The sequence below is a fragment of the Podarcis filfolensis genome (genome assembly GCF_964270895.1).
Source record: "Podarcis filfolensis genome assembly, chromosome: 11".
Taxonomy (NCBI): domain Eukaryota; kingdom Metazoa; phylum Chordata; class Lepidosauria; order Squamata; family Lacertidae; genus Podarcis; species Podarcis filfolensis.
Window position 1 is genome coordinate 19,734,636 of NC_139613.1, and position 144,179 is coordinate 19,878,814.

Sequence of the window (144,179 nt, forward strand, 5' to 3'; positions counted from 1 at the left end):
ATTATTAATTTTTTTTTAGTGTAATGGAGTCAGTCAAGGTGACTGTTCCCACCTGTATTAAATGAGGATTTTTTAAAAAAATTTTCCCCTTACCCAGTGTTTGTATGGAGGCTCTCAAACCCCACCCTCCATTGCACAATGCCCCTTTCTTCCTTTGCATTTATCGGTTACAGTTCATGTTGTTTCAAAGCAGTAAAACAAAAACACACACATACAAAAACATTCTCTATTCCCAGAATTTTATTATTTTTTATTATTTAAATATACTATACATGTTCAATCTTTTTTTTAATAAAAAAACACCATACAATAACCTTCTTTTTATCTTGTCTCATATTTATGACGGAGACAGAAAAATACTTAGGGCACGTCTACCTGGGAACTTTCCTGGCACAAGCCTCTTTGCAATGAATGAGAATCCTACTGATTAATTTCAATTAGATTTGTGCACAAGAAGTTCCTTGTGGATCATGCCGGTGTTCTGGTGGAACGGTATTACTCTGGGAAACCCAACTGCAGCACAGTCCTGCAACAGAGGGCACCAAAGCACGTCAGCTGAACAAAGGCTTTTGGCAGCTTTGGGGGCGGGAAGAGAAAAAAAAGATCCCCAGGAACCAGCAAAGTGGTTAAAAGCTTCCACTTAAAGAGGTATTCCCAACATTTTGCTTAAAGCAAAATGCGAAGTGGATTCGGTCGTTCTTCCTCAAGTGAAACGCTACCTGGAGGATTTCAAAGTAAACCCCAGAGGAATTTCAATAAGAATAGCAGAATTTATCAGGGAGTGAGTTTTACTTTCAGCACACCCCAGGATTGTCTCCCGAGTTCACTGAAAGCAAACTAAAAATCAAATATGGATGTTTGCTCCTCAGGTGAAACATCAGCGGGATTTTGAGGTGGGAGGGGTAGAACAAACAAATTTCTATAAGGCTATAAAAGAAAAATTCAGCTACTCCCACCCCAAAGAAAACACATATCCATACTCTTGTCTTTCTGCATGATGGGATGGGGACTATTGCTTCCAAGCTTCTGCAAGCAACAGTATATCTTTTTTTCTTTTTGCAAGAAGCTTTTTTTTTTTTTTAAGATTCCGAAATGCTATAATTATGAATGTTTACACACACCCCTCCCCCCCCAGACCCCAAAGCAACGTTAATGGTTCTGTGACATGAGAACCTTGTTTGTACCCTAGATGCTGTTCAGAAGAGTGGTCATTCAATCCTTTATTTGCCAAACAAACATTTAATTTTTGTTGTGGGTGGTCCACGGTGCCTTGTCAGATGCAATTATCACTTTGAAAACAAAACAAAAGCAAATGTAATGCAAGGGAAGTGCTCTCCTGATATGACAACGGGCATTTCGTTATTCAGTCTGAGGTTACCAGATTTACCTCCAGCATCTCAAAACACCCACTGCCTGTAGCTTTACATATTTTTTTTACTTTCCATCCACAAACGAAATTAAGAGTATGCATTAGCCCCCGGGTAGTCAGTGTGGTGCCCTCTATAAGTTGATGGATCTCAGCTTCCATCTGCAAGGCCCAGTGGTGATGTGAGCAGTAGTCCAGCAAGATATGGAGCACACCATGTTAGCCACACATCCTAAGTCTGCCTCGTCGGCTCAGGCCACATCAGACTGGGATTGCGATGCTGCCATGTGTTTCACTGGAGGGGGGGGCGCCTTGTGTAGAAGAACTTCCTAGTGTATCCCATGTATAAGGGAAGCACTTTTTTAAAGGGGGACTTCAGGAAATACAGCTTGAACATTTCATACTTTGAGGAGAAAGCTGTAGGCACATTCCATTCTAGCACACATCTACGGTCCAAATAGGAAAGAACTGGCTTTGGGCTCAATTGAATGTTCTGGCCCTTTTGGCCAAATGACTCACAACCAGGTGCGAGGGAAAGCCGGATGAGGATAGTTTGATGCACTCTCCTTCCATGGCCCATATCACATGGCTCAGGTGTCGCATTGCACATCTGCCAAAAATGGGGCGAACAGCAGCCAGGCTGTGTTTCCCCTATACCAATCCCTTCCACACTATAATGGATTGTGCATATAGATTTTCCCCTCATGCTGGTTTAACAGGGACTCGGGTAAGTAGCTAATAGATAATAACAGATTGCAAAATCATCAGCCTTTGTAGAGGTTATACATTAGTTTGTTTTTTAAAAAGGGACACAATTAACAAATCTCTGTATCAAAATTCTATTTCCAAACAAAATGAGAAACCAAACTGACTTCTTTCATGACGAGAAATATCAAAGTCACAGCATCGACATAGTCCCTTAAAGTATTTTGAACAAAATCAAAGTATTAACAAAACTACTTCTGTTTCCCGCTACAGACACTGCAAAGAAGACATACGCATTTATTCATTTATTTAGTGGAATACAATGTGAAGAGAGTGGTACATGTTGGCTTGATGTACAGTATTCTACTTAACTTGCTCTAACAAAATGAATCTCTTTATGGTTATATTGATGAACTATCCACAGCTTTCTAACGTTAAAGGAAAAAAAAAGTAAAACAAAAAAATCATATAGGTGTTTTTTTTTCAGATTGAACGAAGTTGATAATTATGTTTAACTGAAGATCGCATTTACTCAGTGTAAGCTGTGAAAATAGGAGCACTTCATTTTAAAAATGTGCCCAATATTGCATTTCAGAGCCATTGTATATATTGCGATAAATGAAGAACATTTAAGATGTTGCTTTTAGACTGGCTCTCAGAAGTTATATACACATATGAATAATAGTGGCTGCAATCCTCAAGTCACTTACTTCAGAGTAGATCTGTTCACTTTAGTGTGGTTATTCTAGTTAGTGTTAAAGTGGGCAAGAATGGCAGTATCCACCTTGCCAGTGAGGGGTTATGAATCGTCTACCGTAAGAGGGCAAACAGCTTTATTAAGAATCATAGAGTTGGAAGGGAACTTGTAGGCCACACAGCCCATTCCCTGCTAAATGCAGGAAATCCTGGGCTCTAGGAGTTAGAATCATAGAGTTGGAGGGGACCTTGTACGCCATATTGCCCAATCCAGAGCTAAAGCATCCCCAACAGCTTGAAGACCTCCAGTCTCACGTCTAGTCTACACAAACAGCAGATCATATGGTCAAACTGTTTCCAGGCTCAGACCACTCTTTGAATATTCTCCCATGGAAAAGTCCCTACACATTTAAACAAAAAACAATATACCACCAGGAAGAATGCTCGAAAGGAATCTGCTATCTCCCTGGTACCTTCATTTCTCTACACTGAGTATATACAGTATATGTTGATGCCCTCCCTAACGGACTGAAATGGCAAAGTCCAGGAATAGTTTTATCACATGGTCTGCTCTTTGTATAAGCTATCAGTGATTCAGAGGCACTTCGCAGGGAGGGGGTTCCAGATATCCCTATTTGTCCGAGTTGGTTTGAGAAAGGACTATGCAGTTCTTCCATGTTAGGTCCCAGTCAGACAGAGACACAAGGGCCTGTCACCGGCTCTCGACACATTGCCATGTGCATGGTGAGCAAAGCAAAGCTGGCTTGAGGTGCCTTATATGTCATTGGTTCTTTTCAGTGAAACAAAGAAAGGGATAAAATTAAAATGGCATAAAGCTGAAAGAATGCTCTCGCCCGCTCCTATCTCAGAGGTACAGCTAAATCTCCAAACTATCACAGTGTTGACATGAGAGAGGCACGAGACAACTGCTCGGTCCTGCTGATCACTCCCAGGTGTTTCTAGGGCTCCCTGCTGCCCGTTTTGCACAAAAAGTTGACCACCCCACTTACATGTTCCGCCATTTTGCACTCAGCCATTGTTCCTCAGGTTTTCAAAAGCAAGGGAATGAGAACACAAGAGTTGATGCACAATGCTCTCATCAGATAGCAAATGAACATCCAACCCAACCCCATATCTTCAGTTAAGGACATATTCCCTGTTGTTTCCAAATGATTGTAATAGGGGCTACCACTAACTTTTGCTATTTCACACCAGTGGTATGTATGTTGTATCCAAAGCCAGTATGATGATGAAGAGCTGTAGGCCAGCTTCCAAATGTTACATAGGAGCAGCATGGGCCCACTCCTTGTTGGAATGTTAGTATCTTTCCCACAGATAGATATATGAAGCACCTGCATCTCTCCAGAGGACCACAGCCATTCACTCCTACATCTTCTCCCTCAGGTCCTATGTAACATCTGAAGCTACCCTATATTAAAAAGGGAAGATTATTCAGATTGAGGCTGCAATTTTTCAACACCACATGCATCCCGGCTCTTCTGAAATTGTTTGACTGCAGTCAAAAGATTTGTCTCTTTTCTGTCTTACTTTTTTTCAGGGGGAGAATGAGAAGGCAAATTTCTTCTGTCAGATGTTAGCAACTCCATAGACTTAATTCAGCTTTAGTCTGAAAACATATAATCCCACCAATATAAGATGCAGTTGGATGCATTTACGGTCTGTTCCACAAAACCTGCTGAAGAGCTCTGATTAAATTTCAGCATCTTTGGGACCAGGCATTTAACTGAAATAAGTTGGAGAGAAATGTACATCTGGGTACCAGTTCAACTCAGCCCATTTCAAAACAGCAGCAAGACTCTTCAGATGATGCAGGATGAGAACTTTTGTTCCTGTGGCAGGGAAAGACTATCAGTGATGCTGACAAAAACCACACACACACACACACACACACACACACACACAAACCAACAAACACACAGGTCATGTTGCAGTTCCCATGCATATCTGATCCTATTGATTTTAAGTGCAAAATTAAAAAAAGAAAAAAAGAAACCCAGTTTCAAGAGGAAAAACAAACAAACAAACAAACAAGATCAAACGAAAACCACAGCCCTAGCCTTATCTATTCTCTGCTCTTGGACACTTGTGTGAGCTTTTTGACATCTGACTTGGTCAATCTTGTATGAAACACAGAGAAGGAAAAAGAACAACAACGCAACAGGAAGCAACTGAGAAAATCCTTCAAACGAACAAACAAAAAAGAGAGAAGAAAGATATTTAACATCCTATTAAATAAATAACTTAGGGAGAAGTACAAAAGCATGGCATAAGCATACAAGGCGGGGGAACCATACTATTTATTTTGTTAGAACAGTTTTACTCTAATGTGCTTATATTTCTTAATCCTATTCATTTCTTTCACAAGACCATTCCAGAATCTTCTTTATCGCTGCATATGAGGATCCATGAATTTCCAGTAAATGCTTGCGTGCCTAACTGTTCATGGGATCATTAGGCTTGAATGAGCAATGAAGGTCTTTGATATGAGTTAGTATTCCATAAATAACTTTCCCCCAACATCATTCCATACATTGTCTCATGTCCTTTAAGTTCTATCGCGGAGATAAAAAATAATATTAATAATAATAATAATTTTGTTCACACTGGAAAGAGCTCCCATCCCATTTGATTCAGCTTGTGTCTTGATTATAAGATATGACACAGAACTAATTAGCAGTACTTCACGTGCCAGCAGAGAGCACAAAACCTTCAAAGGCTTCCCCCCTCTTTTCAATCAAGCAGACGTCTGCACTGTTTCTGCCTTTCCTCTTCAAGAGGATTACCAAGTATTCCTGACAAATGATCTTTGGTTCAACTGCTATCAATAGAACAGGCCCTTCATCTGTTGCTCGACGACCATGGGGAGAAAATGAGCGGTTGTGTTTTTCCTCCTGGTTCTCTGTCCTTTCCTCGTGGCTCCCTTTCCATTCAAGGCCACAAACATTTGCCTCCCGTTGTTTCTCCAAAACAGCGACGCGTACGTATTGTATCCGTTTTCTTCTATTCTCTCCTTTAGTTTGCAGTCATTGTTAAACTCCCTCTGTTTCACATAAAAAAAGAAACACATGCACAGAGTGAAGGTTAGAATGCAAAGTGATGCAAGAAAGAAAGAACTGGTAAACTTTGGGCACATCTGCACTGTACATTCAAAGCCCTATTATACCACTTTAACAGTCATAGAGAAACTTGTAAACTGTAGATTGTGTAGGGCAGGCTTCCTCAACCTCGGCCCTCCATTTGTTTTTGGCCTACAACTCCCATGATCCCTAGCTAGTGGTCAGGGATGATGGGAATTGTAGTCTCAAAACATCTGGAGGGCCGAGGTTGAGGAAGCCTAGTGTAGGGTGAGGACGTCAAAGAGCTGCAGTTCCCAGCACTCTTGACAAACTGCAATTCCCAGGATTCTCCATAACTGTTAATGTCAGATAACAGTGCTTTAAATGCATGATTTCCAGCTGCACTGGCTCCCGGTGGAGTACAGGGTCAGATTTAAGGTGCTGGTTTTGACCTATAAAGCCCTTCACGGCCTAGGAATCTCGTACCTACGGGACTGCCTCTCCCGGTATGCCCCATGGAGAACCTCAGGGTCCATAAATAGCAACACCCTAGTGGTCCCGGGCCCTAAGGAAGTTAGATTAGCCTCAACCAGAGCCAGGGCTTTCTCAACACTGGCTCCAGCCTGGTGGAACGCTCTGTCTCATGAGACCAGGGCCCTGCAGGATCTGATTTCTTTCTGCAGGGCCTGTAAGACAGAGTTGTTCCGCCTGGCCTTTGGCTTGGAGCCAATTTGATTCCCTCCCCCTCTTTCTTTTTCCTCCTGTGACGAGGCTGCTTTTTAATATTTTAATGTTTCAATATTTTAATGTTGTATTTTAATCTTGTTTTTAAGTTGTATTCATTCATCTTGTTTTTATTATTGCTTGTTAGCTGCCCTGAGCTTGGCCTTGGCTGGGGAGGGCGGGGTATAAATAAAAATTATTATTATTATTATTATTATTATTATTATTATTAGGATATGAACTTGCATGTACTTTTTGGGGGGGCTGATTTTTGCACGACTTATTTCACAGGGTTGTGCCCCACACTGCAGCATTCATGCCTAGAAGGGAAAAACTGCAGCTTGGCTCATGTGGCAAGCAACTGCACAATTCACCCAGCCACCTAACCAGTTGATTTCCCCCCATGTCAAATATTAGAGGAGTGTGGCATGGGATCTGATCACGCTGAAGCAGTATCCACCCATCAAAGACAGCGCGATGAGCATAAACTCAGGCTAGTAGAGAATATTCAGGCCACGTCTGCGTTGGGCACATTCTGGCATCTATCAGTACAGCCAACTTGCACAAGCCACACCACACTTGGTGTCTAGCTTGTCTCACACATTCTCAGCTGCACTGCTGTTCTTAAAGGAGAGGGGCTGTAGCTCTGGGGTGTAGCACTGGCTCAGCTTGCAGGTCCCAGGTCCAATCCCCAGCATTACCAGGTAGGGCTGAGGGAGCCTCCTCTCTGTAATCCTTGAAAGCCACTGTCAATCACAGCAGACAATACCGAGCAAATGATCTGAATACGGACCAATGATCTGACTCCGTATAAGGCAGTCAGTATGAGGTAGTTTCCTGTGTGGTGGGTTTTTCTTTCTTCTTTTTTTAAAAAGAAAGAAGCATAGGAAAGTAAATTTAATCTAATTCATTTAAAATGCCTTCCTCCCGCTTTCCAAGGAAGCTAATATAATAATAATAATAATAATAATAATAATAATAATAATAATAATATACCCCGCCCATCTGGCTGGGTTTCCCCAGCCACTCTGGGTGGCTTCCAACAAAATATTAAAATACAGTAGTCCTTCAGATATTAAAAGCTTCCCTAAACAGGGCTGCCTTCAGATGTCTCCTAAAAGTCTGGTAGTTGTTTATGGGAGGGTGTTCCACAGGGTGGGCACCACTACTGAGAAGGCCGTCTGCCTGATTCCCTGTAACTTTGCTTCTCACAGTGAGGGAACTGCCAGAAGGGCCTCAGCACTGGACCTCAGTTTCTGGGCTGAACAATGGGGGTGGAGACGCTCCTTCAGGTATACTGGACCAAGGCCGTTTAGGGCTTTTAGGGCCTAAACAGTGGTACATACAATGGTACCTTGATTTACGAACTTAATCCGTTCCTGAAGTCCGTTCTTTAACCAAATCTGTTCTTAAACTGAGGTGTGCTTTCCCTCCCACTGCCGGTGCCCTTCCACCATTCGGATTCTGTTCGTAGACCGAGGTAAAGTTTGCAAACTGGAACACTACTTCCAGTTTTGCAGAGTTTGTAAACCGAACAGTTCGTAAACAGGACTGTTCGTAAACCAAGGTACCACTGTATGCGACTCAAACAAGAGGATAGGGATTGGCAAATTAGAGAATTTTGGTTTCTCTTTGTTTTTCATTTCCCCCACTCTTAATTTCTTCACATTTCCACATCAGTTTGTGATTTTTTTAAAAAAAAGTTATCGTACCAGTTTATCAGTGTTATAGTGTGAATTTCTCCTGATATGCACACATTTGTTTGCATTGTTTTGCCTAATACACATTTTTGAAAATTATTTTCTATAAAAATAATTATTTTTATAGAATGCATTTTTGCATGCTATTTGCACTAATATGTGCACTTTTATGCAAGCTTTACCCTAGTGAGTATATATTTTCATAGACACTACTTGCCAAGAGAACTGCATTGCAAAATTCAGAGCAGTGCAAATTTCAAAGTATGGCTGTATATGTGTGAAGTGAATAGTCTCTCTCCCTCCATGGAGGTTCTGTTGAGCATCAAGTCTATGAACTGATTTTGCCTTTGCTCTACACATGTTCTGCATATGCCTCATATCTTATTGAAAAAACTAGGCTGGAAATCTTTGAGAGCTTTCCTTAGGAAAAATTTATTGAGGCTATTTTTCATATCCATCTGCTTATAAAAGCCAAACTTCTATGCCAGTCTGAATCCAGGCATAGGAGGTCTTGTTGGGAATAAAGGTTCTAACTAGAACATTCTGGAAAGGTTATAAAATAACCTGTTAATCATGGGTTTGGTGCTAAGGTACAAAACGTTCTGCATATCAGAGCCAATAGGGAACTTTCACTCTCGACCCTCTGGTATTTTGATCTCAATTCCAGACAGCCAAATCTGGATCATAAGCATGTGGGTTCCATTGTTCTGACTATACGACGGCCTCTGGAAAAATATGCAATTTTTAAATACCTATTTTGCAGGCAGGCATTCCTTCTTTGACTTATGGGAGGAGGAAAGATCAATGTTTAATTAATTTTTTAAAAATTAACATTAAATATTTTGTGAATTTTAGATGTTTGGAGTCGAGACTGCAATCCTAATCACATTTACCTGGGAGTAAGCCTCCATGAACTGAGTAAGATTTACTTCTGAGGAGACATTGTCAGGATTGCGCTGTGACATAGGAGGTCAACAGGTGGGCATAAGTATGTTATGGATCAATGTCTAGCTTGGAGAACTGCAGCTTGATTAAATCAATCAATTAAATCATTTTTAAGAAGCCAAAAAGGCACGCCTGATTTGTTGGGCAACAATATAAATTATTTTTAAAATAGAAGTATTTTTAGAAATTGCAAGCGGCCGGCATTGTCCCCTTTTTTTGCAAACGGGATGGGCTGATTTCAAATCCCACTTCTCAAATCCCACTGCTGCAGTCCTGCTTTCACATTACGTGATGTTACAACACAGTTGTGAGAGATATATCACGACAAGTTTGTTTGGCAAAAATGGTGAAAAGAAAACTGAACACACACCTGAGAATTACTTAAAAGCTTTTGATTATTATTTTTTTAAAATTAATGCAGCTGGGCTTCAGCTTTATTTGAGATTTCATAACATGGCTTTCAAATGGTGTAGCTACTGAATGGCAGATGTTTATTTTCATAGGCAGCAATGAAGTTTAAATAGCATGATATTTCAGGGGCTATTTAATCCAGGAAGCAAATATAAGCATTTCTTGAAATAATTAACACCCAGCTTCTTAGGCGAAACGAGCTGATGAGAGAATTCTCTAGCTGCTTGCTTGAGTCATGAGTGGATCATTGCCCACTCAAGAGTGAAGAGGTATTTTTACCTTGAAAGGACGGACAATAGCTCAGTAGTAGAACAAATGATTGGCAGGCAGAAGTTTCCAGGTTCTATCCCTAGCATCACCAGTTAAAGGGATCAAATAATAATAATAATAATAATAATAATAATAATAATAATAATAAATCATTTGTACCCCACTCATACAGCTGGGTTGCCCCAGCCACCACGGGCAGCTTCCGACATGCATAAAAACATAATAAAACTTCCTGATACAGGGCTGCCTTCAGATGTCTTCTAAAAGCTATATTTATCTCCTTGACATCTGATGGGGGGCGGCATTCCACAGGGAGGGTGCCACTGCAGAGAAGGAAAATAGTTTGACCTGGTAGGAGGTGGCTTCATAGTTAGGGAAAGAGCCATAGCTCAGTGGAAGGGCCTATGTTTTGGATGCCAAAGGGCCCTGTTCCAATCCCTGCCATCAACAAAGACTTCTGTAGTTTCAAGAGTTCCCTGGATTGACGTTTAAGCCACTCTCAGAATCGTAGCTCTGGGAGGGGAGCAAGATTCTCCTAACAACTCCCAGCACCCTAAACAAACTACAGCTTCCAGAAGTCTTTTGGGTAAGCCACGATGGTTTAAAGCGGTTTCAAAGAGCTTTAGAATGTATGGTGTGAAGTGATAAAGCAAGCTTCCTATAGTTCAGGAATCAGGCAGAGTGAATATGGAACATTAGAAGCTGCCTTAAGCCATTGGTCCATCTGGCAGTGGCTCTCTAGGGTGTCAGGCAGGGGGAATCTCCTGGTCTTCCATTGAGATTGAATCTGGGATCTTCTTCATGCAAAGCAGTTGGCTCTACTACTGAGCTACGGTCCTGTATCATTTAGCATCTGGTACAACCTAGCAATGTTCGTTACATTAAAGAGGCAATATGGTTAAAACAGTTGGGCATGAGAGAAATGGAAGAAACCAGCTGGGGATTCAAGTTTCGGGGCTTGGCCAGACAGCCACAAATATCTATTTATGACATCTTCTTGGGCTGAGTTGTAGATCATCAGAAATTGATAGATCTAATGAGTCTAGAAAGGGGGAGGAACTCTCAAAGCACTATGTTTGAAACTATTTTAATGGTGGCTGAAAACAGAGTAAAAGGGTTGCTTTCTGAACTATACAGAGCATTAATAGACTGGGGGAATTTAATAGGGCTGCAAAAGGTTTGGGAAGAAGATTGAGGTGAGATGATAAGAGGATCAAGATTGGATATTTATATATTTTTTTAAACCAATATTCTTCAAACCTTGGGTCCCCAGATGTTTTGGGACTACAACTCCCAACTTCCCTGGCCATTGGTACATTGGCTTAGGATGATGGGAGTTGTAGTCCAACAATATCTGGAGACCAAAGGTTGAAGAAGAGTGGTCTAAAACTTCAGTAAACATGGCCTCAAATCAAATGCCATAATTTATGCCAAAACTTGTTCAGAGATTATATATTACTCTGGTATATATATATATATATATATATATATATATATATATATATGCAAAAAACCAACTGCTTCTGAAAACAAGTTAGCAGACTCTCTTTCAGCCCAATTCCAAAAACAATCCTACTCAGTACAATAGGACCAGCGTAGGAACAGTATACAACAGATTAAATAAATAAAGGCAGAAAAACATACTTACCGAGCCATAGACTTTTCCATTCTTGTTCATGGCTAGATAATAGTTGCTGCTAATGGATTTAACTGCTACAACTCCAATTTCCACTGATGTTATCTCCAATATGCCTACAATCCAAGGAGAAAAGGAAAAGGAAAATGAGAATGGTTCAGGTCTAAGATTTGGAATCTCATCATTAAAGCAGGGGGAGAGAGTGCGGGGGGGGGGGGCGGGGAAGGGCGGATGTTATGGATAACTATGATAAAGAGCTAGAATTAAAATGGATCTTTTCAAACCTCACTCAAATCCTGTTAATATCCAGAGCGACTGACAAACCCGCTTCAGAAACTTTCACGGCAAGAATATACACAAATGTTGTTTCAATTACCGTGTTTCCTTTCCTATTCCTCTATTTGAAACTCCATAAATATTGAAATAGCTCAACCCTTCTTAGCGTAGATTTTCACCGAAATTTATCAAAAGAGACATAGGAACCACAGCATTAAATTAAATCTATAGCATATGACAATAGAGCGGCGGAGTCATCCCAAAACACAGAAACAGTGGTAAGCACTTTATTCCTTTTAGGACATTAAGATAAAACTAAATCTCCCAGCCATATAAAGCTGATACATCCACTCTTGGCAAGCGTGTTTGACATTCTGGAGTATAGTTAGGCTAACTCTGATGCCACACATTGTCTCGCTCAGTCAGAAAAACCACTCCAGTCTGTTCATAATAAAATATGTTTAGCTTCTCTCACCCGCCCCAAACAACTATGGGCAGCGTTTCACAGGGATGGGCTGTGCGTACATGTCCAGCACTTCCAAATACACACTTAAAAAAGCAGATTAGCTTTATTGGCCATATATGCACAAACACAAAATATATCAACACTAATCTACATACCTCTTTGGTCTTAGTAGCTGTCTGAAAACTTGCGTATTCATTTATTTATAAAATGTTTATACTACTTGATATAATCAAAATCTCTAAATGCTGGTAACATTTTCTAAAAGAGGTGCATGGGTACAAATTTCAAGAGACCTTTGTGGTGTCCTAGACACTGTGTGTGAATTAGGACAAGTACAGTGGCATGTCATATACGAGACCCTTCCTAAATCAGATTGTGCCCTTGCATCAATTTCAAAGCCAACTTTCCTATATAGTCAAGTCTTTTGTTAAGGGTGGAGGAAGGGCGGAGTGTGAATGTGAGAATGAAAATAAATACGACCAGTGCTGACTTCCCCAGTTAGAATCAAATGGAACTCAATCTTCAGAAAGGACTGGCTCCAAAAATGGACTCCAGAGCCACTGTTTGTTGGAAACGCTAGAGTTATGTGGTTCAATGGTCATGGGGTGTGGAGCCCATCACATGTCAAACGCCATACAGACAGACTGGTGCCGTCTGGTATCTGACTCACAGATGGCATGGCAGTCTCAAAAAGAAAGGGGCAAAAAAATTCTGTCCATTTTAATCTAGTTTTGTTAAATAGGAAGGAGAAAACGGTCAGGCTGATTATGTGCACTCTGCTGCAATCCACTGTTGGCAAATGGTAGGGCCGGCCTAGTTGTTTCCCACTGTCGCTTTAGCTGGCATCTTTTCCCTGTCGTGATTGATATGCTTTTGGTCCTTCACTTGTTAGACAGAAATGGGGAAGAACACAAGCTATTATTTCATAAGGACATGTTTGTTTGTTGTGGCTTCTGTTGCAATGCCAGGTTGGATTAATTCCTCACAGCATTAGCATTTTCAAGGAATTTTATTAGTTTATGCTCAAACGGTTTCAAAATTGAATTATATATTTTTATCATATTATAGTTGTAAGGATTGCAACACATTAAAACAAACTGCAGTTGGATCGACTAATAAAGTATCATTTTTCAAATGTTTGTGAAACTTCTGGGTGCCGTAGAGTGGGAAAGCAGATTGTTTAAATCTGAAACTGGCGAGTGTTGAGGACTGGAATGATCCAGCCATGTATTTTGCTTTGATACAGCCGCTTGGCTTGTGCAGTGCATTTTAATACAATATATCATAATGCAACACTTTTCTAGAAACACTTGGTCACATCCTCACATTTATCCTTTATAGCCTTATAGTTTTAGGTAACCTAGAAGAAGCTCATCAGAAGTGAAGTTATCACATTTACACTGTATGCCACAGGAATGAAATGTGAATGTGTTCCACTATGCTTGTTTAAATCAAACCAGATATGATGCTGTCACAGTCTAGCTGCATCAGCAACACTGCAAACCCTTTATGGACTGGGTTCACAATTCCCCAGAGTAAACAAAAGGCAGAGTTTTAATGAACTATGAAAACAAATCCGCAGTAAACTGAAATCTGGGGTGGATGCAATCAGGACCAGCAATCTACCAAACCAGGAATGGAGAACCTGAAGGCCAGCGGATGTTGTTGGACTACAACTCCCAATCATCCCAAATCATTGACCAAGTTGACTGGGGCTAATGGGAGCTGAAATCCTACAACATCCAGAGGACCACAAGTTTCCCATCCCATTCCTGCTCTAAACCCATCTGCACCTGGCTAGTCCCCTGTACATGCCCCTGTCTTCCTTTTCCAACTGTCCATTGACAAAATCCCTCCACACTCCCTTCAACTCTCCCCTCCTGCTTACCTTAACACTCCAAGTTATCTCCACCCTGTTCTACTCCAAACACAAGCCCTGACCTTGGGGTTTCATTGCATCAGCTGTGTTGGTTTGTGGTCTAGACCTGCAAGGTGCACACTATGTACTGTTAGGCTACACTGCATTTGTAGCTTAATTGGCAAAAAGTGAGATGGATCAGGATTGTGGGCATTGTGGCTTCTGAGGCCAACTCTCAAAGAGTGGTAAAATTCAAAGGTTAGGTATCAGCATGGGAGAGCTGGACTCAGATCCCTCCCTATAACCCCGTAGGTTGCATTAGCTCGGTCAAAATTCTTGGGGGTAACAGGAAAAGGGTGTTGTGAAGGTGGTGGAGATAAAAGTAGAGTGAACAAAAGTGTGGTTCCATTGCTCCGACCATAACGCTGTAAGGATGGAGATGAAGCAAATATCAACTGGCTCCTTCAGATGGAGGATGAATGACACCTTATTTGGAGATGAAGAAGTGTATAAAAAGGCCCAAAAAACTTTGAGAGACTATTTTGAAATAAATATGAACACTAATGTAGAAAAAAGAGTAATCTGGGACGCAAGTAAAGCTGTTATGAGAGGGTTTTTGATACAACAGAATGCAATAAAGAAGAGAAGTCAAAATGAGAAGAAAGATAAAATTTTGGAGAAAATAAAAGAAAGTGAGAAGAAATTGAGGGCAAAACCAAAGTCACAGGAGATCTTGAGAGAAATAAAACTATATCAAGTACAATATATGGAAACGATGAATCAGGAAATAGAATGGAAAATTAAACAAATGAGACAAAAAACATTTGAATCAGCTAATAAATGTGGGAAAATTGTTGGCTTGACAAATGAAAAAAAGACAAAAATTAAATACTATTACAAATTTAGAAGTGGAAGGAAAGAACATACATAATCCAAATGAAATTAGAAATTGTTTCCAGAGGTACTTTAAACAATTATACTCACAAGGGCCACAGAAAGAAATGGACATAGACTGATTTTTGAAGACAAATGGATTACAAAAAATCTCTCAAGAAAGTAAATTAATGCTGAACTATAAAATATCTAAACAGGAAGTAGAAGGTGCCATTCAAAATATGCAATTGGGCAAATCTCCAGGACCGGATGGGCTGACTTCTAGATATTATAGATCTTTGAGAGAGTGGTTAGTACAACCTTTGAAGGAAGTCTGCAATGAAATTCTGGAAGGGAAGAGGGCACCAGAGTCGTGGAAAGAGGCGTATATTACAAAAGTGTGGTTCCATTTCCCCTATGTAATGTCAGACCTTTAACCAACAGGCATAACAAACGCTTACAGAAAGTGGCAAACACTTTCTAACTGAGGAGTCATGCTTCAAAACACTTAACTTACTCTCCTGAAGAGTGTTCACTTACAGTCTTCACTGGTTCTTAGAACCTTGATGAGAATTTCTGGGCTTACATGAATGACATCTATATGGCTCAACCTGACAATCGTTGATATTTTCTGTTCAGTTTCACAATACCACAACATACATGAAACCCTAAAGCCTCTAGAATCTGCAGCAGTTTGTCAAATCACTCAAGAACTCTTCCCGGAGAATTTGTAATTCTTCACTAAGGCAGACCATACCTTAAACAGAACATCAGTATTCTTTCAAGAGATTATAAAACTTAGGATGCCGGACTAGTTGGATCCGCAAAGGAATCATCAGTCCATCTAGCATAATGCAGATACGACTCAAGAAAGAAAGAAAGATTCCAAGCAACAGTTGCCCTGGGACTGCAAAACCAAAGAAAGGAAAGCTGTATTCATCAGCCAGAGATGTAAGGGCTGCTGCCCTGTGTATGTATGTGCAAATCTTGGCTGTTGTTCTTTGTACTATTGTAGCTTGTTGCAAGCCACCGTAAAAAGGCATTAGAATGAAAGACAGGATATAAATCATGAAAAGCAGCAAACAACTACATGCCTGACATGTCTGAGTGTTTGAGCCATTTGCCTGCATGTTAAAGGAAAGTCAGGATTTGGGCCTTATCTTGTCAGTTTCCAAGCCTGGAGGACTGGGATTGAAGAAGCATGTCTAAAAAAGTACAAACTATAACAGAAAGCATGTGAGGACACTATTCTGTAAAAATGGAACATAAAAACACATCATTAGACTGCAGCAATGTTGTATAAGCTATGGGTTTGGAAGACAGATCTTAAATAGTTTCACAATTTCCCACAAAGTTCCTTATTGATTTTTTTTAAGTTGTCAGTTTACTATTTCTCTAATAGGGCTGGAGATATTGATGCCTGAAGTAACGATATCCACTTAAAACTTTATTTCTCTTAGTAATAATGCTGCAGAGCAGGTGTGGGGAACTCCAGGGCTTCCAGATGATGTTGAAGTACAACCTCCATCAGCCTCAGCAATCACAGCCAATGGGTAGGGATGATGGGAGTTGTAGTTCGGCAACATCTGGAGGGTCAAGAGTTTTCCCAAACCCACAATAAAAGCTCCAAAGTCCAAACTACAGATGACATTTGTCCTTCAGTTTTTCTTTCACAAATTGGCAGGGTGGGGATGACCCAATCCAGATCAGAACCCTGATGTGGGTGATAGCGGGCATTAACCCTTTGCCTCCCCTGTAGCCTCAAAACCTTTGGCTCCCCCCTGACCCTCCAATGCAAATAGCAGATGCAGGGGTGAACTTACCTCCTAAGTCATGGCCCGGATCCAGATTGCCATTTTATGAAAGAAAAAGCTTGCACTCAAGAGAAAACCACGCAATTAATGTCACATATAGTTTGGTCCCAAATAGCTCTCTGAAAATAGTACAAAATATCAGATGTACAAGGCATTTCTCCTTCTTGCCTCTCGGGCAAGATCCAGACCTCAGCTGTTCTACATATTATGCAGAATAAAGTACTTGCCAGAGGTGATGAAATTCTGGGATCTACCGTTTCAGGTTGCATGTGTGTCTGTCTGTCTTATTTTTTCATGTTTTCCTACATAAAAACACACTTCCTGCACACAATAAACTAGCAGATTGGGCAGAGCGCTATGCTAAACCTGTCAGTCTGGTTTGTTAGCTGGCTACATATGGATAATTTTGTTGTTGAAGAAGAAGAATTAGGGACATAATTGAAAAGTGTGTGATGTAGTGGTATACCAAACCTTCTCCTACCATAGGATCTCCCATCTCATTCTGTGTAATTTATAAGCTAGCTCTGAATGGGAATAATAGGACCCAATGTAAAATATTAAAAATACTGGCTGGAATTCAATGCAGCACAAAGTGCGGTATGCGCACAGGGGACAAGGTTTCAGTGTGCAACAAGACTGCCTCCTTGCATGCACCCTGTGGACCCCCTAAACCTGTTCAGTTCTGCCTTTCAGGGAGTGGGAAGTGCCGTTGTGTGAATGGACCTCGTTTTGCTCATGCAGCAACTGAGTTGAATCCCATGCATAGATGTTCAAAACAACACTGTGCTTGCTTAACCCAACCAACAAAATATTTGAAAAGTTTCACTTCTGGAAAATATTCAAGCCAAGCGAAAGTAACAGTGCAGAGTACAAATCCAGGGGCACTTGGGTTCAAACCCCCTTTCAGCCATGAATCTTAGTCACTAGATCTCTGTCCAGAATTCTTGCTTGCAGGGAGGTTTCTTAGAGCATTCCATTGGACTTGCCTTTTAAAAAAACCCAACACCTTTGTGAAAGGACTTTTCTGCACTTATCATTTATAGTGGTATAGCTGCTGGGCTTTAAAAAAGATTCTCAAGATTTTCTGGCATGCTGCTGCACGACGTCACCATTATTCAGCTAATATTCAGGAATGACATACTACCCCCACCTCCACTTTTTCTTTTTCTGTAAAAAAATATACAGCTTTTGTGAAAGATCTGTAAGGTCTGCTTAATATTTTAATTCACGTGGCATGTGTGCAAGCATCATCCCAGCTTCTGAGTGAAGGGGCTGGTGGGCGTATCATGGAAGACACCGCTTCCCTCTGACCGGTGCAAGCTGTGAGCTCAGTTCAGAGGAGAGATTTGGTAGATAAGAGACAGTAAGTCGAAGTGCTTCCCCATGACATCAGTCATTAGCTGCAGACAAAATGTCATTACAATAAGCTAGTTCACCATAGCTGAGGTGTACGCAGAGTTTCCCTTCTAATCTACAAGATTAGAATTTGAGAATGCTAGGCATCATTCATACACACACACACACACACACACACACACACCAACCACAAATGCCCTCTTGCACGTTCTCATTCTCTGACATTTGCTGGCTGGAGGAATACGAGAGTAAATAAGGGGTGCAACTACAGCCTATTCACTTTTCTCAGTTTAGGAACAACTCGCATCTCGTATGGAAATGAAAGCCATTTACTCACTCTGTAATAACAGTGACATGTGACCAAAGGAACAGACCATCAGCTACAAATTCATTCTTAAAAACTCTGGGTTCAACAGCAACTGTATATGGTAAGTGCAGAAAGGTCCCTAGTTGTGTGAAGATCTGATAAACAACCCACCGCCAGACTGGGACCTTGTATGCGTACCCCTGCCCTGAATTTAACCTTTGAACTCTCACCTTAACATATTATCATCATTATTATCATTATTTATTGGGGTGTTAGGGGTGTTAGAGGAGGAGCAGTAGCTCTGGTAGGGGACACGTCATACTCCTTCTGAGGTAGTTTGCCCACTTTTGGTCCTACCCTGCACTCAGTTCTCACCTGTGGCTCCTAGAAACTGCCAGCATGCAACAGTGGCCACATCCCGGGAAATGGCTTTGACTGGCTGGCTAAACGAGGCAAGAGTAGTCAATTGTTCTCAGATCCTCAGTGACTTAGCAACTTCCCCTGCAGGCTCTGGTGGATGGAGCAGATGAGGCTAATAGTTGATCCAATGGTCAAGAAGGCAGTTTCTGCATGTGCTATAGAAAGTGAGAGGCAGGTAGGGCTCATCAACCTAGGGAGGTAGCCCATCTAGGAGAAGGAAAACTCTGGTCCTAAATGCTCTGCTGCCTTGCGGGATATCTTAAGAAGAAGAAAAGGCTAAGGGGTAAACCATACACAAATCTAGAGTGGAATCTCTAAGAAGGTTGGATGTTGCCTTGTAGGCCTCCTTTCAGCCACTCCTGCAGCCAAGCTGGTGCCAAACATATTACTCTGTTTTCCTTTGGACCACATCAGTGAGGCTGAGAAAGGCGGGAGGGTGTCGTGTCATCTGGGCAGCCCAGGACATCCATGCACACTACCCAGGCTTGCACCCCAGGGAGAGCACTTCAGTGCTGCTAACTCTACCCACAGAGGCACACTCCATTGTTTCTTGAGATATCTGGATGCCAACAATTTATTTACAGTACATCCCACCTTTTCTCCCCAGTCTGGGACTCAAGGGGGCTTGAGTCACCACAGGTATATTTATTATTTATACTCCACCTTTCCTCCAAAGAGCTCAAGGTGCTGTACATTGTGCCCTTCCTCCCTATTTTGTCTCCACAGCAACCCTGTGAGGCAAATTTGGCTGACAGACTGGCTCAAGATCACCTAGTAAACTTCATGGTTGAGTAGGGATATGAACCCTGATCTGCCATACCCTTGGCCAACACTCTACCTGCTACTCCACAGTGGCTCTCATGGTAGTTGTATGCATACAACGGGCTTATTCCTGTTGAATGTCCTAAGCTCCTTGGATGAAAGCTGAGATACAAATGTGGTAAATGAATACAGTGGTACCTTGGGTTACAGACTCTTCAGGTTACAGACGCTTCAGGTTACAGACTCCGCTAACCCAGAAATAGTACCTTGGGTTAAGAACTTTGCTTTAGGATGAGAACAGAAATCGTGCTCCGGCGGCGCGGCTCATTAGCTAAAGTGGTACCTCAGGTTAAGAACAGTTTCAGGTTAAGAACGGACCTCCAGAACGAATTAAGTTCTTAACCCAAGGTACCACTGTAAATGATTCCAATGAACCTCCAATGCAAGGAAGTCTTATAACCACAAAGGTTACAGACTAGCATAGGTACAAAACAGGATTTATTTAAAAAAAGAAAAGAAAAGAAAAGGGAATCCCAAAATGCTTTGTGCACATCAGAGGGAAATTCTACTCCCGATCATCACTGATTCTGTTCTTTTGGATCCCTGCTAACTGGGTGCTCCACCTTCTTAGTTTTTCTACATCTGTGAAGCTGCAACCAAGGAAGAAGGAGGGGGGATGGACACATCTACTCAGGCTCTTGCCATTTGACCTGTGCAAGTGTGGTTGCATTAAGCTGGTGTTTCTGATTGATTTTAGTGATTGTGAAGGCTCACAGTCTCTAAGGCTCTGAGGTCCCCAGGAAGGTTCAGATAATAAAAGCTGGAAACAGCGGTTTTAATGATAAAAAGCATTTACCTCTGCTAGATGTGTAAAACAGAAGGCGACATCGACAACAAGCAAAAAAGCAATAAAACAATGTTACCGATTCTCGTCAGTAGTTGCTCAATTCATGTTTGCTCCCTGTGGAATTTTGGGAACACACACTTGTGGTCTCTATAATTGTTTTAAGACAGATAGCACACTGAGGGTTTTCTTTTGCAGTCGGAACTCTGTAAACTGCAACAATTATGGTAAATCCCACTTGACCACTTCCACTGTAAAAGCATGGTTCTCAGTGCCCGAATCATTCCCAACTCATTATAATTAGAAACATTCCAAATATCAACATGAGATATGCCCTGTGGACATTACATGTGCTCGCTTTATAGGTCCCTGAAGTCTGAAGCATGTTCCCCAGAGGAGCCAAATATACTTACCTTAAAATCAACTGCCCTTTTATAGTTAAAGCAAGTACTCATTACACAAAATGACAAGGGAGAGAAAGAATGGCTGGTCATCTTGCCCCACAAAGGGGAATCATTAGCAAGAGCCCTGTGTGGTTGTGCGCATTGTTTCCTAACTTCTTTGCGCTCACATTTTTTCAAAAAATATTGACAAGCAAACTGAATGCATTCGGAGAAAATTGCAGGCAACTGTGGAAAGAGTCAAAGGTTGGTGATGAAACAGCAATTTGCTAAAACAGCAAATTACTACATAGGCTAGTACTACTGGTCTATCGACTGAATTTTCAGGAAATCTACATATTATAGCATTCAAGGAAGATCAGTTCCCAGATCCAGGAACAATTTGTTCATGGGTGGCACCAGGACTCTGGGAGTCCTTTGGCAAGAGCCCCTCAACTAGGAGTGGGGGATTCCAAGAGCTTTGCAGGTCCATGGTAGGTCCACCCCCCTGGTCCACCTAGGTCCTTTCTCCTAGTACATCCTATTCTTAGTGGCATTCAAAAAGAACCACAGTTCCAGGACCTCTCCAGTCCTGATTAGCATCCAGCTTCTTAACCAAAGACTGAATATGTGATTGGCCGTGCTGGCTGGGGCTTCAACTTCTGGAAAGTACCACATTGATAAATCCTGATCTCTATAAAACAAAGTGTCACACTGCATTTTAATAATTTTGTCTGACAGGCAGGAGTAATTAAAATACATTTGCTATTTTTCTCCTTACTTATAGGACAGGATGCCCTTCCAAAATCATGAGTGCTTGGAGGATGCTATTCAGCAGATCCTACATTTATACATGACAAGAAAGGGAACCAAGTTCACATAAATAAATCCAGTTTTGTGTGGTGTCATTCCCCCCCCCCCTGATAAAAAGAAAGAAAACCAACTGTGGGTAGAATAAATGTTCTCTTGGAATATTTCTGAAAGCATGAACCATTTCTCAACTTTTCAGTAGATGCAACTCACATTATTAACAGTTCGTTTTCATAGGTGATCCCACTTCCTCATTTAAACCAATATTTGAAAATGTTACAGAGCCCACAGGAAAATGGTTATGCATTCATAATTCAAATACTTGCAAATAACTGGTTTGATTTTTAGTTCAGTTCCCATTTCAGATATTTGCAAAATTGGGAGTGCTTTAGATATTATGGAACAGGCTTTCTGTTTTGCAGCATCAATTGAATATCATCAAGTTATGAAATGAGCTTGGAAACTTGTCCTAAAATGAACCAAGAATTGTCCTTTGTGCCCCAGGGAGGTCACTTTGGCACTGCTAACGCAGCAGTTCGACTTCACCCCTGAAAGAACACTCCATTGTCTCTTGAGACAGATGGATGCCAACAACTTCATTAAAGGAAGTTTAGAACTTACCCACAGAAGGGAGGATGATTGATCAGAGTGCCTGTTTAGTTTAATATTGGAAAGAAAACACAGTGTTTGTCTGGCATGTAGCAAAAGATACACTTGTTTCCACCAGGGTCATCCAGTAGTTATGGCAATAAGTGACTTTTGACTTCTAAAGAGTCAGAGTTACGCCCACCAGTTTGCCCAGTGAGGATTGCAAGAGTGTGGAGAAATTTATTCACAGCTATCCTTAATGCTGTGCTACATCAGGGATAGCAGCCCTCCAGATGTTGTTAGACTCCAAATCCCATCAGCCATAGCCAGTGAAGCCAATGGTCAGGGATGATGGGAGCTGCAGTCTAGGAACATCTGGAGGACTAGAGGTTAGAGGCCACCCGCGCTAGAGACCAAAGTTTGCATGTGAGGATATTCTGAAAGCACTGTGTTCTTCTGTTTGTTGGCTTTTGGTAGCTGAGGTTAAGCTAGTATTCAATATATGTGTTAAGTATTACTCTCTCCCTTGCAAGTGGCTTGCTTTGTAGTTTTTAAATGCATCGTTAGCTTTTGGGTATGAAACAAGAAGGAGCTTCAAAAGCAAATAAGAAACAGAACCAAAGATACTTGTCGGATATATTTGTTTTGTTCGCCTTCACAGCGGGAAAGTAGCAAGAGCGTATTCTGGGCCCAAAATTAGATGCACCCTTTTCTCAACAGTGTTGCCGCGTACTCTTCGCAGTCACTCTCATGGGTGGGCTCATTTGAGTAAGCAAGTGAATATTTCTTAAGTGACTCGGTCCAGTAGCGTTAGTCATTCCATGCTGGAATGACTGTCAGATGAAGAAGAATGAGCACTGCTTCCAGCTGAAACAAATCGACAAATCTGCCTTGGTTTACTTTTCAACTAATTCTCCATGCCATGTTTGGTACTTATTGTTTGCTTTCTTCAGCAGTAAGTACTGAGAGCTGCCACTGCATTAGGGCAAGTAAGATCAGACCATGTTAAATTAGGCAGCCAGTAGCTTTGCCACCTCATGAATTCATGGGTCATGAGTAACACAAGGGCACATCTGCACTACAACTGGTATATATTGTCATAGCCTCCCCACAGTGCAATAAGCCTAGGAATTATAGTCTGGTGAGGATGCTGAGAATTCTCTCTTGAGGGTCCCCAACTCCTTCACAGAACTACTTTCCTTGGTTTAGCAGTAGCCAGCCCTTTTTGGGTGTATGCTGGGAGGTGTCCCATTAAGTTTAGTCAAAAGCACAAGAATGTACCATCTAGTCTGACCTGCTGGGAGATTGAGGGCCCCGTTCCTGCCTCTCTCCACCTGGCCCAGGGCGGGGCCTGACAGGCTTCATAAGAACTGCTGCTTCTGCTGCTGCCACCCAGCAAGGACTGGGGTATTTGGAGGGAAGTTTTGCTGGGAGTTTTTGCTGTTATTGAAATTAATTTTTCATATCTTTATTTTTATGTGGAAATTGTTCAGTTTGGTTATGTAGTTTTTGATGTGTTTTATTTATCTTTATGACTACTTTGCTATGTTTGTAACCATGTAAATCTTTTCATATTGTAAGCCGCCTTGAGAATTGTTTTAACTGTGGAAATGTGGAATACAAATAAAATGATGATGATGATGAACTGCATGTATGCAACCCCAAACTGCCTAGGTGTGCTCCAAGTCTTCTGAGCCAGGAATCAGCACAGAATGGGACAGCCAGTTCCCAGGTGTGTGGATCTTACTCAGATGTGACACACACTCCTGCCATGTATCACGCATGTTGCACTCATACCACAAGTTGGACATCATCCGTGCTTTGTTCCTTATCGGCAGCTCTGAGTCTGAGAGTTAAACAAGATGGAAAGTGATTTACATCTAGAGACATGTCCCCCGCAATCCACTTACGGATTTTTGAATTTTTCTTATGGAGCAACATTCACAAATGGTTCCAACTTTCAATTGTTCTCCTCCCTTTTTATCAGCTCACTTAAAACCCCTAAGGATTGCAAACATAAACATGCCTAACCCCAATGTATATTTTATTTGCATCACTGGCTGTAAAATTCCTGAAGCCCTTTCTATGAACCATTTGGTCGGTGGGCTAGCGCAACTTAATGGTAATCCAATTAGGAGTCTGACCAGAAACCCCCTTCCCCTCCCTTCCCTTCGGAGCAACTGGGTGACAAGCACCACTGATAAAGCAGCTGTTGTGTTAAGAAGTCAAAAGACAGGCATTGGTTTGAGAGGGTGCAGGTTCCCTGCAGCAGAGCTACTTCAGGGAGGGCTTCTTATCAGTTCTCTTAGATCGCTACATACTTAGTCAAAACTATGTTATCTTACCAGATGGTCACCTACCAGTTAAATATTTCAGGAGCTCAAGGCAACGCTAAAAACTGAGGCCTTTGGGTTATTGGAACTTGCATTATTAATCCTCCGGCTGTGCCCCACTTAAAAGTTAATGATGCAAAATCATTCCAGTCCTCTGAATCACTTTTAGTGTATCCTTTGCCTGTTGCTGCAAGACAGCCGTCTTTGCTGTCTTCTTTCCCTTGACCCACACAAGGCGCAAATCTCTCCTGCCACTTAAATTAGATTGTGTTCTAGCATTTACAAGGCCTGGATAACTCAGTATTGCCCAATTTGCTATCACTTTCTCAAAATGATGCCAAGTGTCCGGTTGTGAACTCAACCCACTACTCTCTTTTGCCTCGCTCTGCTTGACTGGCTGGTCATCCAAAAAAAGGTGATAAGACATGAAACCATTTAGAAATGACTGAACTGAAACACTCCATTTTTGTTGAGATGGGTTTTCATCCCCTGGTTGCATTGTCGATATCTTCTTGAAACTGCTAGGAAGTGTGGCTGTATGAGAAGGACTGTGGCTCAGTGGTACAGCACCTGCTTCACACACAGAAGCCCCCAGATTCAATCCCTAGGATCTCCAGCTAGAGTTGGAAATGCTTTCTGTCTGAAACCTTGGCGAACCACTGTCAGTTAGTGTAGACTATACGAAGCAAGATGGAGCAACAGCCTGACTCAGTGTAAGGCAGGTAGCTTCCTAGGGTCTTATGCCTTGGGGGAAGGGCTGCAGCTCAATGGCTGTCAGGCTTCAGAGAATCAGCTTCCTCCCTGCTTTGGCGGTAGATAAGCAGAACAAAGGGAAAGGAGTCTTCTTACCAGTTAGAAACTTTAATGATCACAGCGAAAGAACAAAGAATCTATTCATAGGAATGAAGGTGCTCCCAATTAAGGGTTCCACCTGCTTCCTCCCTAGTCACCCACGTCACTACCGCATCTTGTAACCTGATCTCGTAACCACTGTGCTTTCTGTGCTGCCACCTTAGCTGCTCTTTGACCTTGGGCTGAGTGGATGAACGCTTTCCAGAGACAGTGTTAACACTCTCTCTCCCAGTGCTTCTCCTAGCTGTTCCCCATCCAGTATTTCCCAGCTTCTGCCTTCTGAACTATGTCCCTCTGCAAACCGCTGTTCCAAATCTATACTGTCCTCCTGCTCCTGGGAAGATTCAGGATCCTGATCAGGAGCAGGGGGAGGCTCCCACCATTCCTCCTCACTGCAGCCCTCCTCAGCATGGTCCATGATAGTGGCAGAGCTTCTGCTTTGCTGGCCGAATGTCCCAGAATCTCCAGGTAGGCCTGCAAAAGAACCATTTCTGAAATCCTGGAAAGTCTCTGCCTGTCACTGCAGACAACACTGAGTTAGATGCACCAATGCTGTGACTCAGCATAAGGCAGCTTCCTTTATTCGGACAGGACACGCCTTCCAATAAAGTAAATATCCTTTATCTCAATCAGAATAAGAGCGTAATGAATTTCTACGGGTCATGGAGACTGTAGTTTTTATTGACTTCCTCTTCACCTTTGATGAGATCTCTGCACCCCAATGGCAACTTGCTGTGGTTCAAAAAAACTGCTCGTTGCTACGCTTTGGTTAACAAGGTGCCTTTCCACGCTCCCTATGCAATTGTAATAAAAACAACCCAAGACCGCTGACTCTCGGACACATATGTAAACAATTGCGCACTATACTGCATGCACCTGACATATGTCTTTCTCAGTATTTTCATCTTTTATACCCAACCGCTTGTCTGGATCATGTGGCTTGTCTCCCCGGAGCAAATGCTTTAACATTCACTCTGATGTAATAACAATAAGTACCATTTCCCTAAACATTCTTTCAACACCTCATTAAAACAAAACAAAACAAAAAAACCAGAACCGAAAGCAGGACGGCAAAGTTTCAAGTCTTGCTGGGAAACCTGGAAGGCCTGTCTGAAGAGCACAATTGTTTTGTGCCCCCTTCAGATCTCATTATGCGCCGGTCTACTTCTGTATCGCTTTACCAGCTTGCTTTCCAATAGCCTCAGATGATAGGCAGTCATTGCGTTCTGTGCAGTGGACCTCATGGTCTGATTGCACAAGCCTGTTGCCCCATGTCTCGGCTAGCCACAATAATTCTACTTCCTCCTTTCAGAAATAAGGTGAAAACCCTCTTCCTAATACAGAACCTTTTCACACAGATTTCAATCATTTACATGGAAAACAGAGCCCAGTTCTATCCATGCTTACTTTGAGTATCATAGAACTTAAGCATGAACTTAATTTAGCTTAGTTGTATAGCCTCAGTGAAAAAATGTAATCCAATGTGCTTTACCAAATGTAAAAGGTAAAGGTAAAGGGACCCCTGACCATTAGGTCCAGCCGTGACTGACTCTGGGGTTGCGGCGCTCATCTTGCTTTATTGGCTGAGGGAGCCGGTGTACAGCTTCCGGGTCTTGTGGCCAGCATGACTAAGCCGCTTCTGGCGAACCAGAGCAGCGAACAGGAACGCCGTTTACCTTCCCTATTTATCTACTTGCACTTTGACGTGCTTTCGAACTGCTAGGTTGGCAGGAGCAGGGACCAAGCAACGGGAGCTCACCCCATCCTGGGTATTCGAACCGCCGATATTCTGATCGGCAAGTCCTAGGCTCTGTAGTTTAACCCACAGTGCCACCCGCGTCCCTTTACCAAATGTAGCTCTCCCCCAAGTCTGCTTTTCTTTCAGCAGTCAGAAGCAGTAATGCTTCTGAATACCAGTTGCTGAAAACTGCAGGAGAAGAGACTGCTCTTGTGTTTGGGACCTGCCTTGAGGGTTTCCCATTGGCATCTGGTCGGCAACGAGAGAACAGGATGCTGGACCAGATGGGCTTTGAGCCTGATCCAGAAGATTTCTTCTTCTGTTCATTATCAACTATGATGGGACACTGCCATACTGGAATCTCTGAGTCAAAATATTTCCATTGAATACTTCAGAGTAAACATTATCTTCTTGGATACAGAAGTGAGTGGTTTCACCCCAAGTCACTTTAAATCCATTTCAGCGCAAGATCCCTATTATGTCAACACTATGATTTGGAGAATATGATTTGTACAGAACGTATTTGGCTCTTCAGCAAATTTAGGGTGAACAATATGTTTTCTGCTGAAAGTCCCTGGCTAATGCCACAGGGACATTTTCAGTTCCAAACTCAAGTTTTGTTTACTTATTTAGGTTTTTAGCCCGCTGTATGCTAGGAGGCTCTACAGAAGTTATTGGAACAGAACTGATAAAGTCCAACTGCACACAATGAACCAGACTTCTAATTTCAAACTTTAAAAACATTTCTATATGTGTGGTTTCATAGTATTTCTGCCATTCTGGTGAAAGGTGGTAAAAAAGTGATTTTAAATAAATATTAATGGGGGGTGGGTGCCTGGTGGGCACTGACCTGTGACAGGTCCTTTTCAGTGATGGCTCCCCATTTGTGGAACTTTCTTTTTGGTGAAATGTTTCTGTCTCCCACATTACTGACTTTCAGGAGGAAAATCAAAACATTCCTGTTTACTCAGGCTATTGATGGCTGAAAACTACAGTTCCCGGCAACCCTGGAAACATCAGTTGAGAAAATATTTGAAATTGTTTTTAGAATGCTTTAAAAAAAGTTGCACTGATGTATTTGCTGCCCTGGGCTCCTTCAGAAGCAAGAGCAGGATATAAATTGAATAAATAATACATGCACAGGAAACTTGTTTACTGCAAGCAAAATTGTCCGCATTCACAAATCTTTGCCATCCAGTTGAAAACAAGCCTTTTGTTTGTCCTCTACTATATACCTTAAATTTTTAGTTACTTTTTCCAGCAATAGCTATTGTTCAGAATTGACTGGGTTCCGGCTGGCCCTATGAATTCAGTAGGATTTACTTCTAGGTAAGCTTGCTTAGGACTGGGTCATTTGGACATTTATTGAAAGATGCTGAGCTGAATCCAGAATCACACAGATCACGGAAGTTAATAGGGTCTTTGCAAGCCACTTTAGCGAGAGGAAGGAAAGGCCCTAAATCCAATAATATATGTACATAGTTTAGCTCTCCCAAGACAACTTAGCTTGGTTAAGGGGGCGCTATAAACTATGCAGACTGTGACAGCTGGTTCCTACATGTGGATTATGTTACCATGCACACAATCTTGAACCTTTCATCTCAAGCCATTGCAAAGGTGAAAGCTTGTCGGGGCTCATTCTTTAATTAAGCCTGACTTAAAATTCACCTAAGTTAGACTAACATAGATAGGAAGTCAGGTTCTGTTAGGTGTGGCACCTTTCACTTTACCACACATCTGGGAAATATTCAGTTCAAGATCATAACCTTGAAGTTTGGCATTAACTGCCTAAAATGAACAAAACATTAAGATATCACCAACAACTTGCCTTTGACTGGGAAAATTAGAAGCATATTTAGGATGTAAACACTGGTGTGCCACTAATATTGCTGGTAATGATTAAAGGCTGTGAACTTTTATTATAGGAGAATAAAGCAAAGCTGACATTCTTCGTTTCTTTCTTTTTGTTAAAGCAAGATAAGGAAATCCCAAAAGTGTGGGGGCGGGGGCATGAGAACGAAATGCTCATGGGGGAATGCAGTTATGAGTAGTTCTTGAACAGAAGGGCATTAAAAAAGAAAAAAAAAGATTGCAGTCATAAAAAATCAGTGAAAGTGGAGTGGCGTAACCAATCTGTGGTGGTGGAAAAAAAAGAAATGGAAGAAAAAACGACTTAGGTTTATAGAATTACAAAAGTTGATAAAATTATACTTGACCTGGTTCACATATTAGGGTAAGCCAAACCTTGGCTTAGTCTTAACAAGGAACATGCAGGTTTCTGGAGCATAGGATTGCGATTGTGGCTAATATCTCTTTGGTCCTCCTGCTGCTGCTGTACCACCTGTGGCTGAGTCATGAGTTGGCTTTGTGTCACATCTGAACCCAGGCTCATGGTTTGCCTTGCTCCAGAGAAACCCCACAAGCTGTAGCCAAGGTTTGCTGCTGGATTACCGCTCCTGGTTTGTCTGTGGGAGAAAAACCACGAGCCTGGGTTCTTCTGACATAATGCTAAGCCAAAACCATGGAATAGCTTGGGGTACTGTGACAGCAGCATGACTGTGTGAGGAGTGCAGCACCTGTGATCTTCGCTCTGCATAACCGCCATGTTCGCTCATTCCTGTTAAGCCATGGTGTGTGAACTGGGATATTTTGAAATCTTCTTTTCACATTCCTAGAGGGGAGTTTGCACAGGTTGAAAATATGTGTGAGAGGGATGCATGGATCCTATCAGTGATGCCTGTGCTGGCTGTGGCTGCTTCTGGCCATCCATTTGACAACAGCATGAAAGGGGGTAGCGTGCACATGAAGCTTTGTACAGTAGGCCAGTTTCGACTTGCACTCATACACCGCTTTCTGTCCTCCCCATTGAGACAAGCAAGAAGCGTGATCAGAGTGCAAGGAATGAGTCAACAAAGGCACCATTAAAGGGGTGTGCCTGGCGGGAGCCCCAAAGGGCCAGAAGGAGAGGCTACAATTCCCAGAGTGGTTTAATAATCAACCCTTCTTTCCAGGGAAGTCTGGGCATTGCCACTCTGTGAGGGGGATAGGATCCTTTGTGGGAAATCACAATGGCTTAGAGCAGTCTGATACATACGGCTTTAAATGTACGGTGCAGATGGGACCTTAGCTGGGTCCATTAATTTCAGTGAGTCTGCTTTGAGTAAAACCTAGTTGAATACCACCCTTTGTTTTAATCTAAACCCAGTGCTCTTCATACAGCCGGCACAATGGCAACATTTTAAAGTAGCCGTCAAGCAGCAGTTCTTTTCAGAGACTGGATGCCCTTACGTACCCTGGTCTTGGAAAGTTTACGATTCAAAAGGGAGAGACTCTTGAGTTTTTAACTGCCTGGATTTGACAGCACTGTGTTCATCCCCCAGTACATATGCATTTTATATTTGTTTCCACATAAAAAGAACCTCATGGTCCTCCTGGCTTCTCTCCTCTGGAAGAGGGCAAATGAGGCCCTGCTTGCAGAAAATAAGAGGTATTTTGGATGGTACTTTTAAAAGTTATTTATGAACTGCCCGTGTGTGGAAGTTTGGCAACAGGGAGAAGACAGTATTATATTCTACAGATGAGCAATTCCAAAAGAAAGTAATTTTTTAGTCTGCTCATTGTTCCCACAGACATGCCTCAGACAGATACTTTCAGTGCAAATGGTCAATTTCAGTAGAGCCTCTTGGTGAGTAAAAGCAAGGATTTCTACTTTTGAATAGGGATGTGCCATACAGTCCTGTTCTTTAAATCAAGGTCGGATCCACGCTGACGACTCTCCAGCCTGCAAGTCAGCGCTGTACTGGTATATCTTGCAAATATAATCACCACAACTGGTTCCCATTCATACTGCAGAATGCAACTCACATATTTATAATGTGAGTCCATGTTATGAGGCAACTGGAAGTGCAATAAAAAGTGGGAGGGTGTTCATTCATTCTTTTTTTAAAGCCAGGTCGTGCTAATAAAACAGAGTTACACACACTGTTTTGTGTTTCTGCTTATGTATTAGTTACTTAGGAAACCTGGGACTCAGCTAGACTGGTTAAGAAAAAGCGATTTATATGCATGTATATGCAATATAACATTGTGCCACCAGATGGTGACATGTTTTCCCTGTTTACATTTACCCTTTAAACTGAAATGTTTATTTGATGTGTCTCGATCCAGCCCCGGAGTTAAATATATGCATATAATATTGTATGTGTAATAATGAACATAAAATGGGAGACTTGTTCCAAAAAAGTAGTACAATCAGGGGTTGGGGGGTGGTAAATTTGCTTAGGACTGCAGTCAGAAATTAGAAAATATATATGAGGAAGCCTGACATGAGGCTTTCAGAAAATTCCATTCCTGGTAAATGCTCAGCACCACGTATAAAGCATTTAAATGCATTTACACAAGCAAATGAGAAAAAAAACACCCTGATTTCCCCATAGGATCAAACTTAAAAACACATGATTAAAACTCTGCTGGATGAAACTAAAGACCTATTTGGTCCAGTGTCTCACTCCTCACATAGGAGAAGAAGAGGAGTTTGGATTTGATATCCCACTTTATCACTACCCGAAGGAGTCTCAAAGTGGCTAACTATCTCCTTTCACTTCCTCCCCCACAACAAACACTCTGTGAGGTGAGTGGGGCTGAGAGACACAAAGAAGTGTGACTAGCCCAAGGTCACCCAGCAGCTGCGTGTGGAGGAGTGGGGACGTGAACCCGGTTCACCAGATTACGAGTCTACCACTCTTAACCACTACACCACACTAGCTCTCCAGTGTGCTCATTGGAAGCCCATGGTATTCAGAGGCATGCCTTTGATCCTGAATGTAGCATATAGCCATTCCTGGGGAGCATCAGAGCAAGAAGCATCAGCAAGCAGGTATCCCTTTATCATCATGCCTGAAGACAGTTCCATCAGAAAGCTCCCTGTCCTGCTAGCTACCAGCTCAGTAATGCTGAGGTTGCCAGAGGGAGAATAAGAAGCAGCCCTTCTTCCACTGCGCTTGGATCCAGTTCCATGACCTGCTCAATTTCTGCCTGTCACGCGGATGTGAAGGGCTTTGGAGATGAAGCCAAGATGGTCTAAACCATGCCTGACGGTCTAACCATGATGTTCAAATTCCAAAATCTTTCCAGCGTTAGAACAAAAAATAAATCCACAGACAGGGGCACAGGTCCATCTGAAGTGGGGGCTGGAGCCAAAAGGGGAAGGTATAAAAAGGGTTCGGAACAACTTTGGTGGACGGACACAGAAGCATGCATCACAAGTGGATGTGGGAAAGGAAGATACGTAACTGAGGGGTCTGGACCATTGCAAGTGAAATGTAATGGGAATCATTTGGAAACACAATGTTTCTGCTATTAATTTGAAGCATATTTATCCTACTGTGAATATCTGAAAATCTTTTTCTTTCGTTAGCTGTCTTGAGGGGGAGGGGATTGTCCCGAAAACTCTCCAATTCCATAGTTAAGTATTTAAGTACTTATGTACATAAATATAATGGCTGATGACCAGCAATAGCTTCACCCTCTGTGAGTTTGTCTGATCCTTTTTTAAAGCCATCTAAATTGATGGCATTCGCCACATATTGCATAGTTTAACTAGGCACTGTGTGGAGAAACAAGTCCCCTTGTTCTTCTAACACTCAGCTTCATCGTATGAGCTAATTCTAGTATCCTGAAAGAGAGAAACTTCTTTCTACACACTTTTCACCACACCCTGCAAAAGTTTACACACCCATTCCATGTTCCCCATTTGCTCACCATTTCTCTAAGTGAAAAAGCCCCAAACTTAATCTTGGATGTTACGATTAAAATCATAACATATTTCATCATGGCTATCAAAAGGTTTAACTCCCACATAGTTTCACCAGGACAACTCACAAGCATCAGAAACTATATATACTTCTTTGGCTGGTGTCCTGTTGCACACCAAAACATACAAGCTATGCATCCTCTTAACTTGGAAGAGTGCCAATAATGTGATGTCATCGTGTTGTTCCAAGTTCATTTCTCCTATGAGATCATTGGATGCACCCACACAATCCATTGGAGAATGCCTGTTTTGTCAGAGTTTTGTCAAATGGTCCTTGCAGTGACAACGCAGGGTTTGGCATGAGAAACAAACAAAGCAATGCTATATATAAGCTCTCTCTCTGCCCATGTTAAATCCTGCATTGGGCTCAATGCCTGCATACAGAAACTGCCAAATCACAAGCAGTAAGTTTTGTTGGGGGGTTGAGGACCACTTTATACCTTGCTCGTCAGATAAGTTGCCGCGTGAGAAAGAAAAGAAAAGCAGAAGTATCCATGTTTCTGTAGTCTAAGGAAATGGCCAAAGTTTACCGGACACAGATCAACTGGTGCACCTGTTCCTTGAAATGAGGTGAGCCAAAGCCCCGTTTCCCAGAAACAACAAATTCCACTCTCTCTCTCTCTCCCCCCTCCCCAGCCCGCCCGCCCTCCAGCTTTGGCCAGAAGCTTAAAACACATTCCATATGCCTCTCTGATCATGTTGTTTTGCTCCAGGGCTGCAGAGACAGGAAAGAGAGCGCAAGATGCTGAAACTGCGGAACAGAGGGCCAGCACTGTCACACGGAGGTAAAGTTCAGCCACAACCTCCTCTTCTCACCATTGTTTCAGCAGGTTTCTGTGGGGCATCGTCACTTGAACTGGCAGATGCCATGATGGATATTGACTGAGGCCCTGTATTATTATCCTGGTGTTGTGCTAGCGCTCCCCCCTTCTTATTGGTAGGAAACGGGAACGATTGTGCTGTGGAAGATGGGAAGTGGAGATATTCGCCAGGTCGACAAAAGCATCTGTCCAACGTGTTTAGTTTCTTAAGCCTTTGATGTGCTTAGAATTTCAGGAAAACCCTTTTCTCATCTTTCCCCCTCATTGAGGTACAAGTTCAAAGAACTACAAGGAGGTTAAATGTAACCAAAGCTTCCTAGCCGCTTTGAACTGCTGCAACACCAAAGAAGCATCAGTATAACTTTATTTATCAGAAATGCCTCCACATCTGAGTCAAAGCCATGTAGCCTATTAATTTTAGTGAGCGGTGTAATGATTAGTATATTCCGTTTCATCTAGCACACTCTGAAAGAGCTGCTTGGACCTCCTCTCCCTCCCTCAGGTGTGGAGACAAAGATAATATAAAAAAGTTTGGTGTGCATGTGGGAGGTGTTTGAACCCAGGATATGCCCCCACATTCACTTTTTAAGTCCAATAAGATGCTTCCAAAGATTATAGCTGGAATGTTGTGAATAAAGGGAATCCAGTGATTCCCCCTATTGATTATTAAAACTGAAATTTAAAATATGAGGGAGGGAGGGGGGAAAGCAAGTTGTAAAATAGGGTGGGAACTCCCTATAGCCTTCCAATCCCTGTGGCCTATCTGGCCCTCGGGAGTCCCTCTAAAGGCCACACTCACTCTCCAGACACACACCTGCCCAGCTTCACACCCTCCCGGAGTGTTTTTACCTGGCTGCAACATGTCAAATCCTGATAGTGAAGTTATTAGAATCTTACTCAAAGCAGGGGACAAATATTGGAGGGTCATGGGTTGTTACCAACCATACTTGCCCTTGCAATATCTATATCTTAACCTGAAATCAACCTGCACTTATGGGAACAATAATTAGACTAATATATGTTAACATAAACTGTGTGTTATTTTAATTTGTGGATTTGTTTAAGGGAGAACTGGAGAATTCACAGGCCATTTTATTTATGCATGCCAAAGTCAGTCCTTACAACTTTTTCAAGAAGAGCTGAATAGCCTGCACTGCTTTTTGAAGGAAGATGCACCAAGGACATATTGTTAAAGGCATTTCAATAAACGTTGCTACCGTTTTCCTGTAGACAGGTCCTATCACTCCCTTGTTACTTTTTTCCTTTTTTAAAGATACAATTTATTAATTTTATAATAACAAAAAACAAAACAAAACAAAACATCACAATCAAAATCATACACCTTAATTGACTTCCCTCCAACTCCCCCTCCTGGTTCCATTATTTTAAACTTATTTATACACGTCCACAAAGTCTGATACTCTTAACATCCAATTCTAAAACCTTCCTTGTTTCTTTTTTCCATTGCCAGGCACCTTCGTTGGAATGTGGGCATGTGCTGTTGAAATGAAAGGGCCACTGCAGCTGCAGGTGGTTATTTCAAAGAAGGAACCATATAAGTGAAGAGGGAATTAAGGTCGTATGAAGAGCAGGAGCTGGAGATCTTAGAAAGAGAAGGCAGCTACAATAAAAAGTCACCTCTTCAAAATGGGACGATATGCATGCTGAGCCATTCAGCTCAGTAAAGTTCACCAATGTTTTTCAGCCTGTGGGTACATTTGCAAACTGGAGATATAGATGTGGGCACTCACACCTTTCCCAGCCAAGCAAATACCACAGCCTATTCCATTCAAGTCCAATTTCAGCAGCAGCAGGAGACCTTTTGAGTCCAACAGTGGGATATAAATGCTTTGTTTTTTTTAAAATAATTTAACTGGGATATAAGCGGCAGTTCCCAGCTCCATCAACTTTTGCACACAGAAGCTGGCTGTAGAACTGAATGCCTAGACTCACTCTTGAGACTGAGCACACGATTACATCTGGTGGTGCCCACCCCTGGACATTGCAGACTGCATGAAGAAGGACTATGCATGAGACACAACACGTCAGTTGCATGTTTGTAGCTGAAGGACAACTTAGGAATTCAAGAGTTGGTCAATAAAGGTGATCATTTTACTTGTGCTGAACTCTGTCAATAGCAATGTAATTTTAAGAACTAAATGTAAGTCAGAGATGAAGCTCAGCTACAGTCAAAACACATTGGGCAGGAACAAACTAAATAGATGCGCTAGTGGGAGCCACTAGCACAATGAGACATTCTCCCCTCTCCTCCCCACACATGCCCCCCCAACAGCTTGGTAGGAGCAGGAGAACTCCCAGAATAGTGCATGGGATGGAGAGGAGAGGGGATATTGTTCTGTCTGGCAAGCAAGAATGCTTCCACTGATGGAACAATCAGTTTCATCCAAGCAATGTTGAATTCCTCCCAACTTCTCATTCAGAATTAATAGGAGGTATTCAACTAAGTCTTGCTCGGAGTAGACCTACTGAAATTAATGAACATGACTGAATTAGGGACATTAATTTAAGTTGGGTCTACTCGGAGTAAAACTTGGTTGACTCTATCAATAATTTGGGGGAAGATTTTTCAGTATGGGTATCCAAGGACAAAAAAAATAATCTCTGCATTGGATCTTGAACTTGAGCTACAGGTTCTGCTTGTTGCAAAACAATATTTTGAGCTCGCTGCACCAATTATAAATGGCTGTCCACAGGCCAGACAACTAACTCTAAAGCAAGAGTTGTGATCACAAGTATGTCACACACCATAAGCATAATGATCACCCGCTGACAGATTAAAGTGCCTCTGCTCTCAAGTGCTTTTGAGCATTTGACACCTTCTCTATCTGTCAGAGTTATGTGAGCTGCCAGGTACTACATCAACTGAAAAGGTTAACTCTAATGCAATAGATTTTTTGTGTGTGTCTAAGCAGGGAAGGGGAAGGGGAAGGAGAAATTTATGATGATAGGAGTCACAGTGTGTGGGGCCACACTACCCAGCACAGGATTATGACAAGCTCTCCTGGCAACTTCCTCTTCGGCAGCGGGGGGTGGGGGAAGGGGTGAGCTGGGAAAAATAACTTCTACAGTTTCATGGAATTCAGTAGGGAAGTGGGTGATGGAACATCTTTCTTTACAAAATCCCCCTGCTCTAAAAGACAGCTGTTTCTTGAGGTCCAACTGATTAATGTGTTCCTAAATATTTTCCTAGAGTGTGGCAAAAACAAGGCAAGATCATATATATTTTAAAAAAAGTACTACAAGAAATAGGATAACATGAATTTTTCGCAGTCCTTGCATGCTGTAGCACCAGTTTTATGCCTTGTAGAAGACAATGTTGCAAAGTCATGTTATAAATGTAAAGAAGGATTTGAAGGATTGTATCCAGTGTTAGTGAAGGGATGCGGGTGGCGCTGTGGGTTAAACCACAGAGCCTAGGACTTGCTGATCAGAAGGTCAGCGGTTCGAATCCCCGCAACGGGGTGAGCTCCTGTTGCTCGGTCCCTGCTCCTGCCAACTTAGCAGTTCGAAAGCACGTCAAAGTACAAGTAGATAAACAGGTACCGCTCCAGCGGGAAGGTAAACGGCATTTCTGTGCGCTGCTCTGGTTTGCCATGGTTAGTCATGCTGGCCACATGACCTGGAAGCTGTACGCTGGCTCCCTCGGCCAGTAAAGCGAGATGAGTGCCGCAACTCCAGAGTCAGGCACAACTGGATCTAATGGTCAGGGGTTCCATTACCCTTTACCTTATCCAGTGTTAGTCTGACTCAGATTGGACTCACTGAATTTAATGGATGTGGCCAATTTCAGTGGGCCTACTCAGAGCGCTACTTAGTTTGATACAAAAGGCAAGAGTCACACCAGTTGTTTCACCCACTTTTGCCCCTGGCCCTGCCCCACTACTAGCATGTGGGGCGCAGAAGGTTGCCCACAAAGGACTGTGGCCCATTGGCTGGAAAAAGTTCCTCACCTTTGTGTTACGAGTATGCAATGAATAAGCTGCTTGCAGCCGAGCAAACACAGTAAGCTGCCTTGTACTGAGCTGGATTTGCTAGAGCTAGAATTATTTGCTCCAACCAGCAGAGGCACACCACAACATAAGGCAGAGGTATTTTCTAGTTGCTGTATCTGAGATCTATTCAACTGGAGATACAAGGGATTGGACCTGGGACTTCCTGCATGTACGGGGACCTGTTGCATATCTGTGGTCTACATGGTAATTAAAATGAACCCTCTTTTTTACTAAGCTTTTGGAAATTGGTTCTTTTGGAACAAAGGCACTGGAAGCTAATTGTATGTGATAAAACCTGGTCAATAATGTGCGTTCTGCAGAATATGCACTCTGGCTACATTTAGGTGGCACTTTATTCCATCTTCATGGAATATCTGTTCATTTTCACGTTTTATGTGATTTTTCACATTATGTAAAAGCCACTTCTGGAAATCTAGGGGAACCTAGTCGAAACTTAACTCTCATTTCCCTGTTGTTTCCAGAAAAAAAATGTTTGCAACCCATCTTAACTTAGGAAATCACAGGAGTTTTGAGGCAGTATTCCGGCATACAGTTCTTTCCTGTCATTTAAAATGTAGCACGACGGGACAATATATAGGTGAAAAAGCCACAGGTCCATAATGCAAACAGCTACTGTGGTGTAAAATGAATGTTGGAAACCAGGACAGATGCCCTATTGTTATAACCAGCAAAACCAATGCAATAAACCCATGTCTGAATGCAGTCTCAGTTGTAACTCTGTTGGGCACGAAGAACGTGTGTAACCAAAGTTAACTCATGATTACTATCTCCCAAGCCCTGGAAAATTCTAACCTAGAGGAATTATTGAAACTTTAGATTACTATCAATAACTCAGGTGAGATAGTATAATATTTGGGGAGGGACCACATCTTAGTGCCAAAGCACTAAGATTCCATGTTCAACCTCTTACTCTTCTAACTAAAAGCATCAGGTAGCAGCACCTGAGACACTGGAGAGCAACTACAGGGCTTGCCACACATAATCTGACCTAGCAGCAGACAGCTTCCTATGTTCTTACACTCTTTGAAGGGATTCGACAATTGCTTTTTAATCCCAACAGGATTTCTGGGATGATTGAGACTGTGCTCAGGCGCAAACTATGTCATTGATTACTGAGACAGGGTCATGTGAAGTCTTCGAATGTTCAAATGCAGAACACTAATGCTGCAATGAACGTGGCAATGAATAAGACTTCGGCTAGTCATTTTTGGTGAACATTGCTACACACTTTTTGAAGGTCAAAAAGAAGAACCTCTCCACTTTGTCACTCCCACCCTAGATTCTTTGATTTCATATTCCACCCCCCCCCCATTAATCCATTTTTTGCCCCCCTCGCTGATAAAAGTCTGGTCTGTATACTTTGGCCGAGCACTAATTATCTTAGTGATGGATCAATATAAGATAAGCACTCAAATTGTTGGCAGATTTGCTCTAATGACCTGAATGATTTCAGTATTTATCGTGTTGGAGTTGAGTTAAATAATAGGTGGATTAGGACCAAGAAATTCTGTGTCAAGGTTGATCCTGCTTTATCTATCCATCTATCACCATGAGATACAATTCATTATAGAAACAGGAGTGAGAAAGACCTGAGAAATGTGGAATATATGAGTAAAAAAAGGGTTTTTCTAGTGACCAGGCCTCAAGATATCAGTAAAACCTACGTAATCAAAGTGGGGTCCAAGAAGAAAGTAAGGGCTTTTGATGATAAGGAAACAAACATTTCTGATTTGTCAAGGGCAAGTTCAGGGTCACGTTGAAAATACTACCCAAAATGGAATGCTTTGAGTCTTAGACATTATCTGCACTATACATTTTAAGTAGTATCATACAACTTTAAACGATTATGGCTTCTCTCAAAGAATCACAGCTAAGGGCTCTACCAGGTTACATGTTTATTGAGCATTCATCTTGCTTGCACAAGGCTTACATGGTGGTTAAACTAAGACCCAATCTGCACCATACATTTAAATCAGTACCACACCACATTAAACAATCATGGCTCCCCCATGTTGCCAACAGTCACCTGCTCTTCCCAGGGAACTCAGGGAATTGTAGCTCTCTGGGAGGAATATGAGTCTCCTAACAATGATCAGCACCCTTTACAAACTACAGTTCCCAAGATTCTTTGTGGGAAGCCATGACTATTTATAGTGGTATGATACTGCTTTAATTGTATAGTGCAGATGGGTCATGTTATTTGTATTTTGTGGGCCTGGACTATTTGTGATCAGCTAAGGTCTACTCACCAATCATGGGCTCAATGACTATGTTTTTCAAACCTGCTTGGGATTGCCCTCTAGTTTTTGTTGGACTACAACTCCCATCATCCCTAGCCAATAATTATGCTGGGTGAGGCTGAAGGAGTTGGCAGTCCAACAGCATTTGGAAGGCTGCAGGTTCACAATCCCTGATCTAAATCAACAAGCAGCAACTGCAGGTTGCCGTGCAGTAGTTGCATAAGTGCAAAGCTAAAAATGTAAAACATGAATGTGACAAACGTGTATTATACTTTTGGGGAAACTGGACTGGGTGATGCTCCCTGTTGAGTGTGTAAAGATAAAGGTAAAGGGACCCCTGACCATTAGGTCCAGTCATGACCGACTCTAGGGTTGCAGCGCTCATCTCGCTTTATTGGCCGAGGGAGCCAGTGTACAGCTTCTGGGTCATGTGTCCAGCATGACTAAGCCACTTCTGGTGAACCAGAGCAGCGCACGGAAACGCCATTTACCTTCCCGCTGGAGTGGTACCTATTTTTCTACTTGCACTTTGACATGCTTTCGAACTGCTAGGTTGGCAGGAGCAGGGACCGAGCAACAGGAGCTCACCCCGTCGCGGGGATTCTTTGAGTGTGTACGCAGTGGCAAATTTGGCTTGCCTTGCGAAATGTGTGAAACAGCTCTTTAGAAGTTATTGAGTGTAGCAAATATATTTTTCAGCGTTCAGCAGCAGGATTAGAATTAGCAGCAGATCCCAACCACGGAGAACTGTTAAAACAAAAACAAAAACCCTGAATCCTTAGCTGAAAAAATTCCCATCTGCTGAAACATTTGTTTTTTATTTGGGCACCTCCCTATTTTGAATTGCACTTGGCACAATAATTTATCAGCAACTGTCTCACTCAGCAGCTCTCACTCATTCTTTTGGGACATAAATACTTACGAAGAGAGCAGGAGAACGTTTAGCAAGCAGTGAAGTTGGCAAAAGCTGACTGACAAGTACATACCACCTACTTTGAAACACTCCAATCAAATGAAGACGAAAGCACACCATCTAGCAATGGAATGCCCTCCTGCAACTAGCTCTTGCAGACCTCTGCTTCACCACACGATGCATTTAAAACACATTTAAAATGACAGTTCTTCGGTTTCTTGGGAAAGACGTGTCATGCACTTTGATTGTATGGTGTGGATGTGACCCAGGATTAGTATTTCTTGAACAGAAGTGGGGGAACACTACTCTCACAGATTTCTTAGAGAATTATGCTATGTCATTAACAACATACACGTGTTAAATGTTCTTGGCCCAATTCTGTATGCCTCAGCAGCAGCCATGCCTTGCGCTCTACCATGTGCTTGATAACAGCTGGGTCCGTCCCCCCGCCCAGTCACTGGCAGGCATCAAAAACAGGCGGTTTAATGAGCTCTGCTGGCTGGGCTCATGTGCTGTCTTCAGCTTGGGAGGGTCACACATTCAGCAATCCTGGCAGGACAGAAAATAGCAAGATCCAAAGAGGCAAAAGAAAACATCCATCACATTGCAATCCTAGCTGTGATGATTGTGAATGACTGAATTACTAAGAATTCCAGGAGTCGGGCCCAGAGGCGGAGCTAGCTGCTCTGGCACCCAGAGCGGTGCACATGCTGTGCACCTGGAGGCGGGGCTAGCAATGTCACCCCCCCACGGATGACACCTGGGGTGGACCGCACCCACCGCACCCCCTTCCTCCCCTATTGGTCAGGCCTAGGACAAAATCTGAGATGCCTCATGTGGGAAACAATAGGGGAGTACATGGTCCACCAATTTTCTGGCCGCATATGATGAAACTGTAGGACAGTATTGTTCAGTGATTGTTGGCCAGATGGTAGCCACCCAAAAGCCAGATACTGCCTGTGAGTTGCTAGTTTTAGACACTGTATGGCACCACTACCATCCATATACCAAACTCACCCTGATTTCTTTCATGGCATACGAGCATAAGGCCAAAGGTCCATCTAGTCTAACAGTCCTGTTCTCATAGTTGCCAACCAAATGACCCAAATTGAAGCTTGCAAGCAGGTTGTGAGTGCATCACTACTCTCCCCACAAGTGTTCACCAGCAACTGGAAACAGAACATAGCCATCATGTCTAGTTGACATTGATCACCTTACCCTCCATTAATTTGTCTAATCCTCTTTTAAAGCCATCCAAGTCAGTGGGCTCTTGGGGTGAATTCCATAGTTTAACTATGCACTGTGTGAAGAACTACTTTATTTTGTCTGTTCTGAATCTGTTCTGAACATTCAGCTTCATTGGGTGTTCCCAAGTTCTAGTGTTAAGAGAGAGGAAGAAAATCTTTCCTCTATTCCTTTTCTTGACTCACGATTTCTCCAAACTGTTCTCCCATGAATCTCAAACCACTGTGTAGAAATGCGCTGACTGTAAAATGCATGTGCTGTATGTGCAATTCTCAGTTGAAACGAGATCACATCACCAAGCCAGGCCAAAGTTACTAAGTCTACATGAAAACAAATAATCTCTGCTTGACAGATGGAACAATCTTCCCTTTTCCTCCTCTGTTCTTGGGTGGCGGTGGTGGAAACGGGGTTCTTCCAACCTCCCTGAACCATTGGGGTGGGTTGCACAGAAATGAAAGTGGGGAAAGTCCCATTGCACAAGCTTTTGGTAGCAGCATTGGTTAGTGGACTACAGACCCATATGTCCAATAAGCAATAAAGTAGAAAGAAAGTTTATTTGCCCCATGGGGAAATTCTTTTGTACAATTAAGAGCTGTCATTGGCTGGATATATTTAGCTGGCACATAAAACTTTCCTCTAATGAGGTGTGTGTGTGGTGGAAATCATACAAATTTGAAAAGTTAAAAACTATCTGGAAACAATAGAGAAGATATTTGAAATGCTTATAACGAACCAATTCATGTTCCATAAATAAATGTTCTGGCATATACCTGTTTGTCAACCTTCTTCAGAACAGGTGTACTTGTCAAATCCAAAGTATGAAACAGTGGCATTCTAGTGCTCAGTACATAAAGTACACTTACAGTCATCTTCACCCTGAGTTGAGTCCACTGTACAGGTGGTGCATCTCCATGGGCAGTAGACAAACAGCTTCTTCCAAGCTGCCATGATTTCAGAAATTGTGCCAGTCACATGCCCAATTTGTAAGTTCCATGCAATCTGCTCCTCTACACATGCAATGAGAGCCAACAAGCAGCCACCCTTGCTCCCAACTTGTGGGGGGCTGCCAAGTTTATAAACCCATTTTCAGCGTTAGCTTAAACTGGCTGTGCTCCCCCAACCCCACAGACGCGATCCCAATTCATATGCCTTTTTCCTTAATAAATAAGTATCTATGTTCTTATATCAGAACGCGGTGGTGCTGTGGTCTAAACCATTGAGCCTCTTGGGCTTGCTGATCAGAATGTCGGCGGTTTGACTCTCTGTGATGGGGTGAGCTCCTGTTGCTCGGCCCCAGCTCCTGCCAACCTAGCAGTTCAAAAGCACGCCCCCCCCCCAAAGTGCAAGTAGGTAAATAGGTACCGCTCCGGTGGGAAGGTAAACGGCGTTTCTGTGCGCTGTTCTGGTTTCAGTGTTCCATTGCACCAGAAGCGGCTTAGTCATGCTGGCCGCATGACCCGGAAAAACTGTTTGCAGATAAACGCCGGCTCCCTTGGCCTGTAAAGCGAGATGAGCGCCGCAACCCCAGAGTTGTCTGCGACTGGATTTAACTGTCAAGGGTTCTTTACCTTTACCTTTTTATGTTCTTATATAATATACTGAAGTAGTAAGCTTGTAGTTTTGAGTGTTGCTATTCTTTATCTATTTATCTCGGAATTGGAACACATGAAGCTGCCGTAATAGTCAGGCTATTGGTGCATCTAGCTCAATATTGTCTACACTGACTGACAACAGTGGGTCTTATCCAGTCTTACCCAGAGATGCCAGGGATAGCTCAATGGGACTTCAATTCCTAGTAGATTTGTATAGTACTGAGACACTGCTCTATGAATATACTACTTTGTGGACGTCCTAAGGCTAAACATGTTGATTGGACACCTGAAAAAGCCAGGGCATATTTTTTGGGGGTAAGAAGGACCCATGAAGGACTGTTGCACATAGCCAAGACTTCCAATTAGTTTTTGCTTCAGACACTGAGCTCCAACTAGCCCAATACCAGGGTGTTCAGCTGAGCCAATTTCCCGCTTAGTCCAACAGACTGATTAAAGCTGCACTGCTCCATTCCATGCTAAGCCCTACTAAAACTTTATTGCTTCCTGTGCTTCTGGAACATTAATTAGTTTACATTTTCAAAGCTTTTGCAAATGTAAAGTGCACATGCTTGATATAATTAGCCTGTTGAATGGATGTGCCTTGCCAGAAAGTCACACATTCTTAAGCACTTGACAGAGAGATCCTCCAAAGATGGTTATAAATCGAGAGACGTTAGAAAAATATTACAGTGCAAGGGGAAGTGGTTTTTTTTTTGCACGGATGAGCAAATGATGAAAACGTCCCCTCGAAATGTGTATTTCGAGTCATTATAAAGTTTGCATATCCATTCCCCCATACCATTGCTGAACTATCAATGCACAAATGTGAAATAACAATCTGAATCTTTTAAAAACTTCCCACAGCAGGCAATTTGTTTATCAAACTGCAGATCATCAAAACATTCAGTTCTCCACATTTCCAGCTTGCAAATTCCATTTTTAAAGAAGTCCTCATGAACATTTGTCAGCATTTTAGAGCAGATTCTCAATTTTTATAAGGAGTTTTCCCTAACATGATGAATTGCTGTATGTCTATGCACACTTCCCTCTAATGTATGTATTTTTGCACAGGCTACTTGGTTGGAGAATTCAAAGTAATAGTTATAAAAGAAAAAAAAATTAAGGTGATGGGAGCCAGGGAGCATGAATGCCCATATTGGAGGAGATGGCGGGCTGAAACTCTGTTAGGATCTTTTTTGTCCCAAACCTGCAAGTCTAAAACTAACTAAGCCCTGACTCAGTTACAGATACTAAGCCCTGACTGCCTGTCACTATCATTCTGACATTCCCTGTGTTGTTTCTAGTGTGCCCAACTCTTTGTCCTGATTCTAATCCATGTGGCATAAAAAGCACTAGAAATGTATGGAGAAACATTGGGAAAGGTCTTTCACTAATTCCAAATCCCCATAGGTTGTAGAGGCTAATTCCCAAATTGTGCATCACAAAAAGAGTCACTAGGGGCATATGGTCTATTCAGAGCAGGAACTGCCCTAGGCGCAAAGAGAGAAATGCTTCAATTTCCTGAGATTTGCAGTTTAGATAACGCTCTTATGATTTGTTTAAAAAATCAGTTTGACTCCAAAAGTTCAGCCCTTTGAGAATATGATGCACTGTGTGGAAAGAGTGTACAGAGAAGGATCCTGAATTTTCTGGAAGTGCAATAAGAAGACCTCCCACTTTTGACTGTCTTTCAATGGCTGTATTAAGCATATATGCTTATATATGTTTTCTGAGTTGTTTTCTCCCGAGTTTTTCTCCAGTGTTTTTTGAATTGTTTTCTGAGTTTTTATCCAGTGACTTGTATGAATCATAAATCAAAATGCTGAAAAATTAAATTCAATATGTCACATAAAGCATATTAGTATTTAACTCGTTACAGACATTGTTTTTTCTCAAAAATGATAAGATTGAAAATAGAACAAGGTTTGAAGGAGCCAGGAAAAAGAAATATGGGGTAAGGAGAAAAAGAAATAAGATAAGGCAGTGTAGCTCAGTTGTTGCTTTCAAATGTGTACCTCTTTTGCAGTCACACTGTTTTACACCTGGTTCTTTCCTTATTAAAAAAGATTGCTCTGATATAAGCACGGCCAAGGATTTCAGAAGCCTGAGTGTGGGTGTTGGTATTCAGCAGCTTACATGTTGTTTATTAGCAGAATCAGCTCTTAAAATGCTGATCTGGAGGATTTTAAACTGCAGCATTCGCCAAGCCTATTTCAATTACTTCGAAAGAAATGCTTTTCCATGAATAGTCTGAGATGTACACTCGGTTTAAATCCATGCAGCCCAGGACAGTAAGATTAATTATTCAATCAGCTTAACTACCTAGTTCTCTTCTTACACAACACATTAAAATGTTATAAACATCACTTTTGGCACAGAGGATTGCAGAATGAGAACCAAGTTGGACAGCACAGCGCAACATTTGGCGACTGACCATCTTGGATTTCGCATGCAGTATTAATGTATAAACAAATGCAGACATTTACTGGCACCTGACACCAGCAAAATGTGTACCTCTTTTCCCCTCCCCAACCCCCCGCAACATCCTGCTGGCCTCTGCTATACATTTCTAAGCACATTTTGACAGCAAGAAATGTCTTGCATTATATCTCCACACTTTAACATGCATTTTCGTTTCTAACTTTAAAATGAAATCCATTATTATTATTATTATTTCAAGGAATGCTTTGGGGAAAAGATTTTAATTGTATGTGCCTTGGCACTCTTGGCCCAGAAGCTATTTCAGGAAAGCTAATAGGGCCCCCTCTGCACTATAAATGTAAAGCAGTCTCAAACCACAGCCAGGGCCTTCCTCAAGGAACCCTGGGAATTGTAGTTTGGTAAAGGTGCTGAGAGTTGTTAGGGAAATGCTGTTCACCTCACAGAGCTACAATTCCCAGAAGGTTCTGGGAAGAGGCACTGATGGTCAAAACACTCTGAGAACTGTAGCTTTGTGAGGGGAATTATAATTCCCAGGATTCTTTGGGAGAATGCATATTGGTTTAAAGTGGTATGATACTGCTCTAAATGTAGAGTGAAGATGGGACCTATGCAAAATTGCACATTAACTATATCCGCTGTCCCCAGACAGTAACAACTGCACAGTGGCAGCCATGGCAGGTATCCTTGGGAGATGAGAGTTTATCCCATGGGGAAATGTGGCAAAAGGACACACACACCCCTGCCAAGGTAGGTGACCTCTGAGGCTTGGGATTCCTTTAGTAATTAGTTAAATTTATTTAAGAACATATAATATAGGCAGAGTTGGGTTGAGTGGAAGAAAATAACTTGCAGGTACGTAGGCAACTCCAAGCTAAGGATGTAAGGACTTAGGTATAGGGATGGGGGAGACATTTGGTGCAGTTTGCATTTATAGGTGAACCTTCTTAACTGGCATGTTCCAAAGCAACATGCGAACTGAAACACAGTCATCCTTTGAAATGGACTCTTCTCTGAATTTTGCAATGCGAAGTAACATAGAAAAACGCATGCGAAAATGGCATATGAAAAAACAAAATATAAGATAAAATTGCTTTGCAGAAATGTTTAGATTGAACAAAACTGCATACAGTGGTAACTCAGGTTAAGTACTTAATTCGTTCCGGAGGTCTGTTCTTAACCTGAAGCACCACTTTAGCTAATGGGGCCTCCTGCTGCTGCCACGCCACCGGAGAATGATTTCTGTTCTCATCCTGAAGCAAAGTTCTTAACCTGAGGTAATATTTCTGGGTTAGTGGAGTCTGTACCCTGAAGCGTATGTAACCTGAAGCATATGTTACCCGAGGTACCACTGTACAAAGATGTCTATATTGGGAGAAATTCACACTAAAGAGCTGTTGAATTTTCACGAGGCCTTAAAACTATCACAAACTGATGTAGAAATGTAGAGAACTGAACTTAAGATTGGAAAAATGAAAAACCAAGGGAAACCAGAATTTACAGATTCACCCACTGCTACACAGGAAGTTGTCTTACAGTAGGTTACACTATTTGACTGTCTAGTCTAGAGCTATCTGCTGTGACTTACAATGAATCCTAGGCCTTGGGCAGAGGACTTTACCAACACCTGCTGCCTCATCCCTTTTTAATGTGAAATGTTGGAAACTAAGCCTAGGACCTTACCCATGTGAAGCACATACATACATACATAATTTTATTTATATGCCGCCTTTCCATAATTCAAACCACACTCAAGGTGGCTAACAACACGACAAAAATACCTAACTGCTTTATCCCACTGTAGGCTCTGTAGGTTTTTGAAACAAGAGTAGCTTACAGAAACCTGTTTGCCAGTAGAAAAGGGAAATGAGAATACACATGGTGAGCTGCAATCTCTCTTTCAAACTGCTTTCAACTCTCTAGTGGGAAAACATACACACCACTTTCTCCATCTTCGGAGCAGCAACAGTCCACAGCATGACTCACAAACCAACTTCTTGCCAGCCTATAGCAAAAACTCAGCCCTCCTATGTCCAGAGAAGGCAGCATACTGGCCTCAGTCTCCACCCTGGCAAGCAGGTAGGAACTGCACTCCTGGTTCTAGACACATCAAGTGAACATCAGTGCTCACGTAGTAAGCAAATTCACTTATCCAGCTAATTAAATGCCTACGATCTCTTTCCTTTGCATGACTGAATGACATAGCTCATCAACAGTGCTCAAATTGTGGGGGGAAAGGCAGGTCTCCCAACTCCTCCTCCTCCTCCTCCTCCTCCTCCTCCTCCTCCTCCTCCCAGTTTTAGCTGATTCATGCTCCATATAGCTTTCTAAAAACAGTAATTAAGGGGGAGGCATCTTAAAAGGTAAGGAGGCAAGGGCAAACGGACTCTGGCCCTCTTGTAATCCGAGCACTGGACATGGGTCTTTTTGGATAGGTAACACGAGTAAACAAAATGAGACCAAAATGAGCTGAAGACCAGACTGCCTGCCTTAGCCAAGAACAGAGCCACAGAGAGAGAAGTGGGATGTGTGCCTGGGAAATCATTCCCCCAAGCACTCCAAAGTTTAGACTCTAAACCAGGGGTAGGCAACCTAAGGCCCGGGGGTCGGATGCGGCCCAATTGCCTTCTCAATCCGGCCCATGGACGGTCCGGGAAACAGTGTGTTTTTACATGAGTAGAATGTGTCCTTTTATTTAAAATGCATCTCTGGGTTATTTGTGGGGCATAGGAATTCGTTCATTCCCCCTCCCCCCAAAAAAATATAGTCCAGCCCCCCACATGGTCTGAGGGATGGTGGATCGGCCTATGGCTAGAAAAGGTTGCTGACCCCTGATCTAAACCAATAGCTAAAGGGGGCCATTACAAAGGGGAAGAAGGGCACCGCCACCCTGTAATTTGCACACTGCCCATCACCCATGTTTTTAAAAGGTTGCTTTGCTGTGGTTGAAGATGGCATGGATGTTCATGCCCAAAGTGAAGTAAAGAGTATAGAGGTACCATGTAATCATCATGAGCAGTAGCTCACTTCCCGTAAGAGTCCTTAGTTTACTTTAATTGTTGGTACATGTGCACAGCACAGTAACTTTCTTTCCAGTGTTGTCAGATCAGTGCATTCTGATCCTGTAGCTAAACTATTTAAACATGTAAAGAGTATTGGTACGATACACTCGTTGGGCTAGTGTTAAGACTGAAAGAAAAGCCGAAGGGTGCGTGGACAGCCTTTCCCAACCTGGGGTTGGACCACAACCTCATCCAGCATGGCCAGTGGTCAGGGATGATGGCAGTTGCAGTGCAAAATATCTGGAGAGCATCAGGTTTAGGAGGCCTGCATTACATCAATAAGAAGGGGAAAGGGAATCCTCCAGTGTCTGAACATTTCAGAAGAGCTCTAATTTTTCAAGCATCTGCCAAAGTGGTTTGAAACAGCTGCACTAATACGCTCAGCTCATCGATGTATATATACTAGCCTAGGGAACCTTTCTTCATCCATTCCTCATGGCAGGCTGAAAAATGAATATTTCAAATTCCTAAGGGCTATCCCTCAAGTTTGAAGAGATAGCAGCACTTCCCCCTCACCCCCTATCCCCACTAAAACTGTTCGTTTCCCCAAGTATCAGCATCAAGCAGCTGGGTTGGAGATTTTCAGTTTTCTCCCTTCATACCCGTCTTTCCTGGCTGAATACAAATTGTGGAGAAAGTATAGGCCAAAGAGGAAAGAAACAGAATAATGGGATGAATGGTAAGGTGGAGGGGGCAGGAATACATAGAAAAAAATGCCAAAGGGTAGAGATGAAATGGTGGTTTGGGGCAGGGGGATAATGGCAAGTTGATAAACACATAGTTATTTAATCAGGCAATGGCCAGGTCTGGATTCTCAAATATTCTCTAATGTATTTGGATATTTTAGATATTTTATAGCATCTCTCTTATGTAATTAATCCCATACTTTGCAGATACAGAGGACCTGAGCATATCTACTGTACATGACATTCCTTTAACCTTGCCTCCCTCAAAGAGACCAGGAGGGTTTCCATTCACTTTTTGAATGGAGTTGTACATGGAGTTTTGAAGCTGAGCTGGTGAAACCTGGATTCAAATGCCCATCTATCCATGAGGCTCACAGGGAGGCCTTGGATTTTTATCCTAACCAACTTCACATGGCTGTTGTGAAGGCAAAATAGGGTGGGTGATCTATGTTGTCTTCAGTTCCTAGGCTGAAGGGTCTATGTTCCTCTTAAAATCACAAGTATCTGTTCTTAACTTCCTTAAACACGATTTACCATTTGACAGGGAGGAAAGACTGATAAACTTTTTAAATTACCCATCTCAACAAGTGAGATTGCAGAGAATCTCAGCCACATCTCTCCAAGGAATCTGAAGTGGCAGTATATCATTTTGGTTTACATACGCCTTAGTCACTCACCTGTGATCAGTTCAGATGCAGCCTAAGAAAATTCTCAATCCTGCCTCTTTCAGGATAGGTTCCCCAATAAGAGCAGGGTAGAGGGGAGACAGCGCTAAGGTAATATGTAGTGAATCATTTGTTAAAGTCTTTAAGTTTACATTCACTGTTTCACACTACACAATGAATTGATGTTTGCTATTGTGTGGGCAGCCTTCTATGACAGTTATCACGAAGATCTCCCTTTGTAATAAAGTCCGCTAAGGAGACAGCATACCCGCCAACAAGACATGTCCCAAATCTGAAACACCATCTTCCAGGTGATTGTGGACTGGGAAAAGTGCTTTTTCAGGGTGAGAGCTCAGTCCCCAAGAGCAAGGTGCCCAAAATGGCAGGCATGTTCCCACAGGAAAAAGCAACATGTCCCTTATTTTTGCAGGGCAGTTGATGTGTATGAAATACACCACATGATGACACCAGCACGATGCCACATTATTTCCTCTCTAGATGACACACAGAGAGGATGAAGGAGATGCACGACTGCTGTTGATGGTACCTTAAATTGACCTTTATGCTTGAGTTTCTTAGCAAGTGTGAATTGGCCAGAAAAGAAGGCTGACATCTTCTCTTCTTTCAAATCCTATTAGCTTCAGCAGTAAGGGAAGGTACATGGCTCAGGGATAGAGCCAATGTTTTGCATACAGAAGGTTCCAGGTTCAGCCTGCAGTACTTCCTGTTGGGGATGGGAAAGACCCCTCTCAGAAACCCTGAAGAACTGCAGCCTGTTTGTAGAAAACAGCCTGTTTGTTTGTTTGTTTGTTTGGCCTGGGGGCCAGATGTGGTCCTCCAGACCTCTCCACCTGGTATTTGGAACTCTCCCTGGTCCACACCCCTCATTATCCCTGCTTTGAACTCTGATAATTACTCTTGCTCGTCCAGGTGGAAGACACAGAGTGGAGTACTTGAGTATGCTGAAACTAGCTTACTGTACAAAGGTAAAAATTACAATTGTTGCTCAGTCCACATTTGTCTCTGGTATGTGGCTCTTGGAAGGGTTCTGAGAAAGGCTGAAAAATGTCCCCATCCCCTATTCTAGGCAATACTAACCTAGATGGCCCAGAGGTCTGATTCCACTTCCTTATATTCCTAGCTGTAGTTTATTTATTTTTTCACATATAGAAAATTACATTTTCTACAGTTTGGCCTGATGACTTGGCCCCCGAGAATACTCCTTCCAAGAAAGGAAAGGGAGAAAGAAAAAAAGGAGGAAGACAGAGGGAGAAAGGGGGAAAGGGTTGTCGAAAGGGACATAATGAAAGAAACGGTGCCCAGCGTTGCCCTTGCCAGGAAAAATTAGGAAAGCGGCAGCTCACTGAGTCTCCCTTGTGGTCTCAGAGCCACTGGCAAAGGGGATAACCAGAGGGATGGAAGACCCATACGTCAGGAGGTGCAAAAGACCGTGGGGGTGGGCTTTGTACAGTCAGAGGCAGAACTTCGGCAGCCCTCCCAAAGATATTGCCGCCAGTTAAGGAAAATGCTGGCTGATTTCTCCTTCCACTAATAACACCTCCCCAATTGTTTATATAGCTTTCCGAGAGCGTCAGCTGATGCAGATAGCACTGGAAACCTTCAGGCATAATTAACTCCTGTAGTCTCTTAATGCAGCTTCACCTATAATCCACAGTTATATTCTACAGAAGAGTGTAATGGCTCTTCCAATCCAAGATTGCAACATTTCATGGATTAGTCAATGATTAAAGCCAGACGCGAAGATGGATTCTTAAAGGAAAAAAACAAAAAGCCCAACCAACCATGTGGTGTACATTATCTGCATACATCAGTTGTAATGGCGAACACTCTAGCCATGACATATTTTAAAAGTCAGTTTGCTGAGAATATCCCCTGTTGATACATCTGTCAGGAAAAGTGATGAACAGATAAAACGGCACACACTGGCCCCGGGAAATATTATATTAGAAAGATCTGTCACAATAGGAAAACACATCTATCAAGGTTTCTATTCATTTGTTTATTTTAAATGCTCCTGAAACAGAGGTATTGGTGGATCATAGATAGGAGGTGTTTATAGAATGGTCTTACTAAATTTTGCTAAAATGTGTTCTTTGTGCTTTACGTACTCAAAGAGCCACATTACATACTAAAATAAAGGTACATTTTTATATTGAATAAGATTCTGGATCTTTCATATCTCACCTTTCAAAAAAGAGAGAAAGAAATGGCACTTTTTAGTGGATAAGTCGCTATCAGTGATTAAAAGTTAATTCATGCAAGTACCAGATATTAAATGCATTATGCTACTGTTTTTGAGTGGAGTAACAGTATAGAGCATGGACTATACTTGCACCACAAAATTAGCTACAATATTATATCCATCCTCTCCTGGAATAAAAATCTGCCTGTTACTCATTTCCATATGTTTACATAGTGCAGATAATTGTAAATACTGTTATTTGCTTAAAATGTGGTTGTTGCTTTTTAGGAGTGATGGTGACTGGTCAGCTTCAATCCTGGTTTGTAAATTCCAGGAGCTTTTTCATGACCTAAGGTGGATTTGTGTGGTACAAACAAGTTGTGCTTGGTGATTGCCCCAAACCCATGGGCTTCTGGCTAAGGAGCCACAGTAGCAATATTTGGGTTCCGATACATTAAATGCTTAGATTAGGCTTTCAGGACACCAAATTTAGTATTTTGGTCTGGCATCCTATTTCTGTTGCATAGTACTGGATGGGAGACTAAAGGTTTCTGAGAACTTCTAGAGGTAAAACAATGAATGGAATATACAGTAAAGTAAACATTGTGATCAGAACAGTGTGTAGCTCAGAGCTTCTGTCCATGTTCCACAAACTTCTAGATCTGTATCTCAAGATGCATCACACAGAGTTGGATCTCAGGAGCAAGCATGAGGCTTGCATTTGAATATTATTCAATGTTTAAGATTTCAAATCCATAAAACATACAACATTATAAAATAAAAAGAACTGCTCACAATATATCAACAATCATAAAAGTAATAGCAGACCCAAAATCTCCCTCCCTCCCGCCAACCATCATCTTAACAGCTCTTGAGTGATTAGCAAGCTAGGGATTTCTTGTGCTGTGCATCCGTTATTTTATATCTATCTAGGGGATGCGAGTGGCACTGTGGTCTAAACCTTGGGCTTACCAATCTGAAGGTCAGCAGTTCAAATCCCCACGACGGGTTGAGCTCCCTTTGCTCGGTCCCAGCTCCTGCCAACCTAGCAGTTCGAAAGCATGTCAAAGCGCAAGTAGATAGGTACCACTCCGGCAGGAAGGTAAACGGCATTTCCGTGCACTGCTCTGGTTTTGCCAGAAGCGGCTTAGTCATGCTGGCCACATGACCCCGGAAAAACTGTCTGCAGACAAACGCCAGCTCCCTCGGCCTGTAAAGCGAGATGAGAGCCGCAACCCCAGAATTGTCTGCGACTGGACTTAACTGTAAGGGGTCCTTTACCTTTACTTTTATCATCTATGTACTGATATTGCAGATAGGAGTCCCAACCATGAAGCAAAGTTACAAAAACAATTGTAGTTGTTGCAACCCTATACCAACTTTCCTGGGAGTGATTCCTACTGAACTCAGTGAGGCATGCTTTTAATTCATCTGCTTGGTAAACTGTTCCAAAATTGCATATCATTCCTGGAGCATTAAATGGTGTATGATTGTATGTTTGAAGAAGCTATCACTGATGGTATGATTACCCCACATCAACTCATTCAGTTTATTGTGCATGACACTAGTTCATGTAAATCAAGAGAGGCAATGAAGATGCAGGTCAGTGCTGTGAAAATGCAGCAGCAAAGCTAATATGGCACTCCTGCTGGTTTGCTTGCACAGTGCCAATGTCCTCATTGCCTCACCCCCCACCCCACTGTCCTCCTCCTGCCCCAGTAAGCAGAAGTGACTCAGTTGTTGGGACGTCACTCCATCTGCCATGCCACCAATTACCCTCTGAGGAAAATCGCAAGGACTTGTTATGTTTTGATATAGCTTACAATAATTTGATTAAACTGCCTAGACAAGATTTGGTCCTGAAACTTGGGATATAATAAATAACTAAAATAAATGACTAATAAATAAATAAATAAAAAGCATTGAGCAATAAGGTATGGGAGCCAGCCATCTCCCAGACTGTCTCATAAATGACAACAGTCTAGGATACATCTGCACCTCATAGAATCTAGGGACAAGTGAAAATTGCCTCCCAAAATTCTCCAGGCTCTTTGTGGTCAGCAAGAGCGGGAAGAGGAATCTGCCAGCAGTTTTTCTCAGAAAATTGTCATTTGAAAGATTTTGGCTCACTCAATATACGAAGGAGGTTTTGGTGCTGATGTTTGCTTTAGGGTGTTAGGATATTTCTATAATTCAGTTTTCATCTCTTCATTGGTGTCTATGGAAATGGGGCTCACCAACCTGGGAAGGTAGCACATCTAGGAGAAGGAAAACTTTGATACTAAACCCCCGCTGCCTTGTGGGATATCCTCAGGAGAAGAACAGGAAGGAAACCCTACACAAATCTGGAGTCGAATCCCTAAGACAGTTGGATGGTGCCTTGTAGAAGTCGTTTTGGCAACTTCTACAACCAAGCTGGTGCCAAACATACTGCTGTGCTTTCCTTTGCCCCACATGAGTGAGGCCAAGAGTGGGGGATCTTGTGTCTGGGCAGCCCAGGACCTCCATATACACTGCCCAGGCTTATGCCCCAGGGAGATCACTTCAACGCTGCTAACACAGTGGTTTAACTTTACCCCTGGAGGTGCACTCCACTGTCTTTCGAGACAGACGGATGCCAAAAAGAAACCATTCTTGAGTTAAACTCTGTTGCTAGTTCATTCTAGTGGGTGAAGGATGCAATGTACTAGGAGAGGAAGGCAGGTAGGATTTGGGGACAAGTCCATTGCTTCCGTCAATACTATTAAAGTAACATTAATCAATATTACACCTGAATACAAAATTAATGGATGGTGAAATTGGGGAGGCACTGAATATTGTCCAGGAAGGACTGAAGTTCTGAAGGAGTTTGAAAAAAGAAAAACCGAGGAAAGTTTAAATTTTTGTTGTTAAGAACCAAATGTTAACAGCAGCTAAAAGGAATGACATACCTTAAAGTTATGCACATATCATTTTAGGTTATTTGTGTAGATCTTCTGATCTTATTGCTTGCCATTTCCTCCTTTCTCTCTGCCCAAACCCCTTTCTTTTGCTGGACTCAAAAGCTTAAGAAAAATATATATCCATAATTTGGTTTCAGGTTTGATTTGGAACAAAATAATGTTTCCAAACTCAGCGTCAGATGCTTGGAGGGGGTGTAGAAGAGACGAGGCAGGGAGGGAGGGAAGAGATGATTTTACGATGTCTGAGAAACTGCTTGAATATATTTTTGCAATCAATCTTTCTGCAGAATATGTGCAGAGGCACAATATGTGGAGATGTTCCATTAAATCAATGATTTCCTGCCATGGATTCCATGCAGATCTCAGGAGATCTGTTATATTTGGGAAGAGATAATAAATTTCATCCTGTACCACCACTGCCACCAGTATGGGGTGTGCCAGAAAGTATTCCTTGTTTCTTGTTGATGCATTGCACATTTCAGATATAATATGTTCAGCAGACTGTCAAAGCAATTGCAGATGGAAGCAATGAGGCAAAATGCATGGAACAACAAAGAAATGTATTCAATGAGCGCTCCATAGAGTTTGCTGCTTTTAATGCTGGACTTTAAAACTTTATTCAAAAAATGTGTGTGTGGCTGAAGAAACACTAAACGTTCTTTCCAGGCATACCCAAAATACACATTAAGGACATAAAAATATAAGAAGAACCTACTAGGTCAGGCCAAAGGCTCATCTTGTCCAGCACTTTGTTCTCGCAGTGGCCAACCAGGTGCCCATGGGGTCAAGTGCACTAACTCCATGGGGACAAGGTGCTACCTGAACGTTGGACTTCCTGACAATTTCAAAGAGGTACGCCAGGGTGAAGCGCCTTCACTCTGCATGTCCCTTTGAAGACTGGGAAGGTGTGCTGGTGATCTCAAAGGGATGAACCAGGGCAGGTGCATCTTTGGGGCCTTTTCACATCAAGAAGGTACAGGCAGCCAGGGAGGCTGCAGAGTGCAGGAAAAACATTTAATGGAAAGATGAAGTGGTGGTGGTGAGGAACCCACCCAATGCACCAAAATCCTAAAGAAATTCTAAGGTGCCCTGTGAATGACATAGAAAACCAAAAGCACAAGGAAACTTTATGGAAATTGCACACCTGGTTTGGGCACAGCACTAATTAGTAATAACCACTGCAGGATAATAGTTTATATACATGGTTAATAAATCACCAAAGACTCTTTGGAAAACACAACAAGCTTAAACTTCAAACGTACAGCATAGCTTTCAGTAGTGTTAAAACCTACAAATTCATTTTCTAATGCATTACCTGGCACCCTCTTGATGTTCTTGGTTACAGCTCCAATCAGCCCTAGCCAGTAGAGTGAAGGGTGTTCTAGAAATGATCATTGTTAAAACTTCAGCCGTTTTCCAGACAGGATTATACATGGCATATGTTGAGTATTTTTGGAGTGTTTTGCTTTTCTCTCATGGCCTATCTCAACTCATCACCATCATCATCACCACAATATTTATACCCCACCTAACTTGGATATCTTCTATGAAGCCATGCACTAATCATGCACTGTTGCATGTATGAGTTCAATTCACGACCAGAAGATTAGCAGCACCATGCAGCACCATTAACATAATGTCCCTGAACTCTGAGAAGCGGCCTGGAATCCCTCCACCTGGAAAACTTAATTTGCTTTTTTAGGAAAGGAAGCAGCTAGGCTGAAGTGATTTGGCTGAGCAGCTAGCAATGCCTGTGCCAGGGAGGCCATTTTCAGAGATCTCTGGAAGGGTCTTCCAATAGCGTTGGCCCAAACTACAAGAGGTCTCCAAGTGGGTGATTAGCTTTGCATCTCTCACAAGATTTCCACCATTTTCTGGCTCTGTCCTTTGCCCTAGGCTTCCTGTCTTTGCTAGATCCCTTTGATCTGGGAGAAGGGCAAGGGGGAAGAGGTTGACTGTGTTGCAATGGTGTCACCTCCATTCTCCTGGCCATGGCAGAGTAACTATCCTGGAATTGATGGTGCTGTTGCTTGGATAGGCAGAGGGCACTGCTATTATTATAGCCAAACTCATGCAGGTATGAAGATTATTCATGGAATCAAGGGTTGAGGAGAAGAGGGAAGGGAATCAGCGTGTCTATCAAACAAGAGCATTTGCTACCTCTAGGTTATGCATACACTCCAACATTTCTCCAATAGAAATAGGGATGTCCTATTCCATAACAACAACAACAATTTTATTTTTTATACCCCGCAGTATAAATGCTCCAGCCATTCTGGGCAACTTCCAACATATATAAAAACAAAATAAATCATTAAACACTAAAACTTCCCTATACAGGGCTGCCTTCAGATGGCTTCTAAAAGCTGTATAGTTACTTATCTCCTTGGCTCGGGGGTTGCATAACTCCGTAACCTCCAACATTTCTCTCACAAAAATAGGGACGTTCAACCATAACCTCCAACATTTCTCTCATTGGAATAGAGATGTCCTAAGGAAAAGCAGGACATTCTTTGATCAAATCAGAAACCGGGACAGCTTCTGTAAATCTTGGACTGTCCCTGGAAAACAGGGACCCTTAGAGGGTCTGGATTAGCTATGAAGTACCCAGTTCTCTACTTCCTCGTTCTTGAATGTAATTCCATGCCAACATGAAACTGGCTCTAACGCTATAGAAATTATGGCTACACAATCCGGTGCGGGGGAGCACAGGGACACAGAGGAGGACATTTTTTAAAGGCCACAATTGGCTTGGAGCTGCCAGATGTTGACCACGCCTGGACATTTTTGGGAAATACACATAAACATGATAGGCTGCTCCAAAGTACAGAACATTCCAGGGGCAGATAATTTGCAATATGGCATATCCCTTCTGGTCTTCCTTCCTTTCCCCTACATTGCCACATTACAACATGCTGTGCCATTACCTTTATTGCTGGCCACTCTGTTCTGTTACTCTTGGGATTTCAGAATGTTTCCCCCACCCATGTGTCAAATAGGGCCAAAGTATATTATCTTTCTTCCTAGAGCTTTATGAAAACATGTTGAGTAGATGCTAGACTCACAGCATGAGCACTTTAGTTCCCTGGGTTTGCCAAGTGTAAAGTACAAAGGAATGATTTTTTTATTTATTTGTTTTTTTCTTTTTCATTTCTTGAAAAAAGAAAGAAAGATTGAGATTTTGGCTTGCAAGACCAAAATTTGGGGCCAAGCCCACCCTCTCAGTTCAAAGCTGGAGTAATATTTAAGATTTTTTTTAACCTGAACATACCACACAGCCCAGTTTTTGTTTTCTACCCCTGGGGTCCTTTTATACCTGTTTTAATCCATCACTGGCGAAAACAGGAAATGCCATAAAGAATCGTCAAACTAATACAGCATCTAAGTTGTCAGTGTAACAGCCTAAGGTTTTGGAGTTCAGCATCCATAACCAAAAAAGATGTTAAGTAGAGAGAGATGGAATGCCCTGTATGCATGGAAAATTCCCCCTCTCCCTGACTTCTTATTTAGGAGCCATTTTGGAGTCTAAACATGAAGGAATTAATTCCTTCCAAATGTTTGATTTTGAAAAACGAGCACTAGCATATTATTATATTTCTGAAAGTGTACTAGGCATGTGCCTTCTTTATTCCTTTACACAATTCACTGAAACAAGATGAGGTGATGGTTGCTAGCCAACAAAGCATCTCAACCTCCCTTTATGGCAGGCTTATGGGGTTGGAATGGGTGGAAATGCCCCTGTCTCCTGCCCTGCCAGCCTTTGTTGGCGTTCGGTTGGCTGTTGCCTATGGAGTGACACAAGCTCATTCTGCCCACTGGACTTGTGAGCAGCCAGAACTGCAGTTGGTAGGATCCAAGTCGATGGCAGCTAGCCATTGGATCCCATGCTGGCTTAGGTGCTGTCATGTGACAGAATTTAGCCCAATCACTGTGGTAGCTCCAAGCTGGCACAGCAGTCTGCCTGCCTGCTTACCTCCGCTCCCCACCCTGGTGGGATTTAATCACATACCAGCAAACCAGGTTGCCCATTAAAACTGTTTGGAGAAAACCTGCTTCCCTGGGGAAAAAAAATCAAACTTTTTGCAATAAGGAAAGTGACAGTGAAGTGTGCTGGAAAGTATAGGATGACAACCTGCCTTGACATCATACAGCAAACAAATCAGAATGAATGCTCATTAAATAGCCAATGTTATCAAATCTACATGCAAACAAATCAGGCCGAATGCTTGGTAAACACATCATCTGGAAGCACCCATAGATAGAGAAAAAGATAGGCAAACAGATGTGATTCTATTGCAAAGGAATATAGCTCTGTAGAAGCAGGACCTGCCTAATTCTCTTGACTGTATATGTGGAACATTCCCCACACTGAAAGAGATGTGCAGAGAGTCATGTGGAGCTCGGGATCTCAGCCAATGAGTCTATAGCACTGGCCACAGAAACTAGAATCAGTAATTCCCAAGGCATACCTAGGAAATTCTGAATAATGAGCAAAGATAATTGCTTTGCAACATATGCCATCTATGGAACAGGGTAATAAATGGCAAAATCGCTAAAATATTTAAAACAGATCAAACTGATTAGCCATCCAAAACTGAAAACAGAGTGTAAGGAACATGTTGACTGACGGATGAGAGATGCCTTAAAGATTTCAAGTTCAGTGTTTGCTGTCAACACCTTTGCAACAGAGGGGTGTCAGAATGAGCTACTGTAAAACAGAAGTGAAGTAACTGATCTGAGGTGATGTCAGGGACAGGCAGGAGTCTGAAGGGTGGGCAAAGGAAGCAGCAGAGGCAGCAGGAGGAGGATACAGAGGAAGGGGCCACTGATTTGGGGGTTCTGTGCTACCCATGAGGCAGGGAGGAAGGGAGTGGGTCGGGCAGAGAAGGGAGAAGAGGAGGGAGGTGCAGAGGTGGAAGATACAGTCCCAGAGAGGGTTGGACCATTAAAATCTCCCCCCTCCAACACTGTCCCCAAGGACAGCGATGGGTTTGAAGTGGCAGGGGCAGCTGGGACTAATGCACAGGAGAAGTTTTTGGTTGCTTGCAGGGGTTTTAACTGTGGTTGTCTGGATTGGGGCCCAGGTCTGAAGAAGGTGATGCCTAGCTAGCTATTTAGCAGGAATGGTGCCTGCTGTTCTTGCACCTTAGGAGCTGATGTACTTTGCCAATAAAGAACTAAATTTCCAATTGTAGTATCATCAGTGGGGAGCTGGATATATTTGGGACGGATCCCCAGTTGAAATCTCCTCTTTGCCATGAATATACTGGGTGGCCTTAGGTAAATATTTCTGCGCTTTCAGCTTTGGATTTTCCTAACTGTCCAAACTGCATTTAGGATTATCCTTTTTACCTGGTGCAGATAATAGTTTAGAAGATAGCAGGGAGGTGAGGGTGGAAGGAAACCAGTTACAGAATGCCTTTTTTTGTTGTTGTATATGAACCCCCCTTCCAATAACTACAGATTCAATTTTTCCGCATGTGTGACATCTGAGAGACCACAGACAGAAAAACATCATAGTTCATGTTGAAATGGTTGAAGCCAGAAAAGGAGGAGGTGAAAAAAGAAGGCAGGACTTGTAAACGTTGACGCTGTTTAGAGGTTTCACCATTGAGGGCATGGCTTTCATTATATTTAAGTGAATTAGGCTGTTTCCTTGAAAGGAGAAGATATTAACAAGCCACCAAAAGCCTGCTGTGGGATTCTGACACTTTTAGTGGCTTCTGACATACGATTTGTGAGTACCAGCCGCCCCCCATCCGCCCACTCAACACACGCCAGAAAAAACAAATCTACCATTTGTACACAGAATGCTAACATTCAGTTGCAAATTACTGAAAACTGATATAAAGAGGGAAGGTCATTAAATAGGCGTTTGCTGAAACAGGAAAAGACTTTATCTGAATGAAATTTGGGATTAGTTTTAGACATCCTGTAAATCTGTGGAATATCTGTCAAACATGAAGCCATTCTACCATGAGGGAGGGGAAACTCTATGTCAAAAGGATGAACAAGGCTTCTATCATCACAGAAGACATTTAGCCTCAAGGTGCAGCCATTTTCCAACCCTCTCCCAGTTGGTCCTGCTCATGATTGGTTTTACTTCACCCCAGAAAACGTGAGGTTTGATTTGGGATGTTAAGGCTGGGATTACATTCAGTGTATGGCTGCTATGTGCAAAGTATTTGTTTTGTGGGGAACCTTCTGCCAGTTTACAATTGTCCCAGAGAAAGAGATTTGTGAATTGGCGATGAAACTTAGGAGTCCGGTACTTGGGGAATTCAGACACAAACGGAAGTGGGAACAGAAATTGTGAGTGTTCGTTTATTTGTCCCATGTCTGGAATGGAAATCAATCCACCAAATACAACCGCTATTGCTTTCAGTCTGCAAACAATATGCAACTGATTATGGCTTTCCCACATTTGCATTGCGTTTCTTCTGCATTGAAATGAAAGGGGTGGAATAACATAATGACAACGTAATTTACACAAATTACTTAAGTTGTGTATTTTCACCAAGGGCAGACAGCAAGAACCAATAATGTACCTTTTGGCAGAAGATGGATTGCAGCAGAACAGAAACAGAGCTGCACGCGACAAACACAGGATGGAATGAAAAACAATGCGTACTTACATCCTTATCTGTAAGAAAAGCTGTCAGACTTATAGGAGTAGATGCTACAGACAAGGCTGTGTTTTGGTTGAGCACACAACTCTGTGGACTGAATACAATACACACACACACACACATGAATTTTCCTCCTTCGTGAGCTCTTTTTCAATTGTTGGAAAACTTCAGTCCTTGTCTGGAAAATTATTTTTTTTGCAACACAGCCTTCTGACTTTCACCACCCATGAATTTTGGGTGTAACTGTGGGTCCAGTTTTAATATTGTTTATATTAATATTCTTGAAGGAAGCAATAGGATTGTCTTCTAATCCTCTCAGTCCTCCACTTTCAGCTCATTAATTCCATTATTCATCAATATGAAATAGCAACAGAGTTTTAAACAGCGTTAACTGAGCCAAAATCTCTCAGGGATTCTTTATTTTTTTCTTTGAAAAAAAAAAAGTCTTGGGAAATTAACCCCACAAATGCTTGTTCCATGTTTACCACTCACGAATAGCACTCAGTTATATTTATTTATTGCTGTTTACCCTTTGCATCACTCTCTGTACATGTACAGAGTGTGGTCAATAAGGGGTTCCATGAAGAAAAGAGACTGTTTCCAAATGCAGCTTGCTGTTGCTGGATTGTGCCAAACTGTGGTGAAAAAGAATCTCCTGCTTTTTGTCAATTTTATGAATTGGCTGCTAGGAAGTAACCCAAAATGGCATCATAGAGAGGCACTGTGCCAATTATAGCATTAAATGTAACTTCACAGGATATAACAAATTGTCTTCCCAAGCTCCATAACAAAAAACAAAAACACACACCAAAGAAAACTTTTAACATTCATGTGCCCAGCCACATTTAGTTTATTAGATTGATCACCCCACCACATCCCTTAATACTCTGCAGATTGTAGTTAATAGCAAGTGCTGTAAACAGCCAAAGGCCCTTAAGCATATCTGATTAATTTTATTGCGTAACTGGAGCTGTACAAAACAATATTTGCAAAAGAAAATTTCAACCTGCCTTCAAAGCGGGTAATAATATTACACAGCAAACAGGAATTATACAGTAACATTCTTAAGGCTCACCTTTTACATTAAAAGCATAACATGAACAATTTTTTGTGCACAATCAATCTGGTCCTGAAGAATTTTGGAGAGGATAATCTGCACCTGCTCAACAACACCTTCTCTCTAGCCCCAGATTATTTGACCACTGTTAGTCCAACACAAATTTAAGTTCCCAGATGGCCTCTTTGCAAGAGGTCCTGCAGCTGCTCAAAATCATTGGCCAACTCAAGTTGCTGGATAGCCAGTTTGCTGAGATCAACTGAACCAGGATTGCAAAACTTTCCTTCAAACAAGACATCCTTCAGGCAGCAGTAAGGATCTGGCTGGCTGTGAGGCAAGCATGTCTGGTTTTCTTATATCCCATGTAGCCTTACAAAGTGAGCATGATTACTTGGCAGGAATATTTTGATACAAGCAAGGGGGAAAACACATTAGTGCTGGTAGTGACCATGTTTTGGGCAGTTTCACAAGCAGTGTGTTTTAAGTCAGGGTTGTGGCCCTCAGATTTTGTAGGATGCCAACTCCCATCAACTCCACTCAGCATGGCCATTGGTCAGAGATTATGGGAACTGAAAGCCAGGAACATCTAAAAAGCCACAAGTTCCCAACTCTGGTCAACATGATATTATATTTCGAATTCATCCCATGCACATGTATTTTGCTTCCCCTATAAACATACACAGGTTGGCTCCTACTTGCTGCCAATTCTGGATCCTATACCCATTTGAAGGCTGAACAGGCCTGCTTTGTTCTTTCTCTGGTGTATCCCTGCCCTCATTCGTGTTGCGTGTTTAGTACGAAGGTTTGCTCAGAAAACAAGCACCATCAATACTGGATTATTGCAAGAAAGGTGGTGAGAGGCCATTTATGTCGCCATCATGGTGTGGGGCTGGAGGTCCTGGAGACTGACTTCTATAAGGTATGCCTGTGTATGTCTAGCCTGAATAAGGCTCCATTACAGGGTGATATGATGGCCATGTTCAAATATTTGAAGATCTGTCACAAAAAATGATGGAGCAAGTTTGTCTTCTGTTGCTCTAGGACCTGGACAAAGGTTGAAATTGTGAGAGAGGAGATTAGGAGGAATGTCCTGATGGTATGGACTGTTTGACAATAGAACAGATTGCCTTAGAAGATGATGGACCATCCTCCTTTGGAGACTGTTAAGCAGAGCCCAGGAGACCACCAGTCAGAGATGCTATAACAGCAGATACGCTATATCAGCAGATGGTTGGACTAGATGAGCTCTGAGGTCGCTTCTAGCTCCAGGATTCACCATTGTGAATTGTTGTAATACAATGAACAAATGATGAATATGATGACTTCTCATGTCAACAGCATGGCCTATGGCTTAGTATGAAAAAAGATTCCTAAGGTACACTGGAAATAGTTTGGAAACACATTCATCTTCAAACCCCTTTGCCACATCAGAATGTCTTTTATTATTATTATTACCCCAAGACAGGCCATCCTGTCTGAGCCTTATTCACCGTTATAACACATGCACAGAACCAGTGGTGAAGGGAACATTGCCTTTTTCAAAATAATCTCTTTGTAGAAGCTCTCATTCTCTTTCCTACTCCTCCTCCCTTTGTGAACCTTTTGCCATTGCAAAACACTTCCTGTTCCATAAGCAGAATCAGCTGTGAGCTCTGTCTGCAAGTGTATATGTGGCAAAATGTGAGAAGCAAAGCCAATACGGTAAATTTTGAGCAAAAATCTGGATGCTTCTTTCTGGGTGTGTGGTCTGAGGCGCAAAGCCACAGAATACCGTTTACTAACTGAAATGAATTTCACATATTCCCTTAAGTCAGGTCATGGAGAAGTGGCCATACAGATAGGAGGGGCTCGTTACACATCTAATACCAGACTAGATCAATTCCTTTCTGAATTTTTGAACATTTCCAGATGCTGTTTTATTATATAATCAGGACTTCAGGATGGTGCAGTTGGTAATGGAATAAACCAGGGATAAGCAACCTGGTGCCCTCCATTGACCATGCTGACTGGGGCTGAAGAGAGAAGTAATGTGGAATATCTGTAGCTCACCCCAATGTCTATCTTTGGAATAATCCAACTTCTCTCCAGGTTGGGAGAAGGAGGGGAAAAAACTGTCCCCTATAGGAGGGGTGATGGGAACGTTGCCAAAAAAGCACTGAAGCTGCGTTATTTATTCCTTCCGGCATTATCAGGCAGAACTGTTTAGTAAGCAATAGTTGTGTTATAAGGAGAGACCACTTTGGTAGATAGTTCCGAACTCATGGCTGGCTAGATTACAAAATCAACCTAAGCCAGGCTTCCTCAACCTGGTGCCCTCTAGCGAAGCTGAGCTACAACTACCATTCTACCTGACCACTGGCTGTGTTGGTTGATGCAAACTTGGGGGTGGCTAGTCAAAGTTGTTGCTTGATGCAGAAATCTTTTTAGAGGTGCCCATGAAGGCATCACATGATCTGAGAGGGATGCCTTCCTCGGGATCCCATGTAAAAGCTTCAGCTTAAAGTTGCACCCCAGAATCCAAGGCTACGTAGGAGAGCAAGCTATCCTGGGCTGCACCTGTCCAAATTGGCAGATCCCTTGCTAAGGTATGCTGTGCAGGTTAATCCAGTTTGCAGCTTGCCTGCTAAGTAGCATGTGGGATGATGAATGAGAACCTGCAAGGGAACATGGCAGCATCCGTCTGCTTACATTCTTTATTCTACCCCAGTGTTGATTTGATTTTGCTTTACTTTCTCTGATTTATGTGGGCACATGATAAAAAAAAAATGCTGGTCCTGGTATATGTCTGTTCGGCATATAAATGACCTTCAAGAAGTTTTACGCAGTTCCATTCTCAAACTAATGAGGTTCTTTGGCTTGCAGCACTGTTCTACGCAAACGATTCAGCTTTTATTTGATCTCCAAGTTAGATTTATTAATGAACCTTATATAACCTTACCATAGGGGCCTCACTGGTGAGTGAAATTTCTCCACTATGTTCTGTTGTATTCCTTGAGGTAATTATCCAATATAGATTACATCTCCACCCTTCACTCTCAGTGGTCTTTCGTTTCTCCTTTCCCCTTGTTGAACACACTTTTTTTTACATTCTTGAAATGCTTGTGCAGAAAAACAAATTGTAGCATCAAAAAAAAATCAAAACCAGAAATATTATTCTCCTGATGAGTAAAGTGGGTCAAGTGTGAGTTAGCATTTATAGTAGGGATAGGGGACCTGTGTTGGTCCAGATGTCGATGGACTCCTCCAGCTCCTATCAGTCCTGGTCATTGGCCATGTTGGCTGAGGCTAATGTGATTTGGAGTTCAACAACATCTGGAGAGCTCTTCCCATCCCTGAATCATAGTGTCAAACTCAAACTGGGGAGTCCCAGATTCAAATCCCCACTCAGCCATGAAGGTTTCGGGGTGACTCTGGGCACAGTCACTATCTCTCAGCTTAACCTAGTGTCCAAGGCTGTTTATGAGGAGGCAATGATCATAACTATGTATGCCACCTTGAGTTTCTTGGAGGTAAGGCAGGATAAAAGTGAAATTTAATAAATAAAAGTGCAGTATTGATGGGTGCCAAAACAGGCATCGAGTGAAAGGGAATAGGAAGAAGAAAGACAGAAAACCGAGGACAAGAATATTTGCTCAAAAATAAAAATAAATGTAACTCCAAGCACAACATGGGTTCAAGCTGGATCCAAAAAGGTTTAAAGCTATTGAACTATGTCATCATCGAACCCCTTAAACACATTTAAAACCCCACAAGTGCAGAAATACATGCAATTGTGTTGCTGCAGGTAAAAAAGGCAACTGGGTGTGTAATGCCCCCTTTCCAAATCTACTACACGAGGTAGTGTACACACATTCTGCTGTCTTCTCCAGAAAGGAGGTGGGGTGAAATCAAGAAAGAAAAGAAGAATAAAAAACATGTTTTTGAGAGAACGCATGGGAAGGGAGGAAAATCAGGGACAGAGTTCTCCATGGGACAAGTGGTGAAAACCCATATTCAGATGTTAAATGCAGATGTTATTTGATATGTTTCCCTCCTTCCTGCCAGAGAGAGAGACAGAGAGACAGGACTTTTAGGGCCAAGATAGGCTTTCCAAAGTACCACAATCAACTGCTGTTTATCTTGCAATTGCTGGTTTTGTGTGAAACCATATTCACAGAGGATTGCGTCTGCAGGAGAGAGAAACAATTATGATAATGTTCAAGGTTACAAATGGTGCCAAATATCAAACCACATTAACTCAAATCATACTGGAAATCTACCACTAGGAGCACTCGGTTTCCAACTGGTGCTTTTACTACGAAATGATTGATTTTCCTGCATTTTGCCAGAGTATATTGGGATCTTTTAATTTTGTGATACAGTTATTGATTTGTGTATGATGCAGATAGTAACTAAGATGCTTTAAGCATGGAGGTGAATTTCTTTCAGTCCATGTTTTTAAGGAAGTAACCTAATTCACAAGTCCCAGTCCAATGCATAGATGAGGATGCTATTATCCTTCAGATTTCACACTTATCTGAATTTTTCAACAGAGTTTTCAGCTCAAAGAAATGTATACATTAAGATAATACATCTATTTCAATATTATTGAGGTGTGTATCTAAATATTACTTTTCATGGTGGTTGGTTTTCTTTTTTAAAAAAATGCAGGTTTATGCAGAAATGGGACTGAATGGATTTATGAATGTACATATGGTAAAATTGACATGGAGTACAAAAAGGACACGGGTGGCGCTGTGGTCTAAACCACTGAGCCTCTTGGGCTTGCCAATCAGAAGGTCGGTGGTTCGAATCCCCACAACGGGGTGAGCTCCCGTTGCTCGGTCCCAGCTCCTGCCAACCTAGCAGTTCAAAAGCACGCCAAAAGGTGCAAGTAGATAAATAGGTACCACTCTGGCAGGAATGTAAACAGCATTTCTGTGCACTGCTCTGGTTTCAGTGTTCCGTTGTGCCAGAAGTGGCTTAGTCATGCCGGCCACATGACCTGGAAAAACTGGCTGCAGACAAATGCCAGCTCCCTCAGCCTGTAAAGCGAGATGAGTGCTGCAACCCCAGAGTCGTCTGCGACTGGACTTAACTGTCAGGGGTCCTTTATCTTTACCTTTACAAAGAGACAAATCCACCCATCCATAAGAGGCATAGATTCTCAGTGCTTCAAAGGCTGCCTAATTTTGACAATGAAATGTTGCATAAAGACAGCCAACGTGGTGTAGAGATTAAGACTGGTGGACTCATAATCTGGTGAACTGAGTTTGCTTCCCCACTCCTCCACATGCAGCTGCTGGGTGACCTTGGGCTATTCACACTTCTCTGAATTCTCTCAGCCTCACTCACCTCACAGAGTGTTTGTTGTGGGGGAGGAAGGGAAAGGAGATTGTTAGCTGCTTTGAGACTCCTTAAGGGGAGTGAAAGGCGGGATATCAAGTCCAAACTCTTCTTCTTCTTCTGACTTAGTACCCAATGCCTTGATGGTGGCATACAGGGGTGCAGGTCGCTCACACATTGCTCCCAAGAAGATAAGGCGCTGCATGATCAGATTGCTACAGTCCACTCCCAGTCCTTTAACTGTGGTTAACAGGAAGCCTACACTACTTGGCACCTGGTCCAATACGTTGCATCTGGCTGCATGGCAAAATAATTTCTACCACATACACACCACTGATCAGAACCCGAGCAAAAAAGGTTGTGATAGGATCAAGTCCACCATACGACATGACCACAGATGACTGGCTCTCCAGATGAATGCATGTATGCCAGTGGCTGCCAAACCTCCAGAAACATTTGGCTAAATGCATGCGTATGTGCCTAAAAAGATGCTTCCACGCCACAGCCAAAGAATATACTGGGCAGAACTAAATTTTATTTTATTTCTTTCTGATGACACAACATGACTTTGCAATATTCTCTCTGGAAAGCATAAAGAGAAAACAACAGCTGCCCAAGGGAAGGTAACTACCAGGAAGATGTTATTAATTCATTCCTTTTCTTGCATACCACACATTTTTGAACCAAAAACTCATGTGAAATAGGTATCTTAAAGGGCAGCACTTCACTTCTATGGACATTTGAAAAGGGGGGCTGGGGATTGTAAAGTTATTCAGGCACCTTTGTCAGATTGTTTAGCCCAGTAGTGGAGGCTATGTCTATATGACAGTTCTTCATGGAAGGGACACAAAAATTGCTGGTCATTGGAGCAGACTGCAGTCTGTTTTTCCCTATTTTTTATAAGTGGTACCTTGGGTTACATACGCTTCAGGTTACAGATGCTTCATGTTACAGACTCTGCTAACCCAGAAATAGTACCTCAGATTAAAAACTTTGCTTCAGGATGAGAACAGAAATCGTGCAGCGGCGGCGGGAGGCCCCATTAGCTAAAGTGGTGCTTCAGGTTAAGAACAGTTTCGGGTTAATAATAATAATAATAATAATAATAATAATAATAATAATAATTTATTATTTATACCCCGCCCATCTGGCTGAGTTTCCCCAGCCACTCTGGGCAGCTTCCAATCAAGTGTTAAAAACAACACAGCATCAAATATTAAGAACTTCCCTAAACAGGGCTGCCTTCAGATGTCTTTTTAAGAGAAGATAGCTGCTTATTTCCTTCACATCTGAAGGGAGGGCGTTCTACAGGGCAGGCGCCACTACCGAGAAGGACCTCTGTCTGGTTCCCTGTAACCTCACTTCTCGCAATGAGGAGAAGGCCCTAAAAGTTGTAACTTAAATTAAAGGCATTCCTGATATCTTCAGTTGTGTCTTTATGTTTTACTTTAATTTTTGTAAGCTGTATTGAGAGCCAATAAAATAAGTAGGCCAACAGATTTTAAGCCTGTGCGACTTCCCCTAGCATGCTGCCTAAGAAAGGATTTAGCTGGGGGCTGAACTGTGCCTGCCTTCCCCCTCAGTGCAGTTTCCAAACCAATTCCAACCTACACCATGCTGAAATATCATCACTTAGTGCCAGAACTGGACAAGGCTATGTCAAACATTGTTATTTTGGCATCTCACAGGCTTCTGTGTTTGGCAGGATACACTGAAGTTTCTCTCTCTCATCTTGCCAATTTCTATGCACAACACAAAAGTTGTGAATACTACTTTTGAACGAGTGTATATAATATCTTAATATTAACTAAAAGGCATAAGGTAATATTTCACCTCAGTATTTGAAATGTCTGAGTTTAATTGCAGAGTAGCTCAGGGAAGCATATAGCATGCTGAATTATCATAACATTTCTTTCGTTTGCTTTACTTAATTCGTTTCTATAAAGCAAAGGTAGTGAGCCTTAGAGTTCCAGATGTTCTTCAACTCCAACTCCAAGCATGGCCAATTGTCAAGGATGGAGAAAGCCTAGTCTAGCAACTTCAGAGGGGTCACAGGTTCCCCAGCCCTGTTACAAAGTCTCACCATTTTTTAAAAGCTAGCTTAACACATTCACAAAGTATATATTTCAAGTTGCAAGGCCAATTTGGACAATTTAACCAGAAGTAGCAACACATTCTGAGCTTCTTCTCAGCCATTTAAAATGGTTATGAATTGTAGTCTTCTTCACTGGGGATGGGTGGATCTGACAATTTTGATTTCTCTAAGTTTTTAATTTTTCTAACCTTGGAAAATGAAATTATGTGGTATTTTTTTAGTCCTCATGAAAATTAACCAGCATTTTACTGCACATTTCTCCCTATAGATACATTTTTGCCTAACATAGGTTTGTAAAGCCATTTTCCTGAATATAATGCATTTTTTTATATGTTAGTTTCATTAATATATACCTTTATGTATACTTTAACCTATTACATGCATTTTGGTACATATTGCTTGTCTGGAGAAATTCTACACTGCAAAATTTGGAGAAGTTTGCATATTGTTGTGAAGAGTGTGACTTGTGTTACGTTCGCCTTTAAATGCTGAATCAAAATTCTTCCTCATTCCCACTCTTCACACATGCATACACCTAAAAATGTAGCATTTGAATGTGAAAAATGCAAGTCATAACAAATTCATTAGAGCACTGGTTTTCAACTTGTGGGTCAGGACCCACTAGCGGGCTGTGGTCTGATCCAATGTAGGTCACAAGAGGAGCACAAGCACCGTGCAAATATGTAGTAAATGATTAAGAAATGGATCCCCAAGTGCATGTTTGGGTAAAAAGTACGTCCTGGGTCTGAAAAGGTTGAAGATGCCTGCATCAGTGGGGTGGTGATGATTGATGGTAACACTCAATTATTCAGAATGGTTTAGTTTGGTTTTTTTTTTTAAAGAATTGTGATTAGCTCTAAAATGATTTCTCGAAACTGAGCATTTATCTATATCCAAAGTGCTCATAGGCTTCTGTTACTTAAACTGTCATGGCCCAAGGATCCTGGGAAATAAAGTTTGAAGAGGTGCTGAAAATTCCCCAATCCCTATAGAAACTTCTATTGAGACAAGTAAGTGACCGTTAACAGTCTAATTATGTGGTCCCCTTAAAAGGATGAAATAATGACTGCCAATCATCAGCCAAGAGTAAATGCCAGGAAACCTCAGAAAGAGAATTCTGGATAGGCTGAAGAAGAGAAGATAGATTAGAAAGTGAAGCAAAGAGGAAACAATGATATTTCCACCAGAAACCTGATGCATCTAAGATCTCAGCATGTGAACAGAACTCCTCTTTCCTATAACAAAAATTAAGTCCAAAAAGAAGTTTTCCAATATACTAATCACTGTAGATTAACTAAATATCCACAACAACTCCGAAGGAATTCACAGGTTTATACCGTGACAATGTTCTGCCAACACTTATCATTAGAACATCTGGGAGACGGGGATGTGAAAATAGGCTTCTTAACACCAACACCATGGCTACAACATGTAGTTTTCTTGGCCTATAGCTACTCAGTGACCCTATCCTAATCCATTGTCCCATGCTTTTGTTTCTGATTTACCACCCAGCAGAGTGGTAAACAGAAAACGTTCCTATTTGCTGCTGCATGAACAGGGCTTGGAAAGCCATGCAAGGCTATGCAGCAAACATGTATTGATTTTACACCAGGGTAGACAAATATTTATTCATTACCTATTAAACACACTTATAAACCGCTTCATAGCGTAAAAACATCAAGGCAGTGTACAAAAGAGAAAATAAAAAACACAAGCCCTAAAAACAATAATATCAATCCCACACTAAAAAGGATAAACCCATCCACACAACCTTTAAAAGCCACAACACCATCTCACTAGCTATAAAATTTATCTTCCATTAATGACATTAATATCTTCCATTAAAGCCTTCCTAAGCAGAAATGTCTTCAGTAGGCGCCTAAACAGCAACATGCTAGGTGCCTGTCAGGTAAATAATTCCAGGGAGCTGCACCTCCAGCACTAAAAGCCTGTTTTCTTTTATAGGCTAAGTCCACCTCTGGGTCTTGCACCACAACATCTGACATGTGAGGACAAATCTGCTCGCATTTCAGAAGCCATTTGAGCAGCCTGATCTAAACGTGTATGCACACAGGAGTCAGTAAATTTACCCCTCCCCTCCTGCAGTTGTGTTACTTGATCAAAGCTAGTTTTCTAACCAAGCTACGTACGCTAGCTCCAGTAGTTGTATAGGGAGAAGAACCATCAAGTCCAACTAGGGTGTGCAGCTCCCAATAAGAATTGCCCATATTTAACAAGCTTTCAACTCTGATTATGGAAAACACAGCTTTTCCAGGTGCAATCTGGAGCTGTTTCCACTTGGGGTGGGGGACAGAAGAAACACTCATTTTTCTGTCCAGATGTGTACAGTCAAATCCAATGCAGAATTCAGTCAGAAGTAATGCTAGTTGACTTTGATGTAACCTACTCCTAAATAGATGTACACTAGATTAAGAGGATTTGAATAATCTCATGGATTGAGGCAATAAAAGGGTAGGAATCAACACTATAAACTGAAAATAAATGGACTTGAATGTCATAGATTCAAATGGCTAGAAGAAGAACAATCAAAGGCTATTACTTTCCACCAGTGTGATTTGCCTATAAAGCAAACCCAGTTGATGAACGCACTCTGCCTTGGCCTGAATGCAAAACTCTGAGGTATGGACATGTTAGATACAGCTAGCTTCTGCACCATTTGCATATGTCATGTTTGTATATTAGAGTAATAACCAGAAGGATGTGAAGAATTTGGCTGTATTACAAATTTGCAATTCGCTTAGCTGAAAAAAAATTTTTCCCCCTGGCTGGGTTGGGAGAACTGAAAAGCTGGAGAAAATTGAGATAGAATTAATAAACTACATTTAACAGTCTAGTCCTATTCATGCCTACTCAGTCATAAGCTCCACTGAGTTCAGTGAGAATTCTTCCCAGGTAAATACGCATAGGACTGTGATATACCAAAAGGAAATACATTTTCTGAACGAGAAACCCAGAATGATACAGTGATCAATCAATGGAAGTGGAATAAAGAGAATCCTTTGCAGGTATGTATGGGATGGGTAAGTCATGACCTATGCAAAGGGATAAGGGAAAAATCTATTTGCTACTGTTTTTTGTTTTTGCTTTCGCAAATATCTAAGCTTGAGAACACAAATGCTTATCGGCAAGCGTGATATCTCTTATGTCATCTATGACCCTGATTTAACATATCTTAGGGCACCCTAAGCTCTTCTTCCAGCAAAAGGCATGTAGAAGGTATGCCTCAATTCATTAATTAACGTCAAGTAAATGCAGGAGGAGATTGGCTTTAGCTGAACAATGAAACAAGGCAATGCTTTCATACTGACACCATGTCTCTTAACAGGCAATAACAGAATGCACTGCACATGTTAGGAGCAGTAATAAGGCACAGTCCAGTTGTCCACCTTAGAAGGGAATCTATTCTGCATATCGTCAATGATTTATTGTTCCAATTAGAACAGAGTGTTCAAAGAAAGAACACCAGTGACCTAATTTAAAAGCAAAGAATGCCTGTAAAGCTGTTATTTAAATGTGTGACCCAAGTCACATTTTAAAGGTCCTCATATCTCCTAGATCACATTTGAGTAAAAATAAAAATAAAAATCTGGACCAAATATAATTAACCTTGCTTTAATAACCAATCCACTGGAGAAGGAGAATACAGAATTCTGAGAAATGGTTTGTACTTTCTTTTTGTGTGTGCTTTAGAATGTATCCTGATTTATTCCAAAGAAGATTGGAGCATGATAAGTAAAAAAAAAGGGGGGGGAGTAAGTGCAAAAAGGTTTATGATTTTAAGATTTTGTAGTAAAAGTTATCCCTAAACAAATTAGATCCCAAAACTGAAGTAATCCAAAGCTGCCCTATCCATTTCACCATAGATTGAGAAGCAGGGGTGGGTGGGTGTCCAGTTCATGTACATGTGTGAATCCACACACATTTTGGGGGGTTAATAATTATGTTATTCATATTATAGTGGGGTACATGTACAAGCTCTCATCACCCAGCTCTATTGTAGATTGTTATGCCTTAAGTACAAGACTGAAGGTAGACTATGGTCCTCACCAAACTTTTCACTGAAGCCAATGGAAAACTACACAGTATTGTAGGGCTTGTTAAAGTTGTTGTTGTTTCAAAGGTTTAAGAAATGCAATTCCCTAACGTATTAACTCCCAAAGGCTTAAACAAGTCTCTAGTGGGAGTACTTTAGATGTGAGTGCTTTGCATACAAAAATATTTATTTCTAAGCTAAAGGTGCAACGTAAGACCGATACACACAAAGAGAGAGATACGTGTACACTTGGCTTCTCAACCCTTCAGTGGCTGAATGGGTGACTTGAAGTTCAGTGGCTGAATATGAAAGTTTTACCTGATGGCAATTTAATATCTGATGACTCAGATATGCAGATCTTCATGAAATGTTGAAGATGTATTAACCATCCCTGATCATCACAGTATCACCGAGGGTCCACCTAAACCATCTGTGGAGAGGCCCTTTATCACTGAGCAGGTGGCACCATTTTTAAACCTTTGCCAGAGCTCTTAGACCAGCTGCAATTGTCAGTTTGTAGTTCTCCACTTTTTATAATCAGTTTTCTTGAGGTTGAGAACTTGTTCCAACACGGTGACGATGAGATTAAGGAGGGGAAAGCTGACAGGCAGTGTCACCCACCAAGCTGGTTGTAAGTATGAAGGCAGGTGACAGGAGCAAACCTGCAGTAAATTGCACCAAGCAAGTGGAGTTAGCAAAAACAGGATCTGCACAGGAGTGTCAGGCCTAATGGGCACAGCAACTCATCTTTGGTAAGTCTTTCCCCTATGAAGCAGTTGCTAAGACTGAAGGTCCCTGCCTCTCCACAGCTGCTTAAGTCCCCCTCTCTCCAAGGTTTTCCCAAAGCAATCTGAGACTGTGGCCGCATGAAACTACCTTCTCCTCTCACTAAGCCCTGTAACCTCTTCAGCTTCTGATACCTCCTCCTCCTCCCAGTCTTCTCCCTCTGACTACTCATCATCATCCCACCACCTCTCCCTGGGCACTGAGCCTGCTTCCCTTGGGGGTTCCCCAGCTGGTTCCTCCAGCATTCCTTTGCGTCCAACCAGTTTCTGACAGCAGGTAAGGGGTGGTACTGGTGCTGGCAGAGGACAGATTGAGGTTGGTGGGGCCATGACCCATTTCCCCTACTTTATGTTCCTATGTGATGTTCCATCTCCCTGTGCAAAATCCCCACCAGAGCATGTGTTTTTTGCTTATGTAAGGCCGTAAGATTAGCCCTGTTGAAATAGCGTGGGACACTCAAGCTCCTTTGGCCTTTGTGTTGTACTCCTCTCAGGTTGTCAGGGTGATTCCTACCAAATGTTTTCATAGTCATCTTTAGCAGGTGGCTATAAATCAGATTTATGAAGACAAAGGCTCCTTGCAACTGTATATTTTTAATAGATTTATGACAAAGCTTTGGTGATGTGTGTGGAGGGTCTACCCTGTGGGAATGTGGTAAAGGTAACAGGAGAGTGTCATGTAGACACTAAAGAATACAATCCCTTCCGCATTCATAAATCCTAAATGCCCACAGTTGTAAGTCACTGGTTATAAATTATGCAACCTGGGTCCAGGCTTAAATGAGAAAGCAGTTGGTATAATAAAAAGCAACAACTTCCCTACCCAGGAAACAGCAGTATCTATTAGAAGGCCGTATATAAGTTTCTATTTTCTGGATGTCATGTTTGTTTGTTTGTTTGTTTTATCCATCAGCAACATGAACTAACCTTCATTAGAAAGTGAAAAACAGTAATATTGTGAAGACTTATTTCTAAGAAAAACCAATTTACTTGTTTAACATGCAAGACAAGACTTTGAAGGAACATTAAATGTGATTTTACAGAAGCATTTTCATTCAGTATAAAACAGCACACATTGCTAATTCTGCTTTTATTATGTTTAAGGTTTTAGCTCTGAATTTAACGTGCCATTATCTCACTTATTTTATAAAATTGTTGAAATGATTTAATTACTCTTGACAGCAAGTAAGATCTGTCTCTTAATGTGGAAACTACTGAAAGAAAATAACCAAATAGCAGTTTTGCTACATACATTTTTCAAAACATCATCATCATCTCATATATATATCATCATATATATATATATATATATATATATATATATATATATATATATATGAAGTCCTCCCCCAAAATGAAAGAAAGTAAGCAGTTCCCCATTAAATTTCAAAACAATCAGAGCAAGACTAGAAACTGATACTCAAGGTTGCCGACATGGACAAATTTACAGATTAGATCCAATCTCAAAATAAGACGAGCAGTGTTGATGGCAGAGAAATTGATCCCATTTGTATTTTATAGGACATATTTGAAAAAAGAGAGCAGCATATTTGTGAAATGCTTTTAGTACAATGAAAACCAATTGCTGCATTTTCATTCAAAGTCTCATGTTACTACAACGAAGCCTTATCCCAGGCATAGGCAAACTCGGCCTTCCAGATGTTTTGGAACTACAGTGGACCTGACCACTGGTCCTGTTAGCTAGGGGTGATGGGAGTTGTAGTCCCAAAACATCTGGAGGGCCAAGTTTGCCTATGCCTGCCTTATCCCAAGCTGGGACACGATCTGCAGCAATCAGTGATTTCTAAGTGACATGGTTAGAATGAGATCTATAACTGCATCACTAATAATGCTGTAGTCAGGGGAACATCCAAACACCAGTTATAAATAATATAGGAGTCCTAATTTGAAGGAAGACTCGAGTAACAGTTATTTATTTAATAATTTTATCCCTCTCTTCATCCGAAGAAGGCTCCCAGAGCAGCTTAAAGACCAATAAAGGAAAAGATGGTCCCTGACCTCAGGATTACAATCTAAAGATGCAACGCAAATGGAAAGTGGATTGGAAGGCAGAAGGATATTGAATTGGACATGTGTACTATTAAAAAACAAATAAATGCCTAATTTATTGCATTCAGGCTGCATTTAACATTTATTGCTTAGAGAATGTTAACTCGGGTCAACCCTAAATGATGCATCCCTGCGTCAGTGGTGTGTAATAACCTTCACAACGAATCCAGGAACAGAATGCTACTCTGGTGTAGGAAGCACCGTAACAGTATTTCAGCAAGTGGATTGACCTGTCCACTTATCCTTCTCCTATAAAGCATCCAAGAACTGCTGCCTAATCCAAAAGATTCATTCCTTCTCATGGTCACCTGTTGTTCGTCACATTCTTATTTCCATTTTAACCTTTCCAACAGTCCTTCAAGTTAATATAATGGCCAGCAAAGACTCAAGAGGAACCAACGTTTTTATGTAACCAGACACTGCAAAGCCTCTTCAGCAAGTGCAAACTGGCCATACTATTGTTTGATGGTTTTAAAACTGAGGAGCTGGACTCAGGCTATGTTGGGAATAAACTCCCTGTGACAGGAATTATGCTACATAGCAGTAGCTTTCAAACTAAATACTAGGGATCTTCAGGAACCCATCAGAGTTTGTCAATGACAAGAACAATGGCAGACAAACTTCCGAGAAAGACAGTTTGTGCAGCCATGTGGAGAACAATGGGTATGTTCTAGGGCGTAGGTGCAACAGAAGCCAACTTTGTTCAAAGCAGAAGAACAGGGATGAGGAACCGGTGGCTCTCCAGATGAGGTGGGACTTCCAATTCCCATCAGTCCCAACCAGCATGGCCAATGGCCAAGGGATGATGGGAAGTGCAGTACCGCAGCACCTGGAGGGCCGCAGGTTTCTTAGCCCTAGCCTACAATATGTCCCAGAATCCTCTGCAAGTAAACAGAGGGCTTCCATGGCAGGCGGGAAGCGTCTCTTCAGTAAACAAGCTGAAGTTGAAAGTGATTATTTAAGAAGAAGTTTGGAAACCGCTGTTCAACATAGCTGTTAACTTTTCCCTTTTCTTGCGAGGAATCCTATTCAGAATAAGGGAATTTCCCTTTAAAAAAGGGAAAGGTTGACAGCTATGCTGTTCAATAGCCCATACCCCTGTGAATATGCAACCTCCTTTTTGTGAAATTATTTAATATTGTGTTTATGTTCCACATTTCCCCATGAGATGCATGGCTGAGTGAGGATTTGGATCCTGGTCTTAAAGAACCTTGTTAACACTGGTGAATCCATAATGTGTGCATGTGTGTGTTTAACCTTTTAGGTGGCTGTCATTTCTCCCACTGCAGCTCCCTCTCCCCTTGATGCTTTCCTTCCTAGGGGTTACAATTTAACTGGAACTCACAAGGCTGGGTGTATGTATTAGCTTGGGAAAGGATAGCTGCAGTACAAAAGTGGCAAGAGGAAAAATCACTGAAGAAGAGCGGCAGGAGGAGAATGGCTTACGCACCCCTCCCCTGCACTTCTCTGCTCGAAACTGTCCCCTACCAAATTGGCTTTTCCCTAGGAAAAAGCAGCTGTCAAGGTTTATATGTAATGCATCCTTAGGCTATTGACTCGTTTTGCTCCCCAGTTTCAAATTGCTTTTGACAACTTTTATTATTCAGAGCCTGAAGCCCCCAAAACTAATGCTTGAAAGATCAGCAGAACATATTCCTAATGCAACCCCAAGACTGCAACTACAAAAACAAGCACCTACGCCCCCCATCAGTAGCTTATCACTGTGAAATTCGCATGGGTCTACATTTCCCATCTTTAGACCAATACTGGGGTTGCAATCCTATACAAACTTATCCAGAATGAAAGTAAGACAGATTAAACTCTTTAGGGCTTAATTCTGAGTAATCATGTTTAGGACAGAATTGCAAACATCCCAAAATTTGGTCCTCTATTTTGCAATCTACTACAGATGAGAGAGACCCAATCCTCAAACTTTTCATGGGCCGTCTCTGGGGTGAAGTTGGAGTGCTTACTATTATTTCACACATGTTATAAGTCATCATCATCAGAGAGAGACTCACAGCTGCTTTGTTCACTCCTGGAAATCAGCTTCTCAAGAGCAGCTTTTCAGGGGGACCTTTGCAGCTGCAACACTGAGGTAAGAAGGAGTGCTGAGTGGTCAAGTTTCAGGGCAAAGCTCTAACTGCAAAGAAAATAAAACAAAACCCAAGCCATCCTACGCGTATCTAGTGACAGATATACTCCAGCAATGCTAAATTATGCAAGCTGTCCCAGACTTTTGACAGAACCACCATAATTCACCCCCAATTCCCATTATCCTAAAGGTATAGAAAAGGCTGAGGTAATAGCTCTGTGTAATCAAGTTGGAAAACATCTGCCAAAGTAAACTTTATTTAGTGCTTAATATACAGTATTTATAGAGCAAACCTGCTATGGAAATGAATCTTGTTGAAGCTACTTTAATCAGCGGGTGCTGGTTACTCTCCCCAACTTTCTGTTTATTCTCCCCACCCCACCCCCTATGAAACCCTAAGCATAACCTAGGAAATCAGGCCCAGTGAAGTCAGGACCCATTTAAATGCATGACTCCAGAATTGGCACGAAGAATTAGCCCAGGTGGCATTGCACATGCCCCATGCCTTGTCAAAACAGATACTTACCCATTATGTGCGCAAAAGCAGCAACTGATATAGCAGCCTGCCCTGAACTCTGCTGTGCTAGTGCTGCATACACAGACAAGGAAAATCAGTTTAAATAAGGCTCCAAGTTATGTCCTCCTTGTTCACCCACATCACTCTGAATTTTGCTCCCAAGCACCCATCTTTAAACTGCTGTCATTATGTTCATCCCCAGCATCTGCCCAAGATAATGGCACCTGCAGTAGAAAGCTCAGATTGCAAACAAATGGACAACTGGCAATTTGCTGCCATTAGGTGCAGCCATCACCTGTCGCCTGAAGTCCTCTGCATCCCAGCTTACCCATGTGGCAAGCATTCCACGTGAATGCTACTTGCAAGAAATGCAAAAGCTCAAAAACCTGAAGAGCATCCAAAATGAACCCCAAAACAAAAGAGAATGTGTCCCAAAGGGCTGAAAATAAAATGTGGGTTTTATTTTTGTGAATATCTGTTCAGAGGTCTTCTTCTGTGGCCACACTGAGAAATAGCCTGCAGGGTTCTCTGTTAGATACATCTCCTGTTAACATAAAGTCACAAGTTAATTTTAATGGGAGATGTATCTAACAGATATCTTCCTATGAGAAGCATAGACTAATGGTGCATTCAGACCATTTGCACCCACATTGGTCATCAACTCATGAGTCGGGACCCACTCCTTCACCACAGCGGATCTAAGGTGGGTTGCAACGGCAGTACTACCACACTACACACCTCTGTGTCAAGTTGTGGATCATGTTAAAAAGCTGCAGAGGCAGAGAGGCAGAGAGCCAGGTGGCAACCATATCACCATGTTATTTTCCAAGGTCAGAATTATGACCAAACAAAATTCTATTTCCAAAAGCAAAATGCATAGGAAGACAGAATGCACTGTGACTGAGAGGGCAGCAAATTCAGAATGGGAAAGAATGAGAATCGCCCTGTTGGATCTGACCCAAACACTATCCAGATGGCTATGGGAAGCTAACAGGCAGGGCATGAAACCAATAGCCTTCTCTAGCATGTTTGTCCAGCACCTGGTACTAAGGGGTATACTCTACTTGTTTGTGGAGGTTCCATTAAGCTATCATGGCTAATAGCTGTTGACAGACCTCCATGAGTCTAATAATCCTTTTCAAAGCAGTTTAAGCTGTCAGCCATCACTATATCTTGCAGCAGTTGAATTCTGCAAGTTACGCAAAGAAGCCTGCCTTGAAAAGGGCTGCCCTGTCAGCTTCATTTGGTAAATCTTAATTCTAGGGTTGTGAGACAGAGAAGGAGCAGAGGGGAACTTCTGATCAGAATACATGCAGCCTACTTCTAACATAAGGTGACGACAGATGGCAACATCTCTAGGATAAAACTAATATACCCTAGAGAAAATCCTGCAAAGGCGAAAAAAGAAAAAGAAAAGCACAAGCCCTAAGAACTGCACTTTCCGTAAACACAATGAGCCAGCTCTGTAAGAGGAGATGCCTACATGAATAAAGATAACAGCCAGTCGAAAACAAAGGTCTGCTTCATATGTCAACGCCAGCTTGACACAAGTACACAGTAAATATTTAGCATGCAGAATTTAATACTACCAACACATAAAACAGGGGCAACTGTATGTGCTCAGTTCCTCAAATGGCATACCCAGCACACACCTGGGGAGCAACTCTGGTGCCCTGCAATGTGCTTTCATGAACACAGCAAGACGAATATGCAGAGCTAAGGCTGTCTTTAGAGAATAGAGGCCCATGGCCTCAACCATACTGCATTCTCACTGTGCACAAAGCTCTCAAGAAGGTTTGGCTGGCTGTTCATACAGATCTGTGAAAGGGGTTCATGCCACCAGCTACTGACAGTCCATGTTTGTTTGGCATGACTGTGAATGCAAGGCTCTGAGCAGGAACCCTGGCCAATCCCATTCTAACATTTGCACATTCACTGAACACATGAAAACGGGTTTGTTGTCTGGACAGCTCTGGTCAGAGGCAATATTAGAAAACTGAGTTTGCTTGCTGCACCTTTGTCACAAGCATAACCACTTAAGCTGTCACCACTCCTAATGCTTTGAGCCTGTTGGATATTATTATTATATATTTGAAAACAAAAAATATTAATAATATCATTTCCATGGACCTCACGGTGGTTGTCCAATTTCTGTGTCACAACAGCTCTGCAAAGTAGGTGAAGCAGAGCGAAGATGACTGCTCTAGTCATTTGGACCCAGGTCTCCATTGTCTGAACTCCCAGTTTATCACCGCACCAATACAATATGCTGCACTGTACAATATTTAATATGTACCTGCTTCTCCTGGAACTCATGAAGCAGTCCTCAGACATCCCAGAATACTCTGTGTCATATGATTGCTTTCTGGCATTACTGTTTCACAAAGTCTGAACTAAACAATGACTCTGGCATATACAGTGGTTCTTCAACGGAGCAAGCATTTCCCGCTGCACACATTGACACATGTGATAATAAATAACACAAGCCTGTGAAAGCAGACAGAAAGTCAAGTGTAGCCAGCCAGCAGGGGCCACAGCAGAGGAATGCATGAGTTGTTAAAAGCACAGCTGCTTTCACCAACTAAGCACAAATAAATGGGTTGGTGAGAGTTATACGGTAGTTATCTTCTGCAAGATGCAACATTGTCCACACTTCTCAAAACTGCACATTGCCTTCTGTTTAAAGAAGTCCCCCATTAGCTATGCTTCTTGTTTGGATTAAATTGGCACTGCTCTGTCCAGCTATAGCTGTGAGGCACAGAGTTAATCACACACTATTTATAGGTCGTGTGTGTGTGTGTGTGTGTGTGTGTGTGTGTGTGTGTGTGTAGAGAGAGCAGTGTACTTAAAAAGAAAAGAAGTGTACCTGTTTCTCCCTTGACTGTCTCCTAAAGCTAGTGTGGTAGACTGGTTTGGCCAGGAGAGATCAGTATTCACACCTTCACACACTCCCTGAAACAAACCGGATCAACCTGCTCACATTCACCATGTCATCATTAGGTCTAATCTACTTTGCAAGGTTGTTGTGAGGATAAACCTGAGATGAGTGAGTGAGAAAGGGCCATGCGTGAACAAAACATTGAATAAAATGAATTCGCTGGATTCCCAACCAATATCAAGAGGCAATTTTTAATTATTATTTTTAAAATCAGCTTATCTAGAGACATTTGTCTTGGCAGTTATTTATTTATCTACCCACCAGGACAGAGTCGTTTAAAACTATCCTGAAACAGGCTGTGAGAAACAACTAAAAAAATAACTACTTATATCCACTTCAGTCTGGAAAGAGATATATATGTGAGAATGACTTCTTTTTTTAAAAGAAAAAAAATGACAGCGAGACGTGTGTGAGGTCTGGATGACTTGATGCAGCCCCAGATGTTTACAAGGCTCTCTCAGGGATGCAACTTGAGACCGTTTAAAGCAGGGCGAGGGGGAGAAAGAAAGGACTGACAGGACGCCACCAAGCCACAGATAGAATTTGACAACACAAAACACACACACACAAAACCCATGAGTGTCACGGTATAAACTCCATAGGGTACCAGCTTTTCCAGCTAATGAAAGTTAGGGGGAAATTGAGAAGTGAAGGGGAACCCTCAAGCACCCACTGGCCATATAAAAGAGATCTTGCTCGTTTTATCTGCCAGTTGCCCTCCCCTCCCTTTGAAGAGATCGCCCCTCAATTTAAAAAGCACTGTCAAAAGAGAGCATTTGCTTCGTGTCAGGATACCGCCAGAGCTCCCTCCGCCCCAGCCCCTTCCTTCACTTCGCCGAGCCTTTTGATCTGCCGAGTCTGAGTGTGAGCAGACACACTAGCGCGCACCGGTTTTATTAATTCATTTTTGACACTTTCTAAGTTGTGCTCGGAACTTTCCTGGCTCTTGCCGCCTTTCCCGAAGACCTCACACTTTCCTGCCCCGGCTGAGGCGCAGCAAAGGGCCGGCTGGTTATTCCAGTGACGAGGGAGAGACCTGAAGGGATGCTGAGAGAGGCAGGGGGTGAGAGAGAGAGAAAGCTTCACGATGAAAGCTTCTCTCTCTCTTCCCCACAGTGATTCCACCTCTGAGAGAGATGGAAAGGACGGTAACGCTCTAAGCCATTTCAACAATGCCTGGGAAGTGGTTTGTGAAGAGAACTTCGCTCACACACATAAAACCAGGGCGCAATTCCGCAATTCCTCTCGCGCGCTCGGTTCCAAACCCCTCAGAAGGGCGAGGGCGCCTCTGAGCGCGCGCAGAGCGCCAACCTTCCTTGCGCGACGCCACCCTCCCCGCCCCGCCATCCCCGCGTTTCGAGGGAAAGGCGAAGAGGAGGGAAAAAAGAAAAGAGAGAGAGACTTACTATAAGGGCAGTTCTCCCTCTTGGTGCCGCTGACGTTGCCGTTCTTCTCAATCCGGAGGAAGAACTTGTTGTAAGAGTAGAGCTTCCTCCAGCGCACGTCTCCTCGGAGGTGGTTGTAGCTCCGCACGTGTCTCCCCGCGCTGGCGGGCGAGGAGGAGGAAGAGGAGGAGGAGGAGGATGGCGACGACGACGACGAAGAGTTGGTGGCCTTGAGGAGCAGCATGTCTTGGCCGTGCTCATGGCAGGGGGCAGCCAGGGACGACGACATCCAGAGCAGCAGCAGGAAGACGAAGCTGCGGCGGCGGCGGGAGGAGGAGGAGGAGGAAGAAGAGGAGGAGGAGGAGGAGGAAGGCAGGTGGGCGAAGGCTGAGGCACCCTGTATCAGTCTCCATTTGCACATTGTACTGAAGCTCTGGGCGCGGGGAGATGCCTCATGAAAAGAAACATACTGGAAGGGGGAACCCCGGGGAGAGGCGAGGGGACAGCTGATGGGGAGCCCTCCTGCTCACAGACCTCGGCGCGCTGATCTGGCCTGGAGGGAGGGCGCCGACTTCCATGCCTCAGGGGGCCAAGCGCTCCGCAGGAAACGGTGCCTTCGCTCCACTTTGGGTTCCCCCACTTCCACGCGCTCTCCTTGGTTCGGTTTCCTTCGCCCTCCTTTTATTAATCCTTCGAGTCCTTTCCAAAAACGCACAAGCGCGCACACGCACACACACAAAGTTGCCTTACAGTTTTCTGGGCGAGCTCAGGCGGTTGTTTGGCTTGCAGATTTTCTTGGCGATCTTTTTCTTTCTCCCTCCTTCTTTCTTTCTCTTCCCCCCAGGCCTTTCAACTCCCCATCACCAAACTCCTGGGGGCTGGTTTGCCGCTTTGCTGCTGCTGCTGTTGCTGCTGCGAGCGCGCGAGGCTATTTCGCCCTGTGCACCATCTCTCGCAGAGGCAAGGAGGGAAAGTCTGCAAAGAGAGAGAGAGATGACAAGGCGGGTGAGCGACGACACTTGCAGCGGAGCTGGTGGTGGACAAGGGGAAAAAAAATCCGGGAGAAAGCAAAAACGAAACGGGAGGGGGGTCAGCGCCCCCCCAACCTGAACAACTTCTGCACCTTCCTCTCACCGAAGCCCAGAAACGCAGTCCTTCTCAGAAGCAGAAAACAGGGGCTTGCACCCCCCTCTCTTGAATCTTCCAGAAATAGATAGATATTTGTATCTCAAATATATACTGTATATATATTTCCTGAAAAAAGAAAAAGAAAAAAGATTGCAAAACAAGTCCTTTTCCCCTCTCTCTCTCCGTAGGGTTGCCAACAGGTTGGAAGCTGTATCCTAAATGCTAGAGATTAGGAAGGAGAGAGGTGGGACGTGCCTCTGGTGGTCAAGTTTTATTTGCAGGGGGTCAAGCAGCGGTGCTGGGACATCTGAAACCCTTTTGCAAGTTGCAATGAGCAAGCGCCTACTGGGAGCGGGAGAGAGAGAGAGAGACTCCAACAGAATCTGCCCTTTTCGCTTTTCCTTTTCCTTTCTTTTTTTCTTCTTCTCCTATAGCAGCAGCAGCAGCAAGCAGCAGCCTTCAGCTAATTGCTCCTCAAGCAGTCCTTCTGGCCACCAGCATGGCTTGAGAGACTCATGCTTTACTAATTTTCCTGTCTTCCCCTCTCAGCCAATCCCCTCTAGGGAGCCCTCCTCCTTCTCCCCCTCTTTTTAAAACTTGTTTTCTAGAGAAGGATTTTTATTTTATTTTTTTGGCAGTGTGTAGTTGAGAGCCACCTGGTGCTTGTTGCTTTGCTGACGGACTCTCTCTCCCTCCTCCCGCCCCAAGCACCCCTTCTATAAAGAAAGGAGGCCGTGTGGGTAAGATCTGGAAGAAAGGATATAAGTGCAGACAAATTCTAAGAAAGCAGTTTATAAGCTGGTCCGAGGGAAATACAGATATCCATAATTAGCTCCCTTTGCTTCCCCTCCTGCTAACTTCCCTGGAGGTCTCCAGCGCGCTCTCGCTCTCTCTTTTTCTTTCTTTCTTTCTCTCTTACTCCCTCTCCCATTTATTTTAACGAATCAATGATTTCTGGCTTCCGTTGCTGAAACAAAAAAATGGGGGGACTGCACTTTTAAAGCTTACTCTTCCTTTTGAGCGTCTCAAGATTTATCACTCCCCAACTCACCGTGAAATAAGCCCCCCTTAAATGAGCCAATTTCTAATTGCTAACATGACTCAACTTACCAAATCACGCCTTGGACTTCAAAAGAAAATAAGAGGGGGAAATGGGGGGGACTTTTATTGGCATTGCAAAGGTTTGCCCATAAAATCTGTCTGTTTTTTTTATTATTAATGCAATTTCCTTTACCAGAAAGAAGCACATTTTCCATTTTGAAAACTTTTTTTTGGTAACCATCTATTGTTTATGAAGGGCAAGTAGTGATTTATTTCCCACAGAAGGTGCTGTTATTATCCACCCCTCCCAGGGAATTTGTCATGTTCCACAAGGGCTGTCATGACAGATATACTAGGCTTTTCCTGTGATGAACTCTGTTGTTGCCAACACTTAACAGGCTTCCAGTGGGATGTGCCAAATTTGTATACCTTCCTCGATGTTAAGGAATCAGAGACTGCACCTCTCTCTCTCTCTCTCTCTCTCTCTCTCTCTCTCTAGTTCCTAAGGACCTGTGAGATTACTCTGCTGTTAGAGAGTTACATGCCATGACAGTGTTGTGCTGGCATACGCCAGCATAAAGTAATTATTGCAACATTAGCCTTCCAAATTAAAAGACAGAAAGAAGGAAATTCTCTCATATGTAAACATACGGATTACTTGGAAGAAAGCATGATCTGAATAAAATGCTGATCCATGGAATGCAATGGAAAAATAGCCAGGGCATTTATATTATATGCATTTGGAATCAATTTTTCCTTGACTAGCAGAACATATGTACAGAACAAATAGTTCTCAGATTGGATTGATTCATTAGCTCAGGCTTTCGAGTGTATTGGGAATGCTGCAGCAGAAAATTAGGAATTATTTTCTTTAATTATGATGTGCACTTTGTTACCAAAGACTCATTTCTGAAATTTATGGGCTATGATTCTGGGGGAAACATTTAAACAGCCTTCAAAATGAAAAAGAAAAAGAAAAGTCTAGTTCTGGAATTCATGTGTTTTATTACGTTGTTTGTGCCATTCTGAAATAGCTTTTCTAAATGTTTGATCCACACGCTAAACACTTTGGAAAGTTGTGGGGTTGCATTTGATTTAGGGAACGGTTGAGGCCTTTATTTACAGAGAAAAGGGGGGAAGCTATTGGGAACATACAGAAGCATAGCCATGTCTGTCTGTAAAAACAACAAAGAATTGTGCGGCACCTTTTCAATTTTATTATGGCATATATACATCAGTTGCATAGTCCTCAATTGGCAAGTTTATATAATACAGGAGGGGGAATGTGTACATTGGGCAATTATATAGAGGCCCCAGAAATTATCGATATCTACTATCATCCAACTCACTCAGTGATATAACTAGCTGCTTAATAGGGTTATGAATGAAATGTTTGATGATCAAGCCAATGGTCCATCTAGTTCTCGCAGTGGCCAGTGCCGGATTTACGTATAAGCTAAGCAAGCTATAGCTTAGGGCCCCACTCTCTTGAGGACCCTCAAAAAATTCAAAGCAAAAAAAACCCCAATATACATTTCCAAAATATAAGTTAAAAAACAAATAAAACCTACATACAGCAACAGTGTTGTGTATTGTGTAGGCTCCTATGATGTAAGTAATGGGCGCCGCCTGCTAGCCGGCTTCCTAAAATATCACTGGTTTGCTTGATTCTATATATATGGTGCCTACATTCTGCATGGACTGGTTGCATGGCAACATGTGCAAATGGCTTTAGATACCTATTAGGTCCATAAATTACCATGTAGCATATACAGTGGTACCTTGAGTTACATACGCTTCAGGTTACATATGCTTCAGGTTACAGACTCCGCTAAACCAGAAATAGTGCTTCAGGATAAGAACTTTGCTTCAGGATGAGAACAGAAATCGTGCTCTGGCGGCGCGGAAGCAGCAGGAGGGACCATTAGCTAAAGTGGTGCTTCAGGTTAAGAACAGTTTCAGGTTAGGTACGGACCTCCGGAACAAATTAAGTACTTAACCCGAGGTACCACTGTATTCAACACAAAGAAACAGCAACAATTTGTTGTTGACAAAGGACAGCTGGACGTATAAAGGGCCCCATTACCTTTAGTAGCTTAGGACCTCATCAAACCTAAATCCGGCCCTGACAGTGGCCAACCAGATACACCTGCCTGTGATACATTTTGCCCTTGTAGAGGTAAATTTCAGCCCAATGGATAGGTTGACCCCCTTCACAAAGATACTTTTGCCCTAATCTAGAAAGAGAGCCACCCAAGGGACGCATGCTTCGGTTTATGTGCATGTACATGGTGGCATTTATCTATGCCCATTGAACAGCTTGAATGTGATCTTTGATATGGACAATTACATAAGATGAGTCCTGTTGGATCAGGCCAATGGGCCCATCTGGTCCAGTATTTTGTTCTTACAGTGGCAAACCAGATGTCTATGGGAAGCCCACGAGAAGGACCTAAGTGCGACCGTACACTCCCCAGTTGTGATTTCAGCAAATGGTATTCAGAGGCATGCTGCCTCTGACTATGGTGGTAGAACACAAACATCAGAGTTAGTAGCTGCTGATAGATTCATCCCTCATGATTTTGTCTAATCCAGGCTTCCTCAACCTTGGCCCTCCAGATGTTTTTGGCCTACAACTCCCATGATCCCTAGCTAGCAGGACCAGTGGTGATGGGAATTGTAGTCTCAAAACATCTGGAGGGCCGAGGTTGAAGAAGCTTGGTCTGATCCCTCTTAAAGCCATCTAATTTGAATGTTTATCCTGATTCAGGCAACTAGAGATGATGTGTGTGACTAGTTGCACATCAGTAGAGCTGGTCAGTGGCCTTTATCTAAACAAGATCTGTGATACAATAGTGATGAAAATTGCAAGCAGTGTTCCATTTTTCAGTAGTGCTAATTCGTTAACTATTACTTCAGTAATTTTATAGGCAAATCCTATTTATCTTTTTCAAAAACAACAACTATGAAGCCCCATTGAGTTCAGTGAGGCTTACTCCTAATAAGTGCACATATAGGACTGCAGCCTTAATGTGCAATGTGCTTTCAGATTTTGGTTTTCTGGGTTTTTTTGAGGGAGGAGGGCAGTTATATTTTTAAGATATGTACAGTGTTCTTACATTTTTTTAAAAAAGAAATAATAAAGGCTTTATTATATGCAGCAGTTGGGGGCATTGCTATGTACTCTAAGGGTCTGGGACATGTGCCCATGGTGCAAGTGTTTTGTTATGTCACATTGCGTATAAATACCCTAATTTATCTGTATAGCTCCCCCTGGGAAATTAAGATGGGTGGCATCGGCTGGGAACTCATGCACCCACTTGGTTATTACGTTGCCTCAATGTGGGTCTCCCCTTCCACCTGGTCTGGAAGCTCCACCTGGTGCAAAATGCTGTGGTCGGACTATTGATGGGGTCAGACTACCACCAGCACAGCACACCAGTGCTTAAAAGGTTGTACTAGCTATCCAGGTTCAAAGTTCTTGTAGTAATGTACAAGGTCCTTAGCAACTTGGGCCCAGGATAACACGCAAGTACTCATTAGGGTATTTGGGTCTCTTCCTCCATGACATCTGAAGGAGGAGAGTCCCTGCAGGTCTTGGACTGGTGTCTAGATGAAGGCAAATAAGCTGAGCTTGAATCCCAGCAAGATAAAGGCTCTGTGGGTGAGTAGATTTTGTGTGTGTCAGGCTTCAGCTGGTTAGACAACTGCGGCTGTTCCTGGACCAGGGCTGCTTGTCCACAGTGATTTAGGAACCGGTAACTTCAGAACCGGACTACTCCAATGCACTCTGCATGGGGCTTCCCTTTTGTTTGATGTTAGTGCAAAATTCTACAGCATAATTGCTTACAGGAGTGAGAGTCTGTAAGCGTGTTGCACCTGTGCTCAAACATCTGCTCTGGCTGCCAGTTCAATACCAGGTTGAGTTAAAAGTGTTACTACTGGTATATACATCCCTGACTGGCTTGGGACTAGTTTACTTAAGGGATTGTCTTACCCTATGTGTGCTGTCTCAATCAGTCTACAGAACTTGACTTCTACAAGTGTGGTGCAATGTCCATTCTGCAGTCATGGCCTTAGTCTAGCAGCACTTGCAGTTTGGGCAGGTGCCATCTTTGTGTTTTTCTAAATGTCTGTTGAAAACATTTCTGGTTGGGTGAGTATTCGGACACATGGTTAGTTACCTGCTTCCTTGTTTTTAGATGTTTTTAACAATTATATATATTAATTGTAATGCTGTACTGTTTTTAACACTTGATTGGGAGCCGCCCAGAGTGGCTGGGGAAACTCAGCCAGATGGGCGGGGTATAAATAAATTATTATTATTATTATTATTATTATTATTATTATTATTATTATTATTTCAATTGCATTTTTTTACAGATATGTTTCCTGCCCTGGGCTGCTTTTTGGGGGGGGATAGTGGGGTATATATTTGATAAGGAACATCTGATCACTTGTAGATCAAAGAGAACTTTTGGGGCTTTCTGTTGGTTTGGATGCATGGCTCATAACTCCTAGAATCTGTGCTTTCAGGCATTTTCAGGTAGTGGTTCAGGTTTCTGTTCAGTTTTATGATGATTCTTAATGTTCTATTCTGTATGGTTATTTTCGATTCAACTCTTCGAAATGCTAGTGGGCAAGTGGTATATAAATGCTTTAAATAAATAATGCGGCAAATTTATAAAGTTTAAAAAAGAGCAAAGGAAAGAGTAGGAGATCCAGGACCGTTTGCAAAAGACCTGGGTTGAAAGCCCCTTGGGCCACCCCACCCCCCAACAATGCTCCTGCTGTTAAAAGTTCTGCTTAGATCCTCTTTGCAGCTTTGGTTTGATTGCATGAGCAAAATGTTTTATTTAAAAATAATCTTAGAAACTATCCTATTAAATCCAGCTACAGCAGGTGCAATATTTGGTGAAGAAACACTCATGGACTCCTTTTTTCTGTATACTGTGTGATGACAGGATGGGCACTTACAAAACAGAGGCCCAATGAAAAGCTGACATAGCTTTTTAGATTATATCTCACTCCTTTTTTCCTACTTTCTGTATAGCCTTTCTTTTATAGCACAGTGGAATCCCTAAGTACCCTACTACTTTGTATTGTTAGGCCCCCTCTTAGGTTAGCCTGAAAAAGCCTGAGAAAAGTTCCAGAGGAAAGATCCACTATTTAACGGAATTCAATCTGTCCCAATAGATCTGAATCACTAACATAAATGTATGAATGTAGATTATATCTCTGTAATGAGGCCTGAATCATTCTCAGTTACTTCAAAGGACTGAAATTCAACCTTCCTTTTTAGCAGCAACAATCAGACCTTAATGGGTTCCTTTATTAATTGTTCCCCCTGCTAGGTTTGAAAGGGAGCTATCTTCAGTACAGGTCCTAGGTTAGAAGAGGTACCTACTACCTCTAAAATTGTGTTTCATTCTCTCTTGCTCTCTCCCCTCCAAGACCTTTGCAAATTTGCAAATTATTCATCTTGATGTAGTCCTACAAACATTTGTGAACTCTGACACATCCGTGCTGCAACGGGCTCATAATACAATTCAGAAAACAGAAAAGAGGTGTCACAATTTCACTTTATCAACTCAGTGTTTTGTTTTGTTTTTCAGGGCAAAGAATAAACCCTGAGCTTTTCACATTGAAGCAATAGGCTACCCCAGCAGAGGATATATGCACAATCCATTTTAAATGATTTTGTAACATGATGAAACTGTATTCCTATTGTCTACTTTGTTTTTCACTTGAAAGTATTACCTTTACCCAAAGTTTATAACAAAGCAGTAGCCAGCCCCTGCCATGTTATTTTAGCTATCAGACATGGGAAGTTGCCGTATACAACACACACACACACACACACAGAGAGAGAGAGAGAGAGAGAGAGAGAGAGAGAGAGAGAGAGAGAGAGATGTATAAACTGAGTCATGGCACCAATTTTTGCATTACAGCAGGAATGAGAAAACTTTGGTCAGAGATTATGGGAGTTTTAATCCCACAACTTCTGCAGGGCCACAGGTTTCCCATCCCTGCATTAGAGAGATCATGTGGTTTCTCTTATGGAAACCATTACACATAAGGATTATCCTTTAAAGACTAAGGGTTGTATATGACCCTAAGGTCACACACCTATGTCACAGCATACCCATTAAAACCAACAGGCCAGATTCCGCCAGCAGAGGTCCCTGCAAGGACTTCCAAAAGTGCAATGGGGCATTCCCTGCCTCTCCTCTCCCTGCAAAACCCCCTGTGCAAAATTGTCTTGGTGGAGTCAGGAGAGCCCCTGAAAAAGCAGATTGCTTAGGGGTGCACTTGCGTAATAAGATGCCCTGAGCGATGACAAAATTTGGTGCCCCTCCACCTAAATATTTATTATTTTCACAATAATTCATTTTGGTACAGTTGCTTGTTTATGGATCTTCTCTGTATGTACCCGTATAAATATAGGTTTTACTATTGTGTTATACACCCCCTTGGCTCAGCATTCTGTGCGGGAGAACAGCCCACACCATGCTAAATCTGGGACTGTCGTTCTATCAGGGAAGCACAAATGCTTGCACTGATGGAGTGATCTGCTTAGTGCTGTCATAGCATGGTAAAAAATGTGGTGCACCGGGAAGGAAGAAAAGTTAGCATATAGAAAACCGCAGTACAAAGGGAGGGCAAGTGGTTGTTCTTTAACTGGTCCCCCCCCCTGGTTTTATTAGAGATGTATTAGCCAGTAGCATATTTGGCTTTTGTGCCTTAGGTACAAGGCATATCCTTCATATGTTTTGCTGATTCAGACATTTAACACTAGGTTATCTATGAGAAGGAAACAATCAGGATTGTTTGCGTAAAAAGTCATGTCTTCACCCAGGGGTGGACTTGGGTATTTCAAATATCAGTGGTGCCCTGTGGGAAGCCAAAATTTGGTGCCCTCTCACCTTTATGTGCATGTGCACTACAACATAGTTGTGATTGCCTATGGTGCCCTTCCCCCAACTTGGCGCCCAGAGCGGGGAAACCAATCACGCTGCCTGAAATCCACCTCTGTGGGCACCATAGGTAGCCATCTAATTCTGATTTGATTAAAATAAACCAAAGGTGGAAAACAAAATGCTAATCTAGAACAGCCACATAACAAACTGAAAGATGCTAGACCCATTCATAGTTCTGGGAAACAATGTTATTCAGTAGCCATACTTAAGTTTATGAGTTTTTAATAACTTAATTTGTTCTTCACAGTGTTTCTCAATGTAATCTCAGATTCTGAGTTAAGAGTCATTTTAACTTCCTTTGAACCTTTAAATCTCAATGTGATCCATGCGACGGTCATCTCCAGGCTTGACTACTGTAATTCGCTCTACGCGGGGCTGCCCTTGAAGCTGTCCCAGAAACTCCAGCGGGTATAGAATGCTGCAGCGAGGCTCCTCACGGGGTCTCTGCCATGGGAGCATATTCACCCAGTGCTTTTCAAGCTGCACTGGCTCCCAGTGGAGTACAGGGTCAGATTTAAGGTGCTGCTTTTGACCTTTAAAGCCCTTCATGGCCTAGGACCTTCGTACCTACGGGACCGCCTCTCCTGGTATGCCCCACGGAGAGCCTCAAGGTCCATAAATAACAACACCCTAGTGGTCCCAGGCCCTAAGGAAGTTAGATTGGCCTCAACCAGAGCCAGGGCCTTTTCAACTCTGGCTCCGGCCTGGTGGAACGCTCTGCCTCATGAGACCAGGGCCCTGCAGGATCTGATTTCTTTCTGCAGGGCCTATAAGACAGAGTTGTTCCACCTGGCCTTTGGCTTGGAGCCAATTTGATTCCCTCCCTCCCTCTCTTTCTTTTTTCTTTTCCTTCTCCTCCTGCGATGAGGCTACATTTTAATATTTTAATGTTCCATTATTTTAATGTTGTATTTTATTTTTGTTTTTAAGTTGTAATCATTCATCTTGTTTTTATTATTGCTTGTAAGCCGCTCTGAGCCCGGCCTTGGCTGGGGAGGGCGGGGTATAAATAAAAAATTATTTTTATTATTATTATAATGTTAAATCTTACCCACGATTCATGTTGACTGTGCACCAGATCACTGTTACCCAATGATAGTGCATAATCAACCCAGTAGCATTTGATTTCATTATTTGAAACGTATTTGAAGATTGATGTCGACAGGATAGTTGACATGTAGTCGTGTTTCATATTTGACAGCTGTCAGCTGGTAATATTTTATATTCGATACCTTCAAAAGCCAAAAATCTGGAGAATTTCAACATACAAATGTTGAAAATTGGACTAATATTGAATAACTGCAATAACTAATTTTGTTTTTACTATGAAGGCCAGCTTTATATTTTGGGGTATTCCCTCAGAGCTATCCCAATAGATGAGAGAGATCAGGAGTTTGGGAGGGGAGGGCTGTAAGTTTCAGTATCTGTTCTATATCATTCATAGAGGAAGATTAGACCATGCTACAATGAGGAAAGGGAAAGAGAGAAAAACAGGTATCTGTGCATAAGGCACTCAGTTTGATGTTCCTCAGTTCTGCACATGTATTTCAAGGTCATAGGTAGATCGGCAATTGCATTCAGCAGTATTGAGACCATGCTGTTGCAGAATTGTGACCCATCTTGCTTCCTCAAGAAGGGCTCCTGAACAAGTGACCTCTGGAAATTGGTAACAGGTACCTGGTTGCTGGTTTGAGAAAAAAAAATGTTGAAATATGGTGCCTCATTTCCTAAAAAAAAAAAAAAAAACAACAACTGCTGGAGGGCAACTGGTCAGTCAGGTTCAGTCTTTGTTTTATGGACTCCCAAGCCAGCTTCAATTTGAAGGGGAGAGCTAAGGTGTATATAAAGGCCACTGCTCAAGGATGAAACGGTTAAATCTGCTATGATTAAATGGGCACAAGATATTGGTCATAACATTATGTTTGCGGACTGGGAACAGTTGTGGACCACCGGTATGAAATTTACGGCATGTAATGCCTTAAGAGAGAATATTATGAAAATGATATACAGGTGGTACATGACACCAGTCAAGCTTGCAAAAATATATCATTTGCCCGATAACAAATGTTGGAAATGTAAAGAAAATGAAGGTACATTCTCTCACCTTTGGTGGATGTGCCCAAAGATTAAGGCTTTCTGGGAGATGATCTATAATGAAATGAAAAAGGTATTTAAATATACATTCCTGAAGAAACCAGAGGCCTTTCTCCTGGGCATAGTCGGCCAATTGGTGCCAAAGAAGGATAGAACTTTCTTCATGTATGAAACAACAGCAGCAAGAATACTCATTGCAAAGTATTGGAAGACACAAGATTTACCCACCCTGGAAGAGTGGCAGATGAAGGTGATGGACTATATGGAATTAGCGGAAATGACTGGCAGAATCCGAGACCTGGGAGAAGAGTTGGTGGAAGAAGATTGGAAGAAATTTAAAGACTATCTTCAGAAACACTGTAAAATTAATGAATGTTAAAAATGATGTTGGACTGAAAATAAGAGGCACTAGCAACAAAGTTAATGAGAATATGCAAAAATGAGTTGATAATGGATGAAAATATAGAGTTATAATATGTTAAGATATAGAGTTAAGATAAACGAAAGAGGGTAAGGATTTGCTGATTTGATTATTTAAATGGGAATACAAAAAGGGGAGGTGTGAGGAAGTCAAGGAAACAAGCTAATGAGTTTAAAGTTGCAAAAAATGGGTTTGTTTTTAACTCTTTTGTATCTATTTGTTTTTTGTACTTAGTATTTTTATTTTTCTTCTTTCTTTTTTATGTATTTTTGTATGTTTTTTTCTTTTTTGTATTTTGTAAATTTATGTTTTTGTAAAATTTCAATAAATATTATATATATATATATATATATATATATATATATATATATATAGGCCACTGCTCATTCCCAGCATTGCTATTGTCATTTTTTAATTTTATTTTTTGTATCTTTGTGAAGCTTAATTACCTGCCATTGCTGTAGGCCACATGGCTTGGGATGGACGGTACTTTTACAAGTTTGCTCTGGTTAGAATAATCTAATTAAATTGTGGGAAATGTCAGATTAAATCAGAACCTCTAAATACTGAAATGAATCAGGATTTAGAGCTATTAGCAAATTGCTTAGGCTTTCACAAACATCAGAGTGCATGAGCAAAAGCTTAATGATACGGTATCTTCTTTCGAGCATTATTTCAAATTCATCCAGCATGTTAGTTAGATTTAGTAAGCTGTCTGAAGTTTAGTCATTCTATCTTACAACCCTTTGAGAAATTGGCCACACAGATCCAAATCACTGCAGCCTCATGCTAAGCTCCCCCTAAACACGCCACTAGGTTTGATGTGCACCTCATCCCACTGCAAACAATGGGGTTTGCATTGCTTATGTTTCTAATTGCATGTGAAAAAATGGCATCTTCTTCTGAAAAATTGCAGCATATTAGAAAAGCCCAACGGGCGCTTTTCCAGAATCCAGAGAGCAGCCAGCCACAGACTGTCCTAGCAAACCTTCTTTGCCAACAGACAAGGTGTTTCTCCCATGTTTGTGAGCGTTGGAGCCACTTCTTACAAAAGTGGTCTCACTCTGGTCATTTCCCAGAAGCAAAGGGGTCGAACACATTACACCAAAACAGGTTGGGCTCCGGGAAAAAATAAAGAAAGGAAATATCTGTGTTTCCTTGTCTTTGCTAGAACTGCACTGCCCCTCCCTGCTCTGCTCTTTACTATTTGCACGCCACCCTTCTATTATTGAGATCGTTTTTATGAAAGATGATTCACCCAATGTATTAGTTCAATGTCCTGTGTTTGACTGAGCTCCTGGTATGTCTCTGAGAAGCCAGCATCCCTTCCCACCCAATCTCTGCCTCAGAGACTCTGGCGCTTCAATAGGGTGGTCATGTGTCCTACAGTACTGAGGACATTCTTTGTGTTCTATAGAATCTCAGTGGGCATTCTTATATATAGAAAAAAAATCCCTGTTTGAAGAGCTGTCTATTCCAAGTGCAATTTAAAGACAAAGAATCATAAGAAAGGATAGCAGGGGTCTTCAGTAGCACACCAGCAGTTAGTCCCTGGACGAAAGACTGAGCAGGCATCATCAATATTGATGAAAACTAAGTGTGTGAAGGTTTATAAAATGCAATATAAAATTAGGAAATGCGTATTTAAAAATTTGAATAATGGATGATTGTCAGAGAGGTTGAAGGAAGTCTAAAAGAGAAAATATGTGATAAATTTAGATTGGATACTATAAATGTACCGTATTTTTTGCTCTATAAGGCTCACTTTTTCCCTCCTAAAAAGTAAGGGGAAATGTGTGCGCGTCTTATGGAGCGAATGCAGGCTGCGCAGCTATCCCAGAAGCCAGAACAGCAAGAGGGATTGCTGCTTTCACTGTGCAGTGATCCCTCTTGCTGTTCTGGCTTCTGAGATTCAGAATATTTTTTCTTGTTTTCCTACTCCAAAAACTAGGTGTGTCTTGTGGTCTGGTGCGTCTTATAGAGAGAAAAATACGGTATGTTGGAAAATTTAATAAAAAATTAAAACAGAGGGGGGGAAAAAGACTGAGCAGGCACACTCACCTGATCACCGTCTTGGGAATATAGGAAGCATTTACTTCTATTTAAATTATAGTACTTAAAGTCTGCATATATACATATAAATAAGTATTTGCATATTTGATGCAAACCACAAATAATACATACTGTATGTGGCCACAATTAGGAAGAGGCCATCATCTGTGTGCCGGCTAGAACTGAGCTCTAGGGCTGGACAATGTATTATCCAAAATCGGTTTGAAGTCCACATCATGATAATGGTTTCATCATATTTAACATGGCAAACATACATTGTGAATCACAATGAGTGTGTGTGCTATGTAAAGAATTGCGATGTGGGGAAAACAGTGAAGCCTGCCACCACTTTTCTCGTGATTCTTGCTGCCCCTGTTCCTCTGTACTATAAAATAACAGTTGTAACAATACGTTAAAGGTACCGTATTTCTCCATAAGACGCACATTTTTCCTCCTAAAATATAAGGGGAAATGTGAGTGCGTCTTATGGAGTGAATGGCGCTGCGCAGAGAGGGAGAGCTGCGCAGCGCCCCTTCAGCGAAGCGCCCCTCCTGTGAAGCGGGAGGAGGAACGGAGCCCCGCTTGATGCCCTGGCTTCTGCCTTAGCCACACACAGCCTCTTCCAGGCAGGGGGGAACACACAGCCTCTTTCTTAATCCTGCTGCCCTGAAGAGGCTTCGCGTGGCTATCCCAGAAGCCAGAACAGCAAGAGGCTATCCCAGAAGCCAGATTCCTCTTGCTGTTCTGGCTTCTGGGATTCAGAATATATTTTCTTCTTCTTTTCCTCCTCCAAAAACTAGGTGCGCCTTATGGTCTGGTGCGTCTTATAGAGCGAAAAATACGGTAAGTAAAAATGTATTGGTTTTAGACCCCTAAGTAGTAGCTGTTGCCAGGACATTACTCCATTCTTCTCTACACAGTTCCACCCTTATTTCAGACATCATGATATATCGGTGTGTCACAACGGTTAGCTGGTGATATAATGTTTTAAATCTTTCTCTTTGCATGGCAGCGCCACCCCCAGAACCAAATTTCTTATCACAAACTGATGTCGAACCTCCCTTCCATTTCGAAAACAACTGGCTCCGTGGCACGGGGGCAATTGTTTGTGATAAGGGCCACACCAAATGTCAAGACCTCTTGGGCTCACAGAATTAGTTTGACAGCTCTTTGGAGCTGCGCCAGCATCAGGCGGCACTGTGCTGTGAGAGGCAGGGCTTTCCTGATCACAGGGGAACCCAGGGCCCTCCTGACCTCTGTAGGCTTGTTATGCAGAACGCCTTCACATTTAGCCTGCCAAGATATCCTGGCCAGAACGAATATCTTCTCCACCTATATTTATGTTCCCTTTATTGTTCTTCCTTTGACTGGGCAGGTATTGGCCTCAGTGCCTTGTTCAAAGACAACTGGGAAATAAGGCTGGCAGTAAGATTGTGCACATGTTTTGACTGTGTGCACCGAATGCACATAGGGCATTGGTGGGAGAGTGGAGTCATGCCTGCCTGCCCCTGTTGCATGGTCAGCACAACTTCCGAAAGGGTCTGCACTCATGTCAAAGCTGTAGGATCTTTCCAGAGTTATTCTAGAGACACATGGGATTGGTCAGGACAGGGGAACAATTCAGTTTTCACAATTATGAGATGTACACAGTCCTGTTTTATTACAGCGATGCCACACATATATGCAGTCCAGGTTTTGTAATGTAAACAGCACATACAGTGGTACCTCGGGTTAAGTACATAATTCGTCCTGGAGGTCAGTTCTTAACCTGAAACTGTTCTTAACCTGAAGCACCACTTTAACAAATGGGGCCTCCTGCTGCCGCTGAGCCGCTGGAGCATGATTTCTGTTCTCAACCTGAAGCAAAGTTCTTAACCCTAGGTACTATTTCTGGGTTAGCGGAGTCTGTAACCTGAAGCGTATGTAACCCGAGGTACCACTGTGTGTGTGTGTGTGTGTGTGTGTGTGTGTGTGTGTGTGTATGTGTGTGTATATATACACACACATACACACAACAAAGTGTATTAATACTTAAAAAAATTATGCTGCAGAGATATAGCATTATATCCAACTTAATCATTGTGTGCATGGGACAACTGCAGCAATTTGTTAATTCTGTAATTCATGAAAATTCTTTAGCATTTTAGAGCAAATTTCTACTAAAAAACACCTTTGGGTTTGCAGTTCTGACGAATGTATGCATTTTTGAAAGTATCCCCCCCCCCAATGTAATGCATTTTGATATGTTATTTTGAGTAATAGGTGCATTTTTGTAAATATTGGTTTGATAACTCCATTACAAAATTCAGGTAAGTTTGGATTTCAACGAATGAATGTGTTTCAGTTCTCGTGCTGTTTTGAAAAGTGCAGATTTGATAGATTTGCCTTTAAATACAAACTGAATCAACCCCCCCAAGTCCTAGATAGGACACATTCTGTTGCCCCCCCCCCCAACTTGAAATGCATCAGGCTGCAGCAAACAACACTGGGACGAATCCACAATTTTACTTTCATGAATCTTAATTTCATGAATCCAAAATCCTACTTTCCAAACATTTTGGATCTATCTGGATCAATAAATGAAGCTTTTCTGTGCATCCACACAATCATTTCAATCAAGCAACCTGATTCTTTTGACATTTCATATTGCCAGACTAAAGGGAAATGTGTGACATTTTGTGCTACCAATAAGCCCACAGAAATCCATCCATTTCATTGTGGCTAAAGGGCTCACCACAGCCAGAGCCCAGCCCAAACCCCATCCGCTATGCTCTGGATAATTTTAGAGCTGGAGAAGGAAACCAGACAGTTTTGGGCCACAAATCCGTATCTTCTTTAAGTGGCTTAAACTCTTCTTTCATTTGAGGTTAGTAAAAAAAAATGAATTTGTGGGATTTTGTGGTTGAGGCATTTGTCTTCATATGAAAACTTGAGGCTGATTTAGCTGCACGTTAGCAGTGATGGGTAAATGAAACCTCCATGTTCTAAGGCAGCATACTTCTGAATACTACAACAAGGGAGGGATATTATCAGCCAGCCCTACCATTGGGTAGAATGAGGAAGCCACATCAAGCAGCCGGTTTTGAGTGCCATGAAAGTGAAGCAAATTGTTGATGTATTATTGTTGTATTCTTACTGCCAGGAAAAGGAAGGTGTGCTTTGGGGGTTTTCTGCCGTAGGTGCTTATAAACCTTGATCGGCCTTGGATACAATGGACCTTGAGTGGGGAGAGTTTGATACTCTGAGTCAGGCAGCAAAATGCCAGATCAGTGAGCGTCAACCAGCGGTGGAGCAAGCCGATTGGGTGCCTGGGGCAGCGTGCGTGCCTGTGTCCACGGGCAGGGCCAGCCGCCCGTGGGGTGGGGGCTAGCTGGGACAGGACACTCCGCCTCCTCCCACTCAGTCTCCCACTCATGAGTTTGCCTGCCTCCTCCCACTCAGCCACCCTACAGCTGAGGGGGAGGCAGCAGGTGGACCGTTTGGGGCAGCGTGGAGCCTGCGGGCACCCAAGCCACTGCGTCTTTCCCAGGAGAGATGAGTGGCTCGGGTGCACTGCAGATCCCATGATGAGTGCCGCCCGGCATTTTGTCACCCACCCCCCTCAGAGGTGACACCTGGGGGGGGCTGTCCCGACCACAAACACCCTTCCTCCACCCCTGGCCTCATCATCACCACCATCTCTACATTTTTGCTGCTGCTTCAATAGCACCAACACAGGCAAAATATAGGCTCTCACCCCACAATGCCTCACTCTGAGGAAGGACCTTATGTCCAGACAGCCCTTCCTCGGACTGAATCATTGCGGTGACCAGGGTGAAATGGCCTCGGGCGGCCCCATAAGAGCAGCACCAGTCAGATTGCTGCAACAGCAAATACTGACTAAGATTATAATAGTGAGAAGAAGAAGAAGATGAAGATGAAGATGAAGAAGAAGAAAAGGAGTTTCGATTTGATATCCCGCTTTATCACTACCCGAAGGAGTCTCAAAGTGGCTAACATTCTCCTTTCCCTTCCTCCCCCACAACAAACACTCTGTGAGGTGAGTGGGGCTGAGAGACTTCAAAGAAGTGTGACTGGCCCAAGGTCACCCAGCAGCTGCATGTGGAGGAGCGGAGACGCGAACCTGGTTCACCAGATTAGGAGTCTACTGCTCTTAACCCCTACACCACACTGGCTCTCAGTGTGAGCAGTGTGGGAGCTCCCTGGGTCCATCTTGCCCCACAATACCTCAATCTAAAAGTCACCCCTCCTAAAATTAAGGCATTGGGGTGGCAGGGAAGTGGAGATGAGCCATGGGTGTGGGCCATGGGGGCGCCACTCTGCCACCCCTCCCAGTCCACCACCTGAGACAAATGTCTTAGGCTGCCTCAGGTTGCTTAATGGGACGGCCACTCTGATCATTGAGGAAAAAGTTATTGACTAGATGGCAGAGCAGTATTTTCCTCATGAGTAATAGGTGGTAGGATTGCAGCCTCTGTAATTTTGCTACTTTTCCTGCAATAGGAAAATACTTTTCATCAGTTTCACTGGCAGTGACAGCAAATTGATGCATCCACAAATGGCAAAGTTATTAGCTCAGTCTTCCTGCTCCATCGGCCTTATAGTAACATAGCTTTCAGCTAAGAAAAGAAGGAAACACCTTTTGTTTATTCTATGGTACGTGAAAAAGACTTCTTCCTTTACAGCTCCAGTGGAAATACTGATTGCTTCATAAACTACATTTTGGGTTATTAGAGTTGCAAAAAATGTCAGAGGTTGCCCGGACGAAGAGTGAAATTTCCCTGTAACAGGCATTCAGTTAGTCAGCACATATTTTTGCTTCCTTGCACTGGGAGGAAAAAAATAAGAAACTTTAGAGTAAAAGCGGTATTATGGTGCCACGTTCTTTCTGAAGGGATTGGGTTTCCGACAGTTGATTTTAATTATAAAAAGAAAGAAGAGATGCCTCAACGCATTGTATGTTTTGGAGTCCAAAGCCTAAAAGCTTAATATAACATATTACTTTTGGAAGATGTAATTTTCTCCCACAAAGAACACACAAAAAAGCAAGGCCAAAAACATGTCTTAAGTGCTCATGGCCTGTTAGGCAAAACAGACAGAACCAAGTGCAAAAAGACCAGGACTTTGAAACACTAACCAGCTGGAATTTTACTGGTTTGAGCAGTAAACCTGCATTGTGCTGGTTTGCTAGTATTCAGGAGTGAAAACTCACACAATCCAAGTTTTACCAGGTTGTAGGGCACCATATTCTTCCATGCCCTACCACGTTCTTCCATGCTTTGCTCATAATCCACCAAGTTCCCCCCTATCTCTGCCTCCTAGCTCCACCTAGAGGTCCAGTATCTTTTAAAACTTAGAAATGGCAAGCTGGCTTCTACTAGTGCAACTTGGGTGAGTTGTGCTGTAGATGTATTTTGTACTGTGGCACAGTTCTTTGAAGTGTTGGATTGGGCCAGACAGTCACAGAAGTCCACAGTTTTCAGGCTTTGCTCATGGTAATTGTGTTTTCAGGGCTTCTGGCATCTAAGCTGCTTCATAAGAGAGAATTTGTAGCGTGGAGGTGCCCCTCTTCCCTCCAGGGTTGTATGCTTTAATTTTTTTTTAAAAGGTTTGCTTTCCACTGCTTATAAAAACACATAGAGACACACACAGTTAAATGGCTTTTGGCAAATGCACCTTCCTATCATGCTGTACACTGTGTCCACCATGTGTGCTTGCTGATCTGTTCCTCTGATACGGTGAAGGCTGATAAACTTCCCTCAGGACATCTATGCTTTGGGTTTCTTTTGGAGAGATGGGGGCGTTGGCTGGATGCTTTCCCAACACAGATCTGACTGCTGTGGTCCAAGCAAAAGCATCCTTCTGAACAAGGGGCCCTTTGTTGTCCTCCAGTATTGCCCAAAGAACCACCACTGGTGATAAGTGGGGTGGTGGGCATGACTGGCAGCAGGGGCAACATTGGTGCTTCTAACCCTGTGCCATATAGGGCAGGAGTGGCCAACTCCCAAGAGACGGCGATCTACTCACAGAATTAAAAGCTGGCATTGATCTACCCCTGTTTTTTGGGGGGTTCAGATCAAAGTTGTTGAGCTTTTTAGGCTAAGCACATTAAAAAGTGCCTAAGATGTACACAGAGCATTTTTATTTTATAATGACAGTAAATTATGAGAAGTTAAATTGCGCAGCCATGGGAGGCAGATGTTGATCATTAATATATTGGCATTTTTTTTGTGCTGCACTCCCCTGTGTTCATTTCACATTGGTGTGGGCTCTTTAAAACAAAGCCAGGGGTGGGGGTGGGACCCCCTAAACGCCTGCCGTCCCTTATTTCAATCTTTACAGTACTTTCGCTACATTGCAATACAACCTGAAGCTATTGAATGCAACCCTTTTCTTCTTTCCTATTTCTCTGCTCTCTTAAAGGATACATCAGACTCCAAGCTTTCTGACATTTTAATTGCCGGTATGGTTTGTGTGTACAGATTTTGCACTGGGTAATTTACAGATTGTGAAAACAAGTCCTATTATGTATTCAAGGATGGCAAATAACTTCATAAATGCACCCATTACACCAAATGGCCGGTTTCATAAATACTAACCCACCCAATCTGAACACGGCAGCATTTTGTAAAATGCTAGATGGCACTGCTAGTCAGGGATTTCTTTGAAGCAGCTGGATTTCATAAAGCTAATTCTGCAAGCTACAAAAGGGCATGTAAGGCATTATTTCAGCCTGACAGCTAGTGCTACAATGCACTTGTGGAAATGTTTCCGCTATGGCAATAGCAAATTTGGAATCCAGGACTTAGCAGTGCTAAGCAGAATTGTCTTTATTGATTCTATCCCTTTAGCAGCATAACCTGGTCCTGGTCTCTCTCACTTGGTGTAGCATTGTAGTGGCTGCGACTCTGATACCTGTTTTATAAATATTGGGATGCAGCCAATGCTGGTCCTACTCAGAGTAGACCCATTTATGTTAATAGGCATGACTAACTTGGATCCATTAATATCAAAAAGTCTACTCTGAGTAGAATTTATTTGGCTACAACCCATTATGACTAAACTGAAAACCACAAAAAATAATAATTTCCCACAATGTTCAGGGGCAAATTTGGGTTCCTGAAATTAGGGGTCCATTCTTTTTGTGGGGGTGGGAAATATTTCAGTTCCAGGCAATAGGATAACTTACATGGCAAGACAGGTAAGGGGCAGAGGATTAGCTCTTGGCACAATAATATCACCAAGCACATTCTTTTCATGTGTGTGTTTTTTAGATTTGATTCTACACAAATTAATGCTCTTCACTACTATGGGAACTGTCAAGTGCTGCCCCTTTGAACTGTGATTTGATGGCTGTGATTGTCATTTTGCAGGTGTTGAATAAATGATGTATTGTAGTGAATTTGATGCTGAATACTGATTTCCTGTTCAGAGGTTGTTTGTCTGTAGCCAATGAACAAATAAACACAGCTTTCCAGAAATTATTTTTGTATATTGGTGTTTTGTGGACCTTTATTTTGAAGGCCTGGGCTTATTCTAAACGCAATAGATGCCTCTTGTTTCAGGACATGATCACTCAACATTGTCACTGATTTGCAGTTAATTTAAGGCAATCTGAGAGCAACTTTGAATGCTCACTACTGCGAATCATAATTATTTGAAATCATAAGGATGTGCTCAGTTGTCCATCCAAAGCCATATTTCATGAGCATGAGACATTAACTCAACTAAAGTCTGTTCTTCTAAATCCATGAAGTTATATCAGTTTGGCTGTAATCAATATATTTTGTGGATAATCATGAGCAAACAGATGTAATAATCTCAGTCTGAATTGGTGTGACTCCATTAATTCATTTGTCTGTTGTCCTTTAATTCTGCATAATTTAGTTGCTGTAAACTGGAGAGGTGCTCATTAATCATAAATAATGTAGGTGTGGATTAGTTTCATAGAAGAGCAAGCTGAGTAAACAGAAATACTCAAAAGCATCCGCTCTATTATTAATTAGTGCAACAGAATAACTTATAATGGACACACATCATCCTAAAGTTCCAAAAGCTTAAGATCTGGGACAAATGAATCTAATATTTAAACTCTCCGAATGTTGATAATGGCATTTTCCTAACAGAAGACAATCCTCTATGAAGGTACAATTAATAATGTGCTGAAAATTTATTTCACAGTTTCCCCCGCCGTCAATTAAAGAGAAAAGTAATTACATTTGAAAATTATCAAGTGGGGAGAGAAAATTTTGGTGAAGTTCTCACGAGTAGGGTGTCACGGTTTTTTTGCACTTCAACTTTTGAGATCGCTGAGAGATTTTGTTAGAGTCTTTTCTTCCATTCTCCAAGTTATCTCTCCGGTGGTCTTCATTCTGCCATCTTCCTGAGTGCTCCCATTTCCTGAAAACCTTGTGATATCTTTGGCTTGGCTTTCTTCTAAGTAGGGAGGCTCTCTACTAAGCTCATGATACTTTTCTTTTTCTTTTTCTGAAGTGAATGGTTTTTTTATTTTACTTTTAAAGAAATCAGCTCATAAAGTGTTGTTGTTTTTAAGCTAAATGTTTTTTGTTCTTTCATTTGGTTTAAAACAAACTAACAAACCAAAAAACCACACAAACAAACCAAACCAGTGAATCACACTCTTGGGCACTTAGTAGCCAGTCTTCCCAGCATGTAGCAGCAGTTTTCAAACAGGTGAAAGCAGGGATGAAGTTCCACCCCTCTGTTATCACACTTCTGCTCAGACTTTCAGTCTTTCAAATGCTCAGACTAGTACTAATGCCATGGGAGGTCATTGACAAAAGCCCCCCTTTCTCACCGCTTAAGTTCCAGAACTCACAGGTGGCTGGGACCATTTTTAAAGTTCTGCTCCTTTATGCATACCCTGCAAGAACCTATTCCAGATCCTTTCAAGTCCCACTTTTCACCTTTATTTTCATTGGAATGTCTTGTTTCCCTTTCCCTCTGGAACCCCCTTCCAGCACCAATATATGCTAGGGCTTTTTTCAGCTGCAACACATTGGAACTCAGTTCTGGCACCTCTCAGGTAGGCACCATTGCCATTATAAGAGAACAAGGGAGGCGTTTGTGGTGAGTTCCGGCTCCTCTTTTTTTCTAGAAAAATAGCCCTGAATATATGCACTCTGCTTCCACCATCTCACCACTCCCATTTACTATATTTTTCAACCATCCCCATGATCATCTCTCCGTCCAATGGATGAGCCAACCGGAGGATATTCTGTAACTTCCTTCAAGAGCGACTGATCAGATTTCATTTGTTTGCACACACATAGTAAATTCAAAGACATGCCAGGTGTTAGCTGACACCTACAGTGCTCTCTCTCTCTTAAAGGCAAAACTCCTTCATTATTTTTATTTTTAAAAGGACTAAGCAAATTAATGCAAGAGTGAGCATGATGTTTTTATACCCCTTTTAATATTCTCGTTGCAGAGTGGTACTTGCCTGAGGTCAAAGTGTTTTTGATTAACTCCCTGCGCTAATGAAAGCCATGAGAACGGCCGCATGCAGGAGTTCGCTCTTTCTGGTGTTACTTATAAAACTGCAGAAGTTTTACAATCTTGAACATGGCAGGCTCCCCTTCTCCCACACACACTCATTCCTCCTCTCAGCTTTCTCCAAGGCAGAGCTCTGGCTAATTATGGAAGTGTTTCAAACAATTTCATCCCAAAAATATGAGCCAAGAGTTCGGCCATATTGTATGAAGTGAGAAGGGAAGGAGGGGCAAGATCTTAGGACATGTCAACAGGTGGAGACTCTGTGCTATTGAGTTACCATGCTAAATCACGATATGAAGTGAATCAGGCTACATTCACTCCACACATTTAAAACACCACGATGGCACTTTAAACAGTCATAAAGGTAAAGGGACCCCTGAGGTTGCGGCGCTCATCTCGCTTTATTGGCCAAGGCATACAGCTTCCGGGTCATGTGGCCAGCATGACTAAGCCGCTTCTGACGAACCAGAGCAGCGCACGGAAACACCGTTTACCTTCCCGCCAGAGCGGTACCTATTTATCTACTTGCACTTTGACGTGTTTTCGAACTGCTAGGTTGGCAGGAGCAGGGACCGAGCAACAGGAGCTCACCCCGTCACAGGGATTCGAACCGCCGACCTTCTGATCGGCAAGTCCTAGGCTCTGTGGTTTAACCTACAGCGCCACCTGCGTCCCATAAACAGTCATGGCTTCCACCAAAGAATTCTGGGAGCTGTGGTTTGTTAAGCATTCTGAGTTGTTAGGAGACCCCATAGTTCCCTATTCTGGGAACTGTAGCTCTGGGAAGGGAATAGGATTCCCTTAACAACTCTCTGCATCCTATTTTATTTTTTGTTTTATTTATTCAACTTATACAGCACCCTATACCCAGAGGTCTTAGGACAGTTCACAACAAGACCACAACATACAAAATCAAACCAAAGGCAGTAACCCATTAACCCCCCCCCAAAAAAAACAACAACAACAACTCCCAGAATTCTTTAGAGGAAGCCATGACTCTTGGTATCACAGTGTTTTACATGTATGGTGTGAATGTGGCCTCCATTTGATCAGTACTGCACACAGAGTGGTAGTAGGAGAGCCATATTGGCTTAGGGTGCAATCCTTAGCCCTGTCTGTCTGTGGTAGGAGTTGATGAAGTGGCACAGCCAGCACCGCATGCAAAGCACTAACACTTGCATCATCCATGATGGAAGTTGTAGGGGCAAAGCATAGCAAAGAGGTCCGAATTGAGCCCAATGCCATCATGTTAGGGCAGCAGGATCTGTCCAGGATCCCGTGGATCTTACGTTGGTGCAGCCCAATCCTGCCCCCCAGATGCCCTGTTATGAGGGTTTATTCTGCCTTTTGCTACAACTCTTCTTCAAGGAAAGTTTGCAGTAATTCTACACTATTTGGTTTTTTGTATAATTCCAGCTCGCTTTTTCTAATCTCCTCTAAGATTTCTTGTTGTTGTTTTTCCTTTTGTTTTCTTTGAATTACGTATGTTTTGTTGAATAAAGAAACCTCTTAAGACAGCTTTACTAGCATCCCAGACTATCTTTAAATTGGTGCCCTTATTTAAATTCAATTCAAAAAATTCCTTTAAGGTCTTTTTGGCTTTTTCTATTATTATTTCATCTCTCAATAAAGTTTCATTTAATCTCCATCTTATAGATTTCTGCTTTCCCCAAGTCAGCGTTACTTGTACTGCAGTAATGAGGACTTTTTAGTTCAGAGAAAAGGCAATAAGAGGTGACATGGTAGAAATTTGTGGAATTATGCATGGCATGGAGAAAATGGATAGAGAAAATGGCAAAATAGGTCAATTTGTCTTTAAATGTGAACTGAAGTTAATTTCTCCACTATCCTGTCTGCACTACAGAGCAATGATCCTTTGTCTGAAGAGTGCAGGCTTGACACTTCATAGACCCTCTTGCAATGGTTCTCGTGTCCTGTAATGACTCATTGTTGCTACTGTGGTTCCTTTGACACAGGACGGCCAGCCATATAGCTAGCTAGTCATTATTCATCAACTTTGGATGATATTCAGGTATTGTACTTGTGGTTACTAAATCTTGAAAGCTGGCCCTGATCATGTGAGACAGGTGATTTTATTTTTTTAAAGACACGCCAATAATCCACATGGGAATTAAATATAAAAGAATATATGGACTCCAAAAAGAAGAAGGTGACCACTAAATGTGTGTGAATCCCTCTTTAATTGTTGACATTAAGAAAGCAAACTAATAAAGACTACAAAGCCAATAAATTAGATAAAAATTGGTGCCATCTTAAAAGAAATCCATCCTGGCTCATTGAAGTCTAACATCTGAAACAGCTAAGCTATCTGTTTCTTTAGACTGCTGTACTACAAAAGAGCTAAATTACAGGGATCAGCTTTAGTCTCTCTATACATTCAAGTTACGGTTTTTTGTTTTGTTTTGTTTTTGTCTGCAGGTAACCCCTTCATGTTCAAAGCAGGCATATTTACTTTGGGCGGAAAAAGATGAGTTAAATTTGTGTTTTTAACACTGCAGCCCAAGTATAGTAAACAGATGCTCATTAACTTTTGACAGATACGTTTGTGTCCTGCAGCCCTGTTGTCTGTTGCCTGGAGTTCAACTATATGCAAATTTGATTGCACATTACCCTGTTGAGTCCAGACAAAAAGGAACATTAGATAAAACACTATTCCTGATAGTTGCATCAACAAAATCACTTTAGCTTTCCCAACCTAAACCAGAGAAGACTGTTCAGATCAGTGGTAGTCAACATAGTTGCCTTCAGATGCTGCTGAACTAAAACTCCCATCACCCCTGACCATTGGCCATGCTGGCTGAGGCTGATGGGAGCTGGAGTCTAATAACACATGGACATTGACTATGTTGGTTTAGAGGTAGGTCCAGTGGAAACAGCCATCCCGTGCATTGAAAAGGAACAACCTTGCACTTCTCTACTTGCTCTTAAAAAGCATGGTATAAAGCAGGTACAATTGACCAAAGATGCATATTTTCATGTTAGATGGGTTTTCATGATAGGAACGCACATACTAAATTAATTGGAAAAAGCTTGCAATCACTAGTTAGGCTTTAGGACTTAAATAAGTAATGTGATGAATTATCATGTTTAATGCAGAATTGGGAAGAAAAAGAGATGTTAAGTGATTAAGTTAAGATTAGAAGAACTTTGATTTGGAAAACTGTTAAAATGATATGCATTGAAATTCAACTAGGGGGATACGAGGAAGTCACTTAACAATGTTAAGAAGATTAGTTTTAATAAGGTTATGATTCCTGTTTGTTTGTTTGTTTGTTTGTTTGTTTGTTTGTGTGTTTTTAATTTTATGAAAACCAATAAAAATTTTGAGGGGGAAAAAAGGAACGCACATACTGGCTTGGTTCACGTGTCACTGTAAGCCAAACCAAGGTTTAGCACATGCACATGAGCAAGTGGGATCTGGAAGAGGAGCTACAATTCCCAGAGCTCCCTAGGAAGAGGGAATGGTTATTAAGCCACTCGGTAAACTGTAGCTCTGTGTGCAAGATAGGGAACTCCAAGCAACTGCAGTTCCCAGGATTCTTTGAGGGAAGCCATGACTGTTAAAGTGGTATCAGAGTGCTTTAAATGGGAGCAAATGGGGTTTGTCAACCTGGGAAGGTAGCCCATCTAAGGAGAAGGAAAACTGTGGTCCTAAACTTCACCTGCCTTGCGGAATATCTTCAGGAGAAGAAAAGGTTAAGGAGCAAAACCTACACAAATACTTAGTGAGTTCCTAAGACAGTTGGATGGCACCTTGTACGCCTCCTTCTGGCAACTCCTGCAGCTAATCTGGTGTCAAACGTATTGCTCTGCTTTCCTTTGGACCACATCAGTGAGGCTGAGAGAGGGGCCTTATCATCTGGGCAGCCTGGGACTTCCACACACACTGTCCAGGCTTGTGCCCTGGGGAGGTCACTTCAATGCTGGCAGTACACTGGTTTGACTTGACTCCCGGAGCAGCACTCCACTGTCTCTCAAAGCAGACTGATGTCAAAGCAGACAGATGCCAATGTATGGAGTGACTATGACCTCACTCATGGCTAACAGAGATTTGTATTCAGTTTCCTTATCAGAAGTATCATACTTTCCACTGCACTAGCTCTTTAAATGACCCATTGACCCATATATCATTTTGAAATATATTCTACCCTCATCAAAATAAAGCAGAAAGTTCCTTTGATTTTAATATTGTTAAGTAGGTAGTATGTCCATCCATTCTTTATAGAGCCTCCCCTTCTATTGGGAAACACATAGGGGGACAAGAAGCTGCCTTATAATGAGTGAGGCCACTGGTCTTATCTATACCAAGAAAAAAGCACACCAAGAACTCAGGCCAATGTAAGTTTCTATAGTGGGAGTTGTCCCTACTCGCAAATCACTAGTCAATAGTAACAAAAACTAATCCATTCAAAAGTATGTATTCTGACAAGGATTACAAACTCAAATAGAGATTACAAACTTTAACAGAGATTATAAACTCAAACTCATAAAGATATGTATAACACAATAATTTGTTACAGAATTAGAAATAAGAGTTTATGAGTAGAGATAAATTCATGTTAGTCCATAGTCAGATTCGTAGTTTCAATCACTGAGCAGAAGTCAGAAGTGAATTATGGAACAGAAACCAGTAGGTTCATGTTAGTCCATAGTCTATTGAAACTTACATTGGCCTGAGTTCTTGGTGTGCTTTTTCCTTGGTATATTTAATAACAAGAACTCCAACTTATTTAACACTGGTCTTATCTAGCTCAATTTGTTCTACCCTGACTGGCAGTGGCACTCCAAGGTTTCAGGCAGGGTTCTCTCCCAGACCTACACCTGGAGATGTTGGGGATTGTACCTGATACCTTCTGCATGCAAAACAGATGCTCTACCTGTTAAGTTGTGAGTGAACATATCAGACGACACAGCGATTCTTCAAACAGCTCTTGTTTATTCACAGGCCAGAACAGAACAGAACTGAAGGGTTCAGTCAGCCTGCTTATATAGAGCTCCGGTACAACGATACTGTAACAAATTTCTAAAACTATCCAATCACTGAACGTCACTTTCGATCCTTCATTTGCATAACTATCTACAGTATCCCCCTGCTGGCCCAGGGTGAGAACTTCAGTACATAACACTACCACTGAGCTACAGCTCTTCCCTGAAGTATGTTTGTTGCAGAATGAATCTTGGACCCTAGTGCTCTACATAGAGATGCAATAGTTATATAACAAAATTCATTTTTTTTTGTCAATGATTGTCCATGTCTAGCATTATCGTCTTTGGTTGGGAAGATCTTTCCAGAAATGATTAAGCCTTTAATATACTCAAATTAATTATTCTGTAAATATTTAACTTTTTGATAGAGCTACATCCATGTATCAGCTGTTCAATGCACAACATCTGTAACTCCTAAAACCTTATGCCTACTGTGCATTCCAGACTTTTATAGCTTAATCTGCTGTTTGTTTTGACAGCATCAATTTTTTTTTTTACTGAAGCAGGGAATAAAAAGATTTTAAAGACTTATCAGAGGTCCAAATCCTGCAACTCTTCATCACAGGGTTATAACTTATTCCCGAATGTAGTTAACAGTGTTGCAGCTAGTTTACATTTTTGTGTAGGATAGGAATATTGTGGAAGAGAAGATAAATATTGGTGGAGAAAATGCAAAGGTTGCACAGTCAATCAATCTGGGTTATTAAATAAAGTGAATGAGGAAATTGCTCACTTTTAAAGGTGAGGTTCACAACTGCATGCACCTGTTGACCTTGCTAGTAATTTCATTGGTGCTAGTGACTATCCAATACCAAGTGTCACAGTTGGATGATTACTCCCTTGGGGGAGCATTCTACAAACATTGGATTAGATCAACCTTCCCCAACCTGGTGCCCTCCATTTTCATTAAACAGTTCTCTGCTCATTCATGTGGCACCGCACCCAAGTTGAACTACTTTTAGGAATGAATAAACATTTCACTTTGATTGCATTTTGTTTTGTTTTTTTTAATGATATTTATTAAAATTTTACAGACAATAGAAAATTACAGAATAAAAAAAGAAAAAGAAAAAGAAAAAGAAAAAAAATACAAAAATACAAAGAAAAATACAAAATACATGAAAAGATAAAAAAGAATTAAAAACAAATCAATCTTTTCACATCTTATATTTCAATTACTTGTTTCCTGACCTCCTCACACCTCCCTTTTTTGTATTCCAATTCACATAGTTAATTCAGCAAATCCTTACCCTTTTTGTTTGTATCTTAATTATATATCTTAACATATTATTACTTTATATTTTCATCTAATTATCAATCCTTTTTTACATATTCTTTTAACTTTGTTGCTAAAGCCATCTCATTTCAATCCTACATCATTTTAACATTCATTAATTTTACAATGTTTCTGCAAATAGTCTTTAAATTTCTTCCAATCTTCTTCCACCAACTCTTCTCCCTGGTCTTGGATTCTGCCAGTCATTTCCGCCAATTCCATATAGTCTATCACTTTCATCTGCCATTCTTCCAAGGTGGGTAGATCTTGTGTCTTCCGATACTTTGCGATAAGTATTCTTGCTGCTGTTGTTGCGTACATAAAGAAAGTTCTGTCCTTCTTTGGCACCAATTGGCCGACCATGCCCAGGAGAAAGGCCTCTGGTTTCTTCAGGAAGGTATATTTAAATACCTTTTTCATTTCATTATAGATCATTTCCCAGAAAGCCTTAATCCTTGGGCACGTCCACCAAAGGTGAAAGAATGTACCTTCATTTTCTTTACACTTCCAACACTTATTATCGGGCAAATGGTATATTTTTGCAAGCTTGACTGGTGTCATGTACCACCTGCATATCATTTTCATAATATTCTCTCTTAAGGCATTACATGCCGTGAATTTCATACCTGTGGTCCACAACTGTTCCCAGTCAGCAAACATAATGTTATGTCCAACATCTTGTGCCCATTTTATCATAGCAGATTTAACCGTTTCATCCTGAGTATTCCATTTCAACAGCAAGTTATACATTCTTGATAATGTCTTAGTTTTGGGATCTAACAGTTCTGTTTCCAATTTTGATTTTTCCACCTGGAAGCCAATTTTTTTGTCCAAATTATAAACCTCCCTTATTTGATAATAATGAAGCCAATCTCGCACTTTATCTTTTAGTTTCTCAAAACTCTGCAGTTTCAGTTTGTCACCCTCCTGTTCCAAAATCTCCCAATATTTTGGCCATTTGGCCTCCATATTGAGCTTTTTCTGAGCCTTCGCTTCCATCGGTGATAACCACCTTGGTGTTTTATTTTCAAGTAAGTCTTTATATCTTCTCCAGACATTGAACAGTGCTCTTCTGACAATATGGTTTTTAAATGCTTTATGTGCTTTAACCTTGTCATACCACAAATATGCATGCCACCCAAAAACATTATTAAAACCTTCTAAATCCAAAATGTCTGTGTTCTCAAGAAGCAGCCATTCTTTCAACCAGCAAAATGCTGCTGATTCATAGTAAAGTTTAAGGTCTGGCAGGGCAAATCCACCTCTATCCTTTGCATCAGTTAATATTTTAAATTTTATTCTGGGCTTCTTGCCCTGCCAGACAAATCTAGAAATGTCTCTCTGCCACTTCTTGAAACAGTCCATTTTGTCCAAAATTTGCAATGATTGAAATAAAAATAACATTCTTGGCAATACATTCATCTTTATAGCAGCAATTCGACCAAACAAGGAAAGCTTCAGATTTGACCATATTTCAAGATCCTTTTTCACTTCTGACCAACATTTCTCATAGTTATCTTTAAATAAATTTAGGTTCTTAGTGCACTTTGATTGCATTTTGAAAGGGAACTGACTTGTTTTTCACCTCCCAGACTAATGTACAAGTCAGAATGTAATAGCCCTCTCTGAATTTTGTGTTTTGGTTGTTGGCTCAAAGTATATCCCCAAATGCATAGAAGTGTGTATATTAAATAAAATATATTTAGAAGTGTGTACATTTCGATATCTGTACATTAATTAAATGTGTATTAAAGTACTTTTAAAAAAATCTATATACTAATGTGGAAATTGTGACAGAATGAATTTAGGAAATTGACACAGGTCATAAATAGACTGATTTGTGTATTCCTAACTACTATATATGCAAAAAACAATTTCTATGTATGTATGGAGACATCAAAAGTTATATATTATTAACTCACTTAATTATGGAATTAAGTTTGCAGTACTGTGAATACTCATTTGCATATCAGCCCCACTGAACTCAGTGGAAGTTATGCTAGGATAAGCTAAGGATCAGATTGTTAGGTGTGGCTGTCTTTCATCCCATAGATCTCATTAGAAAATAGATTTTGTTTCTAATTTTGCTAGCTAAACCCTACAACTTTCAGATTGAGATGCTGGTCTAGGAATGATAAACTGAATGATCATAACTGCAATAAACAAATAAATCTGAAACTTATATAAGTAAAATACAGTTTTCTGGTATAATATATAATCTCTTTCAGCTGTTTACCTTAATTGCACATCTAGTCTGGTGATATTCATCTGTTTAAATGTTATAGTGGAATTTGGACATCAAATATAAAAGTCATAAAAATCCCAATTAAAAGCCTACTGAAGCAGGTGCAGCAGTTTAAGAAATTTACAGAAAAGGATATGATGTTAAGGGAGATGAAAGGTGAATTTCGTTTTGACGACAATAAATAAAGTTCAAAAGGGCTTTTCTTGACATTTCTGATGTGGTCTGAGCATCTAAGCTGTTTAAGAATCAGCATCTGTTGCCTGCAAGGATTTTATCTTCTTGATTGATGGGAAAGGCTCATCAGGAGGATACAATCCTGAAGACATTGACTCAGCTTGGCAGAAAATATAGGATCACTAAGTTGCTTTATCCTTAACAGGGCACTAGTTGGTGCAGATTAGGTAAAGGTAAAGGGACCCCTGTAGTGATGTATGGAAGTGAGAGCTGGATCATAAAGAAGGCTGATCGCCGAAGAATTGATGCTTTTGAATTATGGTGCTGGAGCAGACTCTTGAGAGTCCCATGGACTGCAAGAAGATCAAACCTATCCATTCTTAAGGAAATCAGTCCTCAGTGCTCACTGGAAGGACAGATCATGAAGCTGAGGCTCCAATACTTTGGCTACCTCATGAGAAAAGAAGACTCCCTGGAAAAGACCCTGATGTTGGGAAAGATGGAGGGCACAAGGAGAAGGGGACGACAGAGGACAAGATGGTTGGACAGTGTTCTCGAACATGAGTTTGACCAAACTGTGGGAGGCAGTGGAAGACAGGAGTGCCTGGCGTGCTCTGGTCCATGAGGTCACGAAGAGTCGGACACGACTAAACGACTAAACAACAACAAAGGGACCCCTGACAATTATACGTTATCTATTTCACTGGATGTCCAAAATTTGGTGAATGTTGACATGCTGACAATCCCAGGGGAATTTTGTGAAGGTCCCCAATTATCCCACTTTGGGGAATTTGAAAGAGACAATCACTATTAGATGAGTGTCTACAGAATGTGCACCAGTGTATCCCCAACATTTCAGACATTTACAATAATTTATTTGGGATGGCTGGCATTCACCAGATTTTAGACCCTTCACTGTCACATGCATTGCCCTAAAGGATCCTGGCCACATATTCATACAAGCTGAAACTTATTTTCAGCATTGTATATAAAAGAGTGGAGTGATTCATTAAGTTGCATATGTTTAAAATTAAAATAACTTATGAAGTAGTCCCTTTTATTAAATTGCTAGTAAACCTTTTTGGAGTAGGGGATGGGGAACAACTCCAGGATTGCTTTCTCATAAGAGGAGCTGGGGTGGGGGGTAGAGATAGCATTACATAATCATCATGTTGCATCCATTTAACAGTCTTCATTTCACACACACTGAAAGAACCTTCCTAACATCCTGGTCATTAGAAAACGTGCAGCTGCATTCCACATCCGGTGTAAGCAGACGTTTGAGCAGGGAGACATTTCTCCCAAAGTTTCTACTGAACATGCTGTGCCTCTGGATTTTACCACCTCAGAGCTTTAGTCCATCTTCTTTTATCTACAGAATCTACTACACCACTCCTTTCAAATGCCTGTTTATTACCCCCTCCCCCAATGATTCCTTGTAAGAATGTTCCTACTTTAGCGGTTCTCATCAAGGTGACTATAAATACAGTGGTACCTCGGGTTACATACGCTTCAGGTTACATACGCTTCAGGTTACAAACTCCGCTAACCCAGAAATAGTGCTTCAGGTTAAGAACTTTGCTTCAGGATGAGAACAGAAATTGCGTGGCGGCAGTGGGAGGCCCCATTAGCTAAAGTGGTGCTTCAGGTTAAGAACAGTTTCAGGTTAAGAATGGACCTCCGGAACGAATTAGTAAGTACTTAACCGGAGGTACCACTGTAGAGAGAATCTTGTTTAGATACATTTGTACCCACTACTGTCGCAGAGCCCACTGAAGCAACGTGAGAATAGCAATTCTCAGCTCTCTTGTTATTCCAGCCTTCCCAGCCCCATTCATGCTGCAGCAGTATGGGGTGAGGGATACTGTAAAGGAGATGATAAGCTTTAAAACACACTCACCCTGCAGGGCAGAGGATAAAGAAGATCACAGCTGTCCAACTCTTGGCTCTGGATCTTATTAATGTCACTGAGCACTGACTCCTCTAGAGCTGCAAGCTGGGATTTTCCTGCCTTCCACACACAGGCCTCTGAATGAACCGGAGCCAGCCAAACTTTATGCAGCTAAATAAACTCACTGTTACTCAAGAGGTTTCCTCCAGAGAATAAAAGTACAACAAATGGGGTGGTGTTAGGACAATGACCCCATGGAACCATGTGAAGTCTGCAAATTGACTCCTCTGTTAAAGTATATCATGATGTGAAGGGGGGCGGCGGTGTTCATCTGTCCCTCCTCCTGACTCTAAAATGTACTCTTCAGTGGAGTACAATATGAAGCCCCCTGCAGTGGGGTTGCAAAGAGACGCTGCTGTAATCCTGCATTGCCTTCTTGTAAACCTGTGATCAGAACCATAGAAATCTCAGCCTACCGTATGCTTTGGCTTCCTCATTACGTTTCAAGTGGAAAAGCAAAAGACATGGTTTAAGAGTGGTGTTAAATACCATACCTGCAGGGTATAACACGCACATGAAGCAAGTGTTTGAAATTTTCCCTCTTTATGATACATTTCATTAACCAAAACATTTTTTTTTAAAGAGCTCCCTTTGAGGGAGTTAAGTTCACGGCAAACCTGATACCTTCCCTGTTGTCCCACTGTTAACAAATTCGAGGCTGCTTCAAATGGCTGCTTGTAAAGTGGGATCAACACATATCATGTTCTATGTGTGCCTTGCAAGTTGAATCTAACCAGAATCAAGGAAGGTGGACTGAAAAATATAGCTGTTAACAGGACCACTGAGTGCGGCAGCGTGTGTGGACCGGAAAGCGAGCGATAATAATAATAATAATAATTTATTATTTGTACCCTGCCCATCTGGCTGGGTTTCCCCAGCCACTCTGGGCGGCTTCCAACAAAGATGAAAGATACACTAAAATGTCACATATTAAAAACTTCCCTGAACAGGGCTGCCTTCAGATGTCTTCTGAATGTCAGGTAGATGTTTATCGCTTTGACATCTGATGGGAGGGCGTTCCACAGGGCGGGCGCCACTACCGAGAAGGCCTTCTGCCTGGTTCCCTGTAACTTGGCCTCTCGCAGTGAGGGAACCGCCAGAAGGCCCTCGGAGCTGGACCTCAGTGTCCGGGCAGAACGATGGGGGAGGAGACGCTCCTTCAGATATACTGGACCGAGGCCGTTTAGGGCTTTAAAGGTCAGCACCAACACTTTGAATTGTGCTTGGAAACGTACTGGGAGCCAATGTAGGTCTTTCAAGACCGGTGTTATATGGTCTCGGCGGCCGCTCCCAGTCACCAGTCTAGCTGCCGCATTCTGGATTAGTTGTAGTTTCCGGGTCACCTTCAAAGGTAGCCCTACATAGAGCGCATTGCAGTAGTCCAAGCGGGAGATAACCAGAGCATGTACCACTCTGGCAAGACAGTCTGCAGGCAGATAGGGTCTCAGCCTACGTACCAGATGGAGCTGGTAAACAGCTGCCCTGGATACAGAATTGACCTGTGTCTCCATGGACAGCTGTGAGTCCAAAATGACTCCCAGGCTGCGCACCTGGTCTTTCAGGGGCACAGTTACCCCATTCAGGACCAGGGAATCCTCCACACCTGCCCGCCTCCTGTCCCCCCAAAACAGTACTTCTGTCTTGTCAGGATTCAACCTCAATCTGTTAGCCGCCATCCATCCTCCAACCGCTTCCAGACACTCACACAGGACCTTCACCGCCTTCACTGGTTCTGATTTAAAAGAGAGGTAGAGCTGGGTATCATCCGCATACTAATGAACACCCAGCCCAAACCTCCTGATGATCTCTCCCAGTGGCTGCATGTAAATATTGAAAAGCATGGGGGAGAGGACAGAACCCTGAGGCACCCCACAAGTGAGAGCCCAGGGGTCTGAACACTCATCCCCCACCACCACTTTCTGAACACGGCCCAGGAGGAAGGAGCGGAACCACTGTATGACAGTGCCCCCAGCTCCCAGCCCCTCAAGACGGTCCAGAAGGATGTTATGGTCGATGGTATCAAACGCCACTGAGAGATCCAGCAGAACTAGGAAACAGCTCTCACCTTTGTCCCTAGCCCGCTGGAGATCATCAACCAGTGCGACCAAGGCAGTTTCAGTCCCATGATGAGGCCTGAATCCCGACTGGAAGGGATCCAAATGGTCCGCTTCTTCCAGGCGTGCCTGGAGTTGTTCAGCAACCACTCGCTCAATCACCTTGCCCAAGAATGGGAGATTTGAGACTGGGCAATAATTGGCCATCGTGGCCGCATCTAAAGATGGTTTTTTAAGAAGCGGTTTAATAACCGCCTCTTTCAGCGGGTCTGGGAAGGCTCCCTCACGGAGGGAAGCATTCACCACCCCACGAAGCCCATCGCCCAGTCCTTCCCGGCTAGCTTTTATAAGCCAGGATGGGCAAGGATCCAGGAGACAGGTGGTTGGCTTCACTCGTCCAAGCAGCCTGTCCACATCCTTGGGGGAAACAGATTGGAATTGATCCCACACAACTTGACTAGACAGGACTCTAGCACTCTCCCGCCCTGGAGTCTACTTCTTCCCGAATCTGAGCGATTTTATCTGCAAAAAACTTTGCAAAATCATTGCAGGAGATCATGTGGCCCGTACTGGGCCCCAATGTCGCAGGTGGTTCCGCTAAATTGTGGACCACCTGAAAAAGTCTCCTGCTGCTGTTTTCTGCAGATGCAATAGAGGCGGCGAGGAAAGTCTTCTTCGCCGTCGCTATCGCCACTTGGTAGGCTTGACTTTGAGCTCTAACCTGTGTCCGATCAGATTCGGAATGAGTTATCCACCACCGGCGCTCTAGCCGTCTCAACGATTGTTTCATTGCCCTCGGATCCATGGAAAACCACGGGGCTCTCCGGGCTCCGGGCTTAGGCAATTGCCTAAGCTTTCCATTTCTTAAGAAGAGCCCTATATTTATATAATAAAATCAGCACTGTTCAGCTGTTGAGGCACTCCACTCATATACTACAACGTGTTTGCAAAAAAAAAAAAAAAAGTCAAGTGTGGTGAGTAATAAAAGTGAAACGACTTCCCTTCTCCTGGGGATTGTCTGCCTCCAGGGTTCCTCCACCCTCAGTTTTACTCTGCCACACCCTGAGGTCAATTAAAAGGCTGAGAAGAAAGGGATCTTGGAACCTAAAAGAGAATCTTGGGGGACTTTGATGAAATGTATCCATGGGTTGGATCCAATAATTCATAGTCAGAGTAGACCCATTGTGTGGGATTCATGTGTGCATGGAATAAGGTTCAGTCGCTCAAAGCATTTCAGCCCCCTAAATTTGCTCTGGGGGGTTGGGAGAACACATTTAGGGGATACATGGTGGGCATGTGGGGGGGAAGTAGAAGTTGAAAAAGTCCCATTGCATGAACAGACCTTATTCCATGTACACCCCACACCCCACTTTGTGCTACATTGAATTCCACCCACTGATGGTCTTATTCAAACATTGTCGACCATCTAGTTCAAGAACCTGCTCAGTGCAGGAAATTCAGAGCTAGAGCACTCCCCGCCAAAACAAGATCTATCCACATTCTGCTTGAGGCAGGACTCACCTACCACAGAGGAGGCTGGTCCATTAAAGTGAATGGGACACCAACTGACCAATCTCAGTTGCCTTCAGCCATCCATCACCCTGTTTGCCTTCTTATGTACAACCAGTCCAGCAGGCTGTGCTGCTGCCTGTCGGCTTCCTTCACCTTAGTCTGAGTGTTGCCCTTGTAGAACTCAGGAAGGAGGATAGAGACAAAGCTAAAATTAGTTGGCTCTTCCTGTCCTTGGCTCTGGCACCACCAGTTGTTAAGTGCCTTGACCAATGGGCACCAGCTGCCAATGCCCTACCATCAGGCTAAATGATGCAGCTGCGGTGGGGCCATAGTGAGGTCTTGGAGGAAAGCGTGGTTTGTGCAGTCTGCCATGTGTCCTCTTGGCTACCTTGCTGGCCACAGGTATGATGGTGCATGCATCCCCATTGTCGGTGTAGAAGTACGATTGAAGTGCCCCTTGAGTCAGTTACTGTATGTGAAATAGAGGGAGCTTGAGCTGACCTTGGCTTAAAGACCACCAGTGAGCAAGACCCTTCCCATGCAATGGGTCCATTGTTGAACTGCCCTTACTGTCAACAAGTTTATCCCATTGTTCAATTGAAATCTGCCTTATTAAGCTCATTAGATCTAGTCCTCCTCTCTAGGGTAGCAAATAATCGGGTATTTTGTTTGAGCAGTGCTACCATGTCTCCCCAGAGTCTTCTCTTCTCCAGGCTAAAAATACTCGGCCTCTTCAACCTTTCCTCTTGGGCCTTATTTTTCATACCCCTGACCATCTTTGTTGCTCTACTCTGGACACTTTTGAATTTATCTGTAAGTGGAGCCAAAATTACTCTGGCATTTTAAAAGTATTTGGCTATTTGAATAGCAAGTATGTTAACAACAACAACAAAAATACTGGATGATCAGTAGGATTTATTTGAAGTAAACATGCTTAAGGCTGGGATCCCAGAAGACTTACATAGAAAAGTGTTTTATGCTGAGCCAGGCCATCAATCCATCTAGCTAGTTCAGTACAATACTAGGGATAGGGAACCTATGGCCCACTTGATGTTTATGGACTCCAACTCCTATCAACCCCAGCCAGCATGGACAGCAGTCAGGGATGATGGGATTTGTAGTTCAGCAATATCTGGAAGGCCACAGGTTCCCCACTCCTGGTCTTCACTGATTGGCAGCATTCTCCAGGGGTTCAGGCAAGAGATCTTTCCAGCCCTGCTTGGAGATTCTGGGGTCTAAACTGGGCCCTTTTGCAATCAAGGTGTGTGTTTTGCCTCTGTGGTATGTATGGTCCTTCTCTGGTGTGGAAGTCCCTTTGAACTCAATGGCATTTTGGGTAAAACATGATTAGGACTGCACTGCAAGTTCCTCTGAGTTCAGCAGGGTTTTCTTCTGAGCAAATATGTTTAGAATTAGGCTAAAAGGATAAGAAAATGACTTGTCCTTGTTGACTTGGCGCCAATGGCAGGTTTTACTGTATACGTCTCATTTTCTTGAGCAAGCGGCCCTCTCATTTACTGCCCCCTGACCATTAAACCATGTAGACCAGGTTATTGGTTCACACTGGTCTGGGGAATGATATGCAACCAATGGGACTAAAATGGGTTCGTGAAAATAGACTCTTGATCCTCTCTTGGATAGATTGCTTGAGGTCCATCGGCTGTTATCTTCAGAGAGTCGGCAGTTGATTATGGTGGGCCAAATATTTTCCCAGTATACAAAAGGAGTAAACATGGAACAAGGATAGTCACTGCTGTTGTGCTTTAACAAAAATACTCAAACATGATGATTAAAAGAAAGAAGTGCCAGCAGAAATCACACCAATTGGTTTGGTGCCATAGACCTTATCCGCACACCAATGAAGCACAATCTTAAATTAATTAAGACACTACAATAGACTGTTGACTTTTGAAGAATTCTCCAAAAATGTTCTGTGACACAGGGTTTGTTGGAATTGGTTATGATTTAAGTTTCCCATAACTAATTGCTTGAGAGATAGCACTCCATCAGTTGCTTTTCAGAGGGTTGAATATTGTAAATAAGGATTGCCATTTGGCTTCTGGATCAAGTTCTATGTTCTGGTAGTACAAGGGCCAGCCAGCATAGCTCAGGACCAAGTTATTTAAGAAACTATCTAATCCCTTATATACCCACTAGGTCACTGCATTATGCAGGTGCTATTCACCTTAAAGCCCCCCAAATATCAGAATCCCACTTCAGAACAACTTGGAGCAACACTTTCAGTGTCCTTGCCTCTGTTTGTGGCTTGGCATCCCTGTTGATACATGACAGGCACCCACTATTTGTAGTTTTTGCAAACATTGAAGACTTTTTGTTTTGATAAGGCTTTCCAGCATGCGAGTTGTTTTCTGGTGTTTTTTTTTAATGTCTTGGCTATTTAATGATATGTTTAAAAACAGCACAAATAGTTGTTTTCTGTATTGTTTTTAAACCTATTTTTAGTTTCTTTATTATTATATGTTTGTCCATTGCTGTGAGATTTATGTGAAGGCATAATAATAAAAATAATAATAATAGAATCGTGTAAACATTTCATACATCAGTAGGACAATTCCAGGCAAATATACAAAGACTAAAAATAATAGCTCTGTTTCAAGCAATTTAAATGTTTTCCAGTTCCATCTTTCACATGTTACCATGTTAATAGAGGAAATTTTTAATGAAGCTTCCAGCTGCCAGGGATGTTACACCAGGCATGACTTGTATCTGTAGCTTTAGGAAAGCAGCCTGTCTTTCCAATTCAACCTGCTATTCCCCCCCATAGAGCTACAATTCTTCCCTGGGAAGAGGGACTGGTGGTCATACATCTGTGAGAATTGCAGCTTGGGGTGTGTGTGGGTGTGAATAGGGGTCTCCTAACAACTCCCTGCACCCTTAACAAACTACAGTTCCCAGGATTCTTTGGGGGAAGCTATGGCTGTTTAAAGTGGTATGTTGCTGTCTTAAATGTATGATGCAGTTGGCTCAGTGAGCCAGCTGGAAATATGCAATGTTATCATATTAAAATCTGAACATTCTCCAACCCGATTGGCCTGCATCAGTTCCAGGGAGGACTGGCTACTCCAAGAAAGTTTCCCTATTGTTTCTGACCTAGATCATGCCCCTCTTGTTTCTCTCTTCCCGTGTGTGGTGGGGCTTGTTTTCCTCTTGAGCCTAGAATCTCCATTTAAAGTTCAGGTCTTCCCTTTGTACTTCCCTGCCTTTGAGGAGACCTCTTTGAACCACAGTCTGCCTCTTGATCTCCTGTTTGGCTTTACCACTGAAAGGCTGCTTTTCTATCTTTGATCTCTGGCTTGGCAAGTTTATTTTGCTGAGGCTATGTCTGATCTGAGCAAGTCCCCCCCCCCCCCCGATCTGATCTGCTAAAGACAGCTCAATGTGCCCCATTCCCTCTCTTGCTTCTTTGATAACGAATGATGCCTGCTACTTTCCCCCCTCATTCTAAAGTGCAATCCCCTGGTGTCTTTCTACACTGTAGTTTTTTGAGAAATAAGGTGTTATGTACTGAGCTGAATCCTAGAACAATAGGATCCATAATGCAACAGTCTGATTGGTCCGCAGGAGCCACCCAATCCAGCTCCAGGCGGAGGTGAATCCGCAACCTGATTGGCCTACAGGAGCAGCCCAGAATTAGCCAATCACGCAGGGCCCATTGTGTAAATAATGTATATATAGCTAGACATTTTGGGGGAAGTTTCATTCATTGCTACTATGAGCTAAATAAAGAGCATGAAATTCACACTTGACCCTGAGTATATTTCATAAGGCAAAAAATCACTACCACTTTGATACCAATCAACAAGAACCATAAAAACCCATGGAAAGGAAAACCTGATTTAAAAGAATTTATTGACATACATCTATGTATCTTCTTTTGGTGAGAAATAATTTCCTTTCGGTACTTGATTTGCTTGCACCTCCCCTCACCCAAAGTCTGTACTCCAACAAATCCCATAGTATCCAACATGAATTACTTTTTCATTTTCTGGATCAGTGCTTCTCTGAGAATGGGGTGGCTTTTGGTACAACAGCTTCTGATAGATGAGTTGGGTTTCTTGAACCCCAGTCAGATGCTGATTTTATACGGTGCATGAACTTTGTTATTTCCAATGCCTTTCTCATTGAGCTACCAAAAGATCTGAAAACTGCAGTTATAATTACTGGTTTCCAGGCCCAAAGCCAAGTGCATCATTTTGCTTGATTTTGATGTAAGCTCTGTCCTTTGGGTAATAATAACAGGAATGTGCTTTATTGCTCACTCCTCATTTCTGGAATCAGATAGCTGTGACTTCCTTTGGATGGAGCCCTTCCGTGGTGTCTTTGAGATATTTCTGTTAGTTGCATTTGCTTCAATGTTGGCATCAACCCAATGAGGATCCAGGATAGAGGGAAGTGCTTGGGAATGGCCATAGCTCAGCAACAGACCATCTGTTTTCCATGCACAAGGTCTCATCATCAGTCCCCAGCAACTCCAGGTAGGACTGGGAGAGACTCCTGCCTGAAAACCTGGAGTGTCTCTGCCAGTCAGTGTAGACAATACTGAGCTGGATTCACTCATGGTCTGACGTGGTATAAGGTGGCTTCCTATGTTCTCATGTATTGTGGTCTGCAAACTGTCATGCACAACTTGCTGAGCCACATCTCCACTGGGCAAGTGGAAACAGTGAATCTTATGTACATTTACTTTGGATTAAGCATGTGCACCTTGCCAACAAAGGTCCGTATAGTAAAAGCTATGGTTTTCCCAGTAGTGATGTATGGACGGGAGAGCTGGACCATAAAGAAGGCTGATCGCCGAAGAATGGATGCTTTTGAATTATGGTGCTGGAGGAGACTCTTGAGAGTCCCATGGACTGCAAGGAGATCAAACCTATCCATTCTTAAGGAAATCATCCCTGAGTGCTCATTGGAAGGACAGATCCTGAAGCTGAGGCTCCAATACTTTGGCCACCTCATGAGAAGAGAAGACTCCCTGGAAAAGACCTGATGTTGGGAAAGATGGAGGGCACAAGGAGAAGGGGACGACAGAGGATGAGATGGTTGGATAGCGTTCTCGAAGCTACTAACATGAGTTTGACGAAACTGTGGGAGGCAGTGGAAGAAAGAAGTGTCTGGCGTGCTCTGGTCCATGGGGTCACGAAGAGTCGGATACGACTAAATGACTAAACAACAAACAAAGCATGTGCAGAGGTGAACTGCTAAAACTACTAAGAACTAGGTGTGCTGTGAAAAATCGAGGCGAGCTGCTAGCGTAAATTATTCAAAGGCTCCCAGATTTCCTTTCTCACGGAAGGGAGAACTGTCCTGCTCCATTTGACAGAGGACAAAAGTTGTCTTGCTGCAGTTACATTAAATATGAAAGCCAAATCCCATTTTAGATGCCGACCCGTCGGAGGAGCTTTGTTGTTATTTAACCAATCAAACCTCACTGATGACACAACATCTATATATATATATCTCCATCCTAGTGTTTTCTCTAGATAGACTGATTACATGAATAAACCTGAATGGGTTACAGTTAACTCTAGAATACAACTACAAGGTTACTGGGTTAATGAGCATCTGTTGGTATCAAGTGACACAAGGAGAGAGAGAGAGAGAGAGAGAGAGTTGATCCTGGTAATAGGATCCTATGAAAGAAAAACAACCCACCAATCACGTGCAGTTAAAATATTTACAGCAATTATTTTTTAAAGAGAATCTTTATAGGAAGGGAAATGTGGAGCTAATATTTCTTTAAAAAGAAACTACCATAAAAAAGCAAAAACAAAAAAACTTGTTAATTCTCACTGCAGTCCCTTACTACATACAGTTTTGGGTGGACAGTATAGACAAGCAATGTAGAATTCAGGTGATTTCCGTGTTTTAATGAAATATTGATTGTAAATGGAATGTACACTACTTACAGAGGGGACTTCATGGTAGGTTCATTGACTTCCCACAGAGGTTTGTGGGTCGGTGGCAGTGGCAAGGAAGTGGGCATTCTCTGTGGCAGCCCCCAAGTTGTGGGATTCCCTCCCCACAGAGGCATGTCTGGCACCTTCACTGTGCAGCATTTTCATGAATGCTAGCGATGCACCTCTTTGCTACCTGAGCTGTGTGTGTTTCAGGACTCACCCTATTCCTGTGAATCTATTTTAACTGTTATTAATACTGATTTTTAAATTCTTGCAACCCACCCTGACTCCCACTGGTAAAAGATGGGTAATAAATTTAACACCAACACCAACAACAGAATAATTTTATTTTTTTTAATATTAAGCAGTACATAAGTGCTTTTAAACAAACAAAAATGTTAGAGCCGACCCAGAACATTTGGCCACCTGAAGTGAGTGGCAAGATAGCCTCTGCCACATTCTACATTCAGAAGCTGACTGAACTTGCAGCTGAATCATATCTCAGCCCTGGGTACAGGACATCAAACCTGAGGGCATCAGGTCACCCTACAGAATGCAGAGCAGGAGGTACAGTGCACACACACAACAACAACAACAACAACAACAACAACAACAACAACAGCAACCACCACCACCAGCACCTCACTGCTTGTTCCTCAGCAAAAGCTGCCAGAGGTTAGCTCCCTCACTCTGCCTCAGTTTTCATTTATTTAATATTAGTATACCACTGGCTCATATGAAATATCAAGGCAGCGCACAGCAACACACAGACACACACAGACACAGACACCCTTCCCATAAAAACAACACAAAATAATAATTAAAATGACTGGCTAACAGGGCTGACCCACCCATGAGATCTACATCAGGATCTGCTGCCTCTGTAGATCCTGCCACCTGAGAAGATCACCCTACTTAGCCTCATGAGTGGACTGGCGCTCTCTCTCTCTCTCTCTCTCTCTCTCTCTCTCTCTCACACACACACACACACACACACACATACACACACACACACACCTCCCACCCTGCAAGGATTAGGAAATGGTAAACAATCTGACACTTTGTACTAACACACATTCACAACGTCACGTCTCTTTTTATTTAGAGAGAGAGAGAGAGAGAGAATGTTTTGGGGACTACTGTCCACAACCTCCAAGAGCCAGTGTGGTGTAGTGGTTAAGAGCGGTAGTCTCGTAATCTGGGGAACCGGGTTCGCGTCTCCGCTCCTCCACATGCAGCTGCTGGGTGACCTTGGGCCAGTCACACTTCTCTGAAGTCTCTCAGCCCCACTCACCTCACAGAGTGTTTGTTGTGGGGGAGGAAGGGAAAGGAGAATGTTAGCCGCTTTGAGACTCCTGAAGGGGAGTGAAAGGCGGGATATCAAATCCAAACTCTTCTTCCAAATCCAAATATGTTTTTGCGTGGACAGGTGGAGTCCCCAGATCCCGAGCGGTCGTCCCCCCCGTCATGTGGAATAACGACTCAAGACATGCTATGGGATTAAATTGGCCACAACTTTATTAAATTTCAAATGTGGGTAGACCTTGGCTCAGGCATTGGGCGGGGACCTAGGGAGCTTCAGGGTTATCCAGTGTGTGTGTGTGTGGGGATGGGCCGGCTCTGGAGAGCATATGTTCAAGCAGAGATAGCCGCCCCCGTTACGCCGCCGCCACAGGGGAGAGCAATGATGACCTTTCGGCGTACGGGCAAAGCCTCCCTTCAGAAACCCCTTTAACGGGGAACCCTGGTATCGCCGCCGCAAAGAGGAAGATGGACTTAAGGATTCCGCCCAAGGCCTGATACCGCCAAAGTTGTGACGTTTTTGCTACGGGAAAGGCGAAACCTGCCAATGCAGGGAAATTCCTTTCCGGCCCTTTAACAGCGACCTTAACGTAGCACTGCCCGCATAACTGTGAAGATAAGTTAACCTGCAAAACCTATGAAGAAAAGTTAACCTGCAAAAGAAGACATTAACTGAGGGTGGGTAGGGTGGGAGAAGCTCTGGAGCCAAGTGAGGATTCCCAGGTAAGATCCTCCCTCTATTGTGTGGGCTCTGGAGCCAAGTGAGGATTCCCAGGTAAGATCCTCCCTCTATTGTGTGGGCAGGTAATCCCTCCCCTACCTGGCCTGGTCTCCTTGGCAACGCTTCCCCCAGGTGGGATTGGACAACTGACTGAGGTAGGCAGAGACCTCCAGGTATCCCACCTGAGGGAACGCAAAGCCAAGCCTATGCTGATGGGGCCGCTCCAGATCTAGGGCTGCGCGCGTCCACGCAAAGGGCACCCCCCGTTTTAAGCGAGGAGCGGTCATTCCTCGCTGTTTTCCTGAAATGAATATGCTTCAAGGAAACAAACAAACATGGAATGCCAGTTCCTGTTCTGTCTTAGATAGAGAGATATGGTAGTTTTGGATGATGCGTTGGAATAACACTGCCCCAACTGCTCTGGGTGACTCTTTTAGCAAACTTTTACGGTGCATTTGGATGTTCTTACCACTCCATCTAATTCTCTACAGGTTCTTTCAAAAACATTATGTAATGCATATTTTACTTTTTATAGCTTTTCCCGAGGCTCTAAAGTTTCCGCTAATGCAGTTCTGAAAACACACTATTTATGCAGTTGGACTATAATATCTTTATTTTTATGCAATTCTGAATGCAAAAGAGAGTGACATAATGGGCTCCTCCCTGTGTGCCTATTGAGACACTGGAGAGTTTCATCCGAAGCATTTTATTGTAAAGGCAATGTTATTCCCATCAATTTTAAAGGGTTTGGGGCCATTCCCATAACATGCAGCTTTCTATGCTTGTCCTGGTTGCAGGAAGCACACAGAGATCGGCCCAGCAATAATGGAAAGGCAGAAAACACATGATGCATTATTTGAAGCTGAAGACTAACAAGGAAGTTTATTCATAGGCTTTATCCCAGGGATTGAAACATTTGTGTGCCTTGTCTCTTTGGCTTTTCAGGATACAGAGAGGTAAGATTGGTTTGTCCGTTGTGAATGTGGGTTCAGGCTGCAGGGCACCTTAGTAAAAATGAATATATATATATATATATATATATATATATATATACACACACACATATATATATATATATATATACACACACCCCTATATATGTGTGTGTGTACACACACACACACACACATATATACACACATACATATGCATATACACACACAAACCAGATTAAGCTTAATTTTTAATCAAAGGCAGGCATATTTACAGCCTTTGTGTTGCAGTTTTGCACAAGTCTGTTCAATGAACTCTTCAAATGCAGCGCATTAAATTTCAGTCACTGCTTGTGCATTTGGGAGTTCCATTATTATAAACTAATAATCAAAAATAAAGGTGGTATCAAACTAACTGCTTCTGCTTGAGCAAAGATTTCTGCTTGTGCAGTGGAACTTCTCCCCCCTCTTCTCTCTCTGCATGCTTCCTAAACTCTCCCCAAATCTCTTGTCTATTACATTTATATCCCACCCCTTTCTCCAAGAAGCTCAAGGCAGCATACAGCAGGAAGAGTACAGTGCACAAGTGGAGAAGCTTTTTCAGCCTGAGAATCACAGTTCCTTCTGAAGAACCTTCTGAAGGGCCCATGCCAGTGGTACTACTACTACTACTACTACTACTACTACTACTACTACTTCTACTAATACCCCACCCATCTGACTGGGTTGCCCCAGCCACTCTGGACTGTTTCCAACATATATGAAAACATATGAAAACATTAAACATTAAAAAAAATTTCCCTATACAGGGCTGCCTTCAGATGTCTTCTAAAGGTTGTATAGTTACTTATCTTTTTGGCTTGGGGTCGCATAATTGAACCTAGGACCTTTGCATAGAAAGCGGATACTCTACCACTGAGCTGTGACCTTTCTCCATCAGGCAAAGAGGGGCGAGACAGAGCTCTCAGGTGCATTAGGAATTGATATGGTAAGTCCAAAAGTCCGATTTATATCCCCAAGCAAGTTCTGATAGCTACCGTGGCCCCAGGAAAGTTAAGGGACAGTGCTCTGACTTAGTTCCATACACAGTGATGAAATTGAATGGCTTTTCCTCTGGAGAAGATTATGAAGAAGAAGTTTGGATTTGATATCCCACTTATCACTACCCTAAGGAGTCTCAAAGTGGCTAACATTCTCCTTTCCCTTCCTCCCCCACAACAAACACTCTGTGAGGTGAGTGAGGCTGAGAGACTTCAGAGAAGCGTGACTAGCCCAAGGTCACCCGGCAGCTGCATGTGGAGGAGCAGAGATGCGAACCCAGTTCCCCAGATTACGAGTCCACCGCTCTTAACCACTACACCACGCTGGCTCTCCTGCTCAAGCAAAGCCAACAGCTTTCTGTAAGCTTTATAATGCGCAAGCAATTAATAGGCATTATGTATTCAGAAGACAGTTTCAGGCAAATGTGTAACGTGAGCCGCTTTAGGATAGTTCATAAGGAGGCCTTGGACTTCAGGGTATTATTTTAGCAGAGCCTGTCAGTGTAGGCCCAAATCCAGCACAACGTTAGTCATGCTTAAATCCCATTAAGAGCCATAGGACAAAGTTAGTTGTGAATCATTCACATCCTCCCAATTTCAATGGCCCTTTTTCTTTTCTTTTCTTTTTCTGGATTTGGGCCATCGTCAGTTTAAAACTTGCAAATATTAGAATGAGTGAATGAATGTATGTAAATGAGACACAGCTGACTGCCTCGTCTTTGGCAGCAACTCTATGTGGTCACCACCTCTCCCACCAGTCTCAATGTGGCATCACTTAACACCAAGCATGGTATGTGAATTTTCCTCTTAAAGCAGAAAAATATGGTTGAGAGGTCAGCATCGGTTTTGCTTCGTGATCAGCATCTCTAGGCTGCCCCATGTTACTTTTTCCAACATGGGGAACAAGCTCTGGAAGAGCTCTCCTGCACAAGCTCCGCTGGAATGAATGGGAACTGTTTTGGGAGCTCTTGCAGGTGTCCTTTTTTATTGTGCATGCATGATTTCTGCTCACGATACTATCGGGGCAATCACATGTGATTCCACTTTCAACGCTACTTGCATACCCTCCAAGTGCCCCTATTTTCCAGGGACAGTCCTGGAATTATGAAAGCCATCCTGGCTTCTGATTTGATCCCAAAATGTCCCTATTTCCCCTGTGCTCTTCCCACTTTGAATCAAATCTATGCTTCCAGGTGCCATAAGAAAGCTGCAGAAATAGCGCAGGATAGTACACACCCCGGAAATGATCACTTTCAGCTTCTGCCTTCTGCAAGAAGGTACAGGGTTATAAAGACTAGGACTAGCCACCTGAGAAACAGTTTTTATCCAAATGCGATTTTGGTTTTAAACGCAGTGTAAGCTAGTCTCTATGGGAGTATATTGTATTTAATTATGGGGTATCAGAGTTTTTAGGGGGTTAACCAGGCTGGGATAGCAGGCTTGTTGGTTTTTGAATGTCTGATGTAGATTTTTTCAAGTTCATTGTTCTGTATGGGACAATGACAGTAAAGATTATCGTATCAAGCGCTGCCAATGCCAAGTTCATGGAAGAGGGTGAGCTGCTGCTTGTCCCGAGTAGTGGCAAGGGAGCATCCTGTTGCCACTCCATGGCCACTGCTGCCGGCCTCCTCCCTTGGGCAGCTCGTAGTGGCTGCTGGAGAGCGGGTGAGGAGGAGAGGCTAAAGCTTATGCTGCTGAAGCCCAGCCTGGTGTGACGTGCGGCCTCTGAGGTGCAAGCTGAGGGCAGGGCCACTCTGGGTGGGAAGAAAGGGGGAGTGGGGCGGAATGCAAGGAGTCTCCATTTTTTAAAAAATGCTTTGTGAGTCCACGTCGAATCCTGCCCACTTTCTAAAATTCATTTAATGATGTGTGCTTTTCTTTTTTGTAAATCAACCAAAGAATAAAATAAAATTGGGGTTAAGGGGTTTTCTCAGGACGGTGGAGAGTGTGTGTCCCGTTGGTGTAGTGGTGGAAATGCTCTCGGGGTGTGGGTGTGGGTGTGGGTGTGGGTGTGTGAAAAAATGGAGGGGCTCAAGGAGGGTCAGTTGTGGGGAGTGAGAAATACCCCTGATTTCAACTGAGGGATTTTGGGGGGGTATGTATTTGCACCTGCAAAGGTTTCGGAGTGGTCACACAGCTCCATTTCCAATCAGGGCCTACCTTGTAACTTCCTGTTGAAATCCCATGAAAGGAATCCAGCGTAGCACTAAGCAGAAATCCCATGAAAGGAATCCAGCATAGCACTAAGCAGATTGCTCTGTCAGTGCAAGTATTTCTGCTTGCCTGATGGAATGATCTGCTCTCTCTTCCTCACCATGCACTGTTCTGAGATTCTACCAACACCTCCTCCCAGAGCTAATGGGGGGAGGGAGGGAGAAAGACCAATTGTACTAGTGGACGTCCTTGCAAGGGCTTTCCATTGGCAGGGCTCATTAGATGAATCCTGCCCCGGGCCTGATGGAATAGAGCTTTCCATTTTGGGGTGAATAAAAAGAATACTCTCAGGATTCTGCTCCACTGTGCCCAGCCCTGCCTACCATAAGGTGCCAGCGAGTTGTGACCAAAGGCTAGTGTAATACTGTTTCTAACAAAGCTTAAGTTTGTTGAAAACTGGAAACAATCAAGAGAGGACAAGTGTGTCCTTATTAATGCCACCTGTGCTGTTGAACATTTGTTCAGAAATGATGCCAACATGGGTGATCATGAAGGTACCACACAAGGCTAGATTGATTGCCGGTCAGCTCCAGTAGATGCTTGTTCTTATTATGTTCTTTGTGTTGCTATCAAGGAAACCCTGCATATTTTCTGCTTGCGTTAAACCTCTGACACACTGCAGGCTACTTGCTAAACCACATTGAACAGCTGCATAAAACCTGGAGCCGCTGGCACTGCACATTTGATTGCACATAATAAAGACAGTGTGCGTACGCATCACTTTGTGTTGTGCTTTGTTTACTTGCTTACATGGGGTTCAGCACAGGGCACTGTGTGTGTTCTCATTCAGCAGAAGGATCTAGGATTGCACGAAACCAGAAGCAGCCAAATGCAGCTTAAAAGAAAAACAAAGCAAGGAGGATTGCTCTTATTTGCTATTGGCCTCCATATCTTCAGTGATGGACGAGAAGAAATCAGTCTCCATATAAGGGCCTTGGCAAACTGCTGCCCTTCAGATGTTTGGAACAACAACTGTCTGGGACCGATGGGAGTTGTTGTCCAAAACATCTGGAGGGCACCAGCTTGGCAAAGTCTACCATATAGAATCAGTCCCCAGAGAATCTGCCTCTGAAACACAGAGGAAACATACCATGTGTGTCAATGCATGACATTAAGAGAAGTTGCAGAAAAACCCATTTTCCTTCCGGGCCTTTCCAAAGCCCCATCTGCACTGTGCATTTAAAGCAGTATCATACCACTTTAAATTAGCATGGCGCCTCCCCACACCCCAAGAATTCTGGGAACTGCAGTTTGTTAAGGCTGCTGAGCAGAGTTAGGAAACTTCTATTCTCCCCACAGAGCTACAATTTTCAGAGTGGTTTAACAATAGATTCCTCTTCTCAGGGAACTCTGAGAATTGTAGCTTTCTGAGCTACAGCTCTCCTGTAGAAAGTTAGCCCTATCTTTTATCGCTCTCTTTTAGCACCATAGTAGTGAGCATCAAACCCAGCAGGTGCCTTTGTGTCTTCAAGGGGTTTTTTGTTTTCTTGTTTTGCATTTACTCCACTGTAAATGGAATACACTTCCAATTAACATCTGGAAGGTACTTGCAGTATTGATATTTAGGTACCTGCTTAATCTTTGTCTCTTTACCTAGGCTTTCCAGAGTGAGGGAGGATCTAGCTACGTTGATGCATTAATCCATTCTCCTGGTTTGTATTTTGCATTTGCTTACATGTATGCCAATTTAATGTTGATTTTTATGTCATTTACCACCATGTTATTTTGCTTAATATTGGCAGCACACTTTTTTTCCCCGAAAGCAGGGAGAAAAACATAATAAAATTAAGCAGCTTCAAACAAGTGGAACATTTTTCAGACAGAAGTGAATCTTGTGGGAAACAATCACCTGATCACACACTTAAAAGTGCTCTGGCTTTGAGACAAAGGGTGGATCTAAACACGGGGGGGCAGGGGTGACTATAAATAACTCAGAAATTAGACCATTTTAACAAAAGAAAAAAATCTCTATGGAAAATCAAGTTTTAAAATGTCCTGCTCTCTGGCGCCATCTGGTATTGCATGTTTATAGCACATTCAAATCACTGTTTCTTTACTAATATAGCTGAGTCCAAAGACATCAGACAACTGTTTTGCCATGTAGTGCATCATGGTGCTTATTTTTCAGTCGTTAATTTGGATTCAGAAATGAAAGAAAGGGAGCTGCTCAACACATGGTCAACATTCAAACGTGACTCACACAAGCGTGTACATCATTTCCTGTCACAATTTGATTACACCAGAAGCAGCTCACTGGGTGAGGCAGAGCCTCTAGGCTAGCTGTTACTTACAATGATGGAGAGTTGAAATGAGTGAGGCGGCAGGGATGCACTGCAAACATGCGACCTTTTTGGAAATTAATAGGGAAGCTTTGAAGAAGTGGAATAAACTACCCTTACTTGCTTATACAGTGGCATGTAGTTATACACAGAATTCGCTGCAGCAATATGTGGTGGGGGCCAAGATGACCTTTAAAAAGTGCTTAGCCAGAGTCATGGAGGATAAGAATATCAATGGCTACTACTCACAATAGCTGCACTGAACATCTGGGATCGGAGGCTGCAGGCCTTGGAATACTGTTTACTGAGGAACATGCCCTGCCAGTGGGCTTCCTGTAGACATCTGACTGGCCACTATGGGAAACAGGGAACTGGCCTTGATTTAGCTGGGCACATCTCTTCCGACGCTCTTACACTCATTTTAAAGGAGTATATTTCAGTTGACGCTGGCTCCTCCTCTTAAGAAGTAGCTGCTGAGGAATTCGTGCCTGACCCCCTACCCACGCACGGGGCGTTGGCTGCTGCCCAGCGAAACTGACCCCTTTCACACATTCGGGTCATCATTTGCCGAGTGCAAAAGTGATGGATAATGTAGAGCTGGACCTCAGCCCGCCTGATAAGAAGACTACTATCGTGGGAATCTGCTGACTTCACCTTCATTTTTCTCGCCGCATTATCAAACTGGTAAAACGTAATTGTTTCAAACTGGCTTGAGGTCAACAAGCACACACACACACACACACAGAGAGAGAGAGAGAGAGAGAGAGAGAGAGAGAGAGAGAGAGAGAGATTTTGCTGCCATTTTGTTAAGTGTGATTCATGCGGTGTTTGGCACAGGCCGAAGTGATCATATGGCTGATTCAGCACATACTCCCCTGTAACTCAATCCACACTTACCATAAAGTGGTTAGGCGCCAGGGCTGAGTGCTGCCAAAGTCCGGTATCCGGACTAGAGAGCTGGCAAGGACCTGGAGCAGAGGGAGCCGCAGGATGTGGGGAGTGGGTCCCAGAGGCACAGCCAACCCCCCACCTCTAAAATACAACAATAACTGCCCAGACTGAGCAAGAAATCTGGAAGCTATAGCAGGCTCACGGGAGGTGTTACTTGACTCCCAGTAGTAGGGAGATTCTGATCTATGGAGTCAGCATCCCAACTTGATTTGTCCATGGTTCCTTCTTCCAGCCAGTGCTCTAAGAACATGAGAGAATCACTGACTAACTCACACGATGCCTGGTGTAATGGTTCTAGGGGTTGCTCGTGCGTAAGTTGCCGCCACTCCTGGCTGGGTTACCTGGGTGAACCCTTTCTGTCCGGACAGCCACCCATCCGTGGCTGTCTCAATCGCTGGCAGAATCCGTCAGTGGGCGTTTCTTGAACTTCTTCCAGCAAAGAAGTTCTTTGACGCCTAGTCTCCTCCTACTCTCCCTGCGCGGAAGTCTTCTGCGCAGGGAGGGTGTGGGCAGCGGAGGACCCGTGCTCTCCCCGCTGGTCTCCGGCGAGGAGTCCTGGAGCCCCCTCGCCGATTCCCCCATCTGCCCCCCTTCTCCACTGGTGCTACGCTGATTTCCTTCCCCAGCAGATGGGCTGCCTCTCTCCCTACTGGGACCCTCTCCGGCATCCCTCTGGAGCCTTCCCTCCGCCTCTGGCTCCGATGGCAGTTCCCTGACACCTGGTTTCCTACTTTCTTACAATTATTTATGCCCCACCTTTCAGGATACCAGTTCTTCCGAGGCGTCTTCCAAGACGCAGCAAAATACATAAAGAAAACCACAGTAAGCAATATTAGAATCTAGTGCCAGGGTCCTTCCCACTGGTATATGGGCAGGGGCAGTAGCCGTGCGTGTGGTGGGGCTGCCCTCCTGAGGCTCACTGGCAGAGCTGCCAACTTGGACACAAGGCTGGGGAGCGATGACGTGCGCATGACGTCAGGATGTTGAGGAGCCAGAGGTGGAGCCAAATGCAGTGGCAGCGAGGCTTCAATGGCTGGTGGCTCCTCCTCTCTCATGTTCAGTCTCCTCTGACTCATATTGCGGCCAGGGGCTACTTCCCCCATCTTTTGCTTATGCAGCAGCAGGAGGTGCTGCCAGCCTCTGAAGCTGTGCCACACTCCACGATGGGCCTCTTCTTCCTGCCATCAGCAGCAGCCAGGGGCTGCTTGCCCCCTCCTTCCCCTCCACAGCAGCAGCAGGAGGAGCCAGCAACTGAAGCTGTGCCTTCCTCAGCTCCCTGCTCAGCCTCCTCTGCCCCCTGATCTAAACATTGGTGGGCTGGCCCCCCAAAAATATTATTGGGGGCTCAAAAGACCTGGGCCCCTAGGAGCTGGCACCTATGCTCACTGACATCACTGCTACTACTAGTTGTACTACTACTAAAAATAATAATTTTGTGTACTCCACCCATCTGACTGGGTTGCCCCAGCCATATAACACTGGTCCTGTATTTAAGTTATAATTGGAAAAATCGTAGTAATTATTCATAAAGGAAACAGTTTATAAAAAGTAAATAAGGAGGCCAGATACAGTATAAAGGAAGTCTTTTGTTTAGTTGTTTGTATTGTTGTATTTTATGCTCATTGTATGTTATGTTCACGTTTAATGAGGGTGGATTTGTGTATTCGGGGTGGGTGGGTGGGTTTATGTTATGTTGTAAATAAAATTCCAATAATAATAATAATAATAATAATAATAATAATAAACTGATCCAGAAAGACCTACATTGGCTTCCAGTACGTTTCCGAGCACAATTCAGAGTGTTGGTGCTGACCTTTAAAGTCGTAAATGGCCTCAGTCCAGTATACCTAAAGGAGTGTTTCCACCCCCATCATTCAGCCTGGACACTGAGGTCCAGCTCTGAGGGTTCCCTCCCTGTGAGGAGTGAGGTTACGGGGAGCCAAGCAGAGGGCCTTCTCGGTAGTGGCACCCTCCCTGTGGAACGCCCTCCCATCAGATGTCAAGGAAATAAACAACTACCTGACTTTTAGAAGACATCTGAAGGCAGCCTTGTTTAGGGAAGTTTTTAATGTTGATGTTTTATCATGTTTTTAATATTCTGTTGGGAGCTGCCCAGAGTGGCTGGGGAAACCCAGCCAGATGGGCAGGGTGTTAAATAATAAATTATTAAATTATTATTACTCTGGGCAACTTAACTCAGGCCACATTCACACCATACATTTAAATCACTAGAATACCACAGTCATGACTTCCTCCAAAGAATCCTGTTAAGGGCATTACAATTCCTAGAAAACCCTAGGAAGAGGCATTGGTTGTTAAAACCACTCTGGGAATTGTAGCTCTGGGAGGAGAGTAGGGGCCTCCTCAAAACTCTCAGCACCCTTAAACAAACTACAGCTCCCAGACTTTTTAAGGGGAAGCCATCTGACTGTTTAAAGTGCTTCAAATGTGGGGTGTGAATGCCAGGAGGGCACGGGTGCTTGCAATCCCTGACCTATTTTTTCCTCTGTAAATATTCAATAAAGCCTAAAGTCGATGAAGAATATGTCTGCATGACAAACGGATATCGCTTTTAGACCAGCTTCCTCATCCAAAAATGCTGGCAATTGCCATTGTGGGAATAGTTTCAGGGGATCCTTAGCTCCCCTCACAGCCATGCTGTTCCTCCGCTTCCCTCTTTAAACCCCTTTAGATATGCCCGAGAATACCGCTTGTTATTCTTGTGTCTATTTTTATGCATCACCAAATTCATTGCAATGCAGGAATTACAATTCAGCTGTTATTTTGGAAAATGTCGGTTTAGGGAGTTTTCTTCCCCTCACCCTCCGCCCAGTACCACCACCTCACCTCTCTCTCTCCCCCACTTGCATCCTGAAGAACTCACAAATTATGTAAGAAATGAGATTCCCTTTTCACTTCGCAAGCACGGCTGTCCATTTCCCTACACCTGCCTGGCCCAGGAGAGACGCTTCTCCCCAGATGCCATTATGCTGGAGATGTTCCATGCAAGACACGTGAGTTCTTTTGTATTCCTGATCTTTTACAATAGTAAAACTAAAGGAAATTTATGAGTCACTGCAATCTTGGAATGCAATGCCAAACAAATGAGAAGCAGACTGCAAACAACCAAGCCAAGTACATCATTATAGAGTGAGTAATGCAGACAACTTACATAAACTTTGGCCGAAGCTCAGATTTTAGCAGAAGACCATAACCCTTTGATTGCATCAAGAACAGTTAAAAGGTCTTTAATCTGCATGTTGTCTTTCGGGAATGGCAGGCTCATCAATCCCAAACCATCATATTTAAGACTTGTGATTTTTCAAGTTCGATTTAACCCTTCCTCCCCCTCTCCCCCTGATTCCGCTGCACCCTTTTGCGTATAATGTGAGCTCAGCCTCGCAGATGTCTTCCAGGAATTAATGACTCCTTTCCAATAAATTTCTCATTGAGATTCAGCGACAATGATATCTACATATTCCTACATCCGAGCGCTTCTGAAAGCACAGCATCGATTTGTACACACACATACAACTCCATATAGTTAGAGCACTATGATACCAATTTAACCAGTTATGACTTCACCCAGAGATTTCTGGGAACTGTAGTTTTTAAAGGGTGCTGAGAGTTGTAAGGAGACTCCTATCCCTCTCACAGAGCTACAATTGTGCTTTAACAATCAGTGCCTCTTCACAGATATCTCTGAGAACAACTCTCAGTACCCGTAATAAAGCTCTAAGCAGTTTACACAAAACCTAAGAAGGGTTCTCCTTTATTTATTATCTTGCGAGCCATACCTAACTTATAAATTATTATTAATAATATGTCAATTGGCATATAAATTTATTTTATTTTTTTGCATGATTGGACCAATGAAATACATAAGTGATATTGAGATGATTCATACAATGGCTCTGCGTTACCGTGTTTGTATTTGGGGCTATTATTTAATGTTATTATAAAATCTGAAATAAAATTCAAATATAAAAATACTGTAAATAAATATCCAAGTGGACCAAGAAACACTTCCAAATAAGAATAAAATCATTAGTTGAAATTATAATGATCAAAAAAGAAAATTACCTATTAAAATGCATGTCTGCTTTACATATCTGATTAAGCTTGCGAAGACAAAAAAAGTGGTTTTTTTAAAGCAAGCTTTGGAAACTACGGAAAAGGCAACTGCCTGGTGTCAATGGGCAGGGAGTTCCATAGTGTCTGTACAACCACAACTGGTTCTTTACAAGTACAGAATGGACATTGTGTGGCACTTGAAAAATGCCAGCTCTGCAGATTGAAGTGGTCTAGTGGGCATGTATTGAGTAAGATGATCTTACTGTTTTCAAGCTGTTAAGGGCTTTATGTACTAAGAGTAACACCTTGAAGCTGAGTCAGTAACAAATTAGCAGCCAGTGTAGATCTCTGAGGAGAGGTGTAATATGCTGGTGGGATTGCAGTCCTGTCAAATAATTGTGCTACAGCATTCTGCTCTAGATGCAGTTTCTGAATGAAGCACAGGGGAAGCCCCCTATACAGGGCATATATATATATATATATATATATATATATATATATATATATATACTTTAACGCCTTTCATATATTAGAGCCATAGTGGTATAGTGGTTAGAGTATCAGACTAGAACCCAGGAGACCAGGATTCAAATCCCCACTTGGTCATGAAACTCAATGGGTGACCATGAGTCACTGCCTCTCAGCCTAACCTACCTCACAAGGCTGTGGGGATTAAATGAGGAGAGGGGAGAGCCATGTATGCTGCCTTCAGCTCCTTGGATGAAAAAGGTGGGATATAAATGCAAATAAATGAGTAAATAAAAATAGGAGGGAGGCAGTGAGACTGTGTACATGCAACCTCCATAGGGTGAATAGCAGTTAAAGATTTTCAAAATATTAAGCAGTTTATAAATGGTTTTCAGAATAAGTGAATAAGGTCTGAAAACAGCTGCACATGTACAGCTGTATGTTTTTAGAACTGCTCCAAGTAATGGGAATCCTGGCTTTTTCGCAGGAAGGCTAAAAGAATCTGAAATATGTTAACTATTGTTTGATAGTTCAGTCATTCTGATTTGTGGGGTGTTGCCACATCTTCCCATTAATCGTACATTTCCACAACACTTTCCTAACTGCAAAAAATCCCCTTGCTTTAAAGTGGATTTGCTACACAAACGCAATAGAGTGCTTGAATCCACTTTAAGCAGGCAAGCCTAAATTTCTGGTTTAGGCTTGCCCAGTTAAATCGCTCCTACAAAATGATGGCAGTCTTGAGGCAGTCTCCTGAGTTAGAAACAAAGGCTAAAATATTATGACTCTGGTGGGTTTTTTTTTCCTGCAACAGACTTAACAACCCTTCTGCTTTTTTTTATACAGTGGTACCTTGGTACACTGGAAGGACAGATCCTGAAGCTGAGGCTCCAATCCTTTGGCCACCTCATGAGAAGAGAAGACTCCTTGGAAAAGACCCTGATGTTGGGAATGATTGAGGGCACAAGGAGAAGGGGACAGCAGAGGACGAGTTGGTTGGATTGTGTTCTCGAAGCTACCAGCATGAGTTTGACCAAACTGCCGGAGGCAGTGGAAGACAGGAGTGCCTGGCGTTCTTAAACCAAAGCGTTCTTAAACCAAGGCATGCTTTCCCATAGCAGCGGGGGACTCAATTTACAAACAGAACACACTCAACAGGAAGCGAAACATGTTCTTATTCCAAGGCAAAGTTCACAAATGAAAACACTTACTACTGGGTTTGCAGCGTTCTTAATCCAAGTTGTTCATAAACTAAACTGTTCTTAAACCAAGGTAAAGGTAAAGGGACCCCTGACCATTAGGTCCAGTCGTGACCGACTCTGGGGCTGCGGCACTCATCTACCACTGTACTAATTTTCTATCTTGGTTTTTGTGTGTTCAGACCCAGAGACCTCCCTCCTAAATAAATTCACACATGACTCAAATTTTAGTTTTGGTTTTTGGCAAAATTTAGGCCACAACTTTATTGATTACAGAAGGTGAGTGGTTGCATAGGCTCTGGTTCAACTAGCTCCCTGCACCCTTGCAGGCAGCACTGACCCAGGGCACCAGCATAGAGCGACAATCGCAATTGCCCAAAGTCACTTATTAAACACAAGGCTGCTGCCTCAGCCGGAAAGACCAGCCGCTGCAATGCGAGCAAACGGGCAATAAACAGGCAGCGGCAAGCTCCACAACCAGAAGCGCCCAGGGGCTGGAGCCCCAGAGGAGCAAAGCCCTGCTAGAAGAAAGGGAAGGGGAAGGAAAGCGGAAGAGGACAACTCAAAAAGGAACAATAAAAGGCAATAGCGAAAAGGGGGAATAAAAAACAGAAATAAATCACCAAGATGATCCATTGAAGGTAAGTCTCTCAGCTGCACAGAGGACACGCTGTCAGCTTGTTCCGAATGCATGAGCCAAAAGAGGAAGCTCTGGGTCACGTGCTTGGGTATATATAGGTCCCTCGATCCGTTTGGACTGCGCCCCATTGGTCAGATTGAACCCAACACTGAGGGACCTACCAATCGGGTGTTGTGGCTG

At 42.5% G+C, this 144,179-nt stretch overlaps 1 protein-coding gene across 1 annotated transcript; it reads right to left on the reverse strand.

The window, feature by feature from the left end:
• Positions 1-222: 222 nt before the first annotated feature.
• Positions 223-86,827, reverse strand: FGF10 (fibroblast growth factor 10). The gene is made up of 4 exons (XM_083576305.1): positions 85,934-86,827; positions 84,832-85,785; positions 11,542-11,645; positions 223-5,828 (listed from the first exon to the last, which is right to left on the reverse strand). The coding sequence occupies exons 2-4, from the start codon at positions 85,229-85,231 to the stop codon at positions 5,610-5,612; spliced, it is 723 nt and encodes a 240-aa protein (XP_083432431.1). The 5' UTR covers positions 85,232-85,785; positions 85,934-86,827; the 3' UTR covers positions 223-5,609.
• Positions 86,828-144,179: the final 57,352 nt, after the last annotated feature.

Bases quoted from the DNA above. Each gene is read 5' to 3' on its own strand.
- FGF10 (XM_083576305.1), bottom strand. From the start codon at position 85,231: ATGTGCAAATGGAGACTGATACAGGGTGCCTCAGCCTTCGCCCACCTG. The intron at 11,646-84,831 runs GTAAGTCTCTCT...CTTGGATTGTAG, and splicing joins GAGGGAGAACTGCCCTTATA to GCATATTGGAGATAACATCA. The intron at 5,829-11,541 runs GTAAGTATGTTT...TATGTGAAACAG, and splicing joins ATGGAAAAGTCTATGGCTCG to AGGGAGTTTAACAATGACTG.